Below are 109489 nucleotides of genomic sequence, written 5' to 3' on the forward strand. Positions count from 1 at the left end.
GAGTCAAAGTCTGGGCTGTGACAAAATCACTTCCTGTCCTATTCGAACTACGAGTCCCCACACAATGGAGTGAAATTAGAGATCTTAAGACACTTGTGGTATCACCATCATATGATCACTGGTCTAATGAAGGTATTGCACTGTTCTGACGTTCACCCTGTAAGCAATACAGGCAATACAGTTTACTATTGTTAGTTGAAAGCTGTGGACCTGCCACTGACACTTTCAGACTTGTCATAATATGAAGATCAGGTCTGACTGATAACATAAAAAGACTAGTGATTCAGAATGTTCAAACCCAGAAAACAAAACTTTAAGCCATCACCCATTCAGGTTTTATACCTGTATTTTCAGTTTGACAAGTAAAAATTACAAATAAGTGGGGGGAAAAAAAAGGCCTAATTTTGGATTCTCCAAGAGAATAAAATGCATCTTAACGCTCATGAAACTCAAACTATGTTGCACAGTAGATACCAAAGAATGTTTGAATACCACTGAATTGTGTTAATAGTGATCTGTGACACAAATGGGAGATATGCCATCAAACGATGCAGCTGAATCCCCCGACAAAGACTCTGGGTAGTTCTGAGAGACAGGTTTTCTTCTACTAAAAAAAACAAAAACAAAAAAACAAACAACAAACGTGCAAACACCACTAAACGCACACATCATTTCCCTTTTTTTTCCCCCCTCACTGTGGGCTATTTTGTGGGGACTATGTGCCAAAAGGTGAAGGTGAATGAAGTTACTGGCCAGGCCTCAGCGCACTGACACAACTGGATTAATACAGACGACCAAATGCAAAGATATCGATTTGTATTGATGCATCAGAGAGCAGCTGAGAGAATGATTGTGGATAATACCGCACTCCACTGACAGGATGCTCTTCCTGCATTATAATTAAGGTTGGGATTATTAGCAGTATTATCTGAAAGAGGAGCTGTTTGGAGAAAGGAGGGGGGGGGGGGGGGGTTCTCTGACACCTGTCATCCTGAGCATCAGAGACCTGGTGTCATCGGTAACATGGCCTCCCCCGGCTCCTCGCTGAGGATGAAGGCCACCACAGCTGCAGGTGCCCCGACGGTACAGACTAATTCCTGCACAAACAGCGACCCCCTCCTCCCCCCTCCCCCACCCCTCCCGCCCCGGGGCTGATATCGTGTTTCGGGTAAATATCCACGGATAGCTGGGGTTATTTTCAGCCGCTTTGTGCAGCTCTCTCAGCCTCCCTGCAGCCACCACAAGCTACACACGCTAATTACGACGCTACGGCTAGCGAGAAGGACCGTGCGGCCGCCCGGGCATCGTGTCCATCCTTACCAAATTGAATTCTTGATTTTGAACTGCAGCGCGTTGGCCTCGGGGCCCTGCAGTCCCGGCACCAGCGCTGGAAGAGAGCCGAATCCCGAGGCAGGCTTCAGACCGGGTTGTTGTTGATCATCAGCCATCGCGATGGAGGGGTGGTGGGGGAGCTTTAACAAGTAGGCCTCATCCCCGGCTGTGCACTGCACCGGACCCACCGCTGCTGGAGCGGCACAGGCAGCTAGGACAGCCCGCTGAATCCGGCGCGGAGCATGGCTACAAACGCTGCGATACGACCCTCACAACCACAAAAACAAAAGCCCAAAGATAAAAACAGCCGGGCGTACAAAAGGCATTTCGATCAGGTCTCTCCGCTGCCGCAAATAGCACGCCTGCAGCAGCCAGCAGCAGCCACAGACGGAGCCTCCGCGGAAAGTTCACGGAAACGGGGCCGGAAGTCCAGCACGGCCCACCGTCACAATAAAAGCATCGCGTTAACGCTGTTGAAACAATATGCTGACCTAGAAATGGATCTAAAAATGAATTTTTATCGATCAACTGACTTCATAGAAAGTGCAAGGACATTTCAATATTCAGCCCGATTAGGCGAATATTGATCTCACATATGTTAGTCTCTGTCATGGCCGAAAACTGACTCCATGCTGTTGAGATCAGAGCCAAAGCTCTTATCTCCTCTGGTGTCTGAAAATACTAATACTTATGTGACTTATCTATTGTCCAAAGCTTTTTCACAGAAGTGTAATTCAAAGAGCTTTTGTTTGCAGCTTCTGTACAAAAACATAACATTATCTGAAGATAATACGTCAGTTTATATGATGTGGGGTTAAACTACATCAAGCCTCCCAAAGTTATCGTCATGTACACCAGAAAAAGACTGCATTAACAGGAGGGATGGTTTTGGCAAGAAAAGCAGTTGCCTAATAAATGATGAATTGATAATACAGAGCAAAGTTTTGAATTGGCAGCAAGTATGGATTCAGGTCATTCTACTTGTCATTTTATTGTGCGATACCACTTCCTATCCACTACCCAAGTCCATGTTAGAGTGCTTTCACAGTTTTATTGGAAATGTTTAATTACATGTTTTAGGTCTACATTATATCTAATTGATTTTTATAGGTCAATCATTGCTGGTCACATAAAACAAGTACAGGGTGTACTTCTTTCACAATGGGCAAAAATAGCTTTTAATCTTAACAGTACTTTGCCTCCAGGATAGTGTTCCGCACTGGGAACTAGAAAATACTTTTGATGACACCTAGATCCGTTTCCTAATTGCTCAGTCTCACTGTGCATGTTATTGAACGTTTTATTTTGAGTGCCTGACCGGAAGCCGACCTCTCTCCTTAGGTGTGACTTGACGCGTTGTGTTTGCTGCAGCTCCGCCGTCAGCCGGAGGCGGCGCTGCTGCAGGAAACTGGCCGAGCTGATAGTGACAATGACGGGTAAACAGCCGGGATGATATCACCTCACCATGTAAACCGGTCACCCACCAGCCCGGGGACTGATCAGCATATCTATCGATAGGCCCGTATCGAAGGATTTTCTGATCGGACTCTCCCACGGCGAAGAAAGTGAAAACACCAAAGCGGCTTGACTGACTCATTGTCCCAAGATTAGTCTGTTGTCATCTCACGGGTCACTATTTTTTCCTGATAACCGAGACATACTCCATGGAAAAATATATAAATAAATAACCGAGGGATGAAGTGACTGGAGACTGTATCTGAGCCGGGTCTAAAAGTAAGCATGACATCAGTAAACCTGCCATAAATGACAGATAACACACACACAGGCGGACAATTTGGATAAAATCATCGATCTTAACCTGCAAATAATTAACAGTGATCAAAATATTGTCTTCACGAGGAAGTCAATGTGGAAAATCCTGAAGATTGAAAGTCAGCGATCAAGAAAAACAAGCTCGAGATAAATGGACGTATTTTCTGCTGCCATCTGTTGATGGAAACCGGCAACGTCACGTCCCCGATCCGCTCACCGTGGACATGACACCCAATGCAACACAGCAACAGACAGACACACACAACAACACACTGACACAAGAACAGCAGGACTTTTAAGGGAATCATAGAAATGTTGCTGATTGCTTTATACTCCTCTGCAGGACTTCAGGTTATTCCAGTTTAGTGTGTCTTTCAGCCTTTTGTCATGACTCAGAGGCCTAAGTTAGACATCGGGGTATACAAACCCTCTGTGTCACACACCAAGGTGAAGACACACTCTCTCAGAACGCAATCTCATTAGCATTTTTACAACTGAGACTGATTTCTTACTGAATTTATATTTCAGTATTTAATATTTCAGTGTTTAAATGATAGTTTAAACTGAAGAAATAAGAAATGTATATGGTGAAGATTATTGTTTTCAAAAAATCTGTTTGGTGCAAGCAAATGAATAATTCACGGGTGGCACGGTGACATAGTGGCCAGTGCTGTTGCCCCACAACAAGAAGGTCACAGGTTCGGTTCCTGGGCCTGGGGCTGCCCCCCCCCCCCCTGCCCGTGACCTGGAAATAGTGCGAGAAGATGAATGAATGAATAATTCACAAAGTACAGTACAGGTCAAATATTAACACAATAACTTAGTATATTTGTTCTTTGCAAAAATAGCCTGCACATCCTGTCCATAATAACATCCTGTAACTGGGAGCTCCGCCACCTCTCTGTGCCTCCGTGCCGGTGACTGTACGGACTGCGGTCATGTTTTCTGGTATACTGTCCATCCGTTTCTTGTGTACATGACATATCAGAAACAACTTTGGGGGATTTGACACATACATTCACTTGGACTCGAGGATGAACTGATTAGAATTGGTGGTCAAGGTCAAAGGTCACATTGACCTCACAAAACACATTTTAAATCATAAATCTGTATGCTTATGAGACAATTTAACACAAGCCTCTAATATTGTCACTGTGACCTCATAGTGCTCATAGTGCTGTAAAAAAAAACCTCCTTATTCACTGCTGCAACTTTCTTTTTCTTGTGGAGCTTTAGGAAGCTTTTACAGAGTTAATATTGTGATTGATTGATTATCATGAAGACGTTATTCTGAGACTAACTCACTTTGGTTTGGAAATATAAATATTTTTTATGTTAAGGCTTTTAATCAGGAAAATGTTGCATTTATAGGCTACAGGTTAACAGTGGAATAAACCAACTGGTTCTCAAGACCCTTTAGAGTATTGCAGAGTGTTTAGTATCAACTATAATTTATGGAAATGTATAAAAATTAATTACCTATGAAAATAAGCTGGTAGCTTGAGTTTGAGTCCCTGATTTCACAGCTGGTCCTTATTTGTCACTACACCAGTGATTTTCGGTGTGCGCTTAATCTTTTATGGTGTTATTGTTATCATGTACCCGTAAAGAAATATGTAAATAAATTGTACAGTTTTTGGGGGGTTCAATTCCTATAATCTATCTATCTATAAATATAAACTTACTTTTTTCCTTCAGAAAATAGAAAGATAAAAAGCTCTACTTGATGCTTTGCAAAAGGTGAAATTGTGTGAATAATTCAGCTTAATGTGGATGTATAAATCATAGCAGAAGCTGTAATGTTTTTTTTTTGTTTTTGTTTTTTTTTTGGTGATCTTTTCGAAAAACCGTTAACTGAAATAAAAAATGGACCAATGACGTAAAGATGCAGGATTAGATCATTGTTTAGCTGTTTTTTGTAAAGCTGGCTATTTTTGTGAGTAGTTTTCTTTTCCTTCTACTTGAAATGAAAATATTTTAATAATGATTTTGATTCTTGCCTCAACGTTTCGATATTCCTGGCAGTTTCTCCACTCCCCATTGTATCACACACATCCATCATGCCCTGTCATTTGCTGACTTGTTAACAACACCGGAGGTGTAGATCAGTGACGCTTGATTTAAATCACAAGAAAATGTTGTTTCCTTGTAAGTCATTGTTTTCTCACTCTATTTTTGACCTTGGGTTGCTGGCTATTCTGGACTGATTTATTTTACTGTCAATCTTGTGTCACTTCTGATTTGGGTTGGAAGGTCTCATCTCAGCAGTCTTTGCCCTTGCTCATTCCTCCAAATGTTAAGATTTACACAACACTCCTTCTATAGTGGCTGCCATTTTTGTGCTCATATGATATTCATACATCACAATATCTCCTCAGTGTAGTCAGTGTCGAGCCACATGTTGGCCCACATTGGTTAATTATTAGAAACAAAATCACTCCCTGTTGGACCTGTGTTGCATGACACTGTGCTTTTCAAACACAAACAAACAAAACTTTTTTTTTTTAATTAAGTAATTTTTGAGGGATATTCTCACCAGGATATAATGTATTTGAAGTAAGAGTACATATTAAATAAAAAAAGGAGCAATAAAAAAAAATGTCCATTCTGAATGATTAGCCACAGCCAAATAGTTCTATTTTTTCCTATTCAGATTTTAGTTTACTGATTAAAGCTAGTAATCCCAACCTTTTGCTGTATCCTGTAGTTAAAAACGTGCAATACTTGATGGCACAATCACCAACATTTATTTTATTTGCTGTATAGTTTTGCTTGAAATACTCTGTGAATTTGGACCAGGTAACACGCTGGGCTGACGGTGACCTAAAATTACCCGTCTTCTCGTCATAAGTGCTGTTGTATGTGGGACAGCAGGGTCAGCGAGGTGCAGAGGTCGGTGAGTCTGGCTCTCACGTGCCCCGTGCGGCCACATCCGATCCAATCCTCTTACACCCCCTGCTTCTTCCAGCACTCAGGCCAGACGAGATCAGCTCACTCCATCTAGGTTTTATCCTGAAGAAGTAGATCCTCAGTTCAGTTGTCACGCCAGCAGGTATCAAACACCACAGCCAGCCCACTCCCCTCTGCACACCCAGAGCAGACCTACTGACTTTTGAGATGCGTTCGCTGTCCTTCCCTCAGTCAAATATTGGCAATAACACATTTTTAATGGCTTTAGTAATAAATCAATTTTCTTCACACGCAACGGCATTTTTTGAGACATAACAATCAATATGAATATATTCTCCTGAGCTCCTCTAATCAGATGAATCAATAATTACAATACACAGTCATCATCGGGGTAATTGTTATGTTTGTGTAAAAGCTGAACCTAAACATTAGGAAGCTGTCATGCCAGTGAGGGAGTCATTTTAGTCGCTGTTTCTCCAAAACACATCGGATCCCACAGAATAACGCTTGTGTTTGCCTTATCCATTGGGTTTTCAGTTTAGTATCAGGGTGAAATATGGGAGTCCCTTGATTTGACGTCACTCACACAACCTGTCCCAGGCCAGGCTGTTATTGCAGATTTTATACAGTGTTCTTTTTGTTTTTTATTCCTTTTTCTTGGCGTCCTGTGGAAGAGCGGATGGGAAATTCTGATGTCATCAACCTTGGCACAGCGGGACAGAGGAGCATGCAGACCCTCAGGGTGCCACGATTGGTGCCCATGTATTTGTGCCCCGTAGATGGTGAAATAGATGGTGTGGTGCTGCCCGCCTGTGCTGCACCTGCGTCCCAGCAGGCTGATTGATCAGTTTGGTCATGTGGAATGTCACCATCTGCTCCCCAGTCCCACTCACCCTTTCTTGTGTGAATGCCAATCACTGGCAGGAAGATAGTTATTTAAGCCATGTCAAATCAGGCGCATGACGAAGAGGAATATGCCAACAACTCTTGAAGTGTTTGTTGAAGACATAGTATGCACAACGCCGTATAGTACATCAAAAGGGCAACCATGACTTCAGACTACAAAGGGGTTATTTTATTGTCCTTAATGGTTGGCCATCAATAAAGATTTTTTTTCTGTGTAGTGCATAATGAGATTTTATGCACCTCACAAAAAATATATCCAGCAAAAATTGAATTTGGCAAATGTGGACTGCAGAGATGGCATGATTATGTGAATGCATTTTTATTTATTTGCTTATAAAAGTCTTTATTTTACTTTGAGCATGGGTCCTTATTTATTTCTCCTCCAACCCCTCCAGTTGCTCTTTTTTGGCCTCTCAATGGCCGACAACGTATCAGGGGGCCATCAGGAGTGACATTCTTCATTGTAGAGCGCTATAACCAATGACATTTCAACCATGGGAAAATAAAGATATGCAAATTTGAACTCATTAACATTTGCATTACCTGTTTGAATAATCGCACTCCTGACAAGACTGCAATTAACTAAGATTGATGCAAAGTTCAGGGTTAGTGAGACTGTATATATTTGCTCTTGGATCATTTACCCAAGATATGTGTGTGTGTTTTGCAGGTTTAGTGTCCCAGATAGGAAAGCTGATCTCTGTCAACAGAAAGGTCAATCAGTGGCCACTGGGCTTCTTTGGTTATGTGTAAAAACAAATACTCTGAATTTTATTTAAAATATTTGAAACCTGCATCATTTCCCTCTGAATTCAGAAAAAAAAAGCAAATCATAGGAAAGACAATGTTCCTGAAATGACAATAAGGTCCACAAGTCCACTTGCTCTGATGAAGATGAGGAGACTGACCTCCTAACCTAGATAACAGCAGAGTGGATAGTCGGGATTAGACTTCGACTTTAAGGTAGCTGTGTGGATTGAATAGCTCACCTTCAGCGCGACTGAAAACAGTTGACAACGGTTTGCTTTTCTGCCTTCAGATCAGTTTGTTGGCGTGCCTCTTGCCGCAGTACACACTGACCTCCCACTGACTTTATGGCCATGCTTGTTAAATATTGAGATAGTGACGGCTAATTTGACCAACCGCTTTTTAAATGTAAAAATGTGCAGTTTAAGCATCGTCAACGTATGTTATTTGGAGCAATTCTTCTGCGCCCTGACAGTCATACACAAACATTTTGTCAAAGACATAAATAGATATAGATGCTATGGGCAGATTCCAAAGAGCCGTTAATTTGGCGACAGTACACCCAGTCCCCTGTGGCTTCAGTGTACACACTGGAGGGTTCGTAAAACAATGTGTCTGAGATAAACACTTTGCTGCCGTCTCAGTGGGAATTATTTGATTGGATTCTTGTGAGGTCTCTCTAGGACAAAATGCCTCGCCAGGACAACGTGCCATCCTGCAAGTCTGTGCATCATGCCAACTGCAGTGTTTTGTTTTTTTTTGTTGTTTTCCCCCCCCCCCCCTTCTATTTATGTAACATACACAGTACTGTGCACAAATGTACTGCAGGCCAACTCATTCTGCTGTTAATATACCCTCTGTTCTGGTTGATGAGGTCTTGCAGTGTGACCCGTTGACCTTCCTTTCTTAAGGTATCTGACTGAAATTGCAACTGTGACTTTAGACATGCAGAAAGTCACTATGAGTGTGTGCAGCAGGGCAGCAGACAGCGGATTTGCACCTCAAAGAGGAAGTTGTTCATCAGCAGATCACCCAGACAGACTACTGTTTAATAACCTTTAACCCAGCCTGCCATGCTACACGTGCCTACTAACCAAGACTTGGTTCTATTTGTAAATGTAGGTCAGACAGGGGTGTGGTATCCTCTGTTTACTGGAAACCTCTACCTTTTCATCAGAAGCTAATCTTTATGCCGTCAGCGCTCAACGGTCCTGAGGAAGCAGCCCTGAGCTTCCTTAAATATGATTTTACACTAACAAGGGATTTCACAGGAGCTGGATGATGATATGAACACAACTTCTAAACCACCTTGATGATGGGTTTGTCCCCCTTTCTGAACTGATGTGGTCATCCTGTTTGGTCATCCCCAGGCAGGGAATTCCCTGATTATTACAAGTGTCATTTATTTTCATGTGGCTTTTCTGCACAAACTCAGTCATTATCACAACCTCGGCATTAATGCTTAATGGCAAAATTCTCTCAAATAAAATGCTCACAACAGTCTGGACATGGCTTATACTACAATAGTAGCATCAACGCTTGCCCACCCCCCTCTGCTGCAGGGAATGGTTCAGCCCTGATTTGCATAAGTTGTCTGCGGGTAGCTACATGACCAGCAGGGGTAGGTTAGGGGAAGGAGTGCATGTGGAATATATACACATGAGTAAAGACACGGTCAGACGAGCTGTGTGTGGACTGTATCGTGAGGCTGCAGTGAATCAGACAGAGTCATGTACTGTGCTCATCCTGTCTCTGGCACAGGCAACAACTCATTGATGTATTGCTACAACATGAAACCAGTGAGTACATTTCTTATGTTTATATCTCATTGTCAATAGGTTACATGACACTGTCAGTGTGTGAGGATGCTGTTGCATTTGGAAATGCTCTTCTCAGAGGTTGTTTGTGTTTGCTGCCTGCCACAATTCAGCACTAGTTTCCAGCAACCTTCATAAAAGTTAGATGTGTTAGTAATTATAACAGCAACAATGATGATAAAAAAAAAAAAAAAAAGATACGATCCTGGATATACTTTCAGTGAGGCATGTTAGAGTGAGTGGAAATGTTCACTGAAATATAATGTGTCTTCTCGTTCGTTTGCATGTGTGTCTTTTTGTATGTCTTTTGGTGAGACACGCACAGAAACACCGCCTTGTGTTTTAAATGTGCCATTTCTGTAGTTTGTGTTGAATATGCCATCATCACTGAGCTGTTCATATGGTATAAAGCGTACTCTTGTTCAGACTTCAGTGGTGGCAACTTAGCACAGTTAATGCAAGAAGTGCATTAACTTCAAATTTCAAATCTTAGTTTTTCATGGGTCATTTGATTTTATGTATTTATTATTTTGTTGTTGTCGTTAATTTAGTTCCCCATTCCCTATCTAATTTCAGAACATACCCATCTCAGAGTTTACATCAAAATAATTTCTTATTTAAAATGACATTGCATCACAACAGCCATAACAATAACCCACACACAACACCCAGAAAATGTTTATTTGGTTACTACACATACAATCTCTTGTGGTTTCATGTTGACAAACCCGTGTTAAAATGCACCGGTGAGTCTCATGCTTCCTGCTAGCTGAGCACCATGTAGTCAAGCCTAGCAGCAGAAAACATCTTGACATGAAGCAGATTGCTGCTTTTTCTATTTGATTTAACCCCGCTATGTTAGAGCAGTCCCTCCACCACTGCAGCCATTATCAAAGGCAGCTTTGATCTCTGTGAGACTAACCATATCCAGACATCGTGGATCACAGAGGCAGAAAATTGGTTGCATGTGGCTGGAGTTGGCCATGGTGGAGCACAGCATAGGCCCTAAATAGCAAGTTGATATTTCACTCATCTAGCATCATAATGCTGTGGACGTATACAATAGGGATGATTGGGCAGTTAATTCCTTTTTCTGTATAAGTTAATTTGTGGTGTTGAATTAAAATCCCACATGTTCAAAAGGATTATTTCAAGCATACAAAGGTGGTGCAGTATTCCAATCTGTTCTTAGTTGTGGTCTTTATTTAATGGGAAAAAAAGTCCCTTATCATTTGTGGTGCCATGATTGATGGTTTCTAAATCAATGCTATGCTAAAAGAGGATGCCATGGTGACGGCCCCTCTCCAGCGGGGGCCAGAGAGGGCGTGCTGGGGCGGGGGTGTGACCATTATTAACGGGTCGCCTGCTATGCTGATGGTAAGGAGGACAATTGGCTTTATCCTTCGCCATATGTTGCCCATGGCGGCTCAGACGGGCCCGGTGTCGGCAGGGGCTCCTCTGTTTGGCCTAGCCCACAATCACCATGGGACTCATGCCAGCCAGGGTCATGGCTGCACGTATGTGTGTGTGCGCGCGCATGCGTGTGTGTGCGTGTGTATGTGTGTTTGTGTGAGTGCGAGTGTGAGTGTGCTTGCATGAGCATACTCAAGAGAGTCTTTAATAGCCTGCTTTACAGAACTTGTCGTCCGGGTAACTGACACCCCATTGATGCTGCGCAGGGAGGTTTATTTTCATTTCCTGGGGCACATCAAAGCAATTGAGGGAGGTGCAGGTGCAGCCCAGACCTCTTGGTGTGTTTGAGTGAGTGAGCATGTGTTAGTGTGTTTTGTGTGCATATGTGCCGTTTGTAGCTCTGTGCTTACAAGTAAGAGAAAAAGAAAACACACAAGGTTACTGTATATTTAGTTGGACTGCTTGATTTGTTTACAGTGTTTTGCCTCCTGCAGCAGAGATCGTCAGGATGAGAGTCAGTTCTCTGTTTGGATTCTGTCTGAAGGCGAAGCATAAGAAGGCCTGTAATTTAATTTTATTTGGGAGGGAATTGTATCGCAGTCTTCTGAAGCCAGTCGAACCTGATCATGATTAGGGCAGGGATTTCTCATGGTGAATGGTTCCTAAATCCGGATGAGGAGGTGCATGGATCTGCAGCTTATGGATTATCCCAATAGTGCTAAGTGTGTATCAGCTCTCTGCTTTGTTTTCATAATACTGTTGCTTCAGCCTGCGTTCATAGCACTTTTATTTCTGTCGATAAGATTGCTCTGAGCCATACAGACACAGTCGAGAATTGGTGTTTGATTATATATGATTTTATGGTTCAAAGTGGTTTTCTGTCTGTTCCTTAAGTCCCTTTCTCCTCTTTGTTTAAGGTTTATGGGCAGTCTCCCTCTAATGACGACATCAACCAGAACTCCCCTTCACACTCATCTAACAAAGCTCCCAACAATGTGTTCGCGAGCACCTTCTTTGGTGAGCCCAGCCAATCCAAAATTAGCATGATCATCAATGTAATTGCAGCAGTGTACTTGGGTCAATGTTCGTTCAAGTGCTGAATGAGTTTTCAAGGAAGGAAACGGCCATAAGGATCAAGTTTAATCAAACATCATCATCATGTTGATGTTGTTTGCTCACTCTGATTTAGGGACAGAGGCAAATAAAAATGTTCCAGACATGGATGTTCTATGTGGTCCTTCAATTTTCATTTTCATTTAAAGTCATAAGAAAGCCGGATTTCAAAACAAGCCAAACATAAAAATGCATACGAAAAACTTGGACCACAGAAAAATAATATCTTATGAGCGCTAACATGAAAAATTTTAACAGATATAACTAATGGCTTGTTAGCCATCTAAATTTAAACATGTTCACATGATAGCATTGGCTGATTAAACTAAAAAATCTATCACATTTCATGGCAGTTTTTCCAGTAGTAGTTGAGATACAGCCTTTAACTGCAGAGGGTAGGAGAGGAGAGTCATAGCATGAAATACTGGAATTAGGATTAAATTCAAATCAGAGCAATCATGATAAGATGAAAATGATTATCTTAATTATACCAATTATCATTGTCCAGTCACTTGAGACAACTGCGCAGATGACGTTGAGATTCGGAGGAAAACATGTTTATGCACTGAGCAAGTGGTCATCTTCAATTCAGCCAGTGAAATTTAGCAGTGCGGCTTCCTTGTCTCTGTCGAGGCAGCTGTCGAGCTTCATGGCTGGACTGGCTGCTTGAGATGCTGTCCCAGTCCAGGCTATAACATATCTTTATGCATTTTAGAGGGGACGAGCAATTCGCCCGACATCTGGAACGCTGTAAACGGGCTGAACCAGCAGGGCTATGAAGGTGTGCTGGGAGCAGCCACAACCCACCAAACACAGCCAGGGAGCTACAGCAGCCTGCAACCGCCACACAGCAACCTGGTGAGCTTCACCTCCAGCTCCTGAGACAGCACAGCACTTTGCGATCCTTGCGTGTTTATTTGCGTGTTTGCTCATTTGTGTTCAGGACTACTCTCCACATTCGGTGATGGCTGCTGATATGAACAGGGGCCTCCCACCCATGTCCACTTTCAATCGCAACAGTGCAGCACCACGGACTCCGTTAATCAACACCTCAGAGAATTCAACAGGTGAGGATATGGAGAAATTAAAATGAGCTTATTTCAGTCCAGGCTCAACTGTTCTTTACTTACATACTTAATATTGACAGTTTTTCCTTTAAATCTCAGGGGGCCAGGGAAATGTATCTGGAGGTTCACAGACAGGAGACACCTTGGGCAAAGCCCTGGCCTCTGTGAGTATGCGCCACACCAATCCCGTTAGACCAACTCATCTTTGCCTTGTTATGTGCCAACAGTCAGACCAGAGCATAAAACCAAACCCTGAGAGTCCCAGTGGTTTAATGCAAAAGGAAAATAGGTATTCCTCCCTGCCAGTGACACTCTAGTGAATATTAACCAAGGGCTACTTTTGTGCTGCCTGTCTTTTTATTAGCTGCCGACTAGTAAAATGACCAGAATTGATGAGTTTAGTTCAGGTTACGAGCCTGCTCCAAAGGCTGTGGCAGCAGCTGTAAAACCTTACACAGAAATGACAAGTTGTGCTTTTAAAATGATCCATGCCCTGGTCTCACCCCTCCCCCTTCTCCCCTCTCTCCATGCCTGCTGCCAGATTTATTCCCCTGATCACACCAGCAGCAGCTTCCCCTCCAGCTCGTCCACACCGGTGAGGTCTCCGTCTCCGCTGCTGAATGCAGCCGAACCTGCAGGTAGAGTGAAATAAAAACAGGCTGCTGTGCTGTTCATGTTATATAGCTTAGTTTTATATATGGTCGTTTTCTTCCTCCCAGGTACCAACATGTGGCCCCGGAGTTCAGTTCAGGCACCAGAGTCACCACATTATGAGTCTTCGCTTATATCAATGGTAAAGACAAAGTTCAATATAATATCCCTTTGCTTATTTCTTCATACGAAGACAATCGATGGATTCATGTATAAATATATGATAAATGAAAAAGACAGGTCAATATACAATAAATAAATACATGCACTAAAAGTACATTTACATATATACATGTGTCAATTATACACCAGCTCAAGACTTCAAACGACCAACCGGAAGAGGAAAATTGCACGCATACAGTTTGCATTGCTCAATTGAGTTTTAATTGAGGGAATATTTCCACATTGAAGGAAATAGCCTTATTTTATTTCTTAGTTAGCTGACAAGATCATTTCTGTCCAGCAAATGCATTTACTGATATATATATAATACTAATAAATGGTATATTTATACTTAGCTTAGGTTAACTCAGTGCAGGCCTGTGAAGCCACAGTGAGGTCAACTGTCAAAAAGTGACAAAATGTATCGCTGCAGATTTTACGGGATCTTATGCGTCAGCCATGTTGCTTGGCAGCCCAGCCGACTTGATCTTATCATCCTGCTCTTGGCAAGAGTGTAAATATTGTATTTTTGAAAAAATGTAGAGCTATTGCTAATGTCGGGCTTATATATGAATTCACCCAAACAGCTGGTTTCAGTATTTTGAAAAGAATAATTTAGTGCCACACAATGTCCCATATTCTTTAAATTGAGAGGATGTTTAAAAGTTCGCTCTGATGCCCCAGACGCAACCAGAAAGTACTGGTCTGACTTTTTTTTTTTTTTGCCGGGTGTTTGCAGTCTCAGGTGGAAGACCGTCTGGACAGACTTGACGATGTGATCCATGTCCTGAGGAACCATGCTGTGGGTCCCACGCCTGGTTTGCCTACCGACATCCACAGCCTGCTGAATCAGACCCACCACGGCCACCCGGGCTCTGCCACCACTCTGGCACTCAACTGTCACAATCCAGCCATGGTGAACAACCATTACTTTGAAGTATTTAGGGAAGGACAGCGGGTATGGAAATTCCATGTTGTGTGTGAACACTTTGAGGGCGCCCTGGTATTCAGTTTCAGGAATTTTTCCACCCCCTACGTCTGCATGCTTTCCTCATGCAAAGGTTGTTGTCCTTGAAATAGGAAACTGAGCACAATGGGAGTGTGCCGTGATGCGTCACCCTCATATGGAGAGTGTACAGTATGTACAGCCTCTAATTCCATTGTGGGGTGATGGGGGGATGCCCGTGTTGTGCACTCTCATTCCAGCGTGTTTGCCTTTCCCCAGACCAAGGGGATTTTAGCCCAGCTGGAGTGGAAGTATATGCAGGGGAAAGGGGTTTTTAGTCTAATCCTTTGGGGGAGGGGAGGTTTAAATTCTCTCCCTTTTATTTATCTATTTTTTTTTTTTTTCAAGTGATGTGTCAGTTAGGAGCAAATCTTCCTGAAGAGAATTAAGGGTATGTTTAGGGAGTATATACTAGTTTTAAAAGAAGATAAGATTAAGATTTCCTGAGACCAAATGAATAGTGTAGAGTGAGAAATCTACTCAGGGTTACGTCAGAAATGAGAGGCCAGATGTTGGTTTTGTGACTTATCTGTCAGTGGCTGGATCTGAAGAGTTGCATGCTCTGTGTGACTGAACCAGGTCCACTGGCTCAGTTGGATTAACTGAACCACAGCGTTCACATTCAACCTTTTCAGGTGCTCAATGTCCAGCCGAGGACTCATGAGCCAACCATTACTGTCATTATCTCATCTTGTTCTTTGTGTGTCATGAAGGTTGAAGCGATCAGCATGAACAGCAACCACTCAGCCTTCCAGAGCCGTACACAAAATGGCCACCCGTACCCAGCCAGACCGAGGGCCCCACTACAGCCCATGCCAGGTGGAGGTAGAGCCAAGCTATTCCTCTCATCTATCCGCCACAGTGTTCCCCTCCGGGGTCTGCAACCATAACAATTTCAAATATTTCACAGTTTACCTTTATTAAAAAATGTATGTGATATCCCACAGGAGGTGTGGGAGTTCAGGGAAGTTTGGAGCTGAAGATGGAGAACAGAGAACGAGAAGAGATGATGCACACTAATCACAGTCACAGCTCTGACAGCCAGAGATCAGATGAGGAGAGTGAACACAAAACACAAGGAGAAAACAGCACAAGAAACAGGTAACACACACACACACAGCAGCCACCTGGTCCGAAAAAACTGGCCCAGACTTTCTGTGCTGATAATGCAGAGTCGGGGCTTTCTGCTGAGACAGACTGTGCATGATTCATCAGAGTATTTTGTGACAGGAATTAAAATCAACATTTATACACAGTTCAGCGGAATTACGAACTATATGTACGCGATTACACCAAATGTTTTAAACTCAAATTTCTCTCACTCAAAGTCAGGCATTAATGGCTTCTCCACGTTCAGTTTCACTAATTTAAAATACTGTCAGACCTCCCTCTGTGAAGGACAGCTGTGTCCATGTGGTCTGTGGAGCTCTGCCTCGTATTGCTTCTCATGTCCTGGGACGCTACATTAAATTAAACAAAGGAAAAAGAGGGGTAAGAACAGCTGCTCTGACACACAATTCATGGTAAAGACATCGTTCCCAACACTTCAGTCAGGATTAAGGCTGAGATGCAGCCTACGCCGAGTATTTACTGCAGTTGTATTCTTTTTGACTTGGGCTGCAATGAACAATAATTTTTGGTATTGTTACAGGTTATAAAATTTAATGGGCTGATGTCAATAAATTATTTTTCCTGAGCAATAGTCCGAAATTCAAAGTCAGTCAGTTAAAAAAAAATAAAATAAGGATCTTCTGTATATATATATATAAAATCCTCAATTTTAGATGCTGCAATTTCTTTTCTTTTCTTTTTTTTTAAACCTTTTTTGCAATAATAAATGAATTGGACAAATAATTGTTTCAGGTCCACATTCGATCTGACTGTGCCTTTGGTGCTAATGAGTCACTGAAACATGTTATGTTTATATTACAACCAAACTGTTCATCTTGTAAAGTCGTCACAGAATAAATGACGTTGCCCTGATGTCTGTGGTCCCAGAGGTCACTTTCGGACAAACGTCCTAATGGCATCAGCCCTGATGTCTGAGCGCATGGTTTCTTCTTACTCAGCTCGATAATCAATCTCGGCATATATGAATGACCTCCAGCAACAATTTTGCTCTTGAACGTTATTTTGGGTTTTTTTATTTAAACCAATGAAGAAACATCAGAAACTAAAGCGACAGGGAAAAAAATGCATCTCTTGATTAAGAACGGCCCCTGAATGACACAGTGAAATTTGCTCGGCAGGATTAATGATTAAATAAAGAGTGTGTTACTGGAAACATGGGCTGGCTGTGATGCTCTTGTAAACTGCCTTGACAGAGCTAGTGAGGGAGCATTCGACTCCCTGTAACGCAGTAACATGGTGCCAGCTCAGTGGCCAGCAGAGGGCAGAAAAATCCACAGTATAACTTTAACATACTGAATATACAGTATAATATACTGAAGCCTCCGCTGTCCAGCCACCAAAGCTCAAATATCATTATTCAAAAAAAAAAGAAAAAAGGGTTGAATTTCACATTTGCATACATTTATGATGGTGTCCATATTTTTCTTGCATCATCTTGTCTTTACAGCATCCATGAGGATGAGGACCTGAGCCCGGAGCAGAAGGCCGAACGTGAGCGTGAAAGGAGGATGGCCAACAACGCTCGCGAACGTCTCCGTGTGCGGGACATCAATGAGGCCTTTAAGGAGCTGGGCCACATGTGTCAGCTGCACCTGAAGAGTGAGAAGCCGCAGACCAAACTGCTGGTGCTGCACCAGGCTGTGGCGGTGATCCTTAGCCTGGAACAGCAAGTCAGAGGTCAGTGCATCACGGTTGCATGGCCCAGTGGTGCAGGGAGGCAGGAAAGGCTGCACGTCTTTGTGTCTGATGAGGGAGATGCGATGAATGGATTTTATCCCTGGCTTCAGTCAACAACTGAAGCACTGAATAAAAAAAGTGTGCAAGAGAACATGTTTTCAGCCACAGTTATCCAGGCTCGATTACGGTTTTGTTTCGATTGCAGTCATAAAAATGAAACAATGAGCTGAAACAAGTTAAAACAGTTAAACTGCAGAGTTGGGCTTAAATTCCTGGGTTACAACCACAATGTGAAGCTTTACAGTGCCTCTGAGGGGAATGCATGCAAGACACATCAACAATACCCTGTACATTGAAACAATAACAAAGAGCAATAACAAAAAGTCGACAGCTAAATCAACATTCATGAGGCATTTTCTCGTAGTTTCCACTGAAGTGACATATTTGAATGTCCATTGCATACAGAGTGGGAATGAGTAAAATCCCTGTAAAAACCGCGCGCCTTCTCTTTCTTCTTGTCCAATTCTAACCCCCGTTGCCTGTGGAAACCCACAGAGAGGAACCTGAACCCGAAGGCAGCTTGTCTGCGGAGGAGGGAGGAAGAGAAGACGTCCACAGTCATGACAGATCCACAGTCCATGCATCTCACTTTCCATCCCAGTCTGACCGACCCAGCCAACCCCATGGGTCACATCTGAGCATCTGATACCACCGACACCACGCCCAGCAACAAGTATGTCACACTTAACTCTTTCAGTTTGATATCAGTTGATATAGTAATGTTTTTGGAAAATGAGATGTCATATATCTATATATCTATCTGTATATATATAGATAGATATATAGATATGTACAAAATTATTGAAAACTGGTCCACAAACAGTTAATATATTCAAACCATGATGTCTTTACTTTCAGAGATATTAAGTGGAAAAGTTGATATTAATATTTGTTTTATATTTGTTTCATTCTTATGCAACTCTGCATATAATTAATGATGTGAAATAAAAAAACTTTATTCGGGCCATATAAAGTTGATGTAAAAAGTCTGCCGTTATCTTTTATGCCACCAGATGTTGAGTGAAGAGCGTCCCAGGAGCACCCAGCGCTTCTTCTGAATTTGGACCCAAGCGGAGAGGTTCCCCTCTCTGAGTTTCAAGTGTGATGCAGTTGAACAATCGTCTCCTCACCTCCCATATGGACTTCAAACTTTGTGCCTAAACTTTACTAGTGACAGACAAATGCATTGTAAGCTGCAGATGTTTTGTACATATTTTGTATATTTATTGATTATGTTTGATTATGTCTGAAAGGATGAAATCCAGTACGAGGTCCAAGGTGTCATCTGCAGTTTTCATTTTGGCAGGGCCAGATATATTTTTGTCTGACTTAACAGTGTGTCCATTTTTGCGGTGTACTCTCATGATTTCCACCGGGCTCAGAGGACTCATTACCCCTTCATGTGTGTTCAGACGGCAGATTTGATTTGTCCTGTGGTCTGTGTGCGTGCGCGAGTGTGTGCGAGTTGCAGGAGTTTGACCATTCTGTGAATGAACAGCGCTCCGAGAATGTTCCGTAACGTGAGGGCATCATCTCGTATTTGTATATTTGTTATAAATTCGTTATGGTATACTGTAAACAGGAAGATTACTCTTACTGAAACACTGGTGGACAGAATTCTTTTTCTTCTCAGTGTAAATATCGTTCCTCAACCATAGTCAAGGCTCTTTGCATGTTTGAGTTTTTCATAGAACATTTTTTTTTTTTTTTTGTATGTAACTTATCTTTTATACAGATGTTGTGAATTTAATCATGTCTCCAGTTGCTTTTTATCATTCTGATTTCACACAAAATATTTTTGTGCAGTTTTGTTAGACGTAGCCACATTTCATGCTCTGAGCAATACAGTGTTACTGAATAACTGATGTCTTATTTGCTTATCATACTGCTGAACAGAAAATGAATAATCGACAATAATCTGAAATACTCCTATCATAACATGTACAGTATGTGTACAGTTTGAATTAGCCTACAGGCATGTGTCAAAATGATAATGTAGCAATAAATGTGTTTTTTCAAATAGGTTGAATCTGAGTGATTGGCAACACACACACATATGTTTATATCAATGTGCTGTAATTGTGTTTTCAAAATGATGAAAAAAACCTTTTCAAAAAAGGCAAAATATTTAGTCATCACAAAAACCTTAAGCCCAAGCTGTGAGCTAAGCTCAGCTGGGACTAAACAACAAGCTGCATAAAACACACAAGATGTCTTTTTCTTTTTTTTTTTTTTTTTTAAATACAGAATCAGCGAGTCACCTCTTCATCTGTGAGCTTCACAAAGCTGTTGGTCTATTTATAGCAGGTCTTTATTTCAGAAGCCACCTTTAATCAACGCTTGCATAAAAAAAGATGTAGCATGGTTCATTAAACCTCGACCTGTGAATGATGGCAATATTCAGAGGAGATTTTAAAGTTATCGCGGATTGTTTAAGGTCCTTGTCTGAAGACCACATGAGAGGTTCATGAACATCACACCTCACAGATCTCTGACTGTCCAGCTGTTAAACCGAAAGATTTGCTGTTTCCTTTTCAAGCGCTAAAAACTTCCCAGCTGTTTGAATGATAGTAGATTATGAATGATGAATTCAAGTGTTCACCTTTGAACCTCCACCTTTGCCAGTCTTCACATGCTGGTCCAGTGTCCAGTCCGGGACTTCAGTGGATCAGGATATTACAGTGTGGTAGGTGGTCCAGTGATTCTCATCAGTCCTGCACACTCCCTGTGAGCCCCATGACATCATACACAGCCCGCAGTCATCCGGGCTGAATGTCTGACAGGCAGTGAACGCCTCTCCGGGCGGGACAGTGTGATCGTGTCCGGGCTGAGGACGGTGTGAGCGGACACAGGAGGAGGAAACAGCCGGTAGGTCTCACCTCACATCCACTTCTTTGCAAGTCTCGTTTGCTCAAAGAAAAAGTCTGATTTCTGATCGAGCTGGCGTTTATGTGTGTATGTTGGTGCGGAGTTCAGGAACCCAACGTAGTTATTTTTTTCCCCACTTTTTTCTGTTGTGCCCCTCCTGCTGGACTTCAATTGGACATTTCTGTCTCACCATCAGAGTTTATGTGTGATCACTGAATGTCTCTGTATTTGTCCTGAGTGACTGAAGCCTTTTTTTTTTTAAGGGAATCGTGAAGCAACGCCAGCTGGATCCGTACAAACGCAGATCAGCAGCAAATAAAGTTGCAGGCCAATTAAAAGTAAACATTGTGCCAACGGTCACTAATTAACGCCTCATAGACAGTTATAAGGAGTAATTAATGGCACTGTCACTGTTTGATAAATCTTTAATTTCAGAGAACAGTGATACGTTATTAGGGAAATAGGGTTGCCAGGTTTTATCGAACCCTCATTCTGCATACACTTAATTGCTTTTTCTTCAGAACTCAGCCTTATATTCATGAAGATGACCCCTGACATTGACGTTTGGACCCGGTGGTGAGTAGCTGCTGCTGATAAAGTGATTTCAGTAAAGTTTGTGATGGCTAGGGTGAGAACAGTTTCTTTTTAGTGGGTGGACTTTCTGATGACTATATCAGTCTGTTAAAGGACATCGAAGCAGGATTTCTAAAAATCTAAAATCCTGTTCTCATTAATAACTAATCCACAGATCTTTCTGTTGAAGACATGAACAACCTCAAAAGTTACATGGCCGTCCATAGTGCGATCACTTTCACTCGCAGGTTTGAGCCTGTGTTCCTTCCTCAAAGACTGTCTCTTCTTACGTTCTATCAACATAACATTAAAGACGTTCAATTTCCCAAAAAGTTCATCAGAGCACACTAAGCGTAAGTAAGTATGCTGAAGGGTCTTTTTTTTGTTTAGTTTTTTTACAACTTGGCAACCTAAAAGGTATTCCCAGATAGAAGTGATCTATCTAATGCAGCAGTTAATACGATATTAATTAGTCAGAGCTTATAAAGCTTTTACCTTGGTGGGGAGTGGCACCAATACTTTTCTTCCTGGACTTTGTGAGCACAGTTTTGTTGTGTGTCTGTTGTGTATTAATGAGTGTACCCTTGCTGGGGAGGGAGCTCTGAAGAGGCAGTTTTATCTGGAGCACAGCACTTCTTGTGTCCTTGTGTGTCTGCCCCACAGTAACATATTTGTTGACAAACATTTCGCCCATGTGTCCTCCAGTGAAGTGGGTGACGACACCTCGGAGACTTCGGCCAGTTGTAGTCGTCATTCAGACAGCTCAGCGTCGGCTGTACAATAGTGCACTGTTATCAGCACACAGGAGGAGCTGTTTTCATTGGACAGCAATATGATGCTGTTGTCAGTGTCTGTATGTCTCACGAGTGCAGCTGTGTGAGGAGCTCCCTGTCTGTCATTGTGTGTCATTGAGGCACCAACTCAGCTCCACTGTTTTGTAAACACTCAGCTGGATCAACCTGATGCATCGCTTTTCGGTTCACCTTCCCAAGCAGGATTTTTCACTGACCTGGCTGTTTTTTGCTTGTTTGTTTGTTTTCTTCTTGCCAGTTCGTCCGTTGAACAAGTGAAGTCACGATGGAGTCTCACAGACTGAATGGCTCTCCAGGCGTCAGGGTACAGGGGAGCTACATGCAGGAGGAGAGTCTCAGAGGCAGCCAGGACAACTTGTTTGGAGTGAGGGTGCAGGTTCAAGGCTTTAAAGGTCAGCCCTACGTGGTTCTGAACAGCTCTGTCCAGGAGAGTCACAGGGACATCTCAGTCATCACTCATCAGGCGGGATACAACCCAGGTATGGTGAGGAGGTCTGCGGATGAAAGACATTATCCAGCCGAGACACAGAGACCAGCAGCCTCATCTGTCTTTCATTATAAGAGACACCCAGAGATTCTCAGACCTTATGACCCCGAAAGTAACAACCTGAACGTTGTCATTCCCTCACAACTACCCTCGGTTGCCCGACCTGGGCCACCTCCCGAGAATTTGCTGAATGCAAACACGACCCGACCCAGGATCCCTCTCCCAGCTGAGGGTCCAGGGGAAGACCACGTCGATGTGATCCATAGCAAGGCACCGCCCTCAGGTGGACACATCCCTGCAAGGTCCCCAAACCTCGTGGACACTGACTCCATTTTATCTGTGGGGAAGCTAATAAGCCAGTTCAACAGTAGCCAGCGGAGGGGAAGGGGAGGCCCAAGGAACAGGCTGGACTCGGAGCAGTGTCGAAGGTCGCGCAGTGTGGACAGCGGACGAACCTCAGACTCCTCTTCGTCCTCCTCCTCCTCCAGCAGACCCTCATCTCTCAAGGCCATCAAGGGGGAGATATATCCTCCTGGGTCAGCCAGGGCTCGACTGCTCGGCGGCAAGGCCCCTCTGACGAACAAAGGGGAGGAGCAGAAGCCCATCACACTACTGAAAGGACATCATGAAAAAGAGACAACGCCCCCACATGCTGCGAATCGGCTTCACAAGACTTCATCTGTCTCCAGCTCATTTCCTGACCATTCCAATGAACCAGATGAAAGAGATGCACAGGTAATGAGATTGGTTTGGATTACAGTTTTTCATTTAAAGATGCCATTTATTTGCTGTATATTCTCTGACCAGGTTACTCCTGATCTTCTGAAAGGACAGCAAGAACTTACGGTGGACCCAACTGAAGACACAACAAAGCTAATATTGTTCACATACCTCAAGGATGGGTAAGTTCTCCTCAGCTCTGACACGTAGACGATCACTAGCTGCTTATCTTAAAATAGACTATCTTAACTTAGTTTAACACAAAGACAAGACAGTTTCATTTTTATAAAGTCATACGTAAAATAAAAGATGAGAATTGGACAAACGGCTTGCATCCAAAAAATCCATCGAACAACTAATGCTCAGTGATTAAAATGCAAAGTTTTGTGTGTTTAATGTGCACAAAAAAGAAACACAGAAGTACCACACATTGTGGTTTTGTAAGGACTGATTGCCTGGACTAATTCTTTGCTGGACTAACTTGAGTAACTTCCTGGAGTCAAACAAAGGAGGTACAATGTGTACTGACTGCCAAATCTAGCTTACTATTAAGAATGAGAGCAGTCCAATACTTTGATCTAAGCAAAAAAGTGAATGTTTCCCTAAACACCACATTTTTCTTATGAGCTTGCTTAATAGATGAGTTTGTACTTCCACTTGTTTCAGCTGAACATGCAGTGGTCTGTAGGGTAGTCAGATAAGGAGGTGCCGATCCAGCTGTGTGTGCTCAAACACACAGCAGTCAGGAATGCAGAGTATGAACTCGTTTCCAAAGATAAATAACCATTTCAAGAGAGAATATTCAAGATTCATATGTGCTGTGGGAGGGCACTGCCATGTATTTGTTGAGCTGGCAGCTGACTACATTTCACGCTGTCGTTACAAGCCATCAGCGTGTTTGTGAAATGTTTTTCTTGCCTCTCAGGACAACTGATGATGACTCCACCACTCAGAGGAAAGTCAACCTTCTGCTTGAAAGGATCAACGGGATCAAATGGAGGACTGCTGAGAATGTGGAGGAGGAGGAGAAAGTGTGTTGGGATGAGTTGTTCTCCAGTGGTGATAGTTGTTCGGCTTGTTTTGATATCTTTGTCCAGAACTTGTAATGGTGCCTCTCTTTTCCTGAAGGGTTATGCATCTGAAGTGGTGCATTTGCAGGAGAAACAGGCAGCGCTGGAGAAAGAAGTGTCTGGGTTGAAGCAAAAACTGGAAACGGAGATGAAGGTGCAGCGTGACTCCATCCTGCTGACTCATTTCTAAAACACTTCCTGTTCCTGTGACTGATGGTGTCCCTTTCCCTTATTGTGTTGTACAGAATGAGAAGACTCTGGCCAAGGCCTGTGAGAAGGCCAGGACGGAGAAAAAGAAACTTCAGGAAGAGTTGACCAAAAGTCAGACAGAGCTGTGCAAACTTAGGGACAGACTGGCTGAAATCGAAGCAGAACTTCAGTCTACCAAACACGAGTAAGGATTTTTGCTGCCGATCCCAGCGTCCAAGCAAAAACACTGACATCAGCTAAAAAGAGGCTGCAACTGAAAACGCTGTTCAAATGTTTCACATATATCTTATAGACGTGACAGGGCTGTAAATGTGCTCATCTAACTCGCAAGACAAATAAGCAAACGATAATGTATGAATCCCATATTGCCTTAAACGTTTCCTTTTAATGATTCTTGTTCATGTTTTCGATGGACAGAAAATGAAAGGAAACACAACACTGTGCTCCAGTTTGTTTGATAAAGCTTCGGCTAGCACTCTTGGGTCATTCAAGTGAACCGTAATGTGTGATCTGATGAAGGCCATTCGGGCGAAAACAGAGTCAAATGCCTTTTGGATTAGGTGTGTGGATGTCTACTCCCGTCCACCACTGTTTTAAACCTTAAAGCGGGGCTAGGGAGGTTTCTCTCCTTGGTGCAGAAATATGGAGCTGAATTACGTCTGTCATTCCTGCGCATTGTTGTTCCTTTTGTGTTGGCAGGTTGAGCAAGATGAAGGCAGAGAGAGAAAGATCTCGGACAGAGATGAAAGACCTTCAGCAGCAGCTCTCCGAGATGCACGATGAGCTGGATCAGGCCAAGAAGGCAGAGATGATAAATACAGAGAAAGAAGTTCTCCTAAAGGTAAATGAAACCAAATGTAGACAATATCTGTCCAACACCATCTGCAGCTCTAAAGCATCTTCACTGCATTCAAGCTACTGACATTGTGCTGTGGTGGATGTCTGTCAGGAAATTGCGCAGCTGAGTCTGGACTTTCAGGAGATGCTGCTGAGGAAGGAGGAGCAGGAGGAGGTGCTGCACCACCGGGAGAGAGAGCTCAGTGCCCTGAAGGGGGCGCTCAAAGAGGAAGTGGAAACGCACGACAAATACATAGAAGCTCTGAAAGAGGAATATCAGCAGGAGCTTGAGAAGCTGCTCCGGGATTTGGAGCTATCCAAAGAGGTAACGGTTTATATGTGTCCTTAGAATTCTCTTTATTTCCAAAGAGGTAAAATATAGCGTATTTTGACTTTAACATGTCTCTTAGAGCAATGCTCTGCTGTATCAGGAGAAGGCTGAGGCAGATGGGGAGAAAGGCGTAGCCAAGGTGCACCTGAAGGAGCTGAGCCAGGAGAGAGATCAGCTGAAAGGGAAGGTGCAGGAGCTCAACAAGAAAGTGGACCAGCTCAACCAGGCGATCCAGGAGGCTAAAACCACGGAGAGACTGCTAGAGCAGAGAGCAAAGCAGCTGGAGGTGGGCAGTGTGGCCATGGGTGGATAAAGTCTTTATTTCCATGTGTGTGTGTGTGTGTGTGTGTGTGTCTGTGTTTCCTTAGGTCAAAGTAGATATGGTTGATTTGATGTGTGTTTTTGTTCCTCAGAGGGAAAAGCAGCAGGTTGAGGATCTGCTGAAGGATGTGAGGAGGAATGAGGAGGAGATGTGTCAGTCCAACCAATCACTGCTCACTCGGTTGGAGGATGTGCAGGTAAGACCGGATCACAGAGAACGAACAAAAACAGCTGGACTTGGCGTTGAGCCGGTTTTCAGACCACGAGAGGATTTTTTGCAACAATTTGAAGCTGCTCTTGGTTTTTGTTTTTGTATTTTTTTTTTTTTTTTTTTGACAGAGTAAGTTGACCAAACTCAATCATGAGCACAGGGAACTGAAGGAGAAGCTCAAGGAGGAGCGGAAACAGATAGAGGAGCTGTGGAGGGCAAAAACTGAGCTGGAGGACGAGAGGAGGCTGCAGGACCGGGCTGTGGAGCAGCTGCAGCGGAAGGTGAGAGGTGGACCTCCACTATTTATTAGACCCAATGGAAAATTCTACTTTCTTGGAGCCAAACCACCAAAAGTTACCCCTGCTGATATTTCTTGTTTGCATAGTTTATTCGATCCCTTATATTCACGTGCCCAAATAGGTCCACAAGCTCTGCTTTTTCGCCTGTTCAGATGAATAACATCATGGAGGAGTGCGAGGCATCTACGGACGTTCTTCAGAACCAGGTCGATGAGGCCAGAGAAAAGAGTCAGAGGGAGTTGGCTGAGCTGCGTCGACAGCTACAGGAAAAGGGAGCAGAGCTGGAGAAATCCCGACAGGCGGCCAAAAAGCTGCAGGAAGAGGTGTGGCGCTCATTGTCTGTCTTATTCGTCAGTGTGTGGCTCCAACCGCCTTAGTCACTAATAAAATGCAAAGTCAGCAGCATCATCAAATAAGGTTATGACCCTTTGTTAAGATTTTTACCTGATGAGGTGCTATGAGGATCGTCATCGAAGTGTTCAAACAGTCGGATGTGTTACCAGACTGTTAGCTCTGTTTTCAGAATAACCTCTGACTGACTGAGTGCCCACTGCTCAACACCAGCCCACAACATGCTGCCTTATCTCGTAGTCTGTTTACTCAGCGGTGTGTTCTGTGTTCAGCTTCTTCCTCTGGAGCAGGATCTGCAGCGCTGTCACAGGGAGCAGCAGGAGGCCCAGCTGAGGGGTCGGCAGCTGGAGCAGAGGGTGGAGGAGCTGGAGGAGAGGAACGCGGCCACAGTGGAGGACAGAGAGCGCCAGGTCAAACTCATGGAGGTAAACGTCACAGCAGCTCCCACTCAGGAAGCTGGCACGAGACACGCACGCATCCAAACGGAAGAGATACTGTCACCGTGCCGAATGGAGAAAATACTAATTCGTACAATTAATATTCATGAACAATAAACAGGAATCAAATTAAATGAAAATATTAAAAACATGTTGCGGCTGTAATCATCTTTGGGCTTTCATTAACACAGCACGGTTTTATCCACAGGAGGTTTATGAGTGTTTTCTGTAGCTGTTGTGGCAGAGAGAAGGCCCTTTCTAAATGTTCATTAATTCACAGTATTTAACAAAATTAAATGATACAGTGAGAAATGTTTATATTATGACGGCAGCTGTGCCTCACTAATTATCTCTGGTATCTCAATATGTTTTCGCAGAAAGCTGCCACGTTGCTCTGATGGCCAATTAGAAGCTGTTCTCACTCTTATTTGAGGGCACAGTGGAGCGTACTTAACTTTATCACATGCTCTGAAAGTGTTTATCTGTTCAGGTGCCAGTATTTGCACTCACTTGTTCCTGTGAAATATGAGGGTGTTGAAGGGCGCCATGCCAGCAACATCTTGCTTCTCAGCACTGTTTGCCTTCCTGACGGGCGTAAGGACACAGCGACATGAGTGTGCTCACTGTTGACGCTGCGTATCAGCTGGGGAAGCTCGTGTTTACTGTAAGAAGTTATCAGACCTGTCTGGGCGCTCTCAGGAATCGCCTCCGCCCCCCCTCCACTTCTCCACTTTTATTGTCAAACACTGACGTCCAAGCAGAATTTATCATTCTATATTTTTCAAATGTGATTATCTCCTTAGCCTTCGTGCATTTTTCCCTGAAGCCTCCTCATATATAACCCAATATTACTTTTCTAACCACACCTGGGCGGGTTAGATCTGTCATGCTGACTGCGCTGGTAAATGTCATTAAATGGTGAAATATGATGGTTTTGTCACGCTGTCGATATTTCTCTCTCAACTCAGGGGCGGATTAGTCGCCTTGAAGAAGATCTGCATGATGAGCGCAGCAGTGCTGACCGCCTGATGGAACGATTAGACAAAACCAAAGAGCAGGCAGGTTTACTCCTTCTCTGGCTTTTTTTTTTTTTTTTCCCCCTGCATACATCTCCCGCTTTGTATGAGCTAACAGTCATAAATTTCTCACCAGGGGAAGCGAGAGCCTATCAGTGATAGAATTATGCCCGTTCTAAAGTTTGAATTCCCAGCCCAATATCAATTTTTATCATAAACAGATGTTGAACTGAGTGCTCAGATTTCCCCTCAGACACGGAGAACTGCTGGTCGGCGTTGGTTAAACAGCCCTCGTTTTTCTTCCTCAGCACTCACTTTGTAACTGCCCTGAAATACGACTGAATGCGTCCGACTTCGTATGTGTTTCCTCCTCTGATTCCACCATCAAAGCCTCACATCCTCTGTGTGTGAAATAGGCCACCATTCATGGGAGAAAAGCGGCGCAGACTAATTGACACAAAACCCTGTTTTTGGGAGCAGTGCAAAGACAAAAACAGCAAACTATTGTGAGCAGCTATTCACACTCCCTACACTGGGCCTCTGAATGTTATTAGAGAGGATAAAGCCTTCAGGTCTGATGTGGCCGGTCAGTACAGACAGCATTTCCTCTGGGTTTGGAGTGACGCTTGAGAACTTTTCATTTAACCTGGAAGTGCTTGTCAACATGACCTGCAGATTTTCATACGATACGGCTGTGATTTTACTTATGTGCACGTGTACTGACCTTCCTGGCCCACTATAAATTTATGATATGCTATATATTATGACTGAAACTGCGTGTGTGTGTGTGTGTGTGAGACAGATGGACCAGATAAGGAATGAACTGATACAGGAGAGAGCAGTCAGACAGGACCTTGAGTGTGACAAGACAAGCCTGGAGAGACAGGTACCCTTTATGGTCTCCATATCATGTCTGCCTGTCATCAATGTGACAAATGTGCATTTTTTACATCGACATTATATTCAAAACTTAGTTACACATATTTATATTTTTTGTAACACTTTTTAAAGGTTACATTTTTTATTTCCTATTTCTAGGACGTTGTCCTCTAGTTTATAACTAATATAAACTGATGAGAACCATGAGATGTCGCTCAAAACGGGCTTTGCGTTCAGATTTTTTTAAATGCTCAAATGGTTCATGAATCAATCAAACAATCAGTTCAACCCCATGCTTACCCATCATGTGCACATCAGATCTGTAACTACACACAAGAGCCAGAGTTATTCCTGTTCTTCCATGAAAACGTATGAAAACGAGATATACGACGGGATTTTCTCAGGAACAGTTTCGGTAAATGCCCGGAATGCGGAAAATGCACCTTTATTATTTTACCTTGTTTCTTTGATGTGCTCTTTGATTTTCTGTGATAGAATAAAGACCTGAAGAGCAGAGTGACCCATCTGGAGGGATCACAGAGGACCAACCAGGACTCGCTGGTCTTCAAACTGAACGGCCGCATCCAGGAACTGGAGGAGAGGTTACAAGGAGAAGAACGGTATGTATGCAGTATCAGTTACACACATGAATGTATGCAGAGTTAGAATTGACCAGCGAAGGCTAGTTTGAGTAACAGCCCCATCAGATACTTGATGGGAGCTTTGGAGCAGTGAATCCACCCATATCACTTTCTCTCTGGTTGTAAGAGTGAGAGTGTCCCCGTCCCGAACACACTGGGAAAGTGTTGAGTTACAGGAAGCTGCAGCAGCGACATGATCTCTTGGTGTTTTTGCCCTCAGGGACAACAACAGCCTGCAACAAGCAAATCGCAAGCTGGAGCGCAAAGTCAAGGAGATGAAGATGCAGGCGGACGAGGAGCACATCAACCTGCAGAGCGAGAGAGACCAGGTAGACACATCTTCAGTCGTAAAGAGTAAAGTTGGGCAGGCAGGAGCGGCAGACTTGACTCGCATCTCGCTTTTTGATAACTCTGCAGTTGACTCAGAGGCTGAAGACGGCAAAGAGGCAGATGGATGAAGCTGAGGAGGAGATCGAGCGGCTGGAACACACAAAAAAGAGGCTGCAGAGGGAGCTGGATGAGCAGATCGAGGCCAACGAGCAGCTTCACGGCCAGCTGAGCACACTGCGGAATGAGATGAGGTGACCGATCACCTTTGATTTACTCTGCTGCATCAAATTGAGTTGTTTAACTGCAGCCGTTTTATTCATTGCATTGGCAGGCGGAAGAAGAAATCACCTTCCCTCATCAAGGTTGTAGAGGATGACGGGAACGACATGGATGGCTCTGGCTCTGACTGACTGACCCAAGAGCCGTGGCTTTATTAATTCTGTATATTAACAACTCAGGTGTGATTTTATGAGCGGTCTGACACCTTGCTGTGGTTGCCCTCTTGTGGCAGTAAGAAAGACTACAACAGCTGACAGTAACTCAAGTTGATTTTTATGTTCCCTAAGTTATTCTATTGTTATGTGAGTTCATATGGTGCAAACTAAAAATCCTTAACTGATGAATAAATGTATTAAAAATGTTTCCTAAATTCACTCGTGTTTGTATACATCTGAAATAAATCTGGATGATGTTTGTGTAAATCTGTGAGTTTGTCAATGACGAGACACAACACACACGAATGCAGTTAAAGGAAATTCAATAACGCACAGTTGTCTGTCATGTGTGCTCTGAAAATGTTTCTTGATGACAGAGTGGATGTGAGTGGACAAAAGGATCAATGGTCTGTGCTGAATGGCTCTGCCGCTGTAGAGGTGGGGATTTGACAGGAGTGGTCTGGCCATCTGAATATTTGGCAGGTTGAACAGCATTTTGCACAGTGATACACAGAGACTCCTCACAAGAGAAGCATGAGGCAACACTGCGCCCTGAAACACGGAATAGTCAAGGAATTCCTGGCAGAATTCCTGGGAACGTTCGTCTTGGTTGTAAGTAAAGTTTTGTTTGTTAAAACAGTTTTCGTCCTTTCTGAGCTTTGGACTGAGTATTTCAGTTGCAGTTAACATCATGCAATGTGTTTGCTCCATGACGGATATTAAAGTTAGTGAACTACTCTAAAAGTTTTCTTGTCAGAGATACTGTTTATAAGTTCATTTCAGTTTATTGTTGAGGCCACCCGAGCGGCTCTTCAGGTATTATGAAAACTTGTAGAGACCCATAGTGGTGAGTTTAGGACTTATGGTAAATGTTCTGGGCAGGTGAATCACTGGTTCAATTCTCTTTTTGCGATCCCCTTCTCTCTCCCGTTTCCTGCCTCCTGTCACTCTCCACATTAAACTAATGTTATTGGCTTTCCTTGGAAATCACATTTGGGTGGGAAGGAGAGTAAAAATGTGTTCTTCTCCTCCTTACTGTTCAGTTGTTCGGCTGTGGCTCAGTCGCCCAGACAGTCCTCAGTCGAAACACCTTGGGTGAGCCTCTCACTGTCCACATCGGCTTCTCTGTAGGACTGATGATGGCAGCATATGTTGCTGGTGGCGTCTCAGGTAAGCATTTTATGTAGCTGTAAGTATCTCTCCAACTGTGAGTCTGATGTGTTCAATCAACGGAATCCCCTCATCGGTTTTCCTTTAGCGTGGTTAACGTATTCAGCTTCTATGCTGCCTTCTCTCTGTGAAGTATTGATATCATTCACAGTTAATCCAAACAACCTGTGCAGGAACAGGTTTGTTTGCGTGTGCTGTGATCCAACCATTCTTATTTATGTGTCTTGCTGCTTTTTCTCATATAACTTTCTGCTTTCCCTTGGGCCACCTCCACTGCTCCAGTGTCAACAGGAACGTGGCAGATCTCCATCCAGATTCATTAGATGTGTACTGATCATTGATTGGCTAGTGCTAGTGCACAGCCTCTCCGGGGTCATACATATCCCCGGGCACTAAATGTCCTGCAAACTGCATTGATCACAGGCTTCATTCAGCTGTCTATGATGGAGAACAGACTCAGTCTGAACGGGACAGCTCGCCTCCTCCGAGCAGCAGCCGCCTCCAGTTTCCATCAAAAAGGACCAACTACACTTCTTAAAGACAGATCACAGACAGGCTGGTTTCTAATGAGCTTTTACGCATTAAAACCCTCACAGGATGTGAACTCATTTTGATCCAAATAGAAGCAGAATAATGGTTACTTTTGTTTTTTGACTTACTGGGTGAATTTCCAACATGTGACCATTAAGCCTCTTTGCTCGTGAACATAAATAACACCGCCGGGGGCTGTTCCCCTTCTGTTGCCTCTTGTAAATGTGATGGCCTCTCTAATGATGGAAAGGGTATCATGCCAGACAGCCACACCCACTGCACCCCTCTTTCACGCTGTGCTTTGTCCTCTGTCCCAGGGGGCCACGTGAACCCTGCTGTGTCTCTGGCCATGGTGATTCTGGGCAAACTCAAGATCTGGAAGTTTCCTTTTTATGTCATTGCTCAGTTTCTCGGTGCTTTCGCTGGAGCTGCTGCAGTCTTTGGACTATACTACGGTGAATGCACACGCATGTTTTGTTCAACCCTCAACTGTTGGTCGGACACTTTCTTTCATCAAAAGTCAAACATCATTTGAAAAAACATTTCAGTTACACGTCCATCAACATGGAAGACTCAAAGATGAAAACAAACTGTTTGTTGTCTGCACAGATGCTTTCATGGACTTCACCAGCGGGATTCTGTCGGTGACAGGCATCAATGCAACAGGTCACATTTTTGCTTCCTACCCTGCGAGACACCTGTCAGTCCTTGGTGGCTTCATTGATCAGGTGAGCTCTGGTCACTGTGACCCAGTGATCCTTCCTTTAATGTGACCTCCATTCAGCTTTCAAATACTGCAAAGTCTGGCAAATGTGGCTAATGCAAAATTGATTGTCCCGTTTAGTTGAGAAACACCCCACTTTTGCTTAGTTTGGGCTCTAATGACCCACTTCCTGATTTCCCCTGAGAGGTCAGATCTATAGTTGACACCATTTTTAGCCTGTTTAGCTGATACAGCCATCCAAAAATAGCATGTCTAGAAAACCTTAAACTGTTGAATACTACATCAGGTGAACTACTGAGATCAATATAATTAGTCTGACCGTGCTTATCTTAATGTCTCCTTTGTTTGTTTTGTGTAACAGTCACGCTTAGTGACTTGGAGGTGTCCTAGTAGCAGGAATGATAGGCCAAAATGATTAACCGTGATTTCATACACTCAATAGCAACTTCCTTAAACACTCAAGGCAAGATAAACACGGTAGAAAAATAATTAGGGAAAACAGAAACCCTGACTGTGATTGGGAAGTTACCAGGGTTTGTTATCACATTTTGACATTTTGTGTTCATTCTGTAACTGGCAACCACATTTGCCTCTTTCAGGTGGTGGGGACAGGTATGCTGGTGTTGTGTATCCTTGCCATCATCGATGGTGGAAACATCGGCGCTCCTAAAGGTGTAGAACCTCTGGCCATTGGGCTGATCATCATGGCCATTGGTGTTTCCATGGGACTGAACTGCGGATACCCCCTGAACCCTGCCCGGGACCTGGGCCCCCGACTATTCACGGCCGTAGCAGGATGGGGGATGGAAGTTTTTAGGTAACAACTGAGAGGGACAGCTAAGGAGGAGGCAGATATTAGGTTTACTGTGTTTGATACAGTGGAGATCTTGAGGGAATAATCAGGTTAGAGAAGAAGGTTACACGAGACAACATTAATGCTGAAAATGAAAAAATATACTCTTGAGTCTTAATGGGTGTTTACTACTTTATTGTATTGTATTGTAAGTGTGTGCCCCCAAAGTGGATTCCCTTCACTCATTTTATTGATTGTGGTTTTTATTGAAGTGAACTGGTGAAGACTGGATCTGCTGATATGAGCCATACTGTTATATAATGTTACGTAATGTCACATGCGCTCTATAGATGCAGGTGATGCTTGTGAGCGATGCAGTGTTGGCACCAATGCCCCGTGGTTACCTCTGCATGAGTGGCTGCCAGCGATTTGTGAACTCTTTCTTGTCTGATGAATTATTTGGCAACATTTCATACATCTGTGTTTGCAGCACTGCAGACTACTGGTGGTGGATCCCCGTGGCAGGTCCCATGGTGGGCGGATTTGTCGCGGCCATCATCTACTACCTGCTCATCGAGCTGCACCACAAACGCCCCGATGATCCCGAGAAGCCCCATGAGGAAGAGGACGAGGAGGAAGACGAGGATGACGAGGACAGCAGTCTGAAGGACAAATATGAGATGATCGCCATGAGCTAAGAGAGACGTGAACCTCCAGGAATGACTGGTCACATTGAGCTGTCTCACTGTCAGTCAGATGACGAACAGGCAGCACCTTCCTCCTGTACGGACAGGCTTCCTCTGTCAGTGCGCTCTCTGTGGTAGACCCATTCATAGCAGGATAGCCTGTAGTTTACATGTCTGATTGACTCGATGCCCTGCAGACAGCAGATTTTCCAGCTCTGTGACGGTACATTAAAACCTTCAATGGTCAAAAAACAAGGTAAAACAAATAACTTAGCAGACTGTTTAAGCTGAAATGCTGAAGCTAGTTGCACTAAATAAGGAGGGAGGATACTTTTGTCCAAACTAGTGCTGGGCTGTCTCATCTGCAGTTTTATGTTTTTATGCTTCATGTTTCTGAAACGCGTGGAAATGTCAGTCCCGCTTCACATTGTTATGACTTTTCATAAAGACAACGTTGTAAATAAAGCATTGTAAATATTCTCACCCTCTCTTTAAAAATACTGGACTGGAATAATAATCCAACATGCATGCAAGTTTTCTTTTAGGTTTGCTCCCAGTTCCTTCAGTGGTTGTGATGCTACCATCTGTATTTCCACTTCATTTTTTTTTGTTGTTGTTGTTGTTCTAACTTGTAATTATTTTTTCTTGTTTTTCAAAACTGCCTGTTCATGATTACTATTTGTATTTTAATCTGTGTTGTTTTGTCTAAATTAAAGTTTTTACAAATATCAATTTCACTTCAGGAACTCATTTCACTTCAGCAGTGAGACTCCATCATCTGTTTTATTTATCACTGGCAGCCGCAGTTATGCTGAGCGAGTTTGTTGTTGTCATTTTCCTGTCAGCATTTAGACTATTGCCCTCGTACATCCTCATGCCTTTTAAATCGCTCTGCAGGCAGTAATAATCTATGTGATGAGGAGAAGGAAGGCAGTAACAGTTGCATGAATCTTCTAAGTAAACCTCAGCAGCAGACAAGTACATTCATTAGTTTCAGGCCGAACACCTTCAACAACAACTGGCTGACATAAGTGATGGACTATTTGTGTTTAGATGGTGCAAATGCAGAGGATGATTACACCTCAGTGTCAGTTCAGCGCGCTGAGCTTAAACGAATATTTCCCATATGAGCTGATGACTCTACTTAATGCCCTCCTGCATACCAAAGTTGATCTGAGTCACTGCTGGGTGTCTGATTTTAACTCTGGCAGTGGAGCCACCTCCAGACTCCACTGTCAGGGCTTAGCAGATGCAAAGAGAACGGGCAAATCTGTGAAAAGTTTCAGTGTAACTTTTAAACGAGTCTGTCTGTCATCCTGTGAAGACCCCAGAACCAACACCAACATAAGAGTGCAAATGTATTCAGCTCCAGATAAAACAAAACAAAACAAAACAAATCATCTATAAAGTAACAAGAGCTGTCGGATGTATGAAGTGTAATTCCCCAAAAACGTACTTGAGTAAATGTTCTTTGTTGCGTTCCATTCCTGGCTCAGTATTTGTCTTTGGTGCAGGAGGAAAAAGTCTGACATGCCTTTGGTAGGACACACAAATCCATACCTCAACTTTTCTGCCCTCCGAGTTTCGGAGAAACAGAGTGAGGATCGCTGACTGCGGCAACGGCAGCAGGTAAAGCTCTCCCACTGGGTCAGCCTGGAGGAGGAAGTGCACTGCTATCACCAAACAAACATCAGATACTCTCTGCTGTGCTCATGTGCGCAGTGCAGGACTGTGTATGTGAAAGAGAAAGAGAAATCAGTTTGTATAGACTGACTGTCAGCTCAATAACCACACATGTGCGGGTTCATGTGAATCTTTTATCTGCAGGCCACAATGTAGGCCGGTGTGTGACAACATGACTGCTGATTCGGTTGAGTTTTGATGAAGCATTGACAGAAGGGTTGCTTCTTCGCCTCCAGGGCAGCTCCAGTCTTATTTTGTTGTCTTCAGGGTCAGCTGCTCTTCGGAGCGAGTGCTAGTTACCACTTAGCTCCCTCTGGGAGACACTCAGCAGTAGGCTGGTGGCCCTGTGACAATCGTGCCCTGTCACTGTGTGTGTGTGTGTGGGGGGGGGACAAAAGGTACTTCTCCCTTATCGTTCGTGATGTCAGCACCAGGATATTGACCAGGACTGAAAACGCTGGTTCAGGCAGAGCGGGGGTCTTTGGAAAAGGGCTGCGGGGAAATGGACTATAACATTACAACTATGTCGCTCAGGAGGCCACTTTTATTAGAACCTGAGGTTTTTGATTTTGAGTAGCATGTGTCACTTTGGTTAAATCACCAACGGAAAAACAAAAATCATTAAATGTAAATCAAAGGTAAAACAGATGTAATGACAGTAATTCCACTACTCTTCTCGGACAATATCTCCACTGTGTAAAACCCCCACAAGCTGAATACTCAGACGACGCTCTGTCCTGTTCAGACTAAATGAATGAACCAATCAGCTGCTTAATGCTCACTCACATCATTAACACATTTATATCATTTAGTTATCCCTGTCTGGGGACTCCGGGCTGTCAGAACATGACATTGTGTGTTAAAGTTCCCTAAAGTAACATTCATTAATTTCTTTTTTACGTCCAGAATTCAACATCGCCCGAAACTTCTCTGAGAGGTTTAGTAGAAAGAAGAAAACTGATGGCCAGCTCCTGTTCTCTGGAGAAACAGAGGCTCTGCTCTGGCACACACACACATTTGATAAACCCTTGAATGTTAAGTACTTCTAGTACTTCTGTGAGTGTGATACACTGAGCTCCGGTGTACCACCCTGCACACACACACACACACACACACAAACAGAGAGAGAGAAAGAAAGCAATGTTTCTCTTCACGTCCGTTTCCCCCATTTTCTTAACTTTTCTTGTACCAGAAGCAGCACTGGTGACGTCACTCTCGGCCCTGAGCTGCACCATTAACAATGATAAGAATACACGCTCATTAGGGGAAACAGCTCAGCACCTCTGTTATCCACAAAATATTGACATTGAAATTCTTGCTGGGAGTTACTGCGCCTGTTGATGTTGCAAACAGCGACCCAGCTGAGGATCCGCATTGAAAATCAATGGCAGGCGTCATTCCATTGCATGTGCAAATGTGCGCGTCCTCTTCCCTTCGGTTGTTACATCAGCGAACACTCTCACGAGGAAAAAGTGGTCAATAAATATTGGCAGTAGGTTATTAAGCGTCTCACAGCGTCTCACAGAGGCGCAGACATGCGGTGCTGATGTTGGACACTCCCAGGCTGATCTGAAACCTCTGGTCGCCCCCGCTGCATGGCCAAAGCAGCTGCTCCCTCTGGTGCGGACGCCCCTCCACTGCATTTACCGCGAGGTCAGCACGCGACAGCCAAACGCAGAGCGACGCACCACAGCACGTGGTCTGTTCAGGAGAAGAACATCGATGAGCAAAAATCTGATTCTTTTCTGTCTTTGATCCCTCTGCAATCCCCTTTTAACCTCACACTTTTCTATCAAGCAGACTTTTAAGCAAAAAGAGCAATCGTAGCATTGACATTGGATGTTGCAAAGACAAAATCAGCTCAGTACGTTCATAAGCATTGAGGGACTTGCAACAGTCAGATTACAGTGCATATAAAAATGACATGAAAATAGAAAAGGCATCCACTCAATGCTTTTCCTATTTATTTTGCCACAGTCTCAATTCCAGTAGGCTTGTGTTGGTCAGGTAGGGATCTTTCTTTATTACAGAAATAGATGACAAAAACAGACAAAACCGTTACAGGAGAAGCTGAGACATTCAACCTTTTCGATAAAATTACTGAATTTCTGTCCCACATCTTTCAAAGTCCACATCCATATTGTAACTCCATTTGATAGAAATCTTACACCTCAAGCCCCGAACTCTTCTTCATGTGTTAAATCTAATTCAGTTGTTAAAATAAAACGAACAATAAAAACCAAAGATCGCACACTTTACAGACAGTAAACAGGGGTCTATTTTATTTTGAATGAGTCTTTTAATTAATGCATTTCAAGTACTCCAAAAAATTACATCTCTTTGCACAATACAATTTGAAATTTTTTTTTTTTTTGTAAAAATGTTCAAAGTGAACAAAATTTTCCGATACTGTATAAAACACAGTGAACATTAAAATCAAAACAGTAGTATTACTTTTTAATCTTGTGTTCTTTCGGCCTACATCACCTACAACATTTCAACTCAATTTGGACATTTTCAGTGCACGTTTATCTAAAAACTGTACCAAGACTACGAAATTAAAAAGAAAGTAAATTTACAGGCATTATTCTTCTGCTCTTCTACCCAAACCATGCCACAGGATAACGAAGACAAAAATGAGAATGTTACATTAACTCCATCACACTGAATTGTTTTTACCATTGATGACAGTGGAGAAAAGTATCATAAGCAAACTCCATTTCAACTAGCACATATAAGAACATAAATAACTTAGAGGAGAGGAAAGTTTGTCACATATGAACATCTTTGAACAACTTACTCTGGAATTAGAATACAAAAAATTAAACTGATGTATCAAAATGTAATTTTCATTTTCAAATGAAATGCAAATTTTTCGAAGTACTGTACAAGTTTACATGTGAGATCTCTAGGCCCAACAGGCGTGATCCAGCCTAGAAGATGAAATTTAAAAAGAGCTCCATTTTGTACAGTCACAAGAAATTGAACCAACTGCTGGCCTGCCTAATACATCCGCCGTGTGAAAAAGTGTTTTAGTCTGTTTCGTCCCCTCCAGAGCACACGTGATTATAATGACCATCAGGACAGTGTTGGAAGATATTAGTTGAGATTAGTATTGCATGCATTGAAAAATAAAAATGACAGGACTAAATAGAGCAGAAAACCTTCTTTGCTGAATATATAATGCAAAATCCACAGTTCTGTTGTTTGTGCAAAACCTGTTACTTACAAACCAAGTTATTTTGGCAGGTAAAACGTTTGCATGATAAATAAATCATAGGATTTTGCATAATATATCTGATTTATCAAATCCTTATTTAGTGTTATAATTTTCCAAAATGCCCCTCAAACTTTGAGCAAGAGGTGGGGAAAAAAAAACAAACAAACAAAAAAACAACAAAAAAAAACAAAACAAAAACAACAAAACACCTGAGGTGAAAGACTTTGATAAAAACAATCTCATATCCATCAGTTCTTCCATTTAAAGTGGCTCTGGAAACTTTAACAGGTGCCTCCCGTGTTTTATAAAACCTGCGCACGAAGATCAGCTTTATAAATTGTTATGGCGCGCTGATGTAAACTCACTCTGAGGCCTGCACACACATGAGCTCTTAAGGGGATGCAGTCCATGATGAGTTCTGACCAGGAGAAAAGCACAGGTGAGTTTTAAAGAACACAAACAGCTGTTTGTCTCCAGTGAAACTAGTGAACACACTGAGGAAATGTGTTTGTGAATTGTGTGACAATACTGCTGCATTACACTGATCCCTCCACTTGTTTTAAGACTCACATTAATAGTTGTCAAAGCAAAGAGTGTTGAGTGACATACAAATATTACAGACCTTGGTCAATTAATAGTCACATTTAATAAATGTGTCGGCATGCCCACATTTAAAAGTTCTTAGATTCGCTATCTTGAAGAATAATAGAATGATTTAATCTTACATTTTTTTGTACATCCACACTGGAATCATTTTTAAATGTATTATTTCCACACTCATGTAAACTAACTCTGTAACATGTTACACTCTCATTTCTAAACTAAAGCCACAGCAGCCTTCACTTTCCCTTGTTTTCATATCTGAACAGGTAGAATCATCATAAACTTCATTTAGTGGTTATTCAGTCTTCATTTTCAAAAAAAAAAAAAAAAATGGTAAAGACAATAAAAAGGTAACAAACCAGGTGATCTCCCTTTCTAGCCTCACACCTCTGTACCTCATCTAGCTTGTTACACAATGTGAGGAAAATGTGATGTTAGCAAGACAATAGAAAATGAAAAAAGGATGAAGAAAAATGGACCTTGAACAAAGAAGGCCTGAAATGTGGGGTATGGTGACCTTGTTGTTCAGCTTTGAAACCTAGCAATCTAAACGTGAAAGAGATCCACCTGATCGGATAAATGTGAAGAGAATTCGATGGCTCCAAATCCTCAACAGCAACATCCAAGGAACTCCTCACAACCATCATTCCTTCCTTAATGTGTTAAAGAGTCCTGAGAGCACTAACCAAAAAAAAAAAAAAAAAAAAAAAACCCAAAGAAAAAAGTGAAGAATTATACCTTTACAGTAGAAGAAATAGTTTTTTTTTTCCCACTTATGATACACTAAATATGTACAGTCACATGCAGAAGACTGTCTGCATGAGAGACCGGAGCCTGTGTCTTTTGCCGTTTGACATGTGTAAATCACAAAAGTGCCGCAAAATCCTCTCTGAGCGTCTCTCATTTCTGGCTTGAATGGCGAAAGAAAAGCACAGAACATTTCACCAGCAGCCACGGGTGTGTCACTCAAGAAGATGTAGCAACAGAACACACACACAAAAAAAAAAAAAAAAAATTATAATCACAGAATGTACTAAAGCTACACATGATTCCTTAACTCCTTGGCACTCCTTAAAAAGAACAAAAAAAGAAGAAAAGAAAAAAGTTAATATCCCAAAAAAAAAAATAAAATAAAAAATAAAGTGGAAAAAGATGCTAGATCACAAGTTCACACTTCATTGGAAATGGCTGATGGTCGAGTCCACTCCACAAAGAGCCAATTCAGTTGCTAGATAGTGTTTTCTCTTTTCCACATGTCTGTTTTGTCTGTAGATGGAGGATATGATGGTGACTAACAACCATGTCAGGCTTTTCTTTGGATGGAGTGACGCTTTTGTTTCCCACTGTAGGCACAAGGAGGAGCCAAGGCATTGGGGGGGAAGAGGGAGACGGGGTGCAGGGTCTCAGCGTCGCATCTGGCCCATCTGATAGTTCTCTCTGGGCTGGCGGTGGTGCCTCTGTGGCTGCGCCTGTCGCTGAGGCTGCCTCTGGGGCTGCCGCTGGCCCCCATGGCCGCCGTGGCCGCCATGGCCCCCGTGGCCCCCGTGGCCCCCGTGGCCGTGCTGGTGGGAATGTGGGTGCTGAGACTGGTGTTGCACCTGAGAGCTAGCATGCTGCTGAGCTCGCCGCCTCTTCAAGGTGCCTGTCAGGGGAACAAGAGATTTTAAGAAGACCTGAACAATAAAATCAACATTATACAAAATCAAATCTGTTTCAGTGGAGTCCATAACTCAAGATCTTTTCACTATTTAATGAACAATAAATGAAGAAATTCATAAGCATACAGAAAATCAGGTGGGGGGGAAAACAGCCCTATCACAGATTACTGTTGAACTTTGCTTGCCTAACTGTGTGTATGAAAAAAAAGGTATTTCCAATTTGATTGGTAAAAGCAAAATTAAAATTGAGAATAAATCTAAACTGGGTTTTGTAGTGTTTTGGGAAAAGCTGTGACCTTTATCATATCCAATCAACATTATTGTATGATTACAAAGTTCAAATTAGTTTTCTTCATTCACCTGGTGTTTTTAAACTTTGGTTACATTAAATACTGAGATAAAAAATAATAGTTAATTTATTGCCTTAACCTGTCTGAATATAACTTGATTAATATATGTAAATATTATAAACTGCTATATTTATGTATCCAAACATTTATTTGTAATATGAAATACACATCACCACCCAAAGAACAATAACCCTGCAAGTACACAAATAAATAAATAGCAATATACATGCAATCTATAATCTACAAATTTCACTTCTCATCAAGCAGTTTGTTAGTGTGCATGTAATTGTACTTGTTCTACCAGTTGAATATAATGAGCTTCTTTCCCCTATGTTGAGGCAAACTTTATTTGAAAACATCTGGACTCACCTGGAAGTGGTTTGGGAGGTGGAAGTTTGGGATTACTGCTCGGTGTATGCACACTACAGATCTTAATGAAGCCAGCCATGAGCATGATGAGGGCAATACCCATCAACAGCACTGCCCACCAATGGGCCTAGGACAGAAAAAACAAATCAAACACAATCAGCACAAAGATGCCTCATAATGACAACTATATGTGTAATCAGAATCAAGAAGTCAACACATACCACAATCCACTCTGCAATGTTCTCATAGAGCTCGGGGTTGAAGATGGCCTTCTTTAGCCTGGCAAGTGGTCCGTCTGCATCCACCAGACGGCATTTCATGAACACATCACAGTAGCCCTTAAAGTCATTACAAGGCGAGCCGGCGGGTAGCGTGGTCACTTTCTTATTGAAGAAACGAGCCAGGCGCTCTGATCCTGTGCTGCTGCATGTGTTGGGGTTCACTGTTGAAATGGATCAGAGTCAAAATAATTTGAAAGACAAAGACCAAAACAAGTGCTTTCCTTTTTGGAAAGAAAATCATGAATGAAGGCGGGAAATGGGTAAATGACTCACTCTTTTCCATGCAGCACACATGGCAAAGCTCAGTCTCATCCTTGCCTTCTTGGCTGGCACAGGTACACGCCTCAAGCCCATACTTCTCACAGATGGAGCCGGAGCAGCCCTGCGGGGGAGGAGCAGGAGGACAGGCGAGATTAGACAGTGACTGAACGTGAAGTTGCTATAACAACCAGTACTTCCAGGTGTGAAGTCTTCAGCCGCTCACCCCATTGAGGCAAACTTGAGTTTCTCCATGGCAGGCGGTGAAGTTGGCTTTAGGCTCGGACGTGGGACACTGGGCACTGACTCCGTTGCACATTCCCTGGTGAGCACACTCTGACTCCTCTCTGCACTTGTCATTACGACCCTTGTATGTGCACTCGGCAGTACAACAAGGACCCTGGCTGGGACTGGTAGGGAAAAGACAAGCACTTGAGTCATCCCAAATGAGCTGGCAAATCTGCCTCAAACAAGCAAACACAACAATTCCATCTACCTGCAGACTTTGTTGGGCTTTAATTTACACTTCTTGTTGTCAGCCTGGTTGGCGTCATAACAACACTGGTCCCGGCACTGATCGCTGTAGCCACAGTCACACTCCTCTCCTGGCTCCACCAGGCCATTACCACAAATGGGCTGGCCAGATTCTGTTTAAGAAAGGAAAAACAAACATCTGAGACCGTTCTTTAATGCCGTTGCTACTAAATCAATCTCTTTACCAAACCAAACAATTGTTTCTGTGAGAGGGTAAGTTGCTGCAATAATAGAAATACAAAATCACAGTTGAAGTGTTTTCTCAAATGCAAACAGGCCCTTGGGAAAAGCTCAAATCAACATTAAACCCGCCTTAAAAAAACTCTCATTTGCCTGTTGGCGGAAATAGAGACATATCAAGCTAAAGCAGATGTCTATTATTTTTCCACTAACATCATCCAAGACGGATATGCTCGAGACTGCATGTACAGATTTAGTAATACTTCGTAGATGTGCCAATCTGATGCTCAAGTAAATGAATGATCGAAAAGTTTTTATTTGGCCACTGAAAGTTCCATTATGTGACACAAAAAACACACACGTGGCACAAGTCTTGCAGGTAAGAATCAGAGTAATATACTGGTTTCTATTTACATCTACGTCTTGAACAAGAAAAAAAAAGTCAAACGTACCGACAAAGCAGTTGCCTCTCTTTTTTTCCAGCACCTGGCTGATGTTGCGAACACTACAGTTGGAGAACTTATTATTGTTGAGCTTATCTCCTGATGTTGCTCTTGCATACATGATATAATTGCCTTTCTCCTTCTTGTCTTGGCTCTTGGATTCTCCAGGGGTGCACTCAGATCCAGAGTCATGCTATGAGTGTGAAAGGAGAAGAAAAATCACAGGTTTAAAGAAGAAGCGTCCAAATGTAAAAGCCCCTTATAATTTCCTTCTACTGTGCATAAATATGAAATATCTAAGTAACTCACCGGGGAGCCAAAGTTGTGTCCTACTTCATGAGCGAAAGTGATATGTGAGACTTTTGGAGGTACGTGGGAGGCGTAGTTCTGTACAGTGATGATACCAGTGTTGAGAGACTTCTTTTTTCCGTCTGAATACAGCTTGCTTTTTTCACAGATGCCTCCAGAGCTCCCTAACAAGGAAAAGCACAGGTTGTAACAAACCATATAAAAACCAAAGATTAAAAAATATATATAAAAAAAAATAAAACACACAGGGTTTTGCTAATTAAGGAGGGAAATATGATATTGTAGTGACAATTTATTATTCATTCTTAGAATAACCCAACATTCAACAAAGACTGGGTGATAAAGCACCAATAACCCAATGGGGAAAAAAAAAAAAAAAAAAAAAGAAGATGCGCGTGGTTTGTAAGACCTGAATCTGTTGGTGAATTTATTTATATCTTGCTTTAAAAATAGGACAGACTGTGTGTTTTGCTCATCACTGATGATTCAAAGAACTGTCTTTCAGTACCTGAGGGGGCTCCCACCCAGGCCAAACCCAACACTCCGTCATCAAAGTCTCTGTCCGTGAAAACATAAGCCAGGCAATAGTCATCATGGTTCTGCTCCGAGTTGAGCTCCAGGAACTTCTCCACACCAATGTTGGCGAAGCGGAAGGGGTTGGATCTGTCCCTCTCATCATTTGTGGTGTTGATCTGTGAAGGAGGATGAGGTTCAGAGACAAGGCAGTGGACAAAAATGAGAAGCAAACTGAAAATCTTTTGAGTACAAGGCCTACCCTGATCCTTTTCACCATGAAGCTGATGTTGCGAATACCCATGAAATCCGTGCCCTGATAGATAGCATCAATGGCCTTGACATGGCTGGAGATCTGTAATAGAAAGATAACAAATAGCATTCAATGAGAAAGCTTTATCTCTGAGGATCTACAGTTTCAACAACAGCCTGTTGACTAAACCCACAACTTCTCACTGCCAATTCTGGTGTATAATGTGTGCAAATATGTTGCATTGCACACCATACTTAAATACATTCCAAGTTTTACTATAATTTATCCAGTGTTACTGGTGCTCCTAATGTTACACTAGCAAACAAGTCTGATTGTTTGATTTCACCGAGTTAGACAAGGAGGTTGAGACCACTCTTACAGCTACAAACCTCCTACAAGCAGATGATTAGCTTAGCTTATCATAAAGGCTGGTACCAGGAGGAATTAATAGCAAATTTACATTATAAACATGAATATACCCCCCCCACACACCCACACACACACACACACAAAAAGCTATCATATATATTCACTCTTCATAGATGTAAATTAAAATAAAAATATGTAACTGAACACTACTGCATAGAACCAGTGAGTTGGGTTTTTTTTTTTGGTACTGCTCTATTTCAAGTGCTGTGACTCAACCCTTGCACTGAGGAAGGGGTATCGTTATTTCGATACTAATTATCCCTTACACTCTATATGAATAAGCTATTGCTGATCTTTTAAAATAGTCCCTCTGCATTAACATCATCAAACAAAAATGCTCTACTCAATGAATGAAATTTCACTTTAATGGCATCACTGGGTCTTGGGCTAAGTGAAAGGCTGTAGTACCTGAGCAATGACGGCCTCTCTGGTCTTGTAGTACTTGTAAAAGAGATGGTCAGTCTGAATGAAAAGCTGGCAGGTGTTTTTCTCAGCCTGGGCCATCCTCTTCTTCCTCAGCAGTACAGGGTCTTTGGGGCCTGTCTCGGTGTGGAGCTCCTGGTGTGAGCAGCACAGGAAAGAAAGAGGACAAAGCAGACAGTTAAATAAAACATACATTTAACATTTTCAACCAAACGGTGACTAAATAAATTATGTCCAGTATTTTTAGGTTGTTGTTTTTCAGTCGTCGTATGTTTAGGGACTGGGAATGTGCCGAGGAACATGTTATTCTTATATCACTTAAGAGTATATGGTGGAGAAGAAGGAAATAAATATAACAAAACCAACAACTGGTGGGTGCCTTTCCATGCTGTGTGAAGTTTTAATTAGCTAAATTTTTCTCTCTATAGATTACAATTACAGTCATGAAACAAAGCATCTGATTGTAAAAATACTTAAATAAATATTAGAAATATTTTAACATTTTAATACTGATGGACATTTGACATTTTATTCATTTCCAAGCTCTGAGTTTACACATTTCAAATAGGAAACCAGGCATCACTCTGTATAGCTTTTATGAAACTTCCAGCAAAGAACAACTTGTTTTCCACGTTACTGATTTATCATGTGGACAGACTGAGAGGCTTAAAAAGCTTCTATGGATATCTCTCAGCGTGATCAAGTTATTGTAAATTTTTAATTTCCTTAAAAAAAAAAAAACTACAAAAATAAAAATCCACCCTCCCTTAACACTAGGATTTGTTGTGAGCTGTGGTGAAGTTCACCTTGGGTGGCTCCTCTATGGCAGAGGCTTGGTACATCTTCATCCTTTCAAACACTGAGCTATCAGCACAGCCTCCCTCTGGGCCATACTTGTGAGGGTAGTCTGAGTGAGAGACAGACACAACACTGTTAGGATTATGGGAGACAATGTTAGCTACTTAACCCCCTGAGTCACTCTATTTCTGGCACTATTCATGATCAGCTAATGGATGTACTTACACGCCACTTGAGCTTAGCTTTGCTGTGTGAGCTGTTACTTTCCCCCCATCTCTCTCTTTCTATCTCACTCATTAGCAATTCTTCTGATATTTCTTCTTAATTTGCCCCTAAGCCACACACTATATATACACAGATGATTTGAAATTACAGGGTGCTAGTGTAGTGAAGTGTACTTGGTGCTCACTATCAGTATCAACACTATAAAGACTGCTTAAATGAGTCAGTAGCCCAAGAGAAAGATTGTGTTACTCAGCTAATGAGCACCCCAGGTATGGTTGCTCCCTGGGGGGGGGGGGGGGGGGGGGGGGGGTGACCAAACCACTCTGCCTCTGTCAGCTCAACTGACCTTGCACCTTTCTAATCACAAATTTACACTTTTTACACACACACACACACACACACACACACACACACACACACACACACACGCACGCACGCACGCATTATGAAACCATAGTTACAACATCCTGTTACCAATTTCTGCAAATACTTAAGGTTGTTGGGAGACTTACGTATGTCATCTTCGTGGTAGATGACAGAGTGGAAGGGCACATCTTTGTCCTCCAAGTATCTCTCAGCAGGCTCCACATAGTAGGTACCATGGTAGCTTTGAATGAAGCCCTCAAACTTACCATCCACAACTGAGCCATGAGACAGGGTACCCTTCTCACCTGTGAATCCAAAGAGGTGTCAGAGGATCCTCACCAGATCAGGTATTTCAAATCACATTTTGAACAACAAATGCCCTGGTTGGCTTTACTTCTACAATTATTAACAAATATATCAAAAAAGGTGGACTTCAAATTTCAAATATAGTCTCACCAAAGATTTCTCCAACGTAGATATGAGAGGTATCATACGGAATTTCTTCCCCAGAAACTTCAACCTTTAAATCTTGGGAAAACAAGGTGGTATCCCTCTTCATTCTTAAATTAAAATGCCTAGAATAAAAGACAACATTGATTGGGACAACTGTTTCATATATATTGCTGTAAGTTTGTTTCCTTCATGTTGCAACACTCTCTCCTCATAAACTCATGTCACAGAGGTTGAGTAACTGGTTGTAGATCTAAATTTGGCTGTAACTTTTGGGGGGGTAAGCAATATTCCCCCAGCCTTTGAAAAAAAAAAATGCATATCAAAGTAGAAAGTGGGTGAAAGCAAGGGCACAGTTTGGTAGAGAGGCAAAAAAATCTAAACTGCTTTCTGTTGCAGGAGGAGAAACTGCAGTTTCCATCTTTCAAGATAGGGAACAGAAAATGAGGACATCTTGAAACAATCCTGTTTTTGTAGATAAAGCAGAGAAACAAAGATGTAACAGGAAACTTGGGTTTTGTGTAACGTTTATACAATGCTCCTATTTTATGCATTGTGCGTACAGTACTGTTCTGTAAGTCCGAGCAAAACATCTTAACTGACTTATTCATAAAAATTTGGATACGAAAAATATGGATGAAATTGCAATGATGGCAAACAAACACATGCTGCTTGTGTTCAGTGTCTACTGAGTAACAGTATCTTATTATGACTTTGTGTCAGGGGAAAAACGTAAAATGCACAAAGGCCAGAAAGCACTAACAGCTATTTCACACAAACAGACATTCTGTTGAAACCTGATAAAGGGAGGGTGGGTGGTGCTGCAAATTAAATGTAAGAATTTGAGTTGTGTCTCTGGCTTTGTTGGGAAGTCAAAGGGAAAAGAAGCTGACACATTCCTGATTTTCAAAGGAACAGACATCTCCCTTCCATGTGCTTGTTTACACAGCTCTTATCATTCTCTTCCCTATTAAGCACCATCAGAGTTAGGAACAGCAGGCCCTGCTACAGGCAGGATGATAAACAGCATTTACCAAGCTCTCAGCCAGATGGTCTTGACTTTGTCATGGAGTGTGTGGACACCACAACACCACCTCTTCAAAAATGCTGGATGAGATAATGCTGGATGAATATATATCTCCATTCATCCATGTATGCATGCTTTGAGGGAGATTAAACTCAGGTGTAATGGAAACACTCAATCCTTCACAGGGCTAACAATCAGACAAACACATTCTCAGTTTCTACTTGAACCGACCGTCCTGTATTGGTAGTGGCAGAAAAATAAGTAAATAAATTCCATCAAAACCCAAACCATGGCTTCAACTCAAGATAATTGTCATTGATTAAATGCCTGATCAATGGAATCTAACTAATTGTGCATTGTTGTAATGCATTGATTGATTGGTTTGTTAAATATCAAATTTTATTTATTTAATTATTTAATCATCTAAGCATGTCATCAGAAACCTTGTTTTAGCCAATCAATATTGCTAAGCACAAACTAACCACTTCACTCACACAGCAGACAAAGAAACTGAGAAGCTGGATCTTGGGAATATATAGCATTATTGCTTAAGACAATGCAAGTGATGCAAATGATTAGACGATTATCAAAATAGTTGCCAGATCATTTTCTGTCAATTGACTAATTGATTAACTGCTACAACTCTGATGGAAAAACCACTGTAGAGTACAGAAGGGAAACACCACAAATCTGAGATTCGTTATCCATCCTCACCACTGGGTCAAAGGAACAACACTGACTAGGTCTATAGTTTCATAAAATAAGGATTAAATGTAAACAATATTCAATCACTCTGTGAATCTGTGGCACTGCTGACCTCCATCTGTAATCATAAACAGTGAAGTCATGGGGGATGGTGAGCTTTGCAAATAAATAAATAAATAGGCAAAGTCCTAAAATTAGGCAGCCAGGATTTCCCTTTAGGTTAATATGTAGAAAACACTGACAAACCTTCCATGGGCATGAAAATCTAAATGAAGGAACTTGTCTTCATGAGACAGGGCCCTCTTGGCCCTTTGATGCTTGTCGTGCACAAGCTCTGTGTCGTAGGACAGGCCTTCATAGTGACGGATGTACTTGTTCAGGGGATTTCTGTAGTGTCCTGTTTGAAAAGAAAAAAGGAAATCCTGTTATTAACAACAAGCAAGGACATTTCAGGTCTATTGAAAGTCTTCCCAGGTGTCTGGATGTAATTTTTCTGTGATTTAGTCTAGATTTTTTTAAACAAATACATAATAAAAAATACTGCACAGATATATATATGTGCCTCACAGATCATTGCATTGGAATAAAATTGAATTATAATAATAAAAAAAAATAAATTGCATAAATAGGACAGAAAAACATGCCACGAAGAAACGTTGGGGGATACAAAAAGATCATCCATCATATTGGCTTTTCCTTCTAGAGAGCAGTTAAATGGAAATATGTGTTTTATATGTTAAGTAATGCTGCTTAATCATTAGATGCATTAAAAATGATTTCTTTATGTGATATTGAATATAAAAGTAAGGTTTTAGAGAAATGAGAGTGACAGACTGCATGTTAAGACAATGTAGATTCTCAATAGTCATAAGATCAGATATTTGACTGACTGGACTGAAATGACAGAAAATGACAGCAAGCGAGTATGGTCTGTATTTTAAAACCCAGCTAAATCTATTTAAGTCAAATGGATGCCAGTTTTGGAGCTGTGCTAAACAACAGCCCCCAGCGTCACAGCATAATTATTTCGCCAACAGAAGAGTGGGTGGTGGGCTTGAAGGAAAAAGATTCTTGAGCGCCTCCACCCATTTCACCAACTGCTTCACACTCAAAAGAATTTGGACAAACTCCATTTCAAGAAAACATACTATATTTGCTGGAGCCACTGAAACGCTTCAGATATTTACTTCTACTTGCATCTTTGCTACATAACATAAAAACAATAGAAAGTATTTTCAGTAAATGTGAGGTATGTAATTTGCTCTCTCTGCCCGTCTCCTAAGCCATAAATTACAGGATTCAAAACTGTGTAACAAAGATGGGTAAGCAGACCAGGCTTCAGCTACTTCTCCACTCATGTGCATTATGAAATATTTAGATGCTGACATTAAATTTTTCATTGAGGTGACTATGAGAAGCGAAGACCATGACTATTCTGAAATATCCTCATTCCTTTCAACTAATAAGACACTAAACACCAAGTAAACAAAAGGATTTAAGGTTCATGTATTTCTGTGCACACGCAAGCCCATCAGAAACACTCACAAATCTACAGAAACCAACATATTTATGAAAAAACGCGGTTGAGTACTTAATGTTTATTTTGACAGAAATAGGACAATCAACTCTGATACATTTGACAATTTTGGGACCCAAATTGGCGGTGAAAAAAATGCAGATGATGTGTAAGGAAACTGAGAGTGACTAAGTGTAAATAAAAGTGTTATGCAGCTATTTAGATTTGAATATAGTCGAGTTAAAAAAAAATAGATCACAAAAGCAATTATATGATGCCACAGATCTACCAGTCAGATTGCAGGGAGGCAAACTGACTGCTTACGATTAATACACAAGTTCATTTCCAAATTTCTGATCTAAAGTTATTGCTGCTTAACATCAAATTGGAGAGAGAAACAGTGCGAAAACTGAACACACCGCATTGAACAGGAGCTACAGCGAAAGCAAAATGATACCAGCACCCGTGAAAACTCCTGTCATGTAAATTGTGGTCGGTAGCCTGGCTGAGAAAACAACATGTCAGAGGTTAAACTTGGTATTTAGACAAAATCCTTAATCTTAGCAGCTACAGTGTTAGCTAGCACAGAGCTAACTGTTAAATCAGTCGGCATCTCCATCTTCCCACAACAATGGCTGTCGGCGCTGCCCGCACGATAACAACAAAACCAGCACAAAGCCCACACAAAAAGCTGTGACAACACGCCGAAACTACACAGCGACGTCGTATAGTTGACATCTGCGGCACAAATCCCGGTCCGCTTTTGCAGTAGGTGTCATTTCTTAGCTAGAAGTAAGACGGCAAAAAGGGTGCAGTCCGCTCCACAACAAGCAGGCCCCGCTGATCCGCGTTAGCTAACGGGCTAGCAGTCGTTCTGCTCCGCTCCTCGGGCTTCCACACGGCACCGAGGCGTTTCTCTCCAAATGCACCACTCACCTTGGGTGTCGTTGAGTAGGTAGACGAAGAGGAAAACTTTGAGAAGAAGCATATCTGATAAATCCATTGTTAGAGCATTGAGGCCGCTGTCACTTTATTGTCCTACTTAGAGGCGCAGACGCCCTGTGTGTTTATTGCAGTTTCCTCTCATCGCCCCCCTCTCTCCCTCTCCCTCGCTCTCTCCCTCTCGCTCGCTCTCTCTCGCTGTGCGCGCTGACGTCACACGCAGCTCAGCCTGGCATCCCTCCCCCCTAAAGGCTCCATGATCCGGGTCTGCACCGCCTGAGCGTGGGCCTCCGCCGATGTATGCATCTTCTCCACCGTCAGCATGAGTGTCATCTAATGTATATATAAGGCCTGGACGAGGAAGCTCGTTTTAAATAGCACCGAGCACTGCACATATGGAGCTGCTTTTACTTCTACGCATGCTCTTTCATATTTCTGCTCAAGTACTCTTACTCAAGTAGGTGACATTGTACTTTGACTTAACATTTCTTTGAAAGATATGGCTGCGTTGACCTGACACACAAAATATGTCATTGAATCACAATATATAATTGACCAACAATTTAAGTTGTTAACCAACAAGTAACAAAAATCTTTCATCGATCTTGATGTGACAAAACTCAACTGGACCTTTATTTATTTTCATCTTCTTGAATAAAATAATTATCTCTCATAAACAATTCAATCTGTCATAATTTTTTTCTGATAAAACTAATTTGCTTTCAATCACGTAGAATTTAATGGCGCGTGAATAGCTGGAAATTGCAGTGCTGTTACCGTTACACGAGGAAAGACCCAAGCTCTTCTTCCACAAATGCAATTTAATTTGGTTCAGTGGGAGATTTTTTTTTTTACATACAGACATATTTACATAGATTTTTACATCAATCAAGTAAGGTTTTCTGGCCGAAGCTACAAAAACATCACCAAGGTTCATCTCACTTGTGAAGATTTGCCATTTGCACTGGTCTGATGGTCTGTAGTAACAGACATGAAAAGGCAATTTTTCGACCATTTTCAGGCAATTTATAGACCAAGCATTTAATCATTTAGCAGAGGAAAACAAGTTTTTAATCAATAATGACACACTCATGAACTGAATTATTCCTTTATTAGTACCCAAGTGATGTCTTCTCTGGTAGAGCAATGATATAATTAATATTTATAGCTATTTTATCACAATAATTACTTGCATAACAAATTAATAGAACTGTCATTCAAATCATGGGGTTCCAACTAAATGTGTACGTAGGCAACCCAGGATCCTGATATATATGTATTTATATATGTGCGAACACGCACACACACACACAGACAAACCTTGTGTGCCGTCACTTTTGTGTGGTTGTTAGATTTATTTCCTTTCACGCATCAGCACTGACTGCTAAACAAAATCCAATCCCGACAGGTTTCAGTGATGATCATCTCATGATACAGTGGCATCATTGATGATGACATCATAGTATACAAAACCCACTCCTTCCTTATACACAAATACAACTACATTTGTTATACATTGAAGGAAATTCAGATTTTAAAGATAAACATCTAGATGTGGAATCAGAAAAGCACCAAAATCCTTTTTTTGTCTTTCGACTGATGCTTCCATTTTGACTGTCAACACTAATTAATTAGCAGCAAAATCTTAATATTGATGAACTCTTCTGTTTCTGTTTATTCCAGACATGCTCCCCTGGCTCCAGTAGCCACCACGTGACAAACCTCCACATCCGCCCCCAGTCTCTGAAGCTCATCCAGCCAGATCTGCTGCTTCTGGGACAGGCGGTCATTGGGTCCCTTCACCTCTACCAACTACAATTACAAGACAATCCATGTCACAGGTCAATAAGCAGTAAAATCCATGTAATCAGATATGAAATAATCAGGTACAACTAAGGGTCTGAATCCATACACAAAGAAAAATACTGAATTCAAACAGCTCTGGTGAGGTGTGATCTCACCTTGTAGGTGTTGTTTGAGGTGTTCCATACCACTAAATCCGGCAGACCGCCACGACAATGCCTGTAGTCTTTTGACATTCTTGCTATGACTCCTCCTAAGAAGGCTCCACCAAGGCAAGACACAAGAGACTGCAAACATCAACGTATAAAAGTGGTTAAGTTATGTTACGACTGTGTTAGTACCTTAAATAACAGCTGTGGATAAACTTCTGATCCTAGTTATTTATTCAAGCCTGTCAAGGAATAATAAGCATAATTTGTAAGGGTGGGCCAAAAAAAAAAAAAAAAAATCAATTCATATAAGAATCACAATTCTCATTTACTACAATTCAGAAATGTTTCAAAATGTCCCAAAATCAACTAAAAAAATAAATAAATAAATAAATAAAAATAAACAAATCTGTAGGCTGTCTCTATTTTGTATGCAGGAGGTCCTGAGGTCACCACGGCCCCATCCTCGTTGAAGGCAAAAATTTGGACTCAGTTTGGTTTTTACCTATAAAATCTGTTTTATTTTTTCCCAGATTTTTTTTTATTTTTTATTTTTCTCATATTCTGTTTTTTTTTTCCCCTAACCCAAACTTTAATTCCATTTTTAGCTTTTTACGCAAATTTAACCCTGAGACAGTGTTTTAAGTAATGAAATACTAACAATGTTTTCAGTTATAACTGAAAACTTTAATGCTTCCACGCATTTAAGCAAAAACATCATAAAACAATGAAACATACCACCGATTACTGACATCTCCATTGAAGTACGTGATAGTGAACCTCTTTGTATTGAGCTGAGTGACTCTCATTTGACTTAGCCCTTAGCAGTCAGACAGCCGCTTCACTGGTCCAGTCTCATCTCATCTAGTCTGGTCTCTGTCCGGTGTCTTGTCTAGTCTGGTTGGTTATGGTCTAGTTTCTACTCTCTGCAGGGGTCTGGTCTCTGGTCTAGTCTAGTCTAGCTACGTTCCTTTTTATTCTGGAAAAACAAATAAAAATAAATAAATAAATAAAATTATGTAAAATGTCAGCCAGTTCTGTTATTCCGTGTTTATAATGAATTCTGTTTTTAACATCTAATTCTGTGATTCCGTAATCGTGAATTTTATAGGGCCTTTACCAAATGCCCGGGAAGACCATGCTTGACATGAGCTTCACAGTGTGCAAGGTTTGAAAAATGAGGAGCCCATGTTTAACTACACTATTTTGTTTTTATAAAGAGAGACTTTTAGTCTTGTTACTAAAGCAATATATGATATTGCTTTTATGCAACAGTTACAAAAATTCCATCTAAGCATGGAAGCATAAAACTAAATGTGAAAAAGACACTTTAATGTCTCCATTCGTCATTCTGTCTTGCAAAGCAGACTGGAGTAGATCACGAGGTTCCACACCTATAGATTGAAGCAGAATTTCTGCAGCATTGGGACCTTTAATTCTGCGCTTTGTAGAAGCCGCTTTGGCAGTCATTCCAGTTTTGCGATTTCTTGTCTCCAATTTGAGTAGTTTATTTAATTCTTCCTGGCATATCCTCTAAAGCTTCATCAGATTGGAATGAAATCATCTGAACGGTCCTGAACCACTCTAACACTGTCCCAGTACATGTGATTCATGTGGCTAAGATGGTTGGTTTTTTTTTTTTGGGCACATTTTCCTTCATCTCTGCAGAGGACTTCTGCAGCCCCTTTTGAGTAACCACCAGATTCTTGATCACCTCCGAACCCAAATCACTCGTCTTGCCTGGTTGCTCAGTTTATAAATGGGTTTATACCTTTCATAGCTTTGCCTTAATCGTTACGTTTAACACAATTTGAGCGTTCCCTAGATTTTATGGTCTGGCTTTCATCCTAATATTCCTTGTGAATTATTTAATTTTGCAATTACCTCATTTACGTATAGTTTACGGGGGAACTTAACAATCAAGTTCTGTCACTGCATATATAATAGAGGTGTAGTAAATACCTGTGCCTGTTGAAGGGATGAGAAGCGCTCCCAGTTCACCAGTGAACAGACTTTACCCTCCTGTGAGGTCCAGATGTGCTCCAACATGTTATGAAGTGTCTCCACAGATGCCTCACTGAGCAACTGAACACGAGAATCAATGGCCTCCTTTCTGTTCTCATAGAAAGAGTCTGTGTACAGATCCAGTGGACATGTCTGTGAGGGGATAACAACTGTGAATAAAATGTGTATTGATGCACAGTTATTCAACAACGCTTCCATGGGGCTCGCTTTACCTGGTATGGGTTTCGGAAAACATCTGGAATATCGCCCATAAAAATGATATCCCAAAGGAAAAGAGCAAACATTGTAGAAAATGTTGAACCCTCACCATGGATACCTGTTATGTTAAAACATGACAGGATTTGTGATCAGAGGATATTGGAATCTTGAAGTTCTGTGGTGAAAAGTTGATTACCTTGGTCAAAACCTTGTTGGCGGTAATGTGCTAAAGACAGTTCCTCCACAGAACATATAACAGTGGCCTCAGTACTCTCTTCCCTCTTTCCATTAGCCAGCAAGAGAAACTTAGATTTCCCAGTCCCTCCTTCATGAGGAAACATCTGCCCTCGGATTGTGACCTATAGAAAAAAAACTTTCATTTTCATTTACCCAACCATTTTTCAAGAAAACCCGATCCTGACAGACTACCAGACTCACATGGTTGACATCCTGGACATCAATAGAGACCAAGTCTTTCAGTTGTAGGCGATACTTCTTCAAGCTGGCAGCCTCTTTCATTCTAACAGCTCTCTGGTGCAGGGAGAGTTTATGTCCTGTTCGTACCAGAGCGTCTGACAGTCCATCTCTAATAGCACAAATAGCCTGAAGGCAATGGGAAAAGACCAAGAGTCAAACAAATGACAACACAACTTCTATTACGGAGCACAGTGTCACACAAAGAGATAAACGATGCGAATATCTCTGAGGTGGGGACTGGTGCTCACTTGCTCAGGTTTTTTGAGGTGCTGGTGGAGGTTTAGTGCCAGTCTGTCCCACCATCGCCCTCGGCTGTCAGGACAGTACACAGACTGTGACAGTAAGGACCGCAGCTGCTCCACAGCTTCCTGGGAAATGAAATAAACATATTTGATTATGATGCACTTCACAAATAGTTAAATATGTGCGAGAAGCTGACGGAATGAGGCCTTCAAACCTCATACTGACGAAGCCTCTGCAAGATCTCTACCCCTCTGGACAAAATACGAGTGTAAGCCCAGCCTGTTGTGAAAACGCGCAGGAAAATAGGCAGCCCTTCCTGATGACTGCCCAACACAATTATAACATTAATATCAAACAATCACAAGAAACCCAGAGTCAGTGCTTTAGACAGGAAAACAAAAGATGGATGTACAAATCACCTGAGGTCATGGTTTTTCGTCAGCTCCTGCCAGGCATTTTTGGCTGCAGTATAGAGCTCTAGGGCCTCTTCCCACTGACCTGCCTGCATAGCTGAGATTACCTCTTGCAGGGATCGCATGGATACTTCAAATCTGGAGGGAAGGATGGAGTCATGAGTATATATTCCTGCCTATAGACAAAATAGAATCAACTCAACTTCTACTCACTGGATCAGATCGTCTCTGTCCCGAAACACCTTGGCTCTGCGCTGTACAGTGTAGTCCGGGAAGGTCAGACGTCCCGAGTTTACCAGCAGGATGGTAAAAAGCTGGCTCTGCCCACCAGCAGCCATCTCCTCCTCATCCATGGTGTCCGTCAGAGAAAATAGCAGAAGGATACGAGAGAAGACAGTCCGAGGACCACGACACAAACGCACAGAAGAACCTGCTAGCTGCTTGGCCCTTAAATGTTACAGAGGATGGAGTGAGATCATCACTGTAACACGAGTGTTGTAAATAAGACTTATGTAACTTATCATTTAACCTTTTGAGGATGACGGCCCTTATGTTGTTTTGAGCAGCAGCCATTGAGAAGAGAGATTTTTGCCTGCTCAGACGAAGAAGCCCATCCACCAACTGCTGCTTCTGAGAGCCAGAAGTGCCCAGATGGAAGGTCTTAGCCAGGACTCGGAGTTCAGGAGCAGGCAGGAGATCCAGAGCCTCTTCTAAATCCTCAAGATCACTCTCTTTAATGTCCAAAAATCCACAGAGGTGGGTATTAGCAAGAGAAAAATCTGCCTTTAACAGGATATTAATATAGCAGTAATTTAGGTTTCAACTAACTCAGCCAGGGATGCAGTATTAGACATGATTTACCCATCTGTAGAAAGCCACTTTGAACCAGTTCCTGGGCAACTGGTTCCAGATCACTGCATATCTCTTCATAATTTAGTTTATTTACTTGGAGCCACTTCAGCTTCCTCTGAAAGAGCCTCACATACAACTTCTGCCCCATGACTTTTGACAGAGAAGACACAAGACAACAATTTAGCCTGATTTCATTATTATTTCAATGGCAGTGAGCAAGTCATGTCCCAGCCTACCTGATAGCTTCTCAAACGCACGTATGAGTGCCATATCATCCTGGTTGAACAATGCCCGATCATCCTCATTCTCCAGCACGGCCTGTAACACAGTGCAGAAGTTGCGGAGGTAGTAGGGAATCTTTGGCGGGTGAAGGCCCTCCGCAGCCTGCTCGGTGGTGGTTTGCTGAGCACTAAACTTTGGCAGCGAGTCAGTAATGATGACTGCAGCACTTTTTTCCGAAATTTCCTTTGAACTCAGAAGGGGGTCAGAAGAAGCGGTGAGAGGCATTCCAGCTTTATGCTGATCTGCATCAGCTGTCTGTGTTTTATTTTCAGTGGACACTAACTCCTCCTGTGGCTCCCTGCTCCCTTCAAACTTTGCTTTCTTTCTGAAACCAGATGCCTTTCCAGGGGAAGTTGTTTCCTTTTTCCTCTTTGCTAGTTTGGAGGAAGAAGAGCGGGACTTTGCGGTAACCAGCTTTTGCAAAGTGTCTGGTTTAGGTCTTTTCTGGTGAAGATCATGTCCTTTTCCTGAACTCAATAGGTCCCCTGCTGTTGTTGTCGGGGTCTCATCACTGGCTGCTGTCAGGTCGATGACTGTCTCATAGTCTTTTCTTTCGTCTGAATTCTGAATGATGACATTTTCTTTCTGTGAGTTACTGAGTGTCTCAGGAGGATCTTTCTCCTTCTCGGGAAGAGTTGGTGCATGTTGATCATCTGTCATCTCTGGTGACTGAACAAACTTTCTGGACAGCTTGGAGGAGAGGCTTCCCAGATGAATTGTCCTGACCACAGTTTTACTGGTGATCTCCCGCGGTGCCTGCTGAAAGTTACTCTTTTTGAAATAAGGGCTGGTCTTAGTCTCTTTGACACCATCTCCCTTCTTTGATTCCCGCCCTGGGGACTTGGTAGGGTTGTCTCTGGGTGACAGCGGGACGCTTGGCAAGACACTAAAGCTTGCTGAGGCTGCACCGCTGTCTCCCCTTTCAAACTTCTGACACTGCAAATCAATGTGCTCATTGATCTTGAATCTCGGCACCAAGTGTCCACAGAGGGGGCAGGCCAGTCTGGAGGGAGGCGGGCTGCTGAAGAAGGAGCTGATGGGGGTGGCAGCACCGGCAGAGGTCCCGGCGGGGACATGGCCTTTCTTCTTATTCTGGGATAAAGACAGACTTCGCTTCAGTCTGTTTTTACCGGCCCTTTCGGCCATGGCGCTGGTGGGAGTGATATTGCTCGCTGAACCCGTTTTTCAGACGTTTTTTCTTTGTTGCACATTCCGAGATGAACCATCAGTGTGGACGGGGCTAAATGTTTGAGCTAACTCGTCTCAACGATCAACACTTTTCTATCGTCTAAAAGCTTCGTCTCCCATAACCTTTACAAGAGGAAAAATACCCCCCCCCCAAAAAAAAAAAAACAAAAAACAAAAAACAAAACAAACAAAAACACAACAACTATAGGGACCAATCATCCAACATGTACCGGCGGAGTTCATCGAAGAGCTGCACGATAATATCCACACAAACCCGCTGCTCAGGCTCAACCAGCTGAGCACAGAACATCTCAGACGGTAATAATCCATCCCAAGATCATCGATGTCTTTATCAACAATCTGAATGGAAAAACACTGAAACAAACTAATATACTTGTTCTGGACGTAAAAATATTTACAATAATACTTTTTTTTTATCAAAGTTAACTGGAGCTATGTTGCGAAAATATAATTAGAACAATTTTTTTATGAATTGAAAGACACTGAAGTTTTACAATCAAGTATGTAAAAATACTTCAACTAAAATTGTGTTTCTGAGCTGTTCATGATTCATGTTTGACTGTGCACTTTTTATGCCTCTCACGGTGTTTTTTGTTGGGGAGCAGACCAAAAAGCACATGATGGGGGGTTGTATCTTTCTACACAGGTTCCTGGGTAGCTGTGCGGCTTTTATTCAAAAATCACCATTCCGGAGAGCTATCTGATCCGATCAACACTCGGGCATTTCACAACTGGGGACCACCGACAGAGCTGATGTCGGTAAGTGCCACACTGGATTTATCTCTGCATAGGTGGAAAAAATGTAAGGGTAATGCACATATGGCCTATCCGGCTTCCGATAACAGGGCTGAGGACAATGCTTGACGTGCTCCTGAGGTACAACAACAGCCCGTAAGCTGGATGTCAGCATGCTGCAGTCTCGATGCTTCAAATCAAGGTCGATATGAAATGCAGCAGCAGGAGGATAATATGATGCCTCCAGATGGTCAAACCAGCTGAGTTTTTGTGGAGGAAAGTCAGCTCCATTAATATGTGCTATATGCGCAGGAGGGGGGGGGGGGTGGGTAGTGGGGAGGGGGGGGGGCGGTGGTAGTGGGGTGGGGGGGCATGCATCCAATTATCATATCGCTATTTAGGCAGATGGGAGTGCGGCGTCCACTTGAGGGAGACGGGAGCAGCCACAGCAGCCACCCCTGCAGCTGCGGCAAAAAAGTTCGGCGTAATAGCCGTAAAGGGCAGGGCAAGGCGCTCAAACAGCGAGCTGGATGACCCTTATTGTTTTTAATAAGCAGTTCAGCACCATGGAGAGGTCACGATCGGGTCCGCCTGCTTTGTTTTCGCATCCAACAACATCTCAGACACATCATCAGATGACTATATGTTCAGGGACCACAGTGATTCATGCGCGCAATCATCAGGGAATCACAATCAGAAACAACACAGTCGAATTGAGCCGCAAGCCTCGATGCTGTGTTGATGATGAGATGCTCAGACTGGGCGTGTAGCAGATCACTGTGTTCAGCTTGATCGCTCCCATGCAGTCTGTATTTATCAAGTGAAAAAGCTTTCGTTTCCACTCTCAAGAAAGCCATTATCATATAAGAGGGAGTGTTTGGGCGTCCGATTCTTTAAAATCATAACATATGTGAAAATAGATCTGCTGTACCCTCGAAATTGATAAGGCTAAGCATTTATTTTTGACATTTATGTAAAATAAATAGGCTGTTGTTTAATTTCTAACAGTGTTTTTTCCGTCATTTATTGTATGTAAGTAGGCATACGTGAACAACTTCATTATTTTCCTTGTCAATTAATCAGGCAATCGTTGTTTTATTTACTAGATTAATGGTTTGCTCAACAAAGTAACAGCACATATCCATCATATTTCCTCAAGGTATATGACTTTAAATAGCCTTTTTTTTTTTTTGGTTGACCAGCAATCAAATTTAAGCATATTTCAATGATAATCACTGAGGATTAAGAACATGGGTGAATATTCCGATTTTAGAAGCTGGAGCCGGGGACATTTTTGGATAAAAAAAGGAATCTAATGTTCATAGTAAATCCAATTCTTTTTAGTCAGTTGACCAATACTTTAAACTTCTTAATACTGCATGGCTTTGTTTGAATGAGTACAACAGGGATGTGATCAGTAGAGTTTCTTTTTTCTTGTTGGTTTCTCAAACAACTAAAAAAAACCACAAAAGAGACCCAAGGGTCTAAAGACATTTGTTTTCCATCAGTTCTGCATGCCGTCTCATTGAACTCTATATTATCTGTTCATTTTCCAACATTTTCCAAAACGCTTCAGTCCAAGGAAAACATCCTTTCAGGTGTTTTTTGGATATCAAACAAATTATTATTTCACAAAGTAATCCACAGACATAAGTCATGACTCATAGATGTCAAACCCACACAAACCACATTATATCCATTTTTTCAGGGCCACTTCTTTCAAAGCAATTTTATGTGGAAAAAGTACCGATGATGTACAGTGGAAAAAAATCACTTAAAGCAGGTTTCCTGTTCTGCAGAACATCAAGACAAAATCAGACACAGACACAACAAAGTAAGATGGCAGATAATGGACACCATCAGCAGTCACTATAGACAAAAGGGCTGAAATAGCACAAGCGGGTTTTGATGGCGTAGAAATAATCAATGCATGTAAAATTATACACCTAGGACAGAAAGTCACTGTTGTCCTTGAGGCATAGCCATTTATTCACATTTAATAGGGGAAGCGATTTCAGTTTTGTGTGGAAAGTGTGGAAAAGAATCTTTGACCACAAGTTATTAAAATCTGGCACTGTGTAAGGCGCATTGAGAGGCTCCCTTGTGTGTTGTTGTGGAACAAGTAAAGGGGCTTTTTTGTAGCTGAAATAAAAATGTCATGGCTAAATAATTTATGCATTCACAGAAATGACAGAGACACGCCCTGCTCATTTTTACACTATTTCTGCTCCACCAAAGAAATTCATTTCAGTGTGTTTCTAAAAGAAAGGTTTATAACGCTTTCTCTGTTAGTATGAGGAAAACGAGAACACAAGTCTGTGGAGAGTGTGAATAAAGATGAAAATGTCAAGTTGATATTATTTACAGATATAATGCAAGTATCAGAAAAATAACACTAATTATGTATTCATATTGACAGGATTGATGGTAATGGGCTTACAGGGCCGGTTATGGCTCATAGTAAGAGGCCAGGGACCGTTTCTAAAATATCAGCTCCTCCACCGTGTCCCAGCCCAAAACACAAGAGGGATCAAGAGGAGCAGCAACGTTTGGTGAGGGAGGCCTTTGAGCAGCCACCCCGCCCTGTGAAGGATAATAACAATGACCAGCTGACTCCTCCTCCTTCTGTCAAACACTTTTACAAGAGTTGGGACCTGAGTCCTGAGGATATGGAGGACACCTGCTCCGAATACGACAACGTGGGCTCTGATGTGGAGCAGGATTACGATGAAGTTCTGCATTTGAACAGAGAGGGTGTGGTGGACATGAGGTACTACAAACAGTACAGTCCTGAGGATGGTGGCTACTCAAAACATCCAGTCGGTGATAATAACATTAATGACAGCACTGCAGTCGAGCTGTTCACTCCTAGAGCTCGTCATAGCACAGAAGTATGTGAGGGACAATCTAGCAGCAAGCCTCACAAAACTGGCCATCAATTTAGGTCACATTGTGCCCCTGTGGGTGGGGATGAAGCAGAGCGGGAGATGGAGAAAGGCCAGGAGAACAGGTTCTTCTTCAGTGATGGAGATGAGATAGAGGAGGTGCTGGATGGGGCCAAATTCATAGAAGATTTAGAGGAGACAGAGAACAGTGTTCAAAGACCAACCAGTCTTTATCAGGGCGATGATAATGAAAGAATTAGAAAGGGAAGAGATGAAAGAGAGAAAGATGACACTCGAGTTACAAGAAACCAAAATATCCAAGGAGCCAGTAAGAAGTGTGAGTCATCTCACATGGGTTCAAAGGAGAAGGAGAGGCAGGGTAAGGGACGAGGGAGGAGGGGACCGGAAGATGATGTTGAGCATGCTATGGCTGGGATCAAAGGATGCATGGCCAACAGCACTGAACAGCGTCTAAAGCCTTTGTCGAAGGACTGCAAAAAAGCAGCTGTTAGGACCAAAGCTAGACCTGGTTCCAGTAAGCAACACGCCCCTTCCACCACCTCCCCACTCGCATGCTCAGTCACCTGCTACCCCTAAGCCTGCTGAGACCCCCAAGGCCCAGCCTAGCAGAGAGACTCCTGCTCCCAGATCCAGCCTTTCCTCTGCCGGCAGCCAGGAGAACGAACCCAAGGTTACCATACCGTCGCTGGCTCCTCAGCACACACCCGACCAACAGCGGGAGCCTCTCGAGGAGAGGCAGAGACAGGCAGAAAAACCCCAGCAGGTGAGCACCGCAAATGGGGCAGATCTTTGACAGAGTCTCATCCCCTGTGGCTCGTCTTTTTTAAATGTTTGTGCCCAGTCTACCATCGCTGGGTCCCAAAGAGAATTGAGTAAGAGTTTAATTAAATGCTTTGCCACAAATACCCTTTGCCCCTTTACTCCTGTGGCATTATCATCCAGACAGGACAATATTTAAGACATGCCTTGCTGAAGTTCAAGCAGATGATTTTGCACAACAGGGTGAGAAGCCAAGCGGGGCCATGATGTCTGAAGATGTGCCAGAGCAGGCGAGGAGGGTTCAGTGCCCAGAGCTCGTCCCTGCACAGGAGACCAACACGCCCAAGGTGAAGCTGTTTTACACGAGAGCGGATTTCAGACAAGATATCTGTTTGCCAAAGCTGTAAATCAGTGGCTTTGAATATAGAACCGAGTAACATAGTCACGCACAGTCCGCACATATTTTCGTAATTCCCACTTAAGTTGTTTTTAACTACTACACACGCTCTCCAAATATTTCTTACTAACATGAGGATGTTTGTACTTATTTTAAAGAAATCACAGGAGGCTTCTTCTTTCCCCAGCTTTGAGGATGGTAAATACACCACAGCTTTCTTACATCTTACACATTTCTGTGCTAAACCAGTTAAAAGAATCTCGTAACAGGTGCCTTCTGTTTTGCTGCGCAGTCCCAGGCCCTTGTGAGCCAGAAGATCTTATTGATGGGATCATTTTTGCTGCTAACTACCTTGGCTACACTCAAGTGTTGTCTGATAAGAATCCATCCAAGTCTGTTCGCATGTCCCAGGCCCATGAAGCTGTCAGTCGCATCAAGGTAAACTGCCTCCTGTTGTTAACATCCACTGATTTATTTAAAGTTATTTAAATGTGCTCCCTTCTGAGCATATCTAAAGCTCGTAGGGAAAATGTCAAAGCTTTATGATTTAATTGAATTTGGGAATCCGTTTTGGGGTCAGGGGGAGTCGATTACATTTCAGTGTTGTTAGAATTGGATCAGGGCCCTCTTTAGATTTAGTTTTCCTTTCAGCCTTTAGCTACCATGGGAACACAGATACAGACGTGTGCAGCACCGGTGGGGGTTTGTTTTACTGTGGGTTTCATTATAAACAGGGTTTAAAATGCACACATCTATCCATGTTGCCGGATGGTCTGTTCCTGAAATGAAATATGGAGCTAGTTCTTTTTTTAACCACACGATGGAGCAGTTGTATGCCTTTCGCTCTTGTTTGTCTCCCCCATGTCAGTGCTTGACAGGGAGCAATGAGAGATTTCATTCCGAAAATATGAAATGTCTGACATTATGTCTTTTATTTGAAAGAGCCAAGATGAAGACTCTCAAATGATGACAGAAGTGGACCTGTTTATCTCCACTAAAGCTGTCAAAGTGCTGAATGCTGACACGCAGGTTAGTAACACTCAGATCTTTGCCTGTGTTGAATCTGTTTTCAGGCGTAATGAGCAATGATCGGGATTCTTTTTACTCCACACAGGAGACCATGATGGACAGTGCCTTGCGTACCATCTCCTATATCGCTGACATTGGCAGCATTGTGGTTCTGATGGCTCGGAGGCGCATGTCTCAGGCTTCGTCAGAGGATTTTTCACCTGAGTCTCCTGATTCTGCCGGTGAAGGGAAAACTCAGTACAGGATGATCTGTTATGTCTTTGAATCAGAAGATGTGAGTGTTTCCTGCCTAAATATGCATAGACCTTTAATTAAAGGTTTATACTCAGCTTTTGTTTTCGATATTTACTTTTGGCTCACTTTAACCGCTGTGATCCTTCTCACCTCCCTGCTCTTGCCAGCTGGTATTGCCTTTCTTCTGAGTAGTTTTGCCCAAACATTCCCCTTCCCACAGGCACAACTCATCGCACAGTCCATTGGTCAGGCCTTCAGCGTGGCCTACAGAGAGTTTTTACGAGCCAATGGCATCAACCCGACTGACTTGAGCCAGAAACAATACAGTGACATCATCAACTCCCAGGAAATGTACCATGATGACCTCATCCATTTCTCAAACTCAGACAACTGTAAAGAGGTGCACCATGTTTTTTTTTTTTTGTTGTTGTTGTTTTTGTTTTGTTTTTTTGGCTTCAGGTGAAATGCGGATGATGTCTTTACCACAATCTCACAGATGACATCAATATTGATATATGAAACTGAAACCCTGCTTGAAAAAGATTGGGCAAAATTATTATTATAATTTTTTTTTCTTCCTTTTCAGCTATATGTGGAGAAGCAGAAAGGGGAGAGCCTCGGCGTGGTGATCGTGGAGTCTGGTTGGGGCTCCATCCTGCCCACCGTCATTCTGGCCAGCATGCTGAACAGTGGCCCTGCTGCTCGCTCTGGGAGGCTCAGTGTCGGAGACCAGATTATGTCCATTAATGACACCAGTCTGGTGGGGCTGCCGCTGGCCACCTGCCAGGGCATCATTAAGGTAAATCGTGGCGCTCCGGAGCATCAGATATTTAGTGTTAAACTAGTCCTGGTGACGTGTGGAAATGGCGCAGTGTGAATGCTCATATGAATTTAGTCTTTTGGACCCACTTCAGCTTCCGATAAGCCTCCTTTGATTAGCTGGACAGACAAAACAGACACATTAAAAAATGTTTGATTTAAGCATGAAAACTTACCATCCTAGAGTTAATGCATCAACACAATCATGCAGATAAAACATGGAAGGTTTCTAAACTCCTCTAAACTTCAAAGGTAAAAAAAAAAAAAAAAATTGACATAACCCACAATTTATATACCACTTATGATACTATTTAATATCAATATGTAATCAGATATAATGCTGCAATGATGACCTTTTAAATACCAAGGCCAACTTAAAGGTGACATCACAACACCAGTCAGGAGGGGAAGATTGTGACCATATTACCTGCACACAACCACAAGGTGGTAATTGTAGTTTTGATCTGTTCCAGGGTCTAAAGAATCAGATGAAGGTAAAGCTGAGTATTGTAAGCTGCCCTCCGGTCACCACTGTCCTCATTAAAAGGCCTGATCTAAAGTTCCAGCTCGGCTTCAGTGTTCAGAACGGCATTGTGAGTAGGCCTTCGTTATGGAGTAGCATGAAATGAATGATCTGTTAGCTTTTGAAGAGCGATGGTTGTGCCATACAATATGTGCAGTGCAAGTGTCTTTTTTTCACACCCTCAGATCTGCAGTCTAATGCGCGGTGGCATTGCAGAGCGTGGCGGTGTCCGTGTTGGACACAGAATCATTGAAATAAACGGTCAGAGTGTTGTTGCCATGGCACATGAGAAGATTGTCCAAACCCTGTCTGTCTCAGTGGGTGAGGTAAGAACCCTTCATGCCACAGGATGGCAATTTTCAAAGATGACTGCACCGCACAAATCACTGAGCCAAACAGGCCTCTTAAAGATATGCCTACAAATGAAACCAGTTTGAGATCCAGATCCCACGTTATTACACACATACAGGACCATGCAAGGATTCAATCGATAAATAAAATCAGCTAAAAACCTTTGTGAAAATGGAACAGTTCAATGCAAATTGTTTGTGGAAAAAGCAATAGATGGAGTTTGATTGTTTGTGAAGGCACAGACGTTTGTTTGCGTGTTTGAGCAGAACTTGGTCAAGCAAAAGCCCAGTTTATAATTTCATTTGTCAAACAGTTAGCTTTGATTCTTGAAGTGGATATCCTTACTGAGAAGCAAAGGTGTGACGTCTTGGAAATTACACTTATTTGTTTTCTATAAGTTGAGCATCATATCACTCTCATGTTACTAAAGTGGACATAAAGGTAGAGCCAGCGGCTGGTTAGCTCAGAAACAGAAGGAAATGGCTTAGGGAAGTCTGCTTCTTTCTTTTCCAATGCTCACTAAGCAAACTGTACTTAGAATTTGTTGATTGAAGCACAATGAGATGTCTGCCTGTTGACTATCAGTTATGTTTCCAAATGTAGCTCTATCAGCCACTCTCGATCTGCTCCACTATTCCCCCTTTTCCCCCAGTTGTTATACAGTTATATAGTGAATCTGTTATTTCTCCCAGTACATACTGTACCGCCATTTAACCCGTAATAACTCATTATTTGTCAGTAATGGATCTGGCGTTTCTTCGGAAGAGAGTAAATTCAGCCTGGATTCAAGCAATGTGAATTATGACTGTGCTTCTATAAACGGGCTCTTAAATTGAGAGTGTAATCGTCCCCACTCCTCTCATCTCGCTGCCAGATCAACATGAAGACGATGCCTGCCGTGATGTTCAGACTGCTGACAGGACAGGAGACGCCTATCTACATATAGACACCCTGCATGGATCAGCCCACTGTCGTGCTGCATGTCTGGCTGTGCGAAGACGACGGACGGATGATGGACAGGAGGCTCAGTGGGACGAGGAGAATTTATTTTTATATCATTTTATTTTTTTGGCCTCTTGTTGCAATGCTGTAAAGAACATCCAGTTCTCATTTTCAGGTTTTATCTCAAATTACATTGTCATAATGGCCTTACAATGTGAATGCTTTGTCTGTAGTACTGTATGTGAGTTTTCGGCGCTGAAGAGAAGTAGCTTTAAGGTCATGATTATTTTCTTATGAAGAGATAAATTAGTACATTTATTTTTTATTTAGTCATTTTTATAATGTGTGTGGAGTTTAAAAAATGTACTTCTACTGTAAATACTTTGGATTACTCAAGGACTTGATCGGAAAGGCCATATTACTCCTACAGTATATGCATGTTATTATGAAGTACATCTGACCAGGGATGAATTCTCAATCTGACATGATAATCTTTACCGGTAAGTATTAAAAGAAGATAATAATATGCTGTACAAAGGCACTGAACTATGTGTATTATGGTGACGCTGAAGGCCAAAGACACACCGACTTTTCAAAGACATACAGTATGGGGGATCATCACCTTAACCAGAGCGTACAAGAATGTATGAAAATATACATTACTGATTGAATGTATTGATAAAAGACACAAAAAATACAATTTCACTGCTGAACGCTTGTTTGTTTTCAGTTTATTGAGGTGTTACTGTGAAAAAAGGCGGTACCTACAATCAGACATGACAAAAAGCTTTCTTTGCTTGATGGAGAGATGGATTAGTTGACAGGTAGTTTCCTTTCTTGTTTGCACATTTCTTTAGGCCTCAGAAGTTGTGAAATTCGGACGCTGCACTAATCAAATGCCTAGTGGCAACATGCATCCACCGCAAGAAAGGCTGTCAAAGTAACCAGAGGTTAAACGGTGACAGAGCATTGATCTGTATCGATCTGAGTACATAAACATTGTATGCATCCCATACAATTTCATATATTATATTTACAACTGCTTCATGAAATGAACTTTACAATTTCAACTATTTACACTCCAATACCCAAATTGCACTCAAGCACAGAACAGGCTCACACACAGTAGATAACCAGAACAAACACTCCATCTGTAACACATTCAACGAAAAATATCTTCAAGTATTGGCTGGAAGAGCTCCCTGCGGGAAACCTGGGTGGCTTCATACGTGTTGCTGAAACACAGAAATAAAAGAATCACAGTCACTGAGCAGCACCATTGCTTTAAATGATTTTACACACATGAAGGTCATAATGGCAATGATTCATTTTAATATTGGCAGAAAGGGGAATTAATGTGTTTTGCAACAACAAACTTCAAATATCTATCAAATCCGTAAAAGGATAATAGATGATGCACTTCTGCTGCTTGTGAGAATAAATTAATCCATTTATGAGCAGCAAAACATTATTAGGATGATTTTTGTGACTTTCCTATTCATTTGAATGAGAAGGTGTGTCCAAACTTTTGGCCTGTCCTGTATGTGTCGAGAGGAACAACAGTATTAACATCCTAATTCAAGCAACTTACTATAGTGCCTTTTGATTTCAGTAGCTCTGGTGAAATTGTCACCCCATCAAGGAAAGCTGAATTCAGGTAGCAGTCCCCATCAGAAACATCTTCATCTTCATAACTGCCGACGCCAACGCTGAAAGCTTCTTTTATCCTCTCGGGTATCAGGAAGGTAAACATTACCACCAGAATCCCAATGATGGCGCACAAGACACCTGGAAATCATCTCCGTTAGTAGAGATCACCTCCCTCTGGACGTACAACACATCTAAAATCAGCTTCTTATGGTTACCTGTAGCCAGAGCCAGCCAGAATGAATGGCTGTATGCCGTTTCAAAGGTGTCACTCCCTATGGAGAAAACACACTGTGGTGTGTTCATGATGGTGGAGAAAGAGGCCATGGAGAAGAAGATGAAGGCAGCAGTGGCCATCATCATGTACCCAGCGTACAAAAGGACTGGCATGGAGAACAGGATGTTGGCAAGTATCCAGCAGCAAAATGCAGTCCTGTGAAATTGCGCGGAAATGTGAATTTTTACACATTTTTGAACACTTGTCTGCTGAAATCAGCTGCACAGTGACACAAATCGTACTGCGAGTTAGATGTAGTTACCAGAGAGTTGCAGAGGCATATCTCCCGGAGTATCGATACTGAAAGATGAGTCCACATGGGCTGCTGAGGGTGAATTTCTCGGCAATATACAGGATGGGATTGGGTAAACCTTTCTCCAGAGCTTCCTGGTAAACTTCCTCAATAGTGTCGTGCCAGCTGAACATCTCATTGTAGTCTATGGTCTCATTGAACTGTACAGCAGGAGTCCCTGAGGGAGAGAAGACACGCAACCTCATGTACATGCACTGTGACAGACAGAAGAAAAAAAACTCACACACAAAACAAGACAATGGACACCTCCATCAAGCACACAGGAACGCACGGTACATTGCATCAGCACACAGTGACTCACCCCTCAGTGTTATGTTAATGCCGTACAGTCCGACATGCAGGCCGATCTCGGCGTTAACCACTACGTTGCTGAAAGACTTGTAGGTGGCATTAGTGGTCACTCTGCCCTCGGCCCAGTCACTGGTGAAGTTGAGCGCTTCAGGAAAATAATATAAACATTTATCATGATGTCAGAAACCAAGAAGTAAGAGAATTCGTCTTTGCTGATGATAAGAATAGACAACTCACCCACTATAACCGCGCCGATAAACAAGCTGACAATGATCCTGAACATCCAGAACAGCCTCTAATGGAAGAGGAAATAACAGAATCAAAATTGATGCTGCTTAGGATTTAAAACAATGAAATCAAAGCCTTGAATACAATGATGTATGCATTATACACTCTCAAAAACCACTTGAAGAAGCACAAAAGGAGGTAATAACTCTGAGGTTTGGCATTTGCAGTAACAGTTTATCTGATGGGTCACACTCACCGACTTCCCTCGTATCCCTGGTAGAATGAGAAGAAGGCTGACTGCTAGCACAAGGAAGACCAGAATAACTGTGAGCAAGCAGCCGTTGAAGATGAAGGAGGTCCTTTGTAGAGGGTAGAATGGGTAAATGTCATTGTAGAAAGTCATCTTAGCTCCTGATCTGAGGGACGCAGCTGAGACTAGACAGCGTAACAGAGGAGACTGTGTTCGTGGCCGCCTTCTCAGTTTCCTCCAGATGCACCGATAGCAGCTCTCGTTTCACGCAGTAGATAAGAGATTGGCCGTTGTCACCACTGTTAAAAATGGCACATGGTAGAGTGAAAGCAAGTTGGGCTGAGGCAGTAGTGTTTAGCATCCCTGAGCGCTGGAATATCTACAATGTGAAGAAAGAGATGCAGCTCTGCGATGCACAAAGGCGTGCCATTCTACACATCCAATTCACCTCTCAGGGTGACGTAAATCAGTGCTCTTAATGCGGCCCCAGCCTGATTTTATTGCATACTTTTAAACCGTAATGAATAGGAACGTCTGGAGAGTAAAAGCAATCAAAGGTAAAACCCAAAAGAGATTTCTTACCTGAAAGCTGAAAGACGAGGACGCAAGAATGAAGTGTGAGCTTTGAAGGGGGACGCACACTTCTTTTATACCAGCGCTCCTCTTTGTGTCAGTGAGGGGGAGGATGCATTAAGGGGAATGTAGTGGAGAAGAGGTGTGACCCAGAGATGATGGCCATTCCCATCTGGGCTGCACAGGTCACATGAAGTTTGTGATAAGCTGTGCGGCACATGATTGCTTTAGTATTGCACCATTCCTCGTCTGCATCTGTGCTCCTGCAGGACTTTCTGCACTGCTTTCCAACCTCTGCAGGTGGTAAGACTGGTTTGTCTCATTGTCCTCTGATAGGATGTTTACTGATGACTCAGGTTGTATTTGTTTGGAGGTTTAAGACAAAAATCAGCCGCCAAGGTTTAATACAGGTTGTGCTGTTCATGCCTTTTGAATCAGACTGCCAAACCAATGGCCACGTCCCATTGCAAACCAATCTGGCTGGGATGCAGCAGCAAATATAACGTACCTCCTCTGTGTCTTCAGCTCTCAGGCCCTTCACCCCTGTTGGCTGAGGACTGAGCTCTGCATCAATGGATTTGCGTAAACTGGCTTGGAGTGTCTGCGCAGTGGTTTGCGTGGTGCCCGTTGTCAGTGAGGGTGAGTAGGCGGCTGCTGTACTTCATGTTGACTCCACTCAGCTCCGTTGAGATGAAAGGTGGTTTTAAAAGATGTTTGTTCAAACCCGCAGATGGTCACAGCGAGATAACCTGGGAGGTCCCCCGCTTCGACGGCTGGTACAACAGCCTGGGACAGCCGAGGCGCGGAGCCATCGGTCAGTCACACAGGCAGGCAGCGAAGCAGCGGTGCGTCCGCACACCAACTCACCTGCTCACCGGACTGTGTGTGTGTGTGTGTGTGTGTGTGTGTGTGTGTGTGTGTGTGCGTGCGTGCGCGTGCTCTTGCAGGCGCTCACCTTTTGCGTCTCGTGCCCGCGCATTATCGGGACGGGGTCTATCAGCCGGTCCGGGAGCCGCACCTGCCGAACCCCCGCAGGCTGAGCCGCCTGCTGACCCGGGGCCCCTCCGGTCTGCCCTCCACCCGCAACCAAACCCTGCTCTCCGTCTTCTTTGGTAAATACCTTGCATTTCATTGCACATGTTTGTGTGAACCTGGAGTTTTTTTTTTAGAATCCATCAACACAATCCAGTTGTGTGTGTGTGAAAACAACCACCCACTTTCAGATTTTCTGGAACATATATGATAGTTTGTGAAGCAGAGGCTTTTGGTTTTTAACACAGCTGCAGACAGATTTCAGCTCTTTGATTTTAGGGGGGTATTTTCTGGCTTCTCCAGTGTTGCACTGCAGACTTTTATGTAGTAATTACATTTTCTTGAACTTTTCAGGTTATCATATTACTTTTGAAATTCTTGACTCGAGGACTCCAGGGTGTCCGCCTGAATTCATGAACATCAGAGTCCCAACAGGCGACCCAGTCTTTGACCCCACCTCGACTGGAGAAGTCCTGCTGCCTTTTCAGAGAGGACCATGGGACAAAGAGTCAGGACAGAGTCCCAGTAACCCCCGCACACAGGTGCTGCTTAATGACGCTTATCAAAATGAATTGAAATGTGCAGCTGTTCCCAAACTCCAGCTTCCAGAATCAAAATGTGAACTGTAACCTAAGAACCGTGCCAGTTTGGTGAGTTTTTGAGGCAATATTTTACAAAAAAAAACAAACACAACACTTGCAGGTCAACATGGTGACAGCGTGGATAGATGGCAGCTCCATCTATGGCCCCTCCACATCCTGGTCTGACTCTCTGAGAAGCTTCTCAGAAGGACTTTTGACTTCAGGCTCTGAGTGGAACATGCCAAAGCAGGGAGGGGGACGCAATCTGATGTGGAGTGCTGCTGACCCCTCTACAGGGGAACGTGGACCCCAGGGACTTTATGGTGAGATGTTACACTTTATGCACAGGATTCATTTTAACATGCTCCTGACAGTAGAATATCCCTGACCTGTGGTATTTTGCAAATGTAAAAAAAACAACCACAAGCTAACAAATAAACTCTGAACTCACTCCAATTAAGGGTCATTGATTAAAGGAACAGTTCACATGAAAACATTATAAGTCAGCCATGGTTTCCACCTGCACGGTCACAGTACATCCAGCCAAATAGTTCGAACTGATTTGTGAAACAAAGTTGAGTAAATTAGCTCAACCCAAATGCATTAGTGCTCAGCGAAACACAAAGTAAACTGACGTGTTTGTTTGTCTGCACTACACCCTTCAACCATTTGTTTTCTCTACTGTATTTTCATAAAGCATGTGACAACACCCACCCAATCGATACTGCAAACTTTTGAAAACAAACAGCAACAATGTCTCGAAAATATTATCTCACAAAGATCTGCTTTGATTTGGTTTGCAGCTTTTGTGACTGAGTCAAGAGGGGCCCAGCCTGACGAGTGTAATGACCCTTTAATTATGGTGTGAACGGCTTCTTGCACTCACCGCACTAAATCCCTATTTGTATAGCAAAGAAGATGCTGTACAGGTGTCATGAAACCAGTGTTTTGTTGCTTGTGTTGTTAAAGGTGTGTAGTTGTTATCTGGGGCAGAGACAGTGGATCTTCTCCTGTTGTCACTGCTCTGTTGTCACATCTTTGAAAAAACAAATAGCCATATTACCATTCCACTCATTGCTGACCAGAACTGGTAGATTGACTCTGTATCAACGAGGAAGCAAATTAGGAAATCCGAACTTTGGCAGTTTTCTATACAAAGACATTGTATCTACAAACAGCCCGGTTTTTGTATATTGTGTCATAGTGATGTTATTTCACATGATTTGTGCCATCCCCCTTTTCCAGAGTTGGGAAATGCCTGGGCCAATGAGAACATATTCACGGCAGCAGAGGGGATTATCTGGTTTCGCTACCACAATTATGTAGCCTCCAAACTGCACGTGGAACACCCAGGGTGGTCAGACGAAGAGCTGTTTCAAAATGCCAGGAAGACCGTTGTGGCCACGTTCCAGGTACAAGGAAAAGTCTCCGTGTAATCCTCCCACGGTACACGTGCCGATTTAATTTGCACTCTGCAAAGAACGAGGTTGCATCAACACCAGGTGCTTGTGATTTTATGGATTAGATTGATGGTTTTAGTTAAAGGGTGAATGCATCATCTTTGTGTTAAAGAGATTCTGCTGCAAAAACTGCCCTGAACAATAACTAACACATTTTTATTGCAAACTATAGTTAAACACACTCTTAAGGTCACACCGATTCAAAAGTGAAAGTGAGCGGCAGACTTTATGTCAGCATTTATATATGAAGAAAGAAGTGAAGAGATGGCTCTGAAATAGGTCTAAAAGTTGAAGGAGCTCTGCTTTCTCCAACAGAATATCGCTCTGTATGAGTGGCTGCCTGGATACCTGGGAGACAGAGAGCTTCCTCCTTACCCAGGTAAGGGCCAGCCATGTGTGCATGTTCCTACAAGTGGAGGTGAGCAGGTAATGCACCAGTGACCTCAAGTTGTGGTCAGGTGAGCTATCGTTGGTGGTGTTTGAAAAGCATGTGCTCCGTCAGCAAAGTATCCTCCGACTGCTGAATAAGCACCCGCAACTGAGGAAAGTTGAAGGGACAATGGTCAGATGAGCCCGTCACACTTTCACCATTTGGGTGATGAGGATTTTTGCACACCCTATACAAGTTATTTCTCATGTCACCCTTCTCCTGTTCTATATCGTGGGCGGATTTTTCTGGATGCAGGTTACCAGAAATTTGTCGATCCAGGGACCTCTCCTGAGTTTCAGGCTGCCGCCATCAGATTTGGTATCACTATGGCCCCACCTGGTGTTTACATGAGGTAGTGACTTCTGCACATTGTGAAAAATCAAAGCACACAGTGGGAGATGGTGTCAAACAGGTGTTATCTTTAAGGATCCTTGTCTGCTGAATGTACTTTTCCTCACAGAAACAGAGCCTGTCAGTTTCGGGAGGTTGTCAACATGGATGGCAGCGTATCACCGGCTTTGCGTCTTTGTAACAGCTTTTGGAAGCGTCAGGTAAACGACACTCTGACTTTACTTGCATATTTTATTCATACCGCATTCCTCATAGAAAAGGATTTGAATTTTAAATAACAGATGTGCTGATTTATGTTCACCACCGCAAACTACTTCTCCAACACAGCTTCACTGATTTCCTTTAACTGAGAACAAATGAATTTATTTACTGGAAAGGTGCAGAAGAGAGCAGGAAGGAGTTTCTGACAGGATACCTGAGAGGCAGTAAAATAAAACCAGCATATGAATCTATACACAAGTGGAGATATTTAAAAAATGCTTTTGTTTTGATTATTAGTTGACTTTTATATATAATATATATAAAAAAAGTTTGATACAAACAGCCTTAGTTTAATTTATGAACTTCTACTATACATGTTGTAGTTAGTTCCAGTATCGTGAAAATTGAGGATGTTCTGTTGAATGTGGATCGCTTCAGGACAGACCGAGCAAATACTCCTGATGGTGGTTTTCTCGGGGAACTAAAAAAAAAAAAAAAAAAACTGTTGAATTCAGCTTTTACTTTTTTAAAGGCTCTGTTAAAAAGAGGAGAATTTGATGTATCACATAATAATCCTGTGGCTTCTTGTGTCCAGAGTCCCAATGTGAAGACAGGCCAGGATATCGACGACCTCCTCATGGGCATGGCTTCTCAGATTGCAGAGCGGGAGGATAATATTGTTGTGGAGGACCTGAGAGGTTTTGATCTGTTTTGTTCACTGTCTGGATGACTCTACATATTATTCATTGATAACCTATCAACTTGTAATTGATTATTCACTGTTCTGATTTGATTTATATCCAGACTACATGCATGGACCCCTGAGGTTCAGCAGGACTGATTTGGTGGCCATGACCGTCCAGAGAGGACGGGACTTCGGTCTGGGAAGTTACATTGAGGTCAGAAAAGCTTTGGATCTGCCTTCAGTCAAAACATTTGGGGACATAAATCCTGCACTCAATAGAACCAACCCAGAGGTAAAAACTGAAGCCTGCCGCTTCAGTGTCTCAGTGTCTCAAACGAACAAACTATCAAACATAAAGTGCAGGTGAAAGTTAAATTGTGTATTTAACTGTGTTGTGCACAGCTGCTCCACAGTGTTGCAGAACTGTATAATGGAGACATCTCAAAACTGGAGCTCTTCCCTGGAGGACTTCTGGAGTCTCTCGACGGTCCGGGTCCAGTTTTCGCCGCCATAATCTTGGACCAGTTTGAACGCATCCGAAACGGAGATCGCTTCTGGTTTGAGAACAAACACAATGGGTAAACTCCTTTCTGAATAATCTGGGCATTAGCTTTATTCTTTTTTTTTTTTCGTCAGCATTTGTCCTCAGAGTTTAACACCACAAGGTGCGTCAACTTTCTATGAGATGGATGCACTTACAGTCTTGCTAAATATTTTATTATTTCAGTGTGCGTGTGTGTGTGTGTGAGACCATCACAGCCCTCCCTGGAAGCCAGATTGTTGATTTGTATTGAGTGGAATGACCCTTGTGTGGCAGAGAGGGCAGTGCTGCACCTCAGTGAATACAGGACAGAGAAAGTGTGGAAGGATGGACAGGGGAGGGGAAGCAAGTGGTGCTGGTAGGAACTGGTGGAGTGAAGGATGCTGTGCTTTTCCTGCCACCTCACTCAGCATTATGAGAGTCCAGAGGGTTCGTTTTGAGGTTTTATTGTCTTCAAACCCCGGGACATCCATTGAGGGAGAACCTTCATTTTCAACGGTGCTGAAGTGCAGAAATACTAGTAACGCAGACGCAGCTAAAATTAAACAATTAAAAAAAAAAAAAAAAGGCAGTTGCAAAGACAACCTGTAAAATTTCACTATAAATATATAAAGCAAAATGAATACAGACAGTAAAAAATGGCATCTAACATACATACATTCAGACATAGCCCTGGACTAGTCTTTCACCGATCTCACTTTATTGTTTCAGTTTGTTCACAGATGAGGAGATCCAGGCCATCCGCAACACGACGTTCTCTGACGTCCTGATCGCAGTCACCAGTGCTGAGGCCACAGACTTACAGCATGATGTGTTCTTCTGGAAAGACGGTACAATTCACAATGCAAACAGATCACTTCTGAATTGGATTAATCACAAATAAATAAATAAATAAATAAACAACTGTCTCTCTGTTGCCTTAGGTGACCCCTGTCCTCAGCCCACACAGCTGACTCAATCAATGCTCTATCCCTGCACTAATGCTACCAAAGTTAATTACTTTGATGGGAGCAAAGCAGGCTTTGGGATATTTATCGTTGTTCTGTTCCTATTTCCTGTTGGTCAGTACCATGCTCGAAAATCCATCTCCTTTCGCTTTGTGATAATACTGATGTCACGCAAAACACAGTGGAATCTGTTTTCATTATTTTACCTTCCCAGTGAGCTTCCTGGTGGCCTGTATGGTGGCCTATCTTCGCAAGTACAGGTACAGGAAGTTCCAGAGAAGGAAAGCCGGCCCCAAAACAGAGGAGCCGACTGTGGGAATAACCGGTATGAACCACCGCAGGATTGAAAATGCTGCCAGTTTACTGTGAGCACTTGCCGTGTAATTGAACTAGTTTCGTTCCTCCTTCACTCTGAAGCGTCTGAGTGGCAGGGCCATAAAAAAGCTCTGCATCCTGTCAGCGTGGAGGTGGATGAGAAGAGGGGGCTTCATGTCTTTGACAGATCTGGGTCTTCTCTGCGCTACCTGTTTCTGGGGAACCAGGACTACCTGGATGTCCATCTCTCCAGCGACCGTCACCGTAAAGCGCTGCTGCTTAAAGTACCCAAAGAGTATGACCTGGTGAGGAACTGGAAATGGGACGATGTGATTTACGCTTTAAGAGTTTGATCTGTATATGCAGCTGGAGTCTAAATATGAGATGCAAGAAAAAAGGAAAGGATGATTCTGCAGTCACCTTTCCCCATCTAACGTCATTTGTTTGCACATCAGGTGCTGCTTTTTGATGATGAGAGCAAACGTGCTGCATTCGTCAAGCGCCTGCAGCCGGTGGTGACAGATATCGGGCAGGAGATTAGAGTGAAGGAGATGAGGGAGAAGCAATTGCTGAAGGAGGCTTTAACCAAAGAGCAGAGGGCTCAGATTGTGGAAACTTTCATTCGACACGCTTTCTCTAAGGTACTGTCAGCCTCGAGGTGCTTACCTCATCCTCCGCTCTGCTACAGCTGCAGCAGCTTTACGCGCAGCCACAAAATGTCGTCAAAGCATGTTTGAGGTCAATTTAGGTCCGACCTCAGGCCAAAAGAGCTAATTGTTGGTTTTGCTGATGTCACCTGAGCACACGTCACTGGTATTACTAATAACATTATGATGTATGATGACGCTGTCCCATTGCTGCACAGGTCTTGGAAATAGAGAAGTGTGATGCTGGCGACATGAGCGGCGTTTCCCATCAGAAAGCCAGAGAGGTTCTCCGGTGTGAGCTGACGGCATCAGAGTTTGCTGATGCGCTGTGCCTGAAAGCTGACTCCTTATTTGTGGAGTCAATGTTCACCCTGGCCGATAAAGACGGAAACGGCTACCTCTCTTTCCAAGAGTTTCTTGATGTGATGGTTATTTTTATGAAAGGTAAAACCTGTGACTACAAAGATACCATCTCTGCACGTCTCCAGATCTGCTGCCATACAAGTACCATATATAACACATATAACATGAAAATCTGAACATGTTAGAGGGCTTTCAAGATCAATGAAATGACTAAAATTCAGGCTATTACATTAGCAATTGAAAAACGTTTAACACCTCAGCCTCTCCATTTTACAATAATAAAGCTTTATAATTCAGGATTTTGTGATTTTATGCATGAGAGGAACAGCTTCTGAAAAGCATGAAGACCGTTATGTGAAACTTGTTTCTGAAGTCTCATCTCGGTGGGTTTCAGAACTCCGGGGTTGATTTTCTGCACATGCTCAGGTGCAACTGAAAACTAATGTAATAACCAATGAATTTAATAAGCAAGTACACCAAATAAAGAAAATTTTAAATTTCAATTTCAGAATTTGCTACGAACCAGGCAGGTAACAGTGAACTACATGGATGATTTAGATGATGGTTTTTGATGCCATAGTGAAGAGACCATTGAACATGGATCATATGTGTATCTATCCAGGGTCTTCTGAGGAAAAATCCAAACTGATGTTCTCCATGAATGACATTGGCGGAACTGGTTTCTTGTCCAAAGACGAGTTTGCCAGGATGCTCAGGTTTGACTGCACGATTTTATGCCTCAGGCAAGACTTTCTTCTGTTTTATGAGGTGCTTTAACCCTTTTGATGTGCTGAAGGTCTTTTATTGAAATCTCCAACGGGGCCCTGTCAAAGAGCCAGGCAGAGGATGGGATCAAGGCCATGATGAACGCTGCAGGCTTTGAGGACAGGGAGAAAATCTCATGGGAGGATTTTCATTTCCTCCTGCAGGACCATGAGAAGGAGCTACAGTTTGCTCAGCTAAATGTCAAAGGTTGGACAAAGTTTTTTTCCAAGAAGATCTTATCCGATCTTTGCCCTTACTTCTCAGATTTTGTCTGATGAATTAGTGCATCATGAGCTGCTGTGTGTGCAGGGATGGAAAAACAAGGTAAGAAGCGACTGAGTCGAGACCAGAGAGTGTCCTTCATCTGTCCAGCAAACAGGTTAGAAAACAAGAAACCGTCATTAGTCATCCAGGTCACTAATTCTGCGGGTGCTGTAGGCGATAATTGTTTCCAGCCTTATAATGCACTTTTTATTTCCTTTTTTTATTTGCAGGAACATGACAGATGGACTGGAGATACGTAGGAGGAAAAAGTACGTTTCAGGATACTTATCTGCTCCTTCAAATGATTTTCTGACACACAAGAAGCTTAAAATAAACAAATACAAAGGACTCTTATGAGCTAAATACTGCAGCAGGGTGAATTCACCTCCTTTCTTTGCTTCCCCTGTGGTTTGGGTGACCAGAACATAGGCCGAGGCTGAATTAAGTTTTAATTTTTCAGATCAAGCACCAAGACGCCGCACGTCTATGTGAAGCCAAAGCGTGAGCAGTACATAAGGAACCCGGTCCGGCAGAAGATCCAGCATTTCAAACGCTTCATTGAGAATTATCGTCGTCATATTGTCTGCTACATGATCATATCCGGCATCACGGCTGGCGTGACACTTGAAAGATGTTACTGTGAGCGTCCCACCTCCACACTCTGTATTGCTGATGTATTCAAAGTCTTTTATTGCCCTCTTGTATCATACATCTTAGTCTGATCTAATTAAAAATGCTGTGTTCAGACTACGGTTTGCAGGCTCTGTCTACAGGTATCCCTGAGACGTCCATGGTTGGCATCATCGTCTCTCGTGGTTCAGCAGCCGCGATCTCCTTCCTGTTTCCCGTACATGCTCCTCACTGTGTCCCGAAACCTCATCACGCTGTGCAGAGAAACTTTCCTCAACCGGTACATCCCCTTTGATGCCGCCATTGACTTCCATCGCCACATGGCCATGGCAGCTATCATCCTGTCAGGTAACAGTAGCAGCAGACGGGAGAATTTGAGTTTTACTGTCTTCATCTGTGCCTGGGTGCTGACCGTTTCTGTTCTCTCGTAGTTTTTCATAGTTTGGGCCATGTGGTCAACATCTACATCTTCTCCATCAGTGACCTGAACATCCTGGCTTGTCTGTTCCCTAAAGTCTTGGCCAACAATGGGTAACAATCTAAATGATTATCTGATCTTAGCAGATACACGTACGGTTTGAAGAGTTAAATAACACAGATCTTTGTTTTAGGTCCGAGTTTCCTCTGAAGTGGTCATTTTGGTTCTTCCAGACTGTTCCAGGTATTATTGGAGACTAATATTAGACCTTTGGTGCTTTTAAAGCACATGCGCGCTTTGTAGTAATAATGATGTTTATCTTCTGCTTTATCCATTTCGTAGGGATGACTGGCATCCTACTTCTTTTTACTTTTTCATTTATGTACGTTTTCGCCTCACACTATTTCCGCCGCATCAGTTTCCGTGGCTTTTGGATCACACATTACCTTTACGTTGTCGTTTACACTCTAGTAAGTAGTTTTCTGACTTGAAAGCAATACAAACTCAGCTGAGCCGGCTCGTTGCTTTAGCAATGCGTGACGCTGGCTCCGTTTTCATCCCGCAGACCATTATTCATGGCAGCTTTGCCCTCCTCCAAGAGCCCCGTTTCTACATCTATCTGATCCCTCCTGCGCTCCTGTTCCTGCTGGACAAACTAATCAGCTTGAGCAGGAAAAAGGTGGAGATCCCAGTCGTCAAAGCTGAGCTGCTGCCATCAGGTTACACATTTCCCAATCGATTCTTGACAATTTCTCATTGTTCTCAGTTTACTCTTTGCTCAAGAAATTGCACCACTCCATTGAACTTTGGTCATGTGTGTGCGTTGTGCATTCGCGTTCACGCTGCCATTGGCTGTCCTACCTGTAGGAGTGACGCATCTGAAGTTCAAGCGACCGCAGGGCTTCATGTACCGTTCAGGCCAGTGGGTTCGCATAGCGTGCCTGATGTTGGGGACAGATGAGTACCACCCATTCACCCTGACGTCAGCCCCTCACGAGGAGACCCTGAGCCTGCACATCCGAGCTGTTGGGCCCTGGACCAGCCAGCTCCGAGAGCTCTACACTGAAGAAAGCCTGCTTGAGCTTGGGGCCTATCCTAAGGTATCCAAAGGTCACAGTGTTACTGTGCACGTGAATAGTTCAGCTGTTTCCGTATACTTTGTATTTTGAATTATTTAATATTTTCATCCTAAGCTTTACTTGGATGGCCCATTTGGTGAGGGCCATCAGGAGTGGATTGACTTTGAGGTGTCTGTTCTGGTGGGAGGAGGAATCGGAGTCACCCCATTTGCTTCTATCCTTAAAGACCTGGTGTTCAAGTCCTCCATCAAGTCCAAGATTCAGTGTAAAAAGGTAAAGCTTAAACTAGAGAACACCTGCTCCTGAATCCTCCTTTTTTTGCAGCCTTGCCCATAAACAAGCTGTCGCTAAAGTTCAGTGATCATTTGAAGGTCTACTTCATCTGGGTGACACGGACACAGCGCCAGTTTGAGTGGGTGTCAGACATCATCAGGGAGGTGGAGGAGATGGACACCCAGGAGCTGGTGTCAGTCCACACTTACATCACTCAGGTGGCCGAGAAGTTCGACCTCCGCACCACCATGCTGGTGAGATCACAAAAACAGAAGGAGGGCTGGCTTACTGCGGAGATTGTTCGTTGTCATGTGTCCTGTTTTCATTTCATTTAAATGAGTAGAGGCTGGTGCAGTCTGAAGCCTCAGTTTGTCACTTTAGCTCAGCACAAAGACTGGAAACAGGGTGAATTTAACAAAGAATCTGCCTCGCAGCACCTCGAAGGTTTATTGCCATTATTGCCAAGACGTTGATTGTTCAATCTGTACAGAAAGTTTCCCCTGGTTGCCTGGAAACCAAACAGGAACAACCCCCCGAGAAGTCATTAGTCCCCAGTATTGTTTTTTGTATTAAATAGGCAAATTCTAAAATATTAATTAGTCATTTTAAGAGGTGCTGTCTTCTCCACTCCATGAAACTCTCAGCAAAATGTTTTATGAAACGTTTCGGTAAATATTGAATTGTTCCTTTAACATTATACAATAATCCAAACCCCTGTGGTCTTTTGTGATGTCCGGGCAGTATGTGTGTGAGCGCCACTTTCAGAAGGTGTGGAACCGCAGTCTCTTCACTGGCCTGCGATCGGTCACCCACTTCGGCCGTCCACCCTTTGTGTCCTTCTTCAGCTCTCTGCAGGAAGTTCACCCCGAGGTCAGCTGCCTTCACCTTTGCTCACTAAACCCAGCTGCACCAAATAAAGGAAGGGAGTATTTTCAGCAATAAACGTGTGTTACTTTCTGCAGGTGGGTAAAATTGGTGTGTTCAGCTGTGGACCCCCCGGCCTGACCAAGAACGTGGAAAAAGCTTGTCAGCAGATGAACAAAAGGGATCAGGCCCATTTCATGCATCACTATGAGAACTTCTAACATCCTGAGCAGTGGACTGCAGTTACAGGGTGGCTACAGGGGGAATAACAAGCCACTTCACTTGGACCACTTGGAGAGTCGATGTAGGAGGTTTAGTTTGTCTCACTTAAAATTCAAGTGAGAGGATATAAAATATTTCCACTTTTTCACTCTGTTATTTTCTGCACACACGATATTATGGTGTTGTATTATCAATATTTATCATTGAAACGTGGGATGTTTTGACCTAAGAGCACAAAAAATATGAATTTCATTGGTAATTTATGTTCAGTCGCTGTCATCATCACGTTTTGTTTCTATTAGTATCTCCTGTTTGATTCACTAATCGGGCAAGTTTGCTAAACATTATTCTATGACATGATTGTATGATAAATATATGGACCAAATAAATTAACGTTGGAGAATAAATTGTTGAACCACTGTCTTGTGAGTTTTTCTGCCCCAAAGCACGCACACTGTGTCTCACTCAGCTCGTACATGTAGCATTGCCTTTAGCTGCTATGCATTCTATTGTAGGACATTATGTGATTGTGATTGTGGGAAGATTTTCATTTCCTCCTGCAGACTGGGATATGTGATGATTATGTAAGGACCTCTGGGTTTTTGTGCACTGGAAGTTCACTAAATTCTGCTCTTCGCTCCTTCTGGTGCCTTGAAGCTTTTGAACTACAGTTACACTTGAATTAACCCAAACGAAATTGGATTTGTTGGTTGAGTGATAAACCAGGCAGCTCCTCCATCCAGAGAAAGAACAATAAGTACAAACGTTAACTTTCCATACATGCAGTTGCTTTGGTGCTATAAAAAAGTAATTACTGTTCACCAGTTGGAGCTATCAGAAACCGTGTTGCAATGTATGTTATCAGTATTTGTGGTGCCTGCGCTGATGTCAGGGAACTGGTCGATCCCAGAAATATGGGTCGCACAAATTTGCTTGCTTGTAAGGTACACTTGAGTTAAGTGTGTATGCAGAGAGAAAGAGCTATTGTGAATTGAGGTCAAGCAGGAGAAACAAGTACAAGGTTCCAGAAGAGGTTCCTGAAGTTTGTTGTCTGATTCCAGTTAGAGCAGCTGCAGTTACAGGAACCAGACTGGAAACAATGTTCTTCACCTATTTACTAATCTCTCTTCAGCGACGCCCTGCTCCTATCACAGTTACACATATTTACACCTGGCAGCTGCCGACTAACCACTGTCTGATGTATTAGCCCCTGAGATCTGAACCCACTGAGCACTGAGCTTTAGCTCACTGAGCACCAGGTTTATTTCAAGGTGATTTCATTTGACTTACACAAGATGTATGACCTAAATTAGCTTCTTTTTGTTGTGCTATTTCTTTGGATGCAGATACAACCCTTGTTCCACTAAAAAGACAATATGAATTAATTGCATTATTGCTAATACTGTAATTTAAATTGATGAAGTAATGGGATCCTGGTTATTTGTCCCTATGCTTGGATGACGTATTGTTATTACTTTCTGATGAAACTCCTCTTGGGCTGAATCCAGACAGGACGTGGGCATGCAGTCAGTGTTTGAATCCAGTGATTAAAAGCATGTTCGACCTGTTGCTGGAGGGAGGAAACTGCAGCAGTGCGGGATCAAGGCCAGTTTTTTCGCTGGTGGGATTTTTGATAAGTTTGTAAAATCTTATCAAAGGTTTACTGGCAATCTTTCTTGTGAGAACCTATTAACCACACAGAAGGCCAGAAACACAACTACTTCCTCATACCTAATTTGTACTTACAGTAAATGTCCTCCATATATCTGACAACTGATTGTTTGCATCAAGAGGACTGTGGCACATAATCAATCAAAACTATTCCACAGAATTACTCACTAAATCTTTATCTTACATTTGGCAATTATTTTGTGAACTCTCTTCAATGTATTTAGTTTTTTTCTATGCTCTTATCTAGATGCTGTTGGTTTGTTCCATGATTTAGTGTTCCAACTGTCATGATTATAATCTCATTTAATCCAGTTTATTCTAATCTGACAATCCTACTTGTTCTCTGAAGAACAAATGCAGTAACAAATAAATATGGTTAAGATTTGGTTAGTAAGTCAGATGGCTCATGGATGTACAAAGTATTTGCCGTTTCCTTCATTGTTCAAATCTGGACCACATCCTGGACCACCCACAGTTTAATTCCTTCATTTTTCTCTTCATTTCTTCCATCTGTTTAATAAACACAAAAATTACATTTCAAATTAAATAAGAAACCATGATGAACGATGAAGGAAAAATTCCTTCATCGTTCATCAGTCAGGTCTTAGAGAAGCGGGAAGGTGGCGGGTGGCCTGAACTCGTAACAGCATGATTATGAGTCTAAATGCAGGCGACACGTTTGTATTACGCTCAGGTGGCACTTCATAATCATACATGCGTTAATTATTTTTAATTATATGACAACTGCGGTCACAGGTCAGTCCCCACCAGTCTCCAAATCAAAGCTTTGCCCTTGACAAAGAGCTTACACCAAGTTAAACAGAAACTGACTCATAAATCCAGTAAGGTGCTGACCTGCATGACTTAAGTCACCTTTCAAGGTATAAAACAAAATTAAAATGAATTTGTATGCCAGTATTAAGCTGATAAAATAACAAGGAGGCTCAAGACTTCTCGTATCAGCTGCATAATAGCAGAGCAGTCACGACAGCCTTATCTAAATGGCAAGTATCAAGCCATAAGTTGAATACAGGGTCATTTATGTGATAACTTATTGTTGTTCACTGACAGGCCTTTCATTTAGACACAGAAGGAAAACATGTTAAAACTTGAATTTGGTAATAGAGGTGTTATACTATTCAAAATGAGTACGAGTTAGTAACCAACTTTTTTTTCCCACTGTTGCAACATTTAACTACCAACATAAACTGCTCTGCACTTGTCTGTACAGTCCGCTGTATTATAAAGTCTTACTGACCATGGCCTCTGCCATAGGTTCTTCGGGTCATTTGTTTAATGTGGGGGTGGACGACGGTCCATCAGAAAGAGGAAGAAGACAGCAGTTTGTCTTTATTGAGCAGGAACAGGAGGAAGAAGAGGGGAATATCTTGTCTTGACCTCTGACCTCTGGCCTTTTTACAGCCCCCTTGCCCGTGCTATTTGTGGTGTTCAAGTGTGAGAGATGTCCGTTATGATGTGCATCGGGGAAAAACCAAGTGCGGTCAGACTCTCCAGCATGAAATGTGTGATTTCCAGCTTGTCTGCACTTCCAGTTCCATACAGTACCATCCCCAGGAGCAGTGCCAACATCCAGGGCACTGTTCGGTGCCAGGCAGTGAGCTGTTTACTGAGCGGGATGGAAATAGTTTGAAATAAGCCTCTCTGGGATAACGCAGATGCATTAATGTGCCTGTTTCTCTGCTTAGAAGAGTTCAGCCACAGTCTCGGTTGTCCTGAAACAGCGAGTTCCCTCAGAGATGAAAGAAGAGCCATCGTGAAGAAAATAATATATCCGAAGGAACACGTTGGTCTCACAATGAACAATTTCATTTTGAAGAAATGCTGCGATAGAACGGTTGACTGAAAAAGGCTTATGTCACACCATATCTTATCGGTGTCTTGCTCCTTTTCAATAAAAGAACTCTTTTGTAATCATGCAGCAATATGCAACACGCATTCAAACTCTTCATGATACAGTGCCATATTTAAGAACGATTGGGCAATGAAGATAAAGGGCTTAAATTGAAAACCAATTCAAACACATTCCCATGATATGTGTTTTATTTGTACATGAGCTAATGGTGTCACAAGGCTTGATAGGATGTGGCCAAAAATTTTACATAATCAAAAGAACGTTCAATATTTAAGTTCAACTTCTATGATTCAGCAGTTCTAGAAACTCATCTGATACAATGTTGATTGCTGAGGCTGTAAATTTCCAGCCGCACTCCCTTTCAAATGATGTTTTATTTACAATATCAGTGATATTAAATAACAGAGCATGATGATCGAGAATAATTATTCATTTTCTCTTTTTGTTCATTAAAGACCATTCTCATGTCCTGAGGGGATTTCGCCATAATGCAAAAACTCCTCTGTCCAATTCAGTTTATTTCGCCACTGCAGCTCAGCAAGGAAACAAAGTCTGAGGAGACACGAAGACAGTACTAGTTCTGTGTTACCTTTTAGCATAGTTCAAATATTCAGTGGCAATTTCCAGCAGATTGTGGGAAGTTCAGGAGAAAAGTGAATTTTTTATTTTCAACAATATAATTATTGTTTGTTTGTTTGTTTCATTTTATATACAAAACGGACAGCCATAAATGTTCTCCCACCCCCATACCACTCTCGGTTAAAACAAATACAAATAAATAAATAAGTAAAATAAAGTAAAGTAAGTAAGTAAAGTAAGTAAGTAAGTAAAAAATAAAATAATATACATATGCTCCTACATACTGAGTCATGTTACGCATATACTTTTTCACATATAAGGAGAAAAATTCAAATGAATAAGTAATTGAATAAACAAAGGACCAAATGAGTAAATAAATAAATAGCGAAAATAAAAATTTTATAAATAAACTCATTATCATTTTCTTTCTCCCTCTGCCAAGTTATTATTTACTACCAAGTTACCTTAGCTGGAATACAAAGCACAGGCACAGCTTTCCATTCACAGTCATCTTACAGCCTCACATCCTTCATAAAATGTAAGAAAGGCATGTTACATGTTATAAAAATCTTTGGGTTTATCTCTTACTATGGAAGTGAGTTTTTCCAATGCCAAACTGTTAGACATCTCCTTAATCTCCATCCATTAGAGTTAGGTCCTATAGTATCTTTCCATTTCCATTTCAATGCAAATACCAAGCTAATAAGTTTCCGTTTCTTCATTGTTGCTGGGAAATCATCAGGGTATACAGTGCAGGCCAAAAGTTTGGACACCCTTTAGTATTCATTTGAATGAGACGGTGTGTCCAAACTTTTGGCCTGTGCTGTATGTGTAGTAAACCTATTTTGGCTTTAACAGGAATAACAGTTTTCAACAGCCCCACACGCAATGAAACAAAGTTCCTATTTCCAAACATGCTACATTTGAAGCAACTGTCAGGAATACTGGGATTGAAATGGTGCAGTTTAACTGTTGTAATATACGTCCTGAGCAGCAACATGTAATGTAGCAGTTTGCATCTTGTTTACTGGGAGCTGTTCGATGGTGGACAGTGGAGGTGCCAAAGTGGTTTTGGTTTGGGAGTAAATGAAGCTCCTGACTTATAAATACTTAAAAAAGTGTCTTCTTATCTATTAGCTGTTGAAATGACATTTGAGTACCTTCCCGATGCAGGTCTGCAATTTTTGCCTAATCCTTCATCCATCCTGTGTTTGAATCCTTCATCACGCCTCCCTGGATTGAAATCATTTCCCCAAATAGGTGTGCAACCTGACAGTTTGGCAGTTTCTTATAAAAGCGTGTGGGCCTCGTGTCAGATTAATGTGGTGTTTTTAAGAAGTGGATTATGTGTGTGTTTCATCAGCTTTTTTATTTGCGAGAAAAGTGAATATTAACTATTCAGTCTGCATAGCAGTGAAATGCTTGCAATACAAGATAAACCATACTTAATACTTAATGTTTCTTATTGGAGAGAATCAGAATAAATAAACACGTGTCATTTCGCTATTGTCATGGCAAATACAGACTTAAAGACAAATAAGTTTGTTTTGCAGTTTAAAAAAAAAAAGCACAACTGATTAAGGCTGATTTTACAAATTGCTCAGAAGCTCCAAATACAGATCGTATGGAGATCATCTTGGTTTCATGCCTTCATTATTCACAATGTGCTTGTTTCAGGTGGCTGGAAAGCAATTTGATGGCCAACACCGGTCTGTGGCCCAGATCAGCGGCTGGTTGTCCTCGGGTTGTAAAAGTTCAGGCTCAATGATCAAACAGCACCATCTTCTGGTGCAGGGTAGGCCGTCGTGGATCGTTCCATACAGCAGCTGGATAAAAAGGGACTCAAGGTCACGCTGGTTTGTGCTGCCTTACTTTTTATAGATTTTCAGTATAATGCATTAGGCCCTCCTTTAAACGCCCTTGTTCCATTTCATTATATGCAAATGCCTCTCGTCAGTGTTGGCCTGACACCCCAATATAACGGGTCAATGCCCAGTGCAAAATGTTTTAATCAGGTGTCACATTCACAGATACAACCAGAAAGGTGAGCTGCCTGAAGTCTGATCAGAGGACTGCTGAGTGGAGCAGCTGGAAGTGCCTCGCAAAGTTCAAATATTTCTCATTCACACTGCGCAGATTTTCCCAGATGCGAGGGGGGATTTGATCTGCATGACCATTCCTCCATAACTCCCTGATGATTTTAGGCTACTACCACTAAAAATAACTTTGGAGGCCCACAACACGGTTGAGCTGAATTATTTCCAATGAACAGAAAAGAGGAACAAGTGCAACAATTCTTAGATTAAAGGGAACATATGGTGAATAAATGACCATTTAAGTAGCTCAGAGGATTGATCTCTGAGAAAACAATGTCAAAATAAGTTGAGGCTGTCTGCGCTGTTGAGTGCAGTTTGCATTGGTGTCCTAAGAGTCTGGTAATCTTCTTAGTGTCAGTAAGTACCCAGCTAGAAATCAGCTACTGTCCAGATTGTCTCTTCCTGCCCCAGATAAAGGACTCAGACAACAACAAAGCGAGGCTTGAGAAAATATGCGGCATGGTTGCTTTACTGGCGTGAAATATGCACCTCCCCTCCTTTGGGTGCTGTGTTGACAGAGCTGTGGAAGAAGTTTTGGTGGGTTTCCTCAACCTGAAGATGTTTGGCAGCGGCACCAAGAAGTGGTTCGTGAAGAAGCAGAAGCGGCAGCATCAGCAGCAGCAGCAGCAGAGGTCTGGCAGGAAGCCATGCACCAGGAAGAAGAAGAGATGGGCGGCTAAGATCCTCAAGCAGCACAGACAAAAGATCCTGAGCGAGCTGGATGTCAGCACTGTCCTGCCCTACCTGGTGTACGACAAGGTGTTCTCGCTGGGGGAATATAAAGAAATACTGGGACAGGAGTCCAACAAGAAACGGACAGAGATATTCCTGGACCATCTGTCCTCCAAGGGCCCTGCTGCATTCTGCTCATTCTGCTCTGTTTTGGAGGAAGTGTGTCCCCACCTGCTAACCTGCTTCCTGTTGGATGGAGAAGGTACGAAAATTCACTAGCCACCCATTACATCGATGTCCAAACAAAACTGAGAAGCCTGTCGGTCTGCTGTGTTCAGTGTGCATTTCCACAAAAAGAACAAGGTCGCAGCTCATCGGTCTGCAGCCACGTTCCACTTCATTGTACTTTCGCTTATTTTGTGCTCTCCTTAATTTTCTCTAAGAAATGAAAACAAAGCACGCTATAAAGAGAAGGAAACTACTTTGCAGTAAGCCAGCAGCACAGACTAAGAGCCAGCAAAAATAGCTTCTTAAATCTGGATGGCTGAGGGGATTACTGAGCTGCCACCGCGCCTAACTAGCCCCTGACAACATATGGCCTGAACGTGGCTGCAGTCTGCCGGGGCTTGTCTGTCTTTGTGCTTTACTTATGCATGTATAAAGCTCCATTGCTGTGAAGAAAATGCCTCCCATTCTAAAGCTTGGTGAGTTTCTCCGTCTGTGGCTAGCACACCACAATGAAGACCCTGCGAACCGCTTTGCTTTCTCACCCAGTCACGGGGGAAGAAGTTTAAATAAAACGAGACCAATATATTCACCTGTTCCTACAGATGGTTCTTCAGGATGGGGGAGGAAAAGGGGCCTCGCTGTGCCTCCGAACAGTCCAGGAGAACAACCTCAGTGCTCCCCCCCTAACTACACTGATCCTGTGTTTGACTCCAGGTGAGACTCACTTTACACATCACTGAGGCACGTGAAAGCCTCGTACCGAGAGTGTTTTTGTCTCTGGATTGCATAATGTTCAAGGTGTTGATCAAGTCATTGTTGCATTTTAAATTCTTTTCTAAGCCAAGTCAAGCATGTTGATTTGAGGCACAAAGACATTCTTGTTTCATTTTCAAATCTCCTCATTCGAACGTTTCGAAAGTCTTAAAACCTTTAAAAAAAAAATAAAATTTCCAAACAATTTAAGTTAGGGGAATATCTTTGAGCAGTACGTTCCACGGCGTGCTGAGAAGGTGCCCAAACACCTTAATGAGACACGATCTGCTCATTTTACCATTCATTTGCCTCCCATTTATAATTTCACCACTTTGCAACAATGATAATACATAAATTCAGGCCATTGCCGCACCATGTTCATGTCTGGACTGCCTCCTTACACGAATCGACAGAGGAGATGGTCATGAAATGCTCTCTGCTGAGCTGCTCTTTTGCGTGAAAGAATGAGAGCAGGGCCCACCAGTGCAGATTTCAGGAGGCTGCCTCTGTCACAGCGTGTCAGGCCCTGAATGCATCCTGACTGAGTGACGGTGCTGCTCTGGGTGTATGGACCTTTGGAGAGCACCCTTGGCCCGGATGACACATCAGGGCGTGGACAAGGGAAGAGGAAGGGAACATTTGACGTGTGCGTGTGTGTGTGCGCGTGGGCGTGAGACATGGAGTGTTTGCCTGGATGTGACGCCTGACATGACAGACAGACGAGCTGATATACTCCCTAGACCGTTAAGGAGGCCTTTTTAATGTATGACAGCTAAGTCAGCATGGGGAAAGCGATCCCAGTGGTCTGGCCCTCAGCACTGACGCACGCAAACACCCATACACACACGGGCAAGCTGTGACAGCAACAGACCAACACACACAACACAATCCCATAGCAGCACACAGAGTCAGAATGGTCACAGAGCCTCCACAGGAGATGCAGTCTGCAGACAAGGCAACGTAAGTCCTCTTGAAATTTTATTTTAGTTTTATTCGTACAGTACATCCGACAAAGACTCCTGAGTGTGGTTGTATGTGATGATGATGATGATGATGATGATGATGATCGTTGTATTCTGTCTTTGCATACCTGCTGACACAGTTTAGGGAGGATGTTTGTGTTGCTCCTGCTGTATTTTTGTTCTTTCCATCCTCAAATTCCCCCATCAATATTTACAGTTAGTACAGGCTAATTCAGAGGCAGTGGTGGAGTCAAGTATTGGGCAAGGTTGCATGTGTATAGTGAGATAAAAACAACATAATCTTTTGTTTATTCACTCTTAGGAAAAGTAGGACACAAAGTGCCTCAGGTCATGGATGTCTGACTTCAGACTTTGTGTGTCAGAATGAATCCCTGTGTGACAGAGTCTGCAGCCGTGCTTGTTATAAACACACAAACAACCTGAAAACATATTCCTGTGGTGAATTGTATCTTCACACGCCAATGTCACACGTGTTTCCTTTGTTTGTTCGTTTTTTCACCCTTCTGCCCTGCACACGCTCTCTGATCCGCAGAGGAGGAGCGGATTGAGTGTCAGTTGTGTGAGTTCGAAGAGACGTTGTGTTTATTGGTTTGTCTTTTCGCGTCTGCCTCTTGACAGTTTCCTGTTAAATGAAAATGAACATCTAGCATTTAATCATATCTTCGGGCTTTTGTTGTAAAGGGCACACACGACCCACGTGTCAGTGTAAGAACAGCACAGGAACTGCATGCGAAGCTGACTGAATCCAGCTTAAGGGCCACTAACTGCCGTATGGTTTAATGACACTGTTGAAACGCTCTACAGTGCTAATCTCAGTCGGAACTTGCAAATTCAAGTGCTGATTTAAGTCCATTAAATGCACGATCACGCAGCGATATTGATTTTCTTCTTCCAACTGCAGGATATACCACTCCGTCCTCCAGAGGATCTGTGTGTTATTTACCACGCTGAGGTAGCCATGTGTTTGGATCTGAGGCCTTATATGTATATGTAAGGCTGCAGTGATGATGTAAGTCCCAGTGCCTTCATCCATAAGTGGAGAAAATGAGATGCTGGCAGGTTGAGGAGGAGGAGTGGAGAGCAGAGATTAAGCTGAAGCTGTGAGGTTATGCTTCTTTGTGCTGATGACTCACCTCGCAGCACATAGAGAGAAAGCACTGCGACAGCACTGAGGTGTGACTGTGCGTGCGTTTCATTGCTCTTGTTCTTCTTGGTGCAGTGCATTCATGTGAGGAGGACTTTCTCTGTGAAGTTCTCTTTGTTTGGTGCAAAAGTAATAAATCACGGCGTTACAGCGGTGGTGGTTCTCAGGGCTTTCGTCCAGGTTTGTCTCCTCAGGGAGCAGCCTCTGAGTCCTACAAACCAGCTTTGATTTTTGCTTTTCAGAATAAAGTGGACAAGAGAGTCTAAGGACACAAGAAAGAAGGGCAGGCCTATCTGTCCTATTTACTTACCTAAAAAAGTACTCTACTGTGTAATTGCTGCCTGTGTGCGTGAGCGCCGTGGTGTCAGTGTGTGCACAAACGATAAAAGACACCAGCAGCGGGTTTTCTCATGTGAGAAGGGTAATGATGGGGCAGGCTGCTCAGAGCCATTACTGTGGAGATGCAGAGGGGGGGATGCCAGTGTGAAATCAAAGTGCTGCAGTGGAGTGTGCATGGGTATGCAGTGGGCTTCCGACTGCAGCACAACCACTGACCCACTGCTGTCTCAACGCTTCCCCACTGGCACATTACTATTGGTCCCCCTAAACGCTCCCATTAATGTGTGTGTGTGTGTGTGAAAGCAAGAGGGCCAGAGGAAGTCCTTGGTAATGTGTATACGTATCTGTGGCAGTTTTCCACTGATGACTGCCGTGTCTTACACGCCTGATAATGATGGGGTGCAGCGTCCGATTAATCAGGAGAGTTATCTGAATGGCGTCAATAGAAGATGACAGAGTGCGTTGCTGGTAGATTTGCTGGCGTACAGCTCTGCTCTGGCGATTCTGGTGTGGTGGACTGGATTTAAGAGGTTACTCACAGGAAACAGTGACATCACTGCCACCGTCAACGCTTGTTGTATGTTGGAAACTGGAGCATTTCAGTTTTAATTGCTTTCATGGAGAAATGTGTTTATGCTAGCACCAGCTATTTTTCTTAATATGCAAATGAGTTGAAACCATATCAAAATAAACGCGAGCATCTTGAGCACCCAACCTGACATTGATTTTGGCTGAAAATGTAACTGTTGTTATCACCTCTTATTGCCAGGACCAGAGCCAGGATTTTAAAAGTACTGAGGTCAGAGTTAAAGTCATACTAAAGGCAAAGTTTTGAAATATTTTCACATTTTACTGGCTCATCTGGTCACTTTTATTTAAACCAACCAGACATCAAATTCAACTGACCTAATATCACTAAAATCTCCAAAGAACATCTATTTTCTTTTTAGACATTTTTTCACAGCTACTTACTGAGAAACGCAGGCTCTGTGACTGTGTTGTTGTCTGATTTAAACATTTTAATGTAACGCAAAACAAATTGGTCATTTATTTTTGCTGTTTTAAAAACACATTTACAGGCAAGTCTAAAATTGAGCCCTGTGTTTGTGCCCAGTGTAGAGACCACACTTGTTTTAGTGCCAAACAGTGCTAAAGAGTATTTAATGTCAATATAAATTTTTGGTCCTTTCAAAATGAGCCATTTTTCATTGTTGTGCACAGCAAACCTCGGTTGTCCTCTGAGCAGCGGGTACTGCATAGAGGACATTTTACGAGACATGAGCACTAGATGAATTTAGCTTCCTTTAATGCCCTGAAGGCTTTTCTGCTTCCACTCACGCAGAACTAACAAACTAGCAACCACAAAAGGACTGTTTTACATTTCAGAAAACGCCTGCTGTTCATTCTCTGTGTATTGTACCAGGCTGCATTTTAAATGCCACAATATCTAAAATACCCAAATCTGCATCATTGTTTTAACTGTAATTGGATGGCATTTTTACATAACCACGCATCATAGTATGTTTGAACATGCAGTATGTGTTTATTTCGCAAACCTCCAAACAGAGCTTGACACTATCAGCACTGCAGGTTCGCAGAACACACATCATGTGGAGGATACAGTCGTCCACAGAACACTTCAGTGCCATGTGTGCACACCTTTTTAGCAACGCTGGCCACAGAGGGATTTGCTCCCCTGACACTGGCAGTGTCAGTGCCATGCTCTGTCTCCGGAACTCTTCTAGAGGACACATTTCCAGTTTGTGCTTCAGTTCAATTTTGCCTTACTCACAAACCTGTCTGGTGACCAATATTTTTGTAGCATTGTGCATGAATCAGTGACTTTTTATTTAATTTTTTTTTTAGTAAGATTGTCAGTTCACTTTCCTCCGGCTGCCTGTTTTATTCACAGTTCATTGTTGTTTAAGTCTGTTGGATCTAGTGAGAGTGCATTTCTCTCCTCAGGTGAGGAGGCGGCTAGGCCCACTAAGACTTCAAAGTCTAGACTAATCGACTTACTCCAAAGCTTAGGACGGCATGAGTGTGTCAGTCTATTGACTGAAAAACAGCCCACGCTAGCCTCTGTTTGCTGCTAATGACAGGTGGTGTGGGCATAGTGCTGAGGCAGAGCTGCTGTGAGCTGCACCTCTATGATTTAACACTAAATCACAGCTGCCAAACTGAGACACATAAGCCTATTTCATATTTCTGCAGCGACTATTGTAATGTCACTTGAATGTCCAATCACTAATGGGATTCTTTAGGCAACACCTATTAGTTAGAGTTTGATTGCACACATATAAATACTGTGTAGAAATGTGTAGTAAATTTGATAATGAGAGGCAGTTTTTCCAAATTTGGACCAAAGAGTGTATTTTTGAAAATATTGTGTGTTTCTCTGCGGTGCTCGGGTTTCCTCATGTTCCCGTGTTACCGGCCACAGCCGTAAAAACAAGGCTGTTCAGTTGACTTATATTAGGCGCAATTGTGAAAGGCTGCGTCTTAAACTTGCGCCTGGTCACCCCAGCTTCCTGCCCAGTCCAACCTGACAGAGGTCAGCCCCTTGTGACCCGGCAAAGGATGAACAGCCACTGGTAATAATTGAAATGGATGATATTACGCAACACTGTAGGCCAATCAGTTCCATCCATCCAGTCATAAACAATGTATGTATGTGAAAATGTGTGTGTGTGTGTGTGTGTGTGTGTGAATGTTTACAGTATGATACATGGACCACTGAATCTGATGAAGGCAGGTCACTGCACATTATCAGCTGCGAGCTCCTTAAGTCTGTGGTGCATTTAAGTTAAATGAATCTCTGATTGTTTCCTGTAACTACCTGCTATTTTGTGTGACATGTGAAATATAATCAGGACAAATCAACATTTGTATCGCTCCGAAGTCACGCAACATGAACAGTACATTACTGCTTTCTTTCTCTGTTTTGTTTTTTTTTTTAAACCAAGTCTCATCTGCCCTGCATCCTGACGATCAGTCCGCAATGGGTGCTCCAGTCTGTCAATCATAACCTAATGCATACATGCTTTTTGGTCCTTTTTTCTCAAATAAGACAATCATTTCTAAAAAGGTGTCGTATTGAATACTTTTAACGAGAGATTAAGACCATAAACTCATTCGTAGCACTTTGACTCCGGTAATAAGGTGACACTTTCCCCATAGATTTCATTAAAATATGACTTATGTTTACAGCCACTGGAGTTATGAGATAAAACGCAGGTTTAAGGCTCTTTCGCGTTGGCCTCTCTTTTCAGGCCTGGAGCCCATCCGTATGTTTGTATGTATGTATGGACATGGCTGAAATCCCCTGAGATTATGCAGTTAGTCAAATGTTCAGTCTTATTACGCTCTGCAGCAGGGCAGGTTTACTCCAACTGCACGTGAGATTTATTCCAAGTTTTTCCATTCACTGATGAAAGCCGCAAAGCACAGCTGAAAGCCTATTAAACTTCTGTCAAACACACATTCAGTTGTTTTTGTTGTTGTCGTTCAACCGCTATAGGTCTTTCTAGTCGCAGATGAATGCCCAGGTGTTCCTAATACTGTGACTATACGTGAGAGTGGTTTGAGTTCAGATTTGGCTCACCGATAATGACCGGTCATCTCCATCAAGCTCTACTGGAGGTGTTCAGTCAGATGAATTGCTGGTGGCGCTAATTCCTCCAGCCTGCAATAGTCTCCTCTAGTGGAGCAGAAGCCTCAGATACCCTTTTTAGGTCATATGCTCCTTCAGGTCACGATCAGCTCACCAAGTCTGTATGTGCAAATACTTTAGTCAAATGTTTATAATTTCTTATGTTTTCTCCTTCATACTTTCCATGTATTCACACAGTAGCCACAAGGCGATAACGTGCTTCGAAAGAGAAGCGATTCAACCTCTTATTTATCATTTTACACCGTCATTATCACGACCACGGTCATTAAAAAGGAAGGGGGTTGCGCTCTGAATTTGCAGTACCGCCCCTGGAGGTTATTGCTGCATCCGGAGTATTGAGCAGAGATGCATTTTGAAGAATGCATTGTTTATCTGAAGACGGGAGGAGTTGCGTTCAAGTTTCGTTGTGCGGCTGTGCAATGGCAGTATAAAGGATAAAGGCGCTGGACCGCATTGGACTGAATTAGACTGAATTGAAAAGACGCGCGACTTTCTGAATAAGGAGCCCTTTACTGAGTAAATAATGACAAACTTTAGACGTCCTAAACAGATGCTGTGGAGCACCCGCCCCCACTCCCCCCCCCCCCCCCCCCGCCTCTTCTCCCTCCTCCCCCTCCCCCCAGTCGCTCTCCTCGGACTACACTGTAGGCTACACACACACACACACACACACACACACACACACACACACTCTTCCCTACCTCACACACAACCACGGACGCCTGGACGCTGCAGCGTTTTTAAGAGAGTGTTTCCAGCCCTGGACAGGAGGGAGGCGGAGGCAGGAGGAAGGAGATCATGTCCAAATCCTGACCGCATTAAAAAAAAAAAAAGAGAGAGAGAGAGAGAGAGAGAGAAAGGGGGTGAGACAACAATAACAGCGAAGAAAAAATATAGCTATTGAATGGATCGGCGATTTGTTTGCGCGAAAAGACGGTGAGCGTGTCATTGCAGACATGGGTCGCAGCGGTACGGCACCTTTCGCTCAGCTCCTTGGGGAGTGTTTTCACTGTCAGTCCTTCAGCGCTGGAAATGGCGTTGTGATGCTGAGCATGGAAGACGCAGCGGAGGCGGATGCCAGGGAATAAAGAAATATATGATCACCTGTGCTTTTCTTTGGGTTGGATTTTTAGTAGCGGTGGACAGTACCATGGTGAATTACCAGAAATACATTACTGTTATGCAGCTGGCTCTGGGGGTGACCGCCTCCAACAAAGAACATTGTCTTCCACCCAGGAAGCGTATGTGGTGAGTATGAATCTTGGTGCGGATGATGATGATGATGATGGTGATGGTGGTGATGGTGGTGATGGTGATGTGATGAAGGTTGGGAGAGAAAGGAGAGCTGTCGCCTCCCCTCCCACATCTCGTCAAACGCTGAGCGGGTCTCCAAAATGACATAATATTGCTTTGAGCCACTGCAGACAGTCTGCACCATGTTGCAATCATCACAGACCTACTGTGGTCGATACACTGTAGGCAAGGCACTCACACTGGGGAGTTTGTGTGCTTGTCTGTGTGTGTGTGTGTGTGTGTGTGTGTGTGTGTGTGTGTGTGTGTGTGTGTGTGTGTGTGTGTGTGTGTGTGAAAACCAGTAGCTGTAGCTACAGTATGTCCTTCCACTCCATCACTTTGTAAAGTTGAATGCGTAGGATGATGTCATAGCCCCATCATGTTTCCTTCCCTTCCAACTTCATGTGCTTCAGTGTAACATATGGCCTCCCCTGCACCTATACGGTCACTGGAACTGTCACGGTCAAGCCAAACCATGTGGTGAACCATCACACTGCCTCCCTCACCCTACTCCACTGCTGTGCTGTAACCGAAGAATAAAATGTGAAGCATGAACCAAGGTCCTCTCCTGTTTTTATTTCCTGTGCTGCAACCAGGCCTATGTGCACCTCTCATATCCATGTCTATTAAACATTATCCACCCATACTCTGCTCTCAGCATGCGTGTTTGTGTCTTGTCTATCCACCTGTTCACTGCCCTCATTACTCTGTGTGCCTGTATGCCATAATATATTGTCATATGAGCCGTCCTCATTTGTTTACTTTTAAGAAGCTCGTCCTTTCATTCCTTTTCCTCTCTGTAAGCAGATCGCGGCCAGCGTGCGTGACATTTCCATAATTACATCTGGATTATCGCGTGTTTTAAAGCAGAGATGGTTCATTAGGAGTCCATAGGCTAAATGGCACCCTGATAGTGTTTCGCACAAATCCAAAATATGTTTCACAGTGTGTATCGTTGGACCGCATAAACCTGAATCATTTCAGTCAATTGAGCAAGGCCAAAAATCACTGATGCTGAAAAATCTCCGAGCATCACATTGTCTTGAGAGAGATTATCATGATCAAAGGAGCTTTAGAGACACTCACCCAACCACGGCCCCAATGTTAGGACATGTGAAATGACAGGCCAAGCTAAAAAAAAAAAAAAAAAAAAAAATCACCGTATATTATACAACTGGAAGTGCACAATCGGAAGTTTTTTTTCCAGTTTGCAGTTGCAATTGTTTCCAAATCTTTTTACTTGATTTTAAATGGAAACATTTCAGACGGCATGGCCACTGTCCTTTTCGAAACAGTAATGTTATTAAAGTTAAAGTGCAGCTGTAATCTGATAGGGGGTCAGGAGCTTATCACATGCAGCTTTTTATCTCTTGGTCTCTGTGGCTAATCATATTCCTTAGTCATCTTCTTATTAGACTAATTGCTCTCCTGGGAAGAGTTAAGGACTCCTTTACCGTTTATTTTGTTATTGTGGTTTCGATATTTACATTTCAATTTTTAAGTGGCTTTGGAAAGCGCTTCTTGTCTCAACTACGGCAGTGCACTGATAGAAAAGGCTAAACTAGTTATGTAACTCTGAGAGCAGGCTCTGACCTTGTTAAACCAAATATTGTTATTACAGCTTGCGTGAAGAGTAGTTGCCTCAACTATTGTGAGATGAAGTGAATGTGCTTATGGCTCATGTGTCCTTAAATAAGGCATTGGGAACACATTGATAAATTCACGATATGACATTGAAAGCATCACACGAGGGATTTTGAATGTCAGTCTCCATTCACTACACGAACTACATCCTGTTACCATTTTGCTGATCGTGTTGCTGCGGTTTAGTTACTTTAATGTGTGCTTCTACTCCAGCGTCCAGGCATCATTTTTCATTACTTCCCATTATTGTGATTGCACTTAAAATTCGCCATAGCTGTGTAATTCATCACCTGCACATCATGCCCACATCTAATTTTGTTAAAGCCACATTATTGCGAGAAGACTGCCTTTTCAATCTGATGTGTACATAAATATCATTAGCATAACTAGCATAATTAATCTTAGACAAAAAAATCACTGCAGACACAATCGTTTGTAGATAAACAGAGTCCTCTAATTTGTATTTGTGTTATGTCACTAATTCAGTAATTTGCCAAGTCCATCATCATACAAAAACCACTAAAACCAAAGCTGGGGAAATACATCACGGAAATTGAATCTCTGTAGCCTTCAATTCAAAAAATTTCAGGGGTAATTCAAAAACGAGACACCAACAGCTGCGCTTTGCTTTATAACCTGATATAATTGACAGTGCAACTCATACATGAACACCGAGCGTGTGCGACTAAAGGTCGTGGTAAATTTTTATCCTCATGTGCCCTCAGTCCAATATGTAACAGCATTATTGTCGGCAAAAGCTAAAGTCATTAATAGTCCTTAAAAGTGCATCACCGGCCTCAGCAGATACGCTGCTCATTGTAGTATGCAGCAAACTATGACAAAAACGCATAAGGAGTATGTGCAGTGCAGACCTTTTTGTCATTCTATGTGCATCTGTGTTATTTTGAACACAGATGTACTATAATCTAAAGTTATATTTCATTTGCTGTGTTCTCGTTTTTCAGACCTTTGTAGTTTTAACCTGTACATTTTAAACTATGAGAAGGTTCATAGATCCTGATGATTGCTCCGTCCATTTTTATTTTTCAAATCCAATTAGCACAAAAAAAAAAACCAACTTATGTCTTACGTCGTATAATTCGTTCATATTTTATGTTGTAATTCATATTCTTATGATACCTGGTAATGTTAATGTAATGTCATCTTCTCTCTGACAGTATTTTGCTCCACTGGGTTTTCCATAAACGATATTGATAACATGATTAAAGTGACCTTCAGATCAATACTGCTCTTTACTCATTAAAATTGTGCCCTTACTCAGAAATAATAATAAAATACTCCACATACAGCTACTGCTGGAAACGCTATAATGATCCGGTCTTTGATATTTGATGAATCATTATTTTACAGTTTTTAAATAAAAATTGATAAAGGTTGGCTGTTGTTTCGTACATCTTGTGTTGAATCTCAGCCATGTCTTGGTTAACATGTAGCATGATTCCTATTTGTCCGCTCTAATGTTTGATATTTAAAAAAATTAACAACAGCCAAAAAAAACCCCCAAAACATTAACATTAGTAAACATATCTCATATTTTTGCCATTTACAAACATTTAGGATATAGATCCTAGATAGGATGTGACATCACTGGTGTAAGCAAAGATAAGAGCTCTATTGCATTTGCAACTGAGCCTGTTTTTAAGGCTGCTTTTTACATAATTGCAGCATTAATTCCGTCCCATTTTTGGTTAAATGGTCAGAGCTGCTTCCTGTTCTCCTGATCTCACAGCATGTGGCGGTGAGATTACACACCGCTCCGCCTGAACACTGTCACCATCCACTGAGCAAGAACTGTGTGAGCCATGTGCATCACAGTCTCCCAAAATTAGAGGAGACATAGCTCTGTTGGCCTTTGAGAAAGACTGAATAGCAGCAGCAGCAGCTCTCTAAATTGGGATTAGTCTTTGCAAACAGATGTTCCACTTGCCTGCAGTCTTAAAAACCCGTTTTCCCTGCTTGCATGCAGCCAAAGAGTGGCATTAACCTGACTTAATGAACTTTGCACACTGTTGCAAGCCTACAGGGATAATACAACAAGTCTATTGTGTTTATGTAATGTCTCCCATTATTTTTAACATGCACCTTTTCTCCCAAACAGAAGCAGGCAGATAGTGTGGTTACAGCAGTGGTAATTCATTCAGGCTCGCACTGTTGTTGAATTAGCTGAGTACGGCTGTGCTTCTCTACTACGGCCGCATTTTCTTGTGTCAGATCATACACCAGTGAGGATTTTTCTCTTGTTAAGTGTTATATTAACACAAGCCAAGATGGAAGGAATGAAGCATAACATTGCCTATTGACCTGCTGATTAAGCAGGAGTCGTTATTGCTCAAGCCAATCGTACCTGATGACTCCTCCAGGCAAACCGAGAAAGAGAAAGGGAAGAGGATCCGTCATTTCTTAATAATAGCATCAGCCAGCTGCTGGACCTCTGTGAATTACAAAATTATACCGTGGTGAACGGTGGAAGCCTTTGGGGGTCATTATATTGATCTTATTACATTACATTTTCACTTGAGGTAGATTTGTTTATGTTCACAAAGACCACAAAATATCCAAGACTCCAATACAACCATCGAATAAGAACCAAAGATACAGTGATTTTATCATGAACCACTCAAGCAGGAAACACCTGACCTGGAGGCTGTAACACAACAGCAGACACAAACTTGCGCTGACTATATATTTGTTGATACCATCTGACATTAGCAGACAAGCTCATATGTGTTCAGTGATAGAAGGAGCTCAATGAAAAACTGGAAACAACAATTTAAGGAAAGTAAAGTTTGGTATTTTGGATGAATGTTCTGATCGTCTTTCTTGCTGACAGTTAAGGGCGAAAAAGCCATAATTAGGCCTGGATGCTAAATATGAAGCTGCAGCAGCTGCTGGTTTGTATAAACGGCCAAAACTGTTATCGTGGCTCTGACACAATCTGCTCACGATCACCTGTCAAGCTTGTTCATTAACTCCATATCTCCTTTTTTAACCAAAGTCATGTAAAAGCACATATATAGACAGACTGGTTCCCTGTTTCCAATCTCAATGTCGAACTAAGCTAATCAGCTGCTGGCTGTAGCTTCATATTTGGGGCATAAACATGAACACAGTGTGAATCTTCTGATTTAAGTGTTTATGAAAGTTTCTGAACTTCTAACTTTGAAATGCTCTGTTCCACGTGTCATCAAAAGGACAAAATGTCCTCACAACCTGTGACAAAGAGAAAAGCAGACATTAACATTTAGTGTCAATGTTTTAAATGTTCTCTCAAACCTCAAGAGACACACATCAAACCTGAATATTTCATAGCGAAGAAGAATTCATCTCAGCAGCAATGGGAAATCATTCACTGCACATTATATCTGAGTCGGCACAGTTACTGGCACTGTGTTTCATTCTGCCTTTGTGGCCTGAAGTGTTTTGGCTGGGACCTGTTTCAGACTCAACATCCAAGAAACGGGCCTGTGAATGTGCAGGACTGCACTCAGCCTGTCATACAGTACAGTCCGAGCAGCTTTTCTCATTAGTCATGTTTGCTGTAGTGTTTATGCGAACAATCTGAGGTCACCTATAATTGACTGCTAGCACTGCTGAATGCCTTTGCTTTTCATATCCAGGCAGTAAGCACCTTACTTCCCTTCAGGCAGCTATTGGATTAATGCAGATAGGGAGTGGAAGGTGAGGGCTCCTTTCCTCCCATCTTTGTTCATTCCTTTCTCTCATAATTTACCTTGCTAAGTCTCAAAACCTCAGCAGCTCCTCTGGGCCTGCTGCTGAGCACGCTAATGGATATCTACTGTCTGTGAGCTGCACTGTGTAGACAGGATTTTTCTTGATTGAATATTGCAGTAGGTAAATCCTCATTAGGAGTGACTGTCCTCCATGACCACGAGAGAGAGGACTGGTGTGACAGAGAGGAGGACGGGAGAGGAAGAGGCAGCAGCAGTGGTACATGCTGCATGACTGCAGCTCAGCTTATTCCATACTTGTTATCTGTGGTGGCACAAAAGTCTGTGCCACTAGTCTTGCTTCTCTCAGCAGTTCCATTTTTGAATAATCTTTGTATTATTTTCGTGATTATTTGGGCATTTATTTGGTCTTAGAAATGACAAAACTTGAAATAATGATTACATAAATTTTTATTCTAAAACCCAGAGAAGAAAACATTTTAAACAAATGAACCTATATGTTTGTTGCTTGAGAAAACCACATTGGAAAAATTCATTGAGCAATTGGTTGTTTCAGCTTCATTAAACAGGAATGTAAATGTTATCATGGCACTGGTTTATTAAAGGACACATAAAGAGTTCAGTAGTTGTTCCGGATTAATTTCTAATAAATTCAAAATAATTGATAGAAGCATTGGTTATTAGATTAGTTGGTCCTTACCTAGCCTTTATAAAAGGTGCCTTGTTAAAAAGTGCAATTAGTGTTGTAATATACATCTAGTAGATGAATGATAGATGCAGCTGGACTCCCAACTTTATCAGTCAAATAATTCTTTGGCAGCACATTACAGAGTAGTTGAAGCACGAACACGGGGAAAACAAATGCAATCCGAAGCTGAGAAGTTAAATGTGGTCAGCAGGGCTCCAATAATGGTGCTTTAGGATGTCATTTGTGAAAGGGAGATCATTTCCTGTGAGTATCAATGAAAGGTCAGCCAAGTGTGCCTCCAACCCACATATCACCATGACCCATCTACAGTGTGACTGGTGGAGCTCCACAGACCGCCTGTGGTCGAGGCTGCAGTGCTTCCTGAGCATGGACCAGCTCCCCTGCAGGGCCTCTGTGACATTAAATCCCATTATAGATTTCTTTAAATGCAGTTTTATCCAGCAGGGGACCGTGGCATTTTGAAAAGCACACAGTTGCACTTCCTCATCAGCTTCAGTCTTGCCTGTGGCACTTTGCCACTGCTGTGATACAACCATGTTGGGTGTGTGCTTACTTGCCCTGACATAGTGCTGTTATTTTTCTTTGTCCTTCTCCTCCCGCTCGTCTCCCAATGACCTTAGGATACACCCTAGCCCAACAGCTGGCTCCGGCACTGCAGCTTCCTCATCGAGCACACATCAGGGCAAGCCATCACTCCGACGCATCAAGGGCCGCATTCACAGGAGCAAGAGCCTAGACAGCATTGATCTTCTTGACTCCAATGTAAGTAAACTGGCTGTGCCGTAAAAACAATCCATTAATTAGTTGAATCACATTAATTCTGACCAACATGCACTCACATCTGACATGAGAAAGATTTCATTATTGTTCGAAGAATGTTGAAATAAGTTTTGCTTTAACGCATCCGCAGAATGAGTCGAAGTAAAACAAAAGTAATTTAACACCAAAGTGAGTTGCACAACAGATCTATTTTTCTTTTCGACAAAAAAGCTGCAAAATATGTCATACATTTGATACATAAAATGTAATTATTACATGTAAGATCACTCAAAGAAGACCTATAACGTTTAGGATTGGCACCAAGATACTGTGACACAGAAGCAGTTTTCATGCACCGGTTACACACTGCAAGCAGCACATTTGCTTTTCATAATGATCATTTCTCACACATTGGAGATGATTGAAAGCTGAAAGGTGTCTCTGTCATTATCATGTGGGCCTGAAGTATGCTATTTGTTTCAATTAGCAAAATGTGTCAAAAATATAGCAGGAAGAAACAAAACAAAATGATGCTAATTTGGTTAAAGGGTGTCCTGATTTGCAATGACAGATTACAGATAATTAATCTTAATGTTGTTAACTACATTTTTTTTTTTTTTTTTTAAACAAGCCTGAAATTGAGATTTTATCTTCATTAACCATGCCCTTTGTGACATTGATTTAAATATTTTAGGAACTATATATATGCTCACTTGCTCATGAAGACTTTGGTCTGCAGTTTGGTTGTGCGATAGCGGTGTGATGTGCTAGCAGCAGCTAGTTAGCTTAGCCAAAAAACTAAATTAAACTGTACAAAAAACTGAAGATCTTAAGATGAAAATGACATGATGTGGTTTGATGAAGGGCTGCACATTGTAAAGAACAACCCTTTAACAAAGAATAATAATAAGGGCTGGATTTTGTTTGCTCTGGTCAGAGCCAACGTAGCCGTTTCCCACTGATTTTGGTTTTAATGCTAAAATAATTGGCTGATGGCTTGAGCTTCATTTTCACTACATAAAGTGTCAGTCTCTTTGAAACACAAACCAGAATCCTTTTATATGGAACTCATGTCTGCCTTCCCATTAAGCTAAAGGGGGGAAATACTGAACTTAACAACATTCAAAGTTTGATACTAGTTTAATTTTGACTGATTATCTGTTTATATTCTGTCTCTTTGATGAAAAAAGTAGAGACTTTGCTTTGCTTTTGTCAACACGAGTTGCTCCTGCCAGCTACTCTTGATACCATGTGTATTAAATGGTGTGAGGATTCAAGAGATTGGTCTCCAATAACAAACTTTGAGCATAAAATCCATACTTTCCTCAAAGTGAAGTGACGCATAATAAATTACCATCAAATATATGCTGCAGAGTCTTTTTAGAGACATACAATATAACAACAGAGCAACGCTTTCATTTCCTAGCTTTGATGGGCATAAATCACAGCGTACAGAGTTGTAACACATACCCTGTTGTTTCCACACTGAGCAGTGGACTAGTGCTGGAGGGCCTCGGCCTCAGGGGAATGATATTATGTTGACAGCTCAGTGATGACCTGACTGTGAATTCAGCTCAAACGCTCCATCTCATTACAGGATACCACAAAACCACTGAGTAGGTTGAATTATTGATAAGTACTGGTCAGCAGCAGGAAGTTAGATTTTGTTGATTTTGTTGCGGCTTAAAAACTTGTCAAATAAAAAAAACAAACAAACAAACAAACAAACAAACTATAAAGTTCTTTAAAATACTGTTTACTGTGTCTCCAGAGTTTACCTTTAACTCTAAAGTATAGGTAAATACTCAGCTAACCCAAAGAGTGAAAAGCCACACTGATCTGCCAACATATTAATGAGACTAATAAGCAACAAATTACAATTTTGATGTAGTTGATAGCGTTTGATGAAAAGATTACTTTCATCCTTTGGCTGGCAGGGGGCTGAGGCATTTCCTTCATAATCATGGCCATCAATCTTGTGGTGCCACTCCAGAAAAAGTGGAGGGAACAACAGAAAATGAGGATACATCATCTCAGCACCATCTGTATCTGTACCACACTGTGTCCGTCAATCCTTTCAGCTGATGCTGATATTTCACTGTATAAGTGATGACGGTGTCAGAAGAAAAGTGAAAATTCATCAGATGGGTAACATGGATATCTGCATCAAATTTCATGGGTAGTTGTGTAACTGCAGCATCAATTTGCTGGTGGCAACAGATTAATACGCACAGGATCACTAATGTAAAATGTCCTGGCAGTCTTTTCAACTGTTGAATTATTTCAGTCTGATCCAAAAGAACATCTGATAAACAAAAATGAATGAATGAAATACTCACAGCAGAATACAGAATTTTTCCTTAGCCCAGAAAAATAAATTGTCGGGATTGATTGAACAAAAGACCTACATTTCAAAAGTAATTACAAAATCAGTATTCAGCTCCTGTCTGGTAAACCTGACAGTGGAGCTGGAGGTGAATGCTTTTTATTGTTGGCTGTAATTGACAGATTAGTGTGAGCCCTCCACAGACACTGTAAGCCTTCATCTGAGTGGTAAAACGCAGTGTAATATCATTGTACTCTCATCGCCTCCCCTGCTCTGTAAGTCGTAGAGAGTGTTGCACCACATCGCAGCTATTTGTCTTTATGGCCTGTCACTTGGAGGATGCTTCACATGGCTCAAGAGAACACTATCTCACTAGAGACTGAGAGCTCAGGTAAAGGGCTCCTGGCCTTTTCCATGGTATATTTCTTTTGTACAGGCTGTGTGTGCACTTGAGGAAAAGTTGCTGACTTGCCCCAACTCAAATGCAGCTGATGGAAGTAACGGTCCGCCTTACAGTGAGTGATGAGACTGCAGGATGCTGAGCCGAGGAGCCGTTTCCATTGCATCCGACTAAAATGTCACAACAGACACAATGCTGCCCGTGAGCCGCTGGATGATCTGCAGTTGTTTTCAAACACACGGATCTCGGCTGATTGGCTGTTTCCATGGAAAAGTAAACACATGAATCAAAGAGCTGTATGAATTTAGGTTCATAACCGTCATTGGCCGTTGGTGTAGCGCTAAATAATCCATAGCAGTTAAGGCTTTGTTTATATCGATTGCCTTTTTTGATTGCTTTTCTCTTTTGATAGTCAGGGGAGGACTTTGGCACCCAGCCCACTCCTGCTGTCATTTGTGTTGGCAAGCACCGCACTTATTCACAGAAAGCTTGAATCAGATTTTAGTGCTAAGGCTGCAGAAAGCACCATAGAGATGGAGAGTCCGAGAAGGGGGAAACTACACTCCTTTATGCGCCCAGTGCTTTTGTGTATAGCTGGGGTTTTTTTTTTTTT

The 109489-nt window shown here is 42.5% G+C and overlaps 8 protein-coding genes across 12 annotated transcripts; 5 read left to right on the top strand and 3 right to left on the bottom strand.

Moving 5' to 3' along the window:
- The first annotated feature begins 9360 nt into the window (after positions 1-9360).
- Positions 9361-19757, top strand: LOC115056497 (transcription factor 12-like). The gene is made up of 13 exons (XM_029522971.1): positions 9361-9467; positions 11816-11915; positions 12727-12869; positions 12955-13078; positions 13178-13242; positions 13620-13716; positions 13798-13871; positions 14631-14807; positions 15611-15722; positions 15845-15998; positions 17476-17705; positions 18261-18438; positions 18779-19757. Exons 1-12 carry the CDS (start codon positions 9399-9401, stop codon positions 18401-18403), a joined length of 1488 nt encoding a protein of 495 aa, XP_029378831.1. The 5' UTR covers positions 9361-9398; the 3' UTR covers positions 18404-18438; positions 18779-19757.
- Positions 19758-20498: 741 nt separating this feature from the next.
- On the top strand, positions 20499-30867 carry LOC115056293 (cingulin-like protein 1). 4 transcript variants are annotated; one of them, XM_029522614.1, is made up of 19 exons: positions 20499-20633; positions 22257-23240; positions 23313-23407; positions 24151-24256; positions 24354-24449; positions 24541-24689; positions 25205-25346; positions 25455-25667; positions 25774-25959; positions 26087-26191; positions 26334-26486; positions 26657-26827; positions 27128-27280; positions 28261-28350; positions 29111-29194; positions 29683-29807; positions 30049-30157; positions 30246-30409; positions 30490-30867. In XM_029522614.1, the coding sequence occupies exons 2-19, from the start codon at positions 22284-22286 to the stop codon at positions 30566-30568; spliced, it is 3177 nt and encodes a 1058-aa protein (XP_029378474.1). In that variant the 5' UTR covers positions 20499-20633; positions 22257-22283; the 3' UTR covers positions 30569-30867. The 4 variants fall into 4 exon arrangements, with proteins under 4 accessions (XP_029378474.1, XP_029378472.1, XP_029378475.1 ...); XM_029522612.1 differs by having other exon boundaries at positions 25753-25959; positions 30490-30866; XM_029522615.1 differs by having other exon boundaries at positions 23340-23407; positions 25753-25959; positions 30490-30866.
- On the top strand, positions 29273-34711 carry aqp9a (aquaporin 9a). Its single transcript, XM_029522617.1, has 7 exons — positions 29273-29281; positions 31121-31204; positions 31636-31762; positions 32611-32748; positions 32903-33021; positions 33617-33834; positions 34301-34711. The coding sequence occupies exons 2-7, from the start codon at positions 31127-31129 to the stop codon at positions 34506-34508; spliced, it is 888 nt and encodes a 295-aa protein (XP_029378477.1). The 5' UTR covers positions 29273-29281; positions 31121-31126; the 3' UTR covers positions 34509-34711.
- Positions 34712-38503: 3792 nt separating this feature from the next.
- Positions 38504-52164, bottom strand: LOC115056287 (disintegrin and metalloproteinase domain-containing protein 10-like). The gene is made up of 16 exons (XM_029522605.1): positions 52026-52164; positions 49820-49970; positions 47848-47966; positions 47538-47696; positions 46809-46909; positions 45988-46137; positions 45160-45252; positions 44893-45076; positions 44385-44548; positions 44085-44268; positions 43415-43565; positions 43145-43328; positions 42934-43042; positions 42601-42821; positions 42380-42506; positions 38504-41644 (listed from the first exon to the last, which is right to left on the bottom strand). The coding sequence occupies exons 1-16, from the start codon at positions 52090-52092 to the stop codon at positions 41406-41408; spliced, it is 2403 nt and encodes an 800-aa protein (XP_029378465.1). The 5' UTR covers positions 52093-52164; the 3' UTR covers positions 38504-41405.
- Positions 52165-52873: 709 nt separating this feature from the next.
- Positions 52874-59762, bottom strand: fan1 (FANCD2 and FANCI associated nuclease 1). Its single transcript, XM_029523164.1, has 13 exons — positions 58428-59762; positions 58201-58341; positions 57869-58070; positions 57553-57786; positions 57346-57477; positions 57141-57249; positions 56932-57051; positions 56645-56809; positions 56403-56565; positions 56221-56324; positions 55946-56140; positions 53993-54121; positions 52874-53843 (listed from the first exon to the last, which is right to left on the bottom strand). The coding sequence occupies exons 1-13, from the start codon at positions 59617-59619 to the stop codon at positions 53706-53708; spliced, it is 3024 nt and encodes a 1007-aa protein (XP_029379024.1). The 5' UTR covers positions 59620-59762; the 3' UTR covers positions 52874-53705.
- Positions 59763-62867: 3105 nt separating this feature from the next.
- LOC115056732 (amyloid-beta A4 precursor protein-binding family A member 2) lies at positions 62868-68381 on the top strand. Its single transcript, XM_075353382.1, is given in 12 exon segments — positions 62868-63853; positions 63855-64086; positions 64325-64429; positions 64638-64677; positions 64772-64917; positions 65422-65508; positions 65594-65782; positions 65963-66142; positions 66329-66541; positions 67035-67154; positions 67270-67410; positions 68310-68381. Coding segments are annotated over 12 exon segments (2511 nt in total).
- Positions 68382-69101: 720 nt separating this feature from the next.
- Positions 69102-72712, bottom strand: duox2 (dual oxidase 2). 2 transcript variants are annotated; one of them, XM_029523326.1, is made up of 8 exons: positions 71966-72712; positions 71390-71682; positions 71143-71200; positions 70916-71050; positions 70564-70771; positions 70243-70457; positions 69969-70165; positions 69102-69612 (listed from the first exon to the last, which is right to left on the bottom strand). In XM_029523326.1, the coding sequence occupies exons 2-8, from the start codon at positions 71534-71536 to the stop codon at positions 69601-69603; spliced, it is 972 nt and encodes a 323-aa protein (XP_029379186.1). In that variant the 5' UTR covers positions 71537-71682; positions 71966-72712; the 3' UTR covers positions 69102-69600. The 2 variants fall into 2 exon arrangements, with proteins under 2 accessions (XP_029379186.1, XP_029379187.1); XM_029523327.1 differs by lacking the exon at positions 71966-72712 and having other exon boundaries at positions 71390-71747.
- On the top strand, positions 72126-84425 carry duox (dual oxidase). The gene is given in 35 exon segments (XM_029523325.1): positions 72126-72259; positions 72482-72595; positions 72687-72770; positions 72904-73068; positions 73343-73530; positions 73691-73892; positions 74815-74981; positions 75345-75408; positions 75715-75811; positions 75920-76010; positions 76607-76709; positions 76816-76988; positions 77099-77274; positions 77949-78067; positions 78161-78298; positions 78399-78509; positions 78602-78804; positions 78955-79140; positions 79365-79590; positions 80132-80225; positions 80306-80481; positions 80584-80653; positions 80769-80807; positions 80999-81177; positions 81285-81379; positions 81381-81516; positions 81600-81699; positions 81780-81829; positions 81929-82056; positions 82152-82305; positions 82454-82686; positions 82780-82938; positions 83037-83192; positions 83680-83808; positions 83901-84425. Coding segments are annotated over 34 exon segments (4581 nt in total). The 5' UTR covers positions 72126-72259; positions 72482-72528; the 3' UTR covers positions 84024-84425.
- Positions 84426-109489: the final 25064 nt, after the last annotated feature.

This window comes from Echeneis naucrates, chromosome 16 (genome assembly GCF_900963305.1).
Source record: "Echeneis naucrates chromosome 16, fEcheNa1.1, whole genome shotgun sequence".
Taxonomy (NCBI): domain Eukaryota; kingdom Metazoa; phylum Chordata; class Actinopteri; order Carangiformes; family Echeneidae; genus Echeneis; species Echeneis naucrates.

What these genes read in the sequence shown, in the direction of transcription:
- LOC115056497 (XM_029522971.1), top strand. Translation starts at nt 9,399, where the DNA reads ATGTACTGTGCTCATCCTGTCTCTGGCACAGGCAACAACTCATTGATG. An exon ending in GAATGCAGCCGAACCTGCAG is followed by an intron (nt 13,717 to 13,797) that starts GTAGAGTGAAAT and finishes TCTTCCTCCCAG; the next exon opens with GTACCAACATGTGGCCCCGG. An exon ending in GAAAACAGCACAAGAAACAG is followed by an intron (nt 15,999 to 17,475) that starts GTAACACACACA and finishes TTGTCTTTACAG; the next exon opens with CATCCATGAGGATGAGGACC.
- LOC115056293 (XM_029522612.1), top strand. Translation starts at nt 22,284, where the DNA reads ATGGAGTCTCACAGACTGAATGGCTCTCCAGGCGTCAGGGTACAGGGG. An exon ending in CTTCAGTCTACCAAACACGA is followed by an intron (nt 24,690 to 25,204) that starts GTAAGGATTTTT and finishes TTGTGTTGGCAG; the next exon opens with GTTGAGCAAGATGAAGGCAG. An exon ending in GCCAGGTCAAACTCATGGAG is followed by an intron (nt 27,281 to 28,260) that starts GTAAACGTCACA and finishes CTCTCAACTCAG; the next exon opens with GGGCGGATTAGTCGCCTTGA.
- aqp9a (XM_029522617.1), top strand. Translation starts at nt 31,127, where the DNA reads ATGAGGCAACACTGCGCCCTGAAACACGGAATAGTCAAGGAATTCCTG. An exon ending in TGGGAACGTTCGTCTTGGTT is followed by an intron (nt 31,205 to 31,635) that starts GTAAGTAAAGTT and finishes CTTACTGTTCAG; the next exon opens with TTGTTCGGCTGTGGCTCAGT. An exon ending in TGGGGGATGGAAGTTTTTAG is followed by an intron (nt 33,835 to 34,300) that starts GTAACAACTGAG and finishes CTGTGTTTGCAG; the next exon opens with CACTGCAGACTACTGGTGGT.
- LOC115056287 (XM_029522605.1), bottom strand. Translation starts at nt 52,092, where the DNA reads ATGGATTTATCAGATATGCTTCTTCTCAAAGTTTTCCTCTTCGTCTAC. An exon ending in CTGGGTGGGAGCCCCCTCAG is followed by an intron (nt 44,549 to 44,892) that starts GTACTGAAAGAC and finishes TTTCCTTGTTAG; the next exon opens with GGAGCTCTGGAGGCATCTGT. An exon ending in AAGCCCAACAAAGTCTGCAG is followed by an intron (nt 43,329 to 43,414) that starts GTAGATGGAATT and finishes TTTCCCTACCAG; the next exon opens with TCCCAGCCAGGGTCCTTGTT.
- fan1 (XM_029523164.1), bottom strand. Translation starts at nt 59,619, where the DNA reads ATGGCCGAAAGGGCCGGTAAAAACAGACTGAAGCGAAGTCTGTCTTTA. An exon ending in AAGTGGCTTTCTACAGATGG is followed by an intron (nt 58,071 to 58,200) that starts GTAAATCATGTC and finishes TGGACATTAAAG; the next exon opens with AGAGTGATCTTGAGGATTTA. An exon ending in CATCCCTTCAACAGGCACAG is followed by an intron (nt 54,122 to 55,945) that starts GTATTTACTACA and finishes TGATGTTTGCAG; the next exon opens with TCTCTTGTGTCTTGCCTTGG.
- duox2 (XM_029523326.1), bottom strand. Translation starts at nt 71,536, where the DNA reads ATGACTTTCTACAATGACATTTACCCATTCTACCCTCTACAAAGGACC. An exon ending in CAGGGATACGAGGGAAGTCG is followed by an intron (nt 71,201 to 71,389) that starts GTGAGTGTGACC and finishes CTCTTCCATTAG; the next exon opens with AGGCTGTTCTGGATGTTCAG. An exon ending in TATCGGCGCGGTTATAGTGG is followed by an intron (nt 71,051 to 71,142) that starts GTGAGTTGTCTA and finishes ATTTTCCTGAAG; the next exon opens with CGCTCAACTTCACCAGTGAC.